General features: G+C 47.1%; 1 protein-coding gene and 1 long non-coding RNA gene across 3 annotated transcripts; both read right to left on the bottom strand.

The window, feature by feature from the left end:
- Positions 1 to 18,209: 18,209 nt before the first annotated feature.
- On the bottom strand, positions 18,210 to 42,052 carry LOC120913881. The gene is made up of 10 exons (XR_005743584.1): positions 40,930 to 42,052; positions 38,471 to 38,535; positions 35,958 to 36,022; positions 33,463 to 33,527; positions 30,990 to 31,054; positions 28,417 to 28,481; positions 25,994 to 26,058; positions 23,718 to 23,782; positions 21,259 to 21,323; positions 18,210 to 18,867 (listed from the first exon to the last, which is right to left on the bottom strand). It is a non-coding gene; the product is annotated as an uncharacterized LOC120913881 (long non-coding RNA).
- A 59,195-nt stretch (positions 42,053 to 101,247) lies between these two features.
- On the bottom strand, positions 101,248 to 142,649 carry LOC120913876 (beta-1,4-galactosyltransferase galt-1-like). Of its 2 annotated transcripts, none has more exons than XM_040324188.1 (2): positions 142,519 to 142,649; positions 101,248 to 102,924 (listed from the first exon to the last, which is right to left on the bottom strand). In XM_040324188.1, exons 1-2 carry the CDS (start codon positions 142,543 to 142,545, stop codon positions 101,500 to 101,502), a joined length of 1,452 nt encoding a protein of 483 aa, XP_040180122.1. In that variant the 5' UTR covers positions 142,546 to 142,649; the 3' UTR covers positions 101,248 to 101,499. The 2 variants fall into 2 exon arrangements, 1 of the variants encoding a protein (XP_040180122.1); XR_005743583.1 differs by lacking the exon at positions 101,248 to 102,924 and adding an exon at positions 111,133 to 111,262.
- Positions 142,650 to 144,179: the final 1,530 nt, after the last annotated feature.

Raw genomic sequence — 144,179 nt, 5'->3', positions numbered from 1 at the left:
GGCAAGTTGACACATGTCCCGTGCATGGCACATGTGATGAATCTGATTGTACAACGCTTTGTGCATAAGTACCCAGACTTAAAGGACGTCCTCAAGCAGGCCAGGAAGGTGTGTGGCCATTTCAGGCGTTCCTACACGGCCATGGCGCACTTTTCAGATATCCAGCGGCGAAACAACATGCCAGTGAGGCGCTTGATTTGCGACAGCCCGACACGTTGGAATTCAACACTCCTAATGTTCGACCGCCTGCTCCAACAAGAAAAAGCCGTCAACGAGTATTTGTATGACCGGGGTGCTAGGACAGCCTCTGCGCAGCTGGGATTTTTTTTGCCACGTTACAGGACGCTCATGCGCAATGCCTGTAGGCTCATGCGTCCTTTTGAGGAGGTGACAAACCTAGTCAGTCGCACTGAAGGCAGCATCAGCGACATCATCCCATTTGTTTTCTTCCTGGAACGTGCCCTGCGAAGAGTGCTGGATGAGGCCGTAGATGAGCGTGAAGAGGAAGAGTTGTGGTCACCATCACCACCAGAAACAGCCTTATCAGCATCACTTGCTGGACCTGCAGAAACGCTGGAAGAGTGTGAGGAAGAGGAGTCATGTGGCTTTGAGGAGGAGGAAGACCAACCACAGCAGGCATCCCATGGTGCTCGTTGTCACCTATCTGGTACCCGTGGTATTGTACGTGGCTGGGGGGAAGAACAGATCTTCAGTGAGATCAGTGAGGATGAGGAATGGGACATGAGTAGCTCGGCATCCAACCTTGTGCAAATGGGGTCTTTCATGCTGTCGTGCCTGTTGAGGGACCCTCGTATAAAAAAGGCTGAAGGAGAACGACCTGTACTGGGTGGCCACGCTACTAGACCCCCAGTATAAGCAGAAAGTGCCTGAAATGCTACCAAATTACCGGAAGTCGGAAAGGATGCAGCAGTTCCAAAATAAATTGAAAAGTATGCTTTACACAGCATACAAAAGGTTATGTCAGCGCACAACGGGAATCTAACAGTGGAAGAGGTGAAAGTAATCCTCCTCCTACCATGACCACGCCGGCAAGGACAAGACGCTTTATAGACGTGTTGTTGATGGAGGACATGCGGAGCTTTTTCAGTCCTACGCATCGCCACAGCCCTTCGGGGTCCACCCTCAGAGAACGACTCGACCAACAGGTAGCAGACTATCTCGCCTTAACTGCAGATATAGACACTCTGAGGAGCGATGAACCCCTTGACTACTGGGTGTGCAGGCTTGATCTGTGGCCTGAGCTATCCCAATTTGCGATAGAACTTCTGGCCTGCCCCGCTTCAAGTGTCCTTTCAGAAAGGACCTTCAGTGCAGCAGGAGGTATTGTCACTGAGAAGAGAAGTCGCCTAGGTCAAAAAAGTCTAGATTGCCTCACCTTTATTAAGATGAATGAGGCATGGATCCCAAAGGGACTGACAGGGCGATAAATTTGACTAAAGGCCTGAGGAGATGAGCTTCCTTGGGCTACAAATGGTCCACACGCTGCTGTATTTTATCTCTGCATGCCGGATGACTTGCGTGACTTATCCGCCACCAAATAGGGTTCAAGCCGCAATGTTTTAGTGCACTTTCTGCCTGGAAAACATCAATTTTTCTGGCCGCTGCTACAGCAGCAGCTGCAACAATACCTACTTTTTCAGGCATGTGTACATGCCTAATTTTTCTGGCCACTGGTGCTGCACTGTGGCTGCAAAAACAAAAAGGCACATACATGTGTCAATTCCGCTTTGTGATTGTTACCTTGTTGTGGTGAAGGGGCTTGCGTATCACCTCTATGAGTGTGTTGGCAATGTTGGCACACCCCAGATGATAAGGTCGTTGCTTCATTGTGAACAGACCAAAAGCGATCGGCTGGATAATTTTGCATAGAAAAACATTAATTTTCTTTGTGATCATTAAAGCCTACTAGGCCAACAATGGGCCCACACTGCAGAATCATTGTTTTCTGGGTCACTTAACTGTCACTGAACTACCTCAGCTAGACCATAGGCTTTGAAAAACACCCATCGCCTGCAATCTCCAAAACGTTCATTGACGTCAGTGAGGACAAGGAACGGGACATGGCTAGCTTGGTATCCAACCTTGTGTAAATGGGGAGTTTGCGGTTGTGCAAATTAACTGTTTGCAGGTGTTTGCAGTGCGTTAAACGGGAAGTTTGGTCTGTCACTGTGAACCCTATTACAGACAGGGTTAGGGTTACAGATAGGGTTAGGGTTACAGACAGGGTTAGGGTTACAGACTGTAACCCTAACCCTGTCTGTAACCCTAGCACTACCTGATCGATACAACATCATACCTGATGTTTTAAGCACGTTATTCCAAACAATTTATGAATGTTAGGTGATTTATGCCCTTGGATTAAAAACACACTCTGCGACAACTACGTAATTTTCCATGGGAGTTTTGCAATGGATCCCCCTCCGGCATTCCACAGTCCAGGTGTTAGCCCCCTTGAAACAACTTTTCCATCACTATTGTGGCCAGAAAGAGTCCCTGTGGATTTTTGAAATTCGCCTGCCCATTGAAGTCTATGGCGGTTAGCCCGTTCGCGAACATTTGCGGAAGTTCGCATACCGAAAATTTTAGGTTCGCGACATCACTAATCTCTATATCACTAGTTAAGTGTGCCAAGAAAATATAGTATAAAATGAGTGTAAGTATGTGAGTTTGAGAAATTATTTCAGAATTGTTTAAAACCTGAGAAAGGGATCTTAGGGGTTCCAATAGCTGGCACCTTTAACAATTTAAGTTAACCAGTGTACCACTTAAACTATAGCGTTGATCGATGGCTAATGTAGAACAAGACTTCGTTTTTAAAAACAGCAGACATTTCCAGAAATATAAAAAAAATTCTAACAAAAAATGCAGAATTGTCAAAATACGGGGGAGAATGGCGGAGACAGAGACCAGAATATCTGCTACCGAAGATCTTACAGCCACCCATGCCTCCTCCATTGCCGAGCTGCAGCGCACCGTGCAGTCCCTCGTTGCAAAATCCGATGATGCTGAGAACCGACTCAGGCGCAACAATGTTAGAGTCCTGGGGTTGCCTGAGAGGGAGGAGGGGGAGCACCCAGCTGAATTTGCGGAGGAATTCTTCAAAAATCTCCTAGACCTCACGGATGTCCCTCCTACATACGTGGTTGAGAGGGCTCATCGGGTGCCCACCGGCCGCGCCATCCCGGGGAATCCCCCTAGGCCCTTCCTAGTCCGCTTCCTAAATTATCGGGACAGGGACAAGATTCTCTCCGAAGCCCGCAAACATCCCACTCTTAATTACGGCAACGCCTCCATTCATCTCTTTCCTGATTTCTCGGCCGATTTGCAGTGGAGGAGGAAGACCTTCAATGATGTTCGCAGACGACTCAGGGACAAGAACATAAAATATAGCATGCTGTACCCCAGCCGCCTGAGAGTCCAACACAATGGAGCGGTTCGATCCTTCGACAACCCAGCGGCTGCTGATGATTGGCTGACCACCTTGCGTTGAGGACCCATCCCTATGCCTCATCGGATGCATGAACTTCCTACATCCTTGCCTGTTGTATCCTGTTGACGCTTCCTGTAAGTACCGGAGCACCCTCACCTTGACCGATACGTCGTTAAGAGACTAGCGTTGAACCCCCCACAGTTTAGTTGGTTTGCATGCTGCGGGAGGCCTGGTGTTTCTACGTATCTTGCAGACTGCACACCAGACCCCGCGCGCCGAGAGGGGTATCACACCCGCTACCGTGACTACGGTCTTCGACCACCTGAGCTGTGAGCCGCTCCGGGATACTTGGTGCAGCACGACGAATCGTCACCGGCTTGCACCAGCCTACCCCCCAGGAGAACTCCCACTATCTCTCACGAGACTCCCATACCAGTTCGAAGATACCCTCTCGTGAGCTGAACCTGTTGATTGGTTTAGAACTGCTGAAGTCTGTATTGTGGCCTAATTTTCAGGGTTAGCTGCACAGGCTCTGTGTTTTTTTTTTTTTTTTTTTGGGGTAAAGACCGCTTCCTGACCTCCATGATGTTCGGGGGGGTAGGGGGGATTGGTAGGATAAGCACCTGGTGCTTGGGAAGTTATGGTTTTGTTACTTTGACAGTTTATATGTGTGTTTTGTGTTGCACGTACAATGGCTCAAGCTCCACTGCTGCTCACCGGGTGTCACCTGCTCAGCGACTACTATTCTCCTCTAATTATTTTGACCGAAGCCCTTATGGCATCACGTGATCAGGATTCCTTTTCCGTGGTCTCCTGGAATGTGCGTGGCCTCAACTCTAAGTTTAAGAGGGCGCTCCTTTTTCAATATGTCAAACAATACAATCCAGCTATCCTGGTCCTGCAGGAAACACACCTGGTGGGCAGTAAGCTCATGGCTCTAAAAAGACCCTGGGTACAGAAGGCCTTTCATGCCTCCTACTCCACATATGCGAGGGGAGTTTCCATCTTGATAAACAAGTCTCTCCCATGTGTCGTTGAGGCGGTCCACACGGACCCGCAGGGTAAGTTCGTAATTTTGGTGCTCACGCTCTGGCAGCAGAGGTATGTTCTTGCGGGTATATATGTGCCACCACCCTTTAAGCCTGAGGTTCTGTATACTATACTGGAGAGGATCACCCCATACTGTCCTGCAAAACTTTTACTACTGGGTGACTTTAATGCCATCCTGTCCCCTGATTTGGATAGACCCGCGCCACCTAAATCCTTCACCGGGGAGTTGTCTAACTGGGCACTATCTGCGGGTGTGACGGAGGTCTGGAGGTGGAAATTCCCTTCCACTAAATCCTTTTCATGTTTTTCTACCTCCTACAAAACCGCCTCCAGAATCGATTATGCTTTTGCTAACCCCTCCCTGCTGTCGGACGTTTTAGACGCCTCTTATCTGTCCAGCGGCCTCTCTGACCACAGCCCCCTGCGGATTACCCTGCGTACCACCTCATCCCGTAGTAGCTCTATGTGGCGGCTTGGTGCACAACCACAACCTGATATAGCGGAACAGGCCCCTTCGGCCCTACGTGCTTACTGGGACTCTAATGCAGGGTCATCCTCTCCTGAGATAGTCTGGGATGCCTTCAAGGCATTTACTAGGGGCCATTACATCTCGGCCATCAAGGCGGTGAGGGTGCAGCAGGCTGCTGCCGTGGTGGCTTTGGAGGATGGGGTGGAGTTGGCTTCCGCCCGCTTTGGATCGGATCCCTCCGCCTCAAACTTCGACGCGCTGCAGGCGTCTAAGCGTAGCCTTCACCTTCAGGTAACAGAGACTACTAGACTGGAATTGTTTCGTACGAAGCAAACTTTTTTTGAACAGGGGGACAGGAATGGCAGACTGTTGGCGATGATGTCCCATCATGACACCCCGAGTACAGTGATTCCTGAGCTCACCTCTCCCACGGGTGAGGCCATCTCTTCTCCTGAGGCCATTCTGGGGGCGTTCCGTGATTTTTACCAATCCTTATACAGCACCACTTTGCCCTCCGGTTTAGACCAAGAGGGGATGAAGCTCCTCCTAGATCCAATAGCCCTCGGTTGGCTCTCCGACTCGGAGAGATCACATCTAGTTGCCCCAATAACTGCTGAGGAGGTTCTTGCTGTGATTAATTCCCTGTCCACTGGCAAGGCTCCTGGTCCTGATGGTCTTCCGGTTGATTTTTATATAGCACATGCAGGCATGTTGGCCCCCCGACTGGCCGCCTTGTTCTCTCACTGCCTGGAGCAGGGTTCTCTCCCACCCTCCATGGCGCACGCGCATGTTATTCTCATTCCCAAGTCGGGTAAAGATCCGAAGTTGTGTGCCTCCTATAGACCCATAGCGCTTCTTAATAACGACCTTAAAGATTCTAACTAAGCTCCTCACTGCTAGACTCAGCACTTTACTTCCCTCCCTCATAGACTCGGATCAGACCGGTTTCATGGCCCACAAATCCACTGATATCAACTTGCGTAGACTGTTCACTAATCTTCATGCACAGCATGACAACCAGGGTACCAGAGTAGTTGCCTCTCTCGATATTGAGAAGGCATTCGACTCCATAGAGTGGCCTTTCCTGTGGGAGACTCTAAGGCGGATGGGTTTCCCCCTGGTGTTTATAGGATGGTTGCAGACTATTTATCGTTCGCCGACAGCTGCCATTCGTTTAGGGGGTCGGCTATCGCCTGTGTTTACGCTTGCTAGGGGTACTCGGCAGGGCTGTCCTCTCTCTCCGGCCCTTTTTGCCATTGCCATGGAGCCAGTGGCTGAGGCACTGCGTGTTTCGCCACACATTAAGGGGCTTCGTCTGGCCTGGCTGGAGGAGAGGGTGGCCCTGTACGCAGATGACCTCCTCCTGTTTCTAAATGATGCCGGCCCTTCTCTACAAGGGGCATTGCAGGTCCTGGAACGCTTTTCAGAGGTGACAGGACTTAGAGTTAATTGGTCGAAGTCACAATTGCTGGCTGTTGATGAAAACGCTAGGGGGGGGGCTTCGGCTTCTCTTCAGCTACAGTGGGTGGACGAATTTACATATCTAGGAGTACGGGTCTCGAGGAATGTGGCTGATTTTCTTCCGCTGAACTTGACCCCCGTAGTCGACTCAGTCCGGACCAAGCTGAAAGCATGGGAGAACCTTCCTCTATCCCTGTTGGGGCGTATCAATTTGATAAAAATGAAAATCCTTCCCAAATTTACGTATCTGTTCCGTAACTCCCCTCAATGGATCCCCAAGTCGTTTTTTTCCCACCTAAATCAACTTTTCTCCTCTTTTTTATGGGGCCCACGCCCTCCCCGCTTCAAGTTAACCACTCTCATGCGACCTTGTTCGCAGGGGGGATTAGCATTCCCGGACTGCCACAAATATTTTCTTGCGGCTCAGTTGGTCACTGCATTCTGGTGGCTTGTCCCAGACAAGTCCAACCCGGCCTGGGCCACTGAGGCAGCGGTGGTGGGGTCTGCGGAGGCTTTATCTAACCTCCTATTGCGGGGTCCGAGGGCTCCGTACAACCTGACCCCCTCTATGTGCACCACCCTTAGAGCCTGGAGGGAGGGCCTAGCCTGCGAAGCTTATCCCGCGACGGCAGTATCCCCGAACGCCCCACTCTGGAACAACCCCACCTTGAATCATCCCAGACCCGGTGGTGTGGAACAAGTATCATATTAAAATTCTCTCAGATATCACCTCTGACCTCTCGATTTTCTCCTTTGATCATTTAATGGCTAAAAACAATGCTCCGCCCTCACATGGATTCAGATATCTTCAGTTGTCCCATGCTTTCAAGGCCCAGTTTCCACCAGGCGGGAAGCAGTTGGTGCAGTCTGACTTGGAGCGGATTTTACGCTTCGACTGTACTAACAAACCCGCCTCTGTGTTGTATGCTCATCTCCTACGGGTCTCTTCCCCTGAGTTGTCCAAGCTCCGTCAGCAGTGGGGCCGGGATGTCCCGGAGTTAGACTCTGAGGACTGGGTGGATATATGGGACTTCCCGTTTAAAATACTGGTCTCCCTGAGAGATCGCCTCATTCAATACAAGATCGTCCACAGAGCATACCTCACTCCCGCCCGGGTGCACCGGATGAGGTCTTCCCTCTCCCCGGAGTGCTGGCGGTGTGACCATGCTCAAGGGGACTACATTCATATTTTCTGGTCCTGCCCGGTCATAACAGTCTTTTGGTCACAAATCATTCTGGAGGTGAATGAATTGTTAGGCATCTCTATTGATTCATCCCCGAGAATATGCCTGCTGGGGCTTTTTGGAGGACCTGGTTCCCAGGGTGGCTGAGAGAACCCTGTTGGGTCTCTTGCTGTTCTATGCCAGGAAGTCCATCGTCCTGTGCTGGAAGCGTAGGGCCCCTCCCTCATTGGGCCTATGGAAAACACTGGTTAATGATGTGATTCCTTTATACAGGGATACTTATACACACAGAGGCTGTCCGAAAAAATACGACAGAGTCTGGTCTAAATGGTTGGCCGAGCCCTCCACTGCGGCAGCAGATTAGGTGGCTCCTCTGATTTCTGGTGGCGATGCCTGAGGCCTTGCTGAGCCGTCCCCTGTTGGCATAACGACTTATGTGGACCTGTCCACTATCATTCTGCCCCTGGAGCATGAGCTGGCCTGCCTTATTGATGATTGTTTATTTATTTTTTATTTTTTTGTAGTCGCTAATTCGCTGACATTTCTTGGTTCTGTACTGCTACCTTTTGACCCCTGCGCGGGTCCCTGCTGGGATTTATGCCAGATGTTGGCTGTGCTATTGTACGTTTGGTATGTCTATGTGTTGTTGCAAATAAAATAAAAAAAGATTTTCAAAAAAAAAATAAAAATGCAGAATTGTCCCTTAAAGCCACATTTTTCAATATTAATTGCATATAAATAGCAGTGAGATGCATTTGCCATAGCTGTGCACACTAGGGATTTAATCAGCAGTTAAATATCGATTAGCGCTACCCCCGCAGGAGCCGCTGATTTGTTGTTGGGATCGGCATATTAAGTTACCTTGATGTGGCCCAGGGGTGCAATTGTAGAGACAAAGTAGTAAGCGAAGGTCCAGACCGTGAATAAAGGTTTTCCAATGCTTTATTTCCAGGCCAACATCAACATCAATTAGGAAAGGAAAGGTTGATGAAGAGAGAAAGTAACCTTGCGGTATCAGGCCTGGATATGAACAGAGCAGCCCTGCTCTGTGTAGTACCAATTTGCGATTCGTCGCCACTCTAGGTGGAGTGTGTGAAATGTCACTTTGGATTTCTGCATAGGTCACCAGATGACAGCAAAGCGTACCTGTCAGCGTTCCGGTCACCAGATCCCCGATTGGTTCGTTCAAGCCCTGTTGGACAACCTGCCTCCGGGTTCTCCTCAAGCCGATACCCCCAATCGAACGGCATCCAGCCTGGGATCTTCTCAATAGGATCGGGAATCCAGTAAGTCACTGGAGTCCCCTTTCACCTCCGGATGAGGTTCTGTGTAGCCTGCAATTTTGGCCAGGTGGGCCGCGCCGGCGGGGTCCATGGATGCGCGCACCCTGAAGGTGGATGCCGCACCTGGAATCGGGACCAAAGACTTTTTAGCCCATGACACCTGTCACAGATATACCCCTCCCCAGCATGCCCCGCGAGGGGAAACTCCTCTAATTGAGTGCTGAGGAATGTTGCTCTGCCAGAACCCCTCTGGTGCCAACTGCTGGCCAGGGATGGTATCACATCCCTGGAGTACAGACTGACCCAGTGGACATTTCTGGAATGACAGAAGTCCCAATTTAAATAAATTGTGAATAGGAGCAAAGTAACTATCCCATTTCCCATTAACTTTAGCGTAGTGCCCATACTGAAAGTAAGGGGCCGCTACAATAGCAGTTTCCTAGTATGAGACAAAGAAAAGGTGACACTGGCAAACAACCACTAGAGCTTTTCATCTGGGCTTTGCTGGGTGTCACAGTGCTGAGCAAGCAATATAGACTCAATAAGGATCTTACCCTGCAGCAGAAATATCATAGAAACAGTAGCCCGCGCCTAATTGCGCCCCTAAACACGCCCTTTGTAGATTACCTCATGGAATGACACTGTTAAATGTTTTATGCAGAATAAAGTTACACAATTAAATATTACCAACAACAACTTTAACAAAATGGGACAGGGCACTGGGGGCAGACCAGAGGGACAGGGTACTGGGGACAGACCAGAGGGACAGGGCACTGGGGTCAGACCAGAGGGACAGGGCACTAGAACCGGGTCTCTTCCCCATTCTCTTGCTGTCTCCTCTGCAACTCCCATCCATCCTCTCTCATCTCATCATCAGGATCCTGTGTCTGCAGCTCCATGCTTGCATGTCCCCACTTCCCCCTTTTATTCAGGCTGGCAGTGAGGAGATGAGCTGCAGCACAGCGGAAGGGAGTACAATCCAGCGCTGAGCTCCACACAACTGCACAGCCATTGACACCATAGCACAGCACACATTGAGACCAGTCTGCTTCGCAGTGCTCAGGCTGAACTGCTGGACATTTACATAGAGCACAAAGAGAAGAAAACTGGACAAACTTGAAGGCTGCCGCTCTCATGTCAGGGCAACTTTCAGTGAGCGCTGCACTGCCTACCTGGGACACCCGGAGTGGTAATTTTCGCAATCCTCCACCTCACTCATTACTTCCTGCTCCATTGGTCGGGGGGGAGGGGGGCAGGCTCAGAGAGGTCATATTGTTAGGTGTATGGCTTAATGAGAATTGTAAGGAGAGCACCTGTGTACTGCTCTGCCTGTGCGCGGCTCACCAGACTACTTTTCCCGAGCATGCACCTTTCCTCTTCAGCCGACAATCTCATCGGGACTCTAAGTGTAGGCACAGATTGGAGGGAGATTGGTAATGCAGCCCTGTCATCACTCGCCCCCAGCTTAAATCCACTCGCCAAATGCTAGCAGGCGAGTGGAAATTTTGAGGGCTGTGTGTATATATATATATATATATATATATATATATATATACACACACATACATATATATCATACAATCATTCCAAAAACACCTACCACATACACTGCATATATAATTTGAGGAAAATATGCTAATATAATAGTTTACCTTTTTCAATAAAAAAAAAAATATGTCCCCGGATTTCATTTTAAAAATCTGGTCACCTTATCCTAATGCCTCCTGAAGTCAGTCTGAATGGAAGCCCTGTGAACTCATCCATAGTTACTGTCTGAATTGATATGTTTTTATGTTTTATATGTTTATATAAATGTAATAGGCAATGCTGTACTTACCTCCTGTTACCTGCAAAGGGAATTGAACTCCTAGTTATTTCCCAACAGGAGACATCACTAGAATGCAATCACTGGAAAGCCCCTGGTGTAAACATTGTCACCATGACTTCTTGGAACAAAATGGTGGAAACATCCTCTGCAAGCTTAGCTAAAAATGTATCTACAATAGAAATGCAATTAAATGCATACAAAGTGAAATTTCACAAATCTTATTGAAACATGTGGAGTTAGCTCTTTGGGAATGCATCAGGGCAGAAGTGCTGTGGACAAAAGTGCATCGTTTGAACAGCAGTAGCTGGATAGGTATGTTTAAAATATTTCTTCTTAACTTGTTTATGTAGCAAGGTCCTGGGTCTCCAGAGGCCTAATAGTGACCTCAAAGGTTAGGGAAAGCTGACACCCTTCCTTGTAGAGTGGGTTACCAGGCATGGTGGGTGTGATGCAAGAAGAAATGATGGGCGCCAGTCACGTTTGGATGCAAACAAGAGATTTATTGTCTCTTAACAGAAAGGTGGGAGAGCGGGTTAGGGCAAGGCAGGGTTGCTAGTAAATTTACCTGACAGGTATAGTTGCCTTGGTCAATTAATAGGGGATCAATTGATTCCACCCTAATTCTGGAATTGCTGCACTTCTCTCTTCTGTCACTAGATGGCTGGGTATCTGGTGGCATTAGATAAGACAAAGGGCATTGCAAGGACAGATTATGAATAGATGGGGTATCTCAGCCAATGGGCAGGGATCTTGTTGGGTCCCTTGGCCTGCTGGGAGAGCCTATTTATTTGGGTGAGGTCAGGTGATCAGGGTTCTGTGCCACCTGGAAGTCTGTCTGGGTGGACGTGTGTCATGCTACCCTGGGATGCTAAGCCAGAGCCTGAGGCCTATCCTGGGGACATCTGGCTGCTAGGCTGTCTTAGGGCCTATCCAGAAGCAAGAGAGCAGCATAGGGTTGGGACTGCGGTTTGCAGTCACCACTAAGGGACCATCCACCTTGTTAGCAGGGACCAGTGTGAGTAGCTGAAGCAAGTACCAGAGCAGTAATCTTACCATTTGGGGACAGTAAAGAATTGGGAAGCTTCAGCAGGTGTCAAGCCAGGGACCTAGTCAGTGGACGTGACGGTTGCAGAGCAGTCTTGTGTGTCAAGCTAGGGACCAAGCAGGCCAGTGGGGTGACGCTTGATTAGGGACCCAGCAGGGAAGCGGGGGGTGATGCTTGAGGAAGATACTGAGCGAGAAGTTTGGAAGAGCTCAGGGGATCCAGTGGCAGTGGATCAGAAAGTCTAATAGGAGATTGTAGAGGAAGTGAAAGAGTTCATTGTAACCTTTGTTAGGAACTGTTCAAGATTGTTGCCATAGGAGACAGCGTGTCTACACATGCAGATGTGGTGTCTGGCTGGGTGCCTTTCCCTGCATGGCTGTCTACCTATAGAATTCTCTGAGTCTGCCAATTAACATTGCAACTACTAAAGGGTGTCCTGGCCCTAAACCCTCTCTCCCACAGTTCTGTTTAAGAGACAATAAATCTCTTTGCATTCAAGAAGTGTCTGACGCCCATGAATCTATCTTGCATCACACCCACCATGCCTCGTAACCCACTCTACATAGGATATCAGCTATCCCTAACTCTTGAGGTTCTTAGTAGAGCAAAGGGGGCCCAGGACTTGGCTATAATTGTAAAAGGTGTTTCTTTAGGAAATCATATGGAAGTGTCAAAGGTAGTTAGGTGTTTACCTAATGCTACTGTCAGGAGAGATAAAAGGCACATTTTAATTATTCTCAAGAAAGCTAGTCAAGAGTGCAATGTCGATGTTTCTGTGCACATTGGCACCAATGGTTTGTCCCATAATGTTGTATACTCAGAAGACAGAACATGGAACATAGGGGGCTTCTGCCTGATGGTCTGCCTTTGTATGGATGAGATTATAGGGCTTTAATTGGTAGAAAATGCTAGAACTGACACTAGAGCAGCTCTTCCAAGCATAGAAGCAACTCTGGCTATAGAAAAGAAACAGGGCCACATGCCCTCAACATGGGGGGTGCTCTGCTCCCCCACCCCTAAGCACTTTGTTTCCACGTTGATAGGGACAAGGGCCTCTTCCCCACAACCCTGGACTGTGGTTGTGGGGGTCTATGTGCAGGGGGCTTATTGGAATCTGGAAGCCCCCTTCAAAAAGAACTAAAAACACACAATACGTTTTTGTCAATTCGTTTATTAAAAACAAAAAAACAATGTCCCTCGATGTAGATCCATTGTCAATCCCGACACTGCCGCCATTGCCAGACCCGAAATAGGAAAAACAAAACGCTCCCCCACAACGAAGTCTAACCGCCATCTGCCTGCTCCATCATCTGGCAGTTCTTAAATAGGCAAGGGGCAGAGCCACCTGGAAATATCACCTGGTGGCACCGCACCATGTAACATCACAGATCGGTGCATGCAGGTGATATTGCAGGTGGCCCCGCCCCTTACCTATTTAAGAACTGTCGGAGGCCAAAAAACTGTATGTGTGTTCCTATTTGACACCCTTTTGGTGAATGAATAGGGGTTATGTGTACCCCATAGTCATTTACATGGGAGGGCGGGATCTCTTTGACAGGTCTCTTCCATGCCGGCCGGACAAACCCGCCCCCCCCAGCCAGCCAACCCTGATGGCCACCCAAGCCCCTCCCTTTCACTAGCCATTATCTGTTCTACTTTATTAGAGTAGAACTGCTGGTACTGGCACTCTTATAGGCAGTACCAGTGGGGAAGCTAGACATTATTTCACCCGGGGCAAAGAATCAGTTTGGTGCCTCCCCCGTAATGGGACAAGATTAGGCAGAAGTGAGAAAATTCCCAGGCCATAGCCGTTGAGTCAGCTGTCTGTCCCCTCCCCCGTGCTCGTTCTGGTCCCCCCATCCTCCTCTGTTCCCCCTGCTTCTCTGGTCCCCCCCGTGCTCCTCTGTTCCCCCACATGCTTCTGCATTCCTCTCCTGCTCCTCCCCATGATCATTTGGTCCCCCCTGCTCATCTGTACCCTCGTGCTTCTCTAGTCCCCCCATGCAGCTCTGGTAACCCAATGCTTTCCTGGTCCCCCTGTGCTCCTCTATTCCCCCCCCTTGCTTCTCTGGTCCCACATGCTCCTCTATTTTCCCTCCATGTTCCTCTGATCCCCCGTGCTGCTCAGGTCCCCCATGCTCCTCTATCCCCCCATGCTGCTCTGGTCCCCCATGCTCCTCTATTCCCTCCCCATGCTACTCTATCCCCCCCCCCCCATGCTGCTCTGGTCCCCCATGCTCCTCTATTCCCCCATGCTGTTCTGGTCCCCCGCAGTGCTCACCTCCTCTCTCTGCCTAGTTATGCAGTGCGACTGAATACAGACATGATCCTCAGGAGTGGGCACTAAGAAGCTCATCATTAGAGATCTGGAAATAGGGCGGCCACACACAGCTGTGACATAAGCTTCCTCTGCACTCGTTCTTTTGTATCCAAATCTCTGAATGAAAAAGTAACAAATAGTAATGCCCCGTACACACGATTGGAAATTTCCGACAGCAAAAGTCCGATGCAAGCTTTTGAATAGAAATTCCGACCGTATTTATGCTCCATCGGACATTTGCTGTCGGAATTTCAGCCAACAAAAGATTGAGAGCTGGTTCTCAAATTTTCAGACGGAAAACATTCCTACCGTAAAATCCGGTCGTCTGTAGCAATTCCGACGCGCAAAATTCCGACACATGCTCGGAAACAATTCAAAGCATGCTCGGATGCATTGAACTTCTTTTTCTCGGCTCTTTGTAATGTTGTACTTCACCGCGTTCGTGATTGACAAAAGTTCAGAGAACTTTTGTGTGACCGTGTGTATGCAAGCCAAGCTTGAGCGGAATTCCGTCGGAACAACCATCCAAGCTTTTTCCGACGGAAAATCCGATCGTGTGTACACAGCATTACAAATTTTGTTGAAATTCATTAAAATTTATTTTGTTTATTTGTTTTTTAACGAATTTCATATTTTCTAAATAATTAGAGTTTGGATCTGTCAAAAACTGATCGACCGATTCAAATTCTGTGTGAAGAATAGCTGGTTGTTAGAAACCGGTAACCTGCAAGGGTAGCGCAAAATGTGGATTAAAGAGGCCAACTGAGTCTGTAGTAGCAGTGTTGCAGTACCCTGCCCTGCTCCAACAAAGCTCAACCCACAACCTAGGAGCAAATTTCTACCCAGGGACGTCCAACAGAAATCTAAGGGTTATGATAGTTATGATTAAAAGCTCATAACTCTGGTGAAACCTAGCAAACCAAGCTGGACTATCATCCTAGATTTATTTGTGGCAGTGTGTGGCCAAGCCAAGAGTTAGAATTAAAGCTCATAACTCTGGTGAAACCTAGCAAGTCAAGCTAGACCATCATCCTAATGCGTTTTCTTGGTACCCACCATCCACTAATGCTGCAGGCAAAAGAATGGATTCCATCATGCTTGGAGTGTCCAGCATTCAACTTGCTTGAAGTGGTCAAGGCTTCCAATAATGGAAAATATAACATTTTCAATGTCTACAAGAGATAACATTTGAGGTAGAGATTAAAAATACAAAGTTTAAACATGTCATAAAAAAGGCTCACTGCCGACCCAAAATTATTGAAACCTGCCATTATGCTCAACACCTGGCTTCATGTGTTCCAGATCAAGAAAGTCTAGATGTCTTTCTGCATACTTGTCCTGGTTAAGAGTATAGGTATGACAGCCAAGTAACTGAAACTTCCAGGAGAAACCCATAATAGAAGCCTCTATGGCAGGGATATGCACATAGTGGACAGCCATGTGTTGCAGAACTACAAGTCCCATGAGGCATAGCAAGACTCACAGCCACAAGCATGACACCCAGAGGAAAAGGCATGATGGGACTTGTACTTTTGCAACAGCTGGAGTTCTGCTAATTGCATATCCCTGCACTATGGTTTCCTATGCCTAATATAAAATAAAAACCACCCTAGATAATGCCATACTGGGAGTATATTGATCTTTTTTGCTTCACTTCAACTTTGCAATGGCATACTGAACAGTAAAGAAACTAATGGACTACAAAATGAGTCAGAAAACAAGCATTGAGTGTCTGACCTGAGAAATATAAAATTCAAACAAAGTGTTGAGGCCAAAGCACCAGATAGCCAGAACAAACCTTCTCAAAATCAGGCTTCAGCAATGGCGGCCTCTGTACTTTCCTCATGTTTAAGGGCTCGACAAACCCCAGGCGTCAGGTCGCCAAGGCCAACAAAACACACTCCCACACACTGCTTGAGCTGCCACCAAATGCTTCACACCCCGTACACCTACCCCAAGTATCCCGGGCTCGGCTTGCTGATCTGCAGGCTTGAGACTGGCATAGGTGCACATCTGCTCTCCCCCTCCTCCCTGCTGCTGACCCAGAAATGACATGAGACATCACTTCCGGGCCCTTGTTGACAGTTCACCATTTTCCAAATGTGGCATGTCAAAGGGCTCACGGTCACTTAAAGCAGAAGTTCCATTTTTGGGTGGACCTTCGCTTAAAAGCTTGATACACAGAAAAGTTTCACTTAAAATGTCCCACAGATTACAGCATTTATAGGCTGAATTTGATACATACCTGTCCGTTTACTCTCAAAACTGCACAGTGTTGCCATATTTCAGCCTTGATGGTCATCTCGCCAGCTACAATATAAAGATAAGCTTTGGGATCACATAAACACATAAGCGGCAAAACTGAGGAATTTGGCATTTTCGTAACAAACAGATATTGACAAGTGAAACCGTGTGAAGTTAGCCAATGCGTTGAAGTACTGCCATTTTGTGGGATCGGCAAGTATCAAGACCCTTTTCCCCCTAAGAAGAGAAGGATTCTGACCCAATACCTAAAGTCTGACCCAAGAATAGAGAGTATTGATTTTGGCCTGGCCAAAGAGTTTGTTGACTGTAATATGGTGCCCTCATACGCCAACCAAGAACAACTAAAGACCATTCCAAAAGCAAGTCTGTATTCCCAGGAAGAAAGAATGAACAGTTAAAAGAAAATCTACCATTCCCACTGTAAGCCATAATTAAGCTTCTAGACCAACTGCCAGGAAGAACCGGAGCAGTGAGCAAGGAGACTGAATCAGATCTAACCCCGGCCTTTTCGGAGGAGTGGGCACTTCTCCCCCAGTCCAGCAAGGACTGAGATTGACCCAGTCTCTAAACCCACTACTACAGAACAGCCTAGCAACCAGTCCAGATGCCCAACTACAGCTCACAATAGAAATTTTAGACAGTCTTGCAACAGCCGACCCTTTACTTCCAGAGAGCGAGAGCATTGCCCAAGCTCTCCGTAGACTTCCCCAAGAGGGATCAAAGAGTGAAATCCACAGCCCTGCCTGCATCTCTTCACAGAGAAAGAGCTCCTAGAAACCGGTAACCTTCAAGGTAAGCTGAAGACTGATGTGAATGAAGGAGCCAACCACGTTTTCCAGCATGACAGGGCAGGGCAAGCAACACTGTCGACACTAAATTACATGGAAGGCTCGCCCACCCCACTCACACCCCCAGGGGCTCAATCCATGCTAGACACTTCCAACCGAACCATAACATCTCACTCCTAGACCCCAGAACTTGGTCACCACCAAACCTGGTGGTTAAACCCAAGCCCATAAGTCATGATAAAAGCTCAAAACTCTGGTGAAACCTATCATCTTAAAATAAATTGTGGGTCCACACAATGTGTGGCCAACCCAAGCCAAGAGTTAGAATGAAAGTTCATAACTCTGGTGAAACCTATCCACCCAAGCTGGACTATCATCTTAAATAAATTTGTGGGTCTCGCAGACCAGCGTGCACTCGCAGACCAGCAGACCAGCGTGCACTCGCAGGCCAACAGACCAGCGTGCACTCGCAGGCCAACAGACCAGCGTGCACTCGCAGGCCAACAGACCAGCGTGCACTCGCAGGCCCACAGACCAGCGTGCACTCGCAGGCCCACAGACCAGCGTGCACTCGCAGGCCCACAGACCAGCGTGCACTCGCAGGCCCACAGACCAGCGTGCACTCGCAGACCCACAGACCAGCGTGCACTCGCAGACCCACAGACCAGCGTGCACTCGCAGACCCACAGACCAGCGTGCACTCGCAGACCCACAGACCAGCGTGCACTCGCAGACCCACAGACCAGCGTGCACTCGCAGACCAGCGTGCACTCGCAGACCAGCGTGCACTCGCAGACCAGCGTGCACTCACAGACCAGCGTGCACTCGCAGACCCCAGACCAGCGTGCACTCGCAGACCCACAGACCAGCGTGCACTCGCAGACCCACAGACCAGCGTGCACTCGCAGACCCACAGACCAGCGTGCACTCGCAGACCCACAGACCAGCGTGCACTCGCAGACCCACAGACCAGCGTGCACTCGCAGACCCACAGACCAGCGTGCACTCGCAGACCCACAGACCAGCGTGCACTCGCAGACCCACAGACCAGCGTGCACTGGCAGTAAAGAAACTAATGGACTTGTTGCCTGGAGAATTTGGCTTTAAAAAATGAGTCTGAAAACAAGCATTCTGTGATTGAGTGTCTGACCTGAGAAATATAAAATTCAAACAAAGTGTTGAGGCCAAAGCACCAGATAGCCAGAACAAACCTTCTCAAAATCAGGCTTCAGCAATGGCGGCCTCTGTACTTTCCTCATGTTTAAGGGCTCGACAAACCCCAGGCGTCAGGTCGCCAAGGCCAACAAAACACACTCCCACACACTGCTTGAGCTGCCACCAAATGCTTCACACCCCGTACACCTACCCCAAGTATCCCGGGCTCGGCTTGCTGATCTGCAGGCTTGAGACTGGCATAGGTGCACATCTGCTCTCCCCCTCCTCCCTGCTGCTGACCCAGAAATGACATGAGACATCACTTCCGGGCCCTTGTTGACAGTTCACCATTTTCCAAATGTGGCATGTCAAAGGGCTCACGGTCACTTAAAGCAGAAGTTCCATTTTTGGGTGGACCTCCGCTTAAAAGCTTGATACACAGAAAAGTTTCACTTAAAATGTCCCACAGATTACAGCATTTATAGGCTGAATTTGATACATACCTGTCCGTTTACTCTCAAAACTGCACAGTGTTGCCATATTTCAGCCTTGATGGTCATCTCGCCAGCTACAATATAAAGATAAGCTTTGGGATCACATAAACACATAAGCGGCAAAACTGAGGAATTTGGCATTTTCGTAACAAACAGATATTGACAAGTGAAACCGTGTGAAGTTAGCCAATGCTTTGAAGTACTGCCATTTTGTGGGATCGGCAAGTATCAAGACCCTTTTCCCCCTAAGAAGAGAAGGATTCTGACCCAATACCTAAAGTCTGACCCAAGAATAGAGAGTATTGATTTTGGCCTGGCCAAAGAGTTTGTTGACTGTAATATGGTGCCCTCATACGCCAACCAAGAACAACTAAAGACCATTCCAAAAGCAAGTCTGTATTCCCAGGAAGAAAGAATGAACAGTTATAAGAAAATCTACCATTCCCACTGTAAGCCATAATTAAGCTTCTAGACCAACTGCCAGCAAGAACCGGAGCAGTGAGCAAGGAGACTGAATCAGATCTAACCCCGGCCTTTTCGGAGGAGTGGGCACTTCTCCCCCAGTCCAGCAAGGACTGAGATTGACCCAGTCTCTAAACCCACTACTACAGAACAGCCTAGCAACCAGTCCAGATGCCCAACTACAGCTCACAATAGAAATTTTAGACAGTCTTGCAACAGCCGACCCTTTACTTCCAGAGAGCGAGAGCATTGCCCAAGCTCTCCGTAGACTTCCCCAAGAGGGATCAAAGAGTGAAATCCACAGCCCTGCCTGCATCTCTTCACAGAGAAAGAGCTCCTAGAAACCGGTAACCTTCAAGGTAAGCTGAAGACTGATGTGAATGAAGGAGCCAACCACGTTTTCCAGCATGACAGGGCAGGGCAAGCAACACTGTCGACACTAAATTACATGGAAGGCTCGCCCACCCCACTCACACCCCCAGGGGCTCAATCCATGCTAGACACTTCCAACCGAACCATAACATCTCACTCCTAGACCCCAGAACTTGGTCACCACCAAACCTGGTGGTTAAACCCAAGCCCATAAGTCATGATAAAAGCTCAAAACTCTGGTGAAACCTATCATCTTAAAATAAATTGTGGGTCCACACAATGTGTGGCCAACCCAAGCCAAGAGTTAGAATGAAAGTTCATAACTCTGGTGAAACCTATCCACCCAAGCTGGACTATCATCTTAAATAAATTTGTGGGTCTCGCAGACCAGCGTGCACTCGCAGACCCACAGACCAGCGTGCACTCGCAGGCCAACAGAGCAGCGTGCACTCGCAGGCCAACAGACCAGCGTGCACTCGCAGCCAACAGACCAGCGTGCACTCGCAGGCCAACAGACCAGCGTGCACTCGCAGGCCAACAGACCAGCGTGCACTCGCAGACCCACAGACCAGCGTGCACTCGCAGACCCACAGACCAGCGTGCACTCGCAGACCCACAGACCAGCGTGCACTCGCAGACCCACAGACCAGCGTGCACTCGCAGACCCACAGACCAGCGTGCACTCGCAGACCCACAGACCAGCGTGCACTCGCAGACCCACAGACCAGCGTGCACTCGCAGACCCACAGACCAGCGTGCACTCGCAGACCCACAGACCAGCGTGCACTCGCAGACCCACAGACCAGCGTGCACTCGCAGACCAGCGTGCACTCACAGACCAGCGTGCACTCGCAGACCCGCAGACCAGCGTGCACTCGCAGACCCACAGACCAGCGTGCACTCGCAGACCCACAGACCAGCGTGCACTCGCAGACCCACAGACCAGCGTGCACTCGCAGACCCACAGACCAGCGTGCACTCGCAGACCCACAGACCAGCGTGCACTCGCAGACCCACAGACCAGCGTGCACTGGCAGTAAAGAAACTAATGGACTTGTTGCCTGGAGAATTTGGCTTTAAAAAATTAGTCTGAAAACAAGCATTCTGTGATTGAGTGTCTGACCTGAGAAATATAAAATTCAAACAAAGTGTTGAGGCCAAAGCACCAGATAGCCAGAACAAACCTTCTCAAAATCAGGCTTCAGCAATGGCGGCCTCTGTACTTTCCTCATGTTTAAGGGCTCGACAAACCCCAGGCGTCAGGTCGCCAAGGCCAACAAAACACACTCCCACACACTGCTTGAGCTGCCACCAAATGCTTCACACCCCGTACACCTACCCCAAGTATCCCGGGCTCGGCTTGCTGATCTGCAGGCTTGAGACTGGCATAGGTGCACATCTGCTCTCCCCCTCCTCCCTGCTGCTGACCCAGAAATGACATGAGACATCACTTCCGGGCCCTTGTTGACAGTTCACCATTTTCCAAATGTGGCATGTCAAAGGGCTCACGGTCACTTAAAGCAGAAGTTCCATTTTTGGGTGGACCTCCGCTTAAAAGCTTGATACACAGAAAAGTTTCACTTAAAATGTCCCACAGATTACAGCATTTATAGGCTGAATTTGATACATACCTGTCCGTTTACTCTCAAAACTGCACAGTGTTGCCATATTTCAGCCTTGATGGTCATCTCGCCAGCTACAATATAAAGATAAGCTTTGGGATCACATAAACACATAAGCGGCAAAACTGAGGAATTTGGCATTTTCGTAACAAACAGATATTGACAAGTGAAACCGTGTGAAGTTAGCTAATGCTTTGAAGTACTGCCATTTTGTGGGATCGGCAAGTATCAAGACCCTTTTCCCCCTAAGAAGAGAAGGATTCTGACCCAATACCTAAAGTCTGACCCAAGAATAGAGAGTATTGATTTTGGCCTGGCCAAAGAGTTTGTTGACTGTAATATGGTGCCCTCATACGCCAACCAAGAACAACTAAAGACCATTCCAAAAGCAAGTCTGTATTCCCAGGAAGAAAGAATGAACAGTTATAAGAAAATCTACCATTCCCACTGTAAGCCATAATTAAGCTTCTAGACCAACTGCCAGGAAGAACCGGAGCAGTGAGCAAGGAGACTGAATCAGATCTAACCCCGGCCTTTTCGGAGGAGTGGGCACTTCTCCCCCAGTCCAGCAAGGACTGAGATTGACCCAGTCTCTAAACCCACTACTACAGAACAGCCTAGCAACCAGTCCAGATGCCCAACTACAGCTCACAATAGAAATTTTAGACAGTCTTGCAACAGCCGACCCTTTACTTCCAGAGAGCGAGAGCATTGCCCAAGCTCTCCGTAGACTTCCCCAAGAGGGATCAAAGAGTGAAATCCACAGCCCTGCCTGCATCTCTTCACAGAGAAAGAGCTCCTAGAAACCGGTAACCTTCAAGGTAAGCTGAAGACTGATGTGAATGAAGGAGCCAACCACGTTTTCCAGCATGACAGGGCAGGGCAAGCAACACTGTCGACACTAAATTACATGGAAGGCTCGCCCACCCCACTCACACCCCCAGGGGCTCAATCCATGCTAGACACTTCCAACCGAACCATAACATCTCACTCCTAGACCCCAGAACTTGGTCACCACCAAACCTGGTGGTTAAACCCAAGCCCATAAGTCATGATAAAAGCTCAAAACTCTGGTGAAACCTATCATCTTAAAATAAATTGTGGGTCCACACAATGTGTGGCCAACCCAAGCCAAGAGTTAGAATGAAAGTTCATAACTCTGGTGAAACCTATCCACCCAAGCTGGACTATCATCTTAAATAAATTTGTGGGTCTCGCAGACCAGCGTGCACTCGCAGACCCGCAGACCAGCGTGCACTCGCAGGCCAACAGACCAGCGTGCACTCGCAGGCCAACAGACCAGCGTGCACTCGCAGGCCAACAGACCAGCGTGCACTCGCAGGCCAACAGACCAGCGTGCACTCGCAGACCCACAGACCAGCGTGCACTCGCAGACCCACAGACCAGCGTGCACTCGCAGACCCACAGACCAGCGTGCACTCGCAGACCCACAGACCAGCGTGCACTCGCAGACCCACAGACCAGCGTGCACTCGCAGACCCACAGACCAGCGTGCACTCGCAGACCCACAGACCAGCGTGCACTCGCAGACCCACAGACCAGCGTGCACTCGCAGACCCACAGACCAGCGTGCACTCGCAGACCAGCGTGCACTCACAGACCAGCGTGCACTCGCAGACCCACAGACCAGCGTGCACTCGCAGACCCACAGACCAGCGTGCACTCGCAGACCCACAGACCAGCGTGCACTCGCAGACCCACAGACCAGCGTGCACTCACAGACCAGCGTGCACTCGCAGACCAGCGTGCACTCGCAGACCAGCGTGCACTCGCAGACCCACAGACCAGCGTGCACTCGCAGGCCCACAGACCAGCGTGCACTCGCAGACCCACAGACCAGCGTGCACTGGCAGTAAAGAAACTAATGGACTTGTTGCCTGGAGAATTTGGCTTTAAAAAATTAGTCTGAAAACAAGCATTCTGTGATTGAGTGTCTGACCTGAGAAATATAAAATTCAAACAAAGTGTTGAGGCCAAAGCACCAGATAGCCAGAACAAACCTTCTCAAAATCAGGCTTCAGCAATGGCGGCCTCTGTACTTTCCTCATGTTTAAGGGCTCGACAAACCCCAGGCGTCAGGTCGCCAAGGCCAACAAAACACACTCCCACACACTGCTTGAGCTGCCACCAAATGCTTCACACCCCGTACACCTACCCCAAGTATCCCGGGCTCGGCTTGCTGATCTGCAGGCTTGAGACTGGCATAGGTGCACATCTGCTCTCCCCCTCCTCCCTGCTGCTGACCCAGAAATGACATGAGACATCACTTCCGGGCCCTTGTTGACAGTTCACCATTTTCCAAATGTGGCATGTCAAAGGGCTCACGGTCACTTAAAGCAGAAGTTCCATTTTTGGGTGGACCTCCGCTTAAAAGCTTGATACACAGAAAAGTTTCACTTAAAATGTCCCACAGATTACAGCATTTATAGGCTGAATTTGATACATACCTGTCCGTTTACTCTCAAAACTGCACAGTGTTGCCATATTTCAGCCTTGATGGTCATCTCGCCAGCTACAATATAAAGATAAGCTTTGGGATCACATAAACACATAAGCGGCAAAACTGAGGAATTTGGCATTTTCGTAACAAACAGATATTGACAAGTGAAACCGTGTGAAGTTAGCTAATGCTTTGAAGTACTGCCATTTTGTGGGATCGGCAAGTATCAAGACCCTTTTCCCCCTAAGAAGAGAAGGATTCTGACCCAATACCTAAAGTCTGACCCAAGAATAGAGAGTATTGATTTTGGCCTGGCCAAAGAGTTTGTTGACTGTAATATGGTGCCCTCATACGCCAACCAAGAACAACTAAAGACCATTCCAAAAGCAAGTCTGTATTCCCAGGAAGAAAGAATGAACAGTTATAAGAAAATCTACCATTCCCACTGTAAGCCATAATTAAGCTTCTAGACCAACTGCCAGGAAGAACCGGAGCAGTGAGCAAGGAGACTGAATCAGATCTAACCCCGGCCTTTTCGGAGGAGTGGGCACTTCTCCCCCAGTCCAGCAAGGACTGAGATTGACCCAGTCTCTAAACCCACTACTACAGAACAGCCTAGCAACCAGTCCAGATGCCCAACTACAGCTCACAATAGAAATTTTAGACAGTCTTGCAACAGCCGACCCTTTACTTCCAGAGAGCGAGAGCATTGCCCAAGCTCTCCGTAGACTTCCCCAAGAGGGATCAAAGAGTGAAATCCACAGCCCTGCCTGCATCTCTTCACAGAGAAAGAGCTCCTAGAAACCGGTAACCTTCAAGGTAAGCTGAAGACTGATGTGAATGAAGGAGCCAACCACGTTTTCCAGCATGACAGGGCAGGGCAAGCAACACTGTCGACACTAAATTACATGGAAGGCTCGCCCACCCCACTCACACCCCCAGGGGCTCAATCCATGCTAGACACTTCCAACCGAACCATAACATCTCACTCCTAGACCCCAGAACTTGGTCACCACCAAACCTGGTGGTTAAACCCAAGCCCATAAGTCATGATAAAAGCTCAAAACTCTGGTGAAACCTATCATCTTAAAATAAATTGTGGGTCCACACAATGTGTGGCCAACCCAAGCCAAGAGTTAGAATGAAAGTTCATAACTCTGGTGAAACCTATCCACCCAAGCTGGACTATCATCTTAAATAAATTTGTGGGTCTCGCAGACCAGCGTGCACTCGCAGACCCGCAGACCAGCTTGCACTCGCAGGCCAACAGACCAGCGTGCACTCGCAGGCCAACAGACCAGCGTGCACTCGCAGGCCAACAGACCAGCGTGCACTCGCAGGCCAACAGACCAGCGTGCACTCGCAGGCCCAACAGACCAGCGTGCACTCGCAGACCCACAGACCAGCGTGCACTCGCAGACCCACAGACCAGCGTGCACTCGCAGACCCACAGACCAGCGTGCACTCGCAGACCCACAGACCAGCGTGCACTCGCAGACCAACAGACCAGCGTGCACTCGCAGACCCACAGACCAGCGTGCACTCGCAGACCCACAGACCAGCGTGCACTCGCAGACCAGCGTGCACTCACAGACCAGCGTGCACTCGCAGACCCACAGACCAGCGTGCACTCGCAGACCCACAGACCAGCGTGCACTCGCAGACCCACAGACCAGCGTGCACTGGCAGTAAAGAAACTAATGGACTTGTTGCCTGGAGAATTTGGCTTTAAAAAATTAGTCTGAAAACAAGCATTCTGTGATTGAGTGTCTGACCTGAGAAATATAAAATTCAAACAAAGTGTTGAGGCCAAAGCACCAGATAGCCAGAACAAACCTTCTTAAAATCAGGCTTCAGCAATGGCGGCCTCTGTACTTTCCTCATGTTTAAGGGCTCGACAAACCCCAGGCGTCAGGTCGCCAAGGCCAACAAAACACACTCCCACACACTGCTTGAGCTGCCACCAAATGCTTCACACCCCGTACACCTACCCCAAGTATCCCGGGCTCGGCTTGCTGATCTGCAGGCTTGAGACTGGCATAGGTGCACATCTGCTCTCCCCCTCCTCCCTGCTGCTGACCCAGAAATGACATGAGACATCACTTCCGGGCCCTTGTTGACAGTTCACCATTTTCCAAATGTGGCATGTCAAAGGGCTCACGGTCACTTAAAGCAGAAGTTCCATTTTTGGGTGGACCTCCGCTTAAAAGCTTGATACACAGAAAAGTTTCACTTAAAATGTCCCACAGATTACAGCATTTATAGGCTGAATTTGATACATACCTGTCCGTTTACTCTCAAAACTGCACAGTGTTGCCATATTTCAGCCTTGATGGTCATCTCGCCAGCTACAATATAAAGATAAGCTTTGGGATCACATAAACACATAAGCGGCAAAACTGAGGAATTTGGCATTTTCGTAACAAACAGATATTGACAAGTGAAACCGTGTGAAGTTAGCTAATGCTTTGAAGTACTGCCATTTTGTGGGATCGGCAAGTATCAAGACCCTTTTCCCCCTAAGAAGAGAAGGATTCTGACCCAATACCTAAAGTCTGACCCAAGAATAGAGCGTATTGATTTTGGCCTGGCCAAAGAGTTTGTTGACTGTAATATGGTGCCCTCATACGCCAACCAAGAACAACTAAAGACCATTCCAAAAGCAAGTCTGTATTCCCAGGAAGAAAGAATGAACAGTTATAAGAAAATCTACCATTCCCACTGTAAGCCATAATTAAGCTTCTAGACCAACTGCCAGGAAGAACCGGAGCAGTGAGCAAGGAGACTGAATCAGATCTAACCCCGGCCTTTTCGGAGGAGTGGGCACTTCTCCCCCAGTCCAGCAAGGACTGAGATTGACCCAGTCTCTAAACCCACTACTACAGAACAGCCTAGCAACCAGTCCAGATGCCCAACTACAGCTCACAATAGAAATTTTAGACAGTCTTGCAACAGCCGACCCTTTACTTCCAGAGAGCGAGAGCATTGCCCAAGCTCTCCGTAGACTTCCCCAAGAGGGATCAAAGAGTGAAATCCACAGCCCTGCCTGCATCTCTTCACAGAGAAAGAGCTCCTAGAAACCGGTAACCTTCAAGGTAAGCTGAAGACTGATGTGAATGAAGGAGCCAACCACGTTTTCCAGCATGACAGGGCAGGGCAAGCAACACTGTCGACACTAAATTACATGGAAGGCTCGCCCACCCCACTCACACCCCCAGGGGCTCAATCCATGCTAGACACTTCCAACCGAACCATAACATCTCACTCCTAGACCCCAGAACTTGGTCACCACCAAACCTGGTGGTTAAACCCAAGCCCATAAGTCATGATAAAAGCTCAAAACTCTGGTGAAACCTATCATCTTAAAATAAATTGTGGGTCCACACAATGTGTGGCCAACCCAAGCCAAGAGTTAGAATGAAAGTTCATAACTCTGGTGAAACCTATCCACCCAAGCTGGACTATCATCTTAAATAAATTTGTGGGTCTCGCAGACCAGCGTGCACTCGCAGACCCGCAGACCAGCTTGCACTCGCAGGCCAACAGACCAGCGTGCACTCGCAGGCCAACAGACCAGCGTGCACTCGCAGGCCAACAGACCAGCGTGCACTCGCAGGCCAACAGACCAGCGTGCACTCGCAGGCCAACAGACCAGCGTGCACTCGCAGGCCCACAGACCAGCGTGCACTCGCAGACCCACAGACCAGCGTGCACTCGCAGACCCACAGACCAGCGTGCACTCGCAGACCCACAGACCAGCGTGCACTCGCAGACCCACAGACCAGCGTGCACTCGCAGACCCACAGACCAGCGTGCACTCGCAGACCCACAGACCAGCGTGCACTCGCAGACCAACAGACCAGCGTGCACTCGCAGACCAGCGTGCACTCGCAGACCCACAGACCAGCGTGCACTCGCAGACCCACAGACCAGCGTGCACTCGCAGACCCACAGACCAGCGTGCACTCGCAGACCCACAGACCAGCGTGCACTCGCAGACCAGCGTGCACTCGCAGACCAGCGTGCACTCGCAGACCCACAGACCAGCGTGCACTCGCAGACCCACAGACCAGCGTGCACTCGCAGACCCACAGACCAGCGTGCACTGGCAGTAAAGAAACTAATGGACTTGTTGCCTGGAGAATTTGGCTTTAAAAAATTAGTCTGAAAACAAGCATTCTGTGATTGAGTGTCTGACCTGAGAAATATAAAATTCAAACAAAGTGTTGAGGCCAAAGCACCAGATAGCCAGAACAAACCTTCTCAAAATCAGGCTTCAGCAATGGCGGCCTCTGTACTTTCCTCATGTTTAAGGGCTCGACAAACCCCAGGCGTCAGGTCGCCAAGGCCAACAAAACACACTCCCACACACTGCTTGAGCTGCCACCAAATGCTTCACACCCCGTACACCTACCCCAAGTATCCCGGGCTCGGCTTGCTGATCTGCAGGCTTGAGACTGGCATAGGTGCACATCTGCTCTCCCCCTCCTCCCTGCTGCTGACCCAGAAATGACATGAGACATCACTTCCGGGCCCTTGTTGACAGTTCACCATTTTCCAAATGTGGCATGTCAAAGGGCTCACGGTCACTTAAAGCAGAAGTTCCATTTTTGGGTGGACCTCCGCTTAAAAGCTTGATACACAGAAAAGTTTCACTTAAAATGTCCCACAGATTACAGCATTTATAGGCTGAATTTGATACATACCTGTCCGTTTACTCTCAAAACTGCACAGTGTTGCCATATTTCAGCCTTGATGGTCATCTCGCCAGCTACAATATAAAGATAAGCTTTGGGATCACATAAACACATAAGCGGCAAAACTGAGGAATTTGGCATTTTCGTAACAAACAGATATTGACAAGTGAAACCGTGTGAAGTTAGCCAATGCGTTGAAGTACTGCCATTTTGTGGGATCGGCAAGTATCAAGACCCTTTTCCCCCTAAGAAGAGAAGGATTCTGACCCAATACCTAAAGTCTGACCCAAGAATAGAGAGTATTGATTTTGGCCTGGCCAAAGAGTTTGTTGACTGTAATATGGTGCCCTCATACGCCAACCAAGAACAACTAAAGACCATTCCAAAAGCAAGTCTGTATTCCCAGGAAGAAAGAATGAACAGTTATAAGAAAATCTACCATTCCCACTGTAAGCCATAATTAAGCTTCTAGACCAACTGCCAGGAAGAACCGGAGCAGTGAGCAAGGAGACTGAATCAGATCTAACCCCGGCCTTTTCGGAGGAGTGGGCACTTCTCCCCCAGTCCAGCAAGGACTGAGATTGACCCAGTCTCTAAACCCACTACTACAGAACAGCCTAGCAACCAGTCCAGATGCCCAACTACAGTTCACAATAGAAATTTTAGACAGTCTTGCAACAGCCGACCCTTTACTTCCAGAGAGCGAGAGCATTGCCCAAGCTCTCCGTAGACTTCCCCAAGAGGGATCAAAGAGTGAAATCCACAGCCCTGCCTGCATCTCTTCACAGAGAAAGAGCTCCTAGAAACCGGTAACCTTCAAGGTAAGCTGAAGACTGATGTGAATGAAGGAGCCAACCACGTTTTCCAGCATGACAGGGCAGGGCAAGCAACACTGTCGACACTAAATTACATGGAAGGCTCGCCCACCCCACTCACACCCCCAGGGGCTCAATCCATGCTAGACACTTCCAACCGAACCATAACATCTCACTCCTAGACCCCAGAACTTGGTCACCACCAAACCTGGTGGTTAAACCCAAGCCCATAAGTCATGATAAAAGCTCAAAACTCTGGTGAAACCTATCATCTTAAAATAAATTGTGGGTCCACACAATGTGTGGCCAACCCAAGCCAAGAGTTAGAATGAAAGTTCATAACTCTGGTGAAACCTATCCACCCAAGCTGGACTATCATCTTAAATAAATTTGTGGGTCTCGCAGACCAGCGTGCACTCGCAGACCCGCAGACCAGCTTGCACTCGCAGGCCAACAGACCAGCGTGCACTCGCAGGCCAACAGACCAGCGTGCACTCGCAGGCCAACAGACCAGCGTGCACTCGCAGGCCAACAGACCAGCGTGCACTCGCAGACCCACAGACCAGCGTGCACTCGCAGACCCACAGACCAGCGTGCACTCGCAGACCCACAGACCAGCGTGCACTCGCAGACCCACAGACCAGCGTGCACTTGCAGACCCACAGACCAGCGTGCACTCGCAGACCCACAGACCAGCGTGCACTCGCAGACCCACAGACCAGCGTGCACTCGCAGACCAGCGTGCACTCGCAGACCAGCGTGCACTCGCAGACCCACAGACCAGCGTGCACTCGCAGACCCACAGACCAGCGTGCACTCGCAGACCCACAGACCAGCGTGCACTCGCAGACCCACAGACCAGCGTGCACTCGCAGACCCACAGACCAGCGTGCACCCACAGACCAGCGTGCACTCGCAGACCAGCGTGCACTCACAGACCAGCGTGCACTCACAGACCAGCGTGCACTCACAGACCAGCGTGCACTCGCAGACCCACAGACCAGCGTGCACTCGCAGACCCACAGACCAGCGTGCACTCGCAGACCCACAGACCAGCGTGCACTCGCAGACCCACAGACCAGCGTGCACTCGCAGACCCACAGACCAGCGTGCACTCGCAGACCCACAGACCAGCGTGCACTCGCAGACCCACAGACCAGCGTGCACTGGCAGTAAAGAAACTAATGGACTTGTTGCCTGGAGAATTTGGCTTTAAAAAATTAGTCTGAAAACAAGCATTCTGTGATTGAGTGTCTGACCTGAGAAATATAAAATTCAAACAAAGTGTTGAGGCCAAAGCACCAGATAGCCAGAACAAACCTTCTTAAAATCAGGCTTCAGCAATGGCGGCCTCTGTACTTTCCTCATGTTTAAGGGCTCGACAAACCCCAGGCGTCAGGTCGCCAAGGCCAACAAAACACACTCCCACACACTGCTTGAGCTGCCACCAAATGCTTCACACCCCGTACACCTACCCCAAGTATCCCGGGCTCGGCTTGCTGATCTGCAGGCTTGAGACTGGCATAGGTGCACATCTGCTCTCCCCCTCCTCCCTGCTGCTGACCCAGAAATGACATGAGACATCACTTCCGGGCCCTTGTTGACAGTTCACCATTTTCCAAATGTGGCATGTCAAAGGGCTCACGGTCACTTAAAGCAGAAGTTCCATTTTTGGGTGGACCTCCGCTTAAAAGCTTGATACACAGAAAAGTTTCACTTAAAATGTCCCACAGATTACAGCATTTATAGGCTGAATTTGATACATACCTGTCCGTTTACTCTCAAAACTGCACAGTGTTGCCATATTTCAGCCTTGATGGTCATCTCGCCAGCTACAATATAAAGATAAGCTTTGGGATCACATAAACACATAAGCGGCAAAACTGAGGAATTTGGCATTTTCGTAACAAACAGATATTGACAAGTGAAACCGTGTGAAGTTAGCTAATGCTTTGAAGTACTGCCATTTTGTGGGATCGGCAAGTATCAAGACCCTTTTCCCCCTAAGAAGAGAAGGATTCTGACCCAATACCTAAAGTCTGACCCAAGAATAGAGCGTATTGATTTTGGCCTGGCCAAAGAGTTTGTTGACTGTAATATGGTGCCCTCATACGCCAACCAAGAACAACTAAAGACCATTCCAAAAGCAAGTCTGTATTCCCAGGAAGAAAGAATGAACAGTTATAAGAAAATCTACCATTCCCACTGTAAGCCATAATTAAGCTTCTAGACCAACTGCCAGGAAGAACCGGAGCAGTGAGCAAGGAGACTGAATCAGATCTAACCCCGGCCTTTTCGGAGGAGTGGGCACTTCTCCCCCAGTCCAGCAAGGACTGAGATTGACCCAGTCTCTAAACCCACTACTACAGAACAGCCTAGCAACCAGTCCAGATGCCCAACTACAGCTCACAATAGAAATTTTAGACAGTCTTGCAACAGCCGACCCTTTACTTCCAGAGAGCGAGAGCATTGCCCAAGCTCTCCGTAGACTTCCCCAAGAGGGATCAAAGAGTGAAATCCACAGCCCTGCCTGCATCTCTTCACAGAGAAAGAGCTCCTAGAAACCGGTAACCTTCAAGGTAAGCTGAAGACTGATGTGAATGAAGGAGCCAACCACGTTTTCCAGCATGACAGGGCAGGGCAAGCAACACTGTCGACACTAAATTACATGGAAGGCTCGCCCACCCCACTCACACCCCCAGGGGCTCAATCCATGCTAGACACTTCCAACCGAACCATAACATCTCACTCCTAGACCCCAGAACTTGGTCACCACCAAACCTGGTGGTTAAACCCAAGCCCATAAGTCATGATAAAAGCTCAAAACTCTGGTGAAACCTATCATCTTAAAATGTGTGGCCAACCCAAGCCAAGAGTTAGAATGAAAGTTCATAACTCTGGTGAAACCTATCCACCCAAGCTGGACTATCATCTTAAATAAATTTGTGGGTCTCGCAGACCAGCGTGCACTCGCAGACCCGCAGACCAGCTTGCACTCGCAGGCCAACAGACCAGCGTGCACTCGCAGGCCAACAGACCAGCGTGCACTCGCAGGCCAACAGACCAGCGTGCACTCGCAGGCCAACAGACCAGCGTGCACTCGCAGTCCAACAGACCAGCGTGCACTCGCAGGCCAACAGACCAGCGTGCACTCGCAGGCCAACAGACCAGCGTGCACTCGCAGGCCAACAGACCAGCGTGCACTCGCAGGCCAACAGACCAGCGTGCACTCGCAGACCCACAGACCAGCGTGCACTCGCAGACCCACAGACCAGCGTGCACTCGCAGACCCACAGACCAGCGTGCACTCGCAGACCCACAGACCAGCGTGCACTCGCAGACCCACAGACCAGCGTGCACTCGCAGACCAGCGTGCACTCACAGACCAGCGTGCACTCGCAGACCCACAGACCAGCGTGCACTCGCAGACCCACAGACCAGCGTGCACTCGCAGACCCACAGACCAGCGTGCACTCGCAGACCCACAGACCAGCGTGCACTCGCAGACCCACAGACCAGCGTGCACTCGCAGACCAGCGTGCACTCGCAGACCAGCGTGCACTCGCAGACCCACAGACCAGCGTGCACTCGCAGACCCACAGACCAGCGTGCACTCGCAGACCCACAGACCAGCGTGCACTGGCAGTAAAGAAACTAATGGACTTGTTGCCTGGAGAATTTGGCTTTAAAAAATTAGTCTGAAAACAAGCATTCTGTGATTGAGTGTCTGACCTGAGAAATATAAAATTCAAACAAAGTGTTGAGGCCAAAGCACCAGATAGCCAGAACAAACCTTCTCAAAATCAGGCTTCAGCAATGGCGGCCTCTGTACTTTCCTCATGTTTAAGGGCTCGACAAACCCCAGGCGTCAGGTCGCCAAGGCCAACAAAACACACTCCCACACACTGCTTGAGCTGCCACCAAATGCTTCACACCCCGTACACCTACCCCAAGTATCCCGGGCTCGGCTTGCTGATCTGCAGGCTTGAGACTGGCATAGGTGCACATCTGCTCTCCCCCTCCTCCCTGCTGCTGACCCAGAAATGACATGAGACATCACTTCCGGGCCCTTGTTGACAGTTCACCATTTTCCAAATGTGGCATGTCAAAGGGCTCACGGTCACTTAAAGCAGAAGTTCCATTTTTGGGTGGACCTCCGCTTAAAAGCTTGATACACAGAAAAGTTTCACTTAAAATGTCCCACAGATTACAGCATTTATAGGCTGAATTTGATACATACCTGTCCGTTTACTCTCAAAACTGCACAGTGTTGCCATATTTCAGCCTTGATGGTCATCTCGCCAGCTACAATATAAAGATAAGCTTTGGGATCACATAAACACATAAGCGGCAAAACTGAGGAATTTGGCATTTTCGTAACAAACAGATATTGACAAGTGAAACCGTGTGAAGTTAGCTAATGCTTTGAAGTACTGCCATTTTGTGGGATCGGCAAGTATCAAGACCCTTTTCCCCCTAAGAAGAGAAGGATTCTGACCCAATACCTAAAGTCTGACCCAAGAATAGAGCGTATTGATTTTGGCCTGGCCAAAGAGTTTGTTGACTGTAATATGGTGCCCTCATACGCCAACCAAGAACAACTAAAGACCATTCCAAAAGCAAGTCTGTATTCCCAGGAAGAAAGAATGAACAGTTATAAGAAAATCTACCATTCCCACTGTAAGCCATAATTAAGCTTCTAGACCAACTGCCAGGAAGAACCGGAGCAGTGAGCAAGGAGACTGAATCAGATCTAACCCCGGCCTTTTCGGAGGAGTGGGCACTTCTCCCCCAGTCCAGCAAGGACTGAGATTGACCCAGTCTCTAAACCCACTACTACAGAACAGCCTAGCAACCAGTCCAGATGCCCAACTACAGCTCACAATAGAAATTTTAGACAGTCTTGCAACAGCCGACCCTTTACTTCCAGAGAGCGAGAGCATTGCCCAAGCTCTCCGTAGACTTCCCCAAGAGGGATCAAAGAGTGAAATCCACAGCCCTGCCTGCATCTCTTCACAGAGAAAGAGCTCCTAGAAACCGGTAACCTTCAAGGTAAGCTGAAGACTGATGTGAATGAAGGAGCCAACCACGTTTTCCAGCATGACAGGGCAGGGCAAGCAACACTGTCGACACTAAATTACATGGAAGGCTCGCCCACCCCACTCACACCCCCAGGGGCTCAATCCATGCTAGACACTTCCAACCGAACCATAACATCTCACTCCTAGACCCCAGAACTTGGTCACCACCAAACCTGGTGGTTAAACCCAAGCCCATAAGTCATGATAAAAGCTCAAAACTCTGGTGAAACCTATCATCTTAAATAATTTTTTTTGGGTCCACACAATGTGTGGCCAACCCAAGCCAAGAGTTAGAATGAAAGTTCATAACTCTGGTGAAACCTATCCACCCAAGCTGGACTATCATCTTAAATAAATTTGTGGGTCTCGCAGACCAGCGTGCACTCGCAGACCCGCAGACCAGCGTGCACTCGCAGGCCAACAGACCAGCGTGCACTCGCAGGCCAACAGACCAGCGTGCACTCGCAGGCCCACAGACCAGCGTGCACTCGCAGGCCAACAGACCAGCGTGCACTCGCAGGCCAACAGACCAGCGTGCACTCGCAGGCCAACAGACCAGCGTGCACTCGCAGGCCAACAGACCAGCGTGCACTCGCAGGCCAACAGACCAGCGTGCACTCGCAGGCCAACAGACCAGCGTGCACTCGCAGACCCACAGACCAGCGTGCACTCGCAGACCCACAGACCAGCGTGCACTCGCAGACCCACAGACCAGCGTGCACTCGCAGACCCACAGACCAGCGTGCACTCGCAGACCCACAGACCAGCGTGCACTCGCAGACCAGCGTGCACTCACAGACCAGCGTGCACTCGCAGACCCACAGACCAGCGTGCACTCGCAGACCCACAGACCAGCGTGCACTCGCAGACCCACAGACCAGCGTGCACTCGCAGACCCACAGACCAGCGTGCACTCGCAGACCCACAGACCAGCGTGCACTCGCAGACCAGCGTGCACTCGCAGACCAGCGTGCACTCGCAGACCCACAGACCAGCGTGCACTCGCAGACCCACAGACCAGCGTGCACTCGCAGACCCACAGACCAGCGTGCACTGGCAGTAAAGAAACTAATGGACTTGTTGCCTGGAGAATTTGGCTTTAAAAAATTAGTCTGAAAACAAGCATTCTGTGATTGAGTGTCTGACCTGAGAAATATAAAATTCAAACAAAGTGTTGAGGCCAAAGCACCAGATAGCCAGAACAAACCTTCTCAAAATCAGGCTTCAGCAATGGCGGCCTCTGTACTTTCCTCATGTTTAAGGGCTCGACAAACCCCAGGCGTCAGGTCGCCAAGGCCAACAAAACACACTCCCACACACTGCTTGAGCTGCCACCAAATGCTTCACACCCCGTACACCTACCCCAAGTATCCCGGGCTCGGCTTGCTGATCTGCAGGCTTGAGACTGGCATAGGTGCACATCTGCTCTCCCCCTCCTCCCTGCTGCTGACCCAGAAATGACATGAGACATCACTTCCGGGCCCTTGTTGACAGTTCACCATTTTCCAAATGTGGCATGTCAAAGGGCTCACGGTCACTTAAAGCAGAAGTTCCATTTTTGGGTGGACCTCCGCTTAAAAGCTTGATACACAGAAAAGTTTCACTTAAAATGTCCCACAGATTACAGCATTTATAGGCTGAATTTGATACATACCTGTCCGTTTACTCTCAAAACTGCACAGTGTTGCCATATTTCAGCCTTGATGGTCATCTCGCCAGCTACAATATAAAGATAAGCTTTGGGATCACATAAACACATAAGCGGCAAAACTGAGGAATTTGGCATTTTCGTAACAAACAGATATTGACAAGTGAAACCGTGTGAAGTTAGCCAATGCGTTGAAGTACTGCCATTTTGTGGGATCGGCAAGTATCAAGACCCTTTTCCCCCTAAGAAGAGAAGGATTCTGACCCAATACCTAAAGTCTGACCCAAGAATAGAGAGTATTGATTTTGGCCTGGCCAAAGAGTTTGTTGACTGTAATATGGTGCCCTCATACGCCAACCAAGAACAACTAAAGACCATTCCAAAAGCAAGTCTGTATTCCCAGGAAGAAAGAATGAACAGTTATAAGAAAATCTACCATTCCCACTGTAAGCCATAATTAAGCTTCTAGACCAACTGCCAGGAAGAACCGGAGCAGTGAGCAAGGAGACTGAATCAGATCTAACCCCGGCCTTTTCGGAGGAGTGGGCACTTCTCCCCCAGTCCAGCAAGGACTGAGATTGACCCAGTCTCTAAACCCACTACTACAGAACAGCCTAGCAACCAGTCCAGATGCCCAACTACAGTTCACAATAGAAATTTTAGACAGTCTTGCAACAGCCGACCCTTTACTTCCAGAGAGCGAGAGCATTGCCCAAGCTCTCCGTAGACTTCCCCAAGAGGGATCAAAGAGTGAAATCCACAGCCCTGCCTGCATCTCTTCACAGAGAAAGAGCTCCTAGAAACCGGTAACCTTCAAGGTAAGCTGAAGACTGATGTGAATGAAGGAGCCAACCACGTTTTCCAGCATGACAGGGCAGGGCAAGCAACACTGTCGACACTAAATTACATGGAAGGCTCGCCCACCCCACTCACACCCCCAGGGGCTCAATCCATGCTAGACACTTCCAACCGAACCATAACATCTCACTCCTAGACCCCAGAACTTGGTCACCACCAAACCTGGTGGTTAAACCCAAGCCCATAAGTCATGATAAAAGCTCAAAACTCTGGTGAAACCTATCATCTTAAAATAAATTGTGGGTCCACACAATGTGTGGCCAACCCAAGCCAAGAGTTAGAATGAAAGTTCATAACTCTGGTGAAACCTATCCACCCAAGCTGGACTATCATCTTAAATAAATTTGTGGGTCTCGCAGACCAGCGTGCACTCGCAGACCCGCAGACCAGCTTGCACTCGCAGGCCAACAGACCAGCGTGCACTCGCAGGCCAACAGACCAGCGTGCACTCGCAGGCCAACAGACCAGCGTGCACTCGCAGACCCACAGACCAGCGTGCACTCGCAGACCCACAGACCAGCGTGCACTCGCAGACCCACAGACCAGCGTGCACTCGCAGACCCACAGACCAGCGTGCACTCGCAGACCCACAGACCAGCGTGCACTCGCAGACCCACAGACCAGCGTGCACTCGCAGACCCACAGACCAGCATGCACTCGCAGACCAGCGTGCACTCACAGACCAGCGTGCACTCGCAGACCCACAGACCAGCGTGCACTCGCAGACCCACAGACCAGCGTGCACTCGCAGACCCACAGACCAGCGTGCACTCGCAGACCCACAGACCAGCGTGCACCCACAGACCAGCGTGCACTCGCAGACCAGCGTGCACTCGCAGACCAGCGTGCACTCACAGACCAGCGTGCACTCACAGACCAGCGTGCACTCACAGACCAGCGTGCACTCGCAGACCCACAGACCAGCGTGCACTCGCAGACCCACAGACCAGCGTGCACTCGCAGACCCACAGACCAGCGTGCACTCGCAGACCCACAGACCAGCGTGCACTCGCAGACCCACAGACCAGCGTGCACTCGCAGACCCACAGACCAGCGTGCACTGGCAGTAAAGAAACTAATGGACTTGTTGCCTGGAGAATTTGGCTTTAAAAAATTAGTCTGAAAACAAGCATTCTGTGATTGAGTGTCTGACCTGAGAAATATAAAATTCAAACAAAGTGTTGAGGCCAAAGCACCAGATAGCCAGAACAAACCTTCTCAAAATCAGGCTTCAGCAATGGCGGCCTCTGTACTTTCCTCATGTTTAAGGGCTCGACAAACCCCAGGCGTCAGGTCGCCAAGGCCAACAAAACACACTCCCACACACTGCTTGAGCTGCCACCAAATGCTTCACACCCCGTACACCTACCCCAAGTATCCCGGGCTCGGCTTGCTGATCTGCAGGCTTGAGACTGGCATAGGTGCACATCTGCTCTCCCCCTCCTCCCTGCTGCTGACCCAGAAATGACATGAGACATCACTTCCGGGCCCTTGTTGACAGTTCACCATTTTCCAAATGTGGCATGTCAAAGGGCTCACGGTCACTTAAAGCAGAAGTTCCATTTTTGGGTGGACCTCCGCTTAAAAGCTTGATACACAGAAAAGTTTCACTTAAAATGTCCCACAGATTACAGCATTTATAGGCTGAATTTGATACATACCTGTCCGTTTACTCTCAAAACTGCACAGTGTTGCCATATTTCAGCCTTGATGGTCATCTCGCCAGCTACAATATAAAGATAAGCTTTGGGATCACATAAACACATAAGCGGCAAAACTGAGGAATTTGGCATTTTCGTAACAAACAGATATTGACAAGTGAAACCGTGTGAAGTTAGCCAATGCGTTGAAGTACTGCCATTTTGTGGGATCGGCAAGTATCAAGACCCTTTTCCCCCTAAGAAGAGAAGGATTCTGACCCAATACCTAAAGTCTGACCCAAGAATAGAGAGTATTGATTTTGGCCTGGCCAAAGAGTTTGTTGACTGTAATATGGTGCCCTCATACGCCAACCAAGAACAACTAAAGACCATTCCAAAAGCAAGTCTGTATTCCCAGGAAGAAAGAATGAACAGTTATAAGAAAATCTACCATTCCCACTGTAAGCCATAATTAAGCTTCTAGACCAACTGCCAGGAAGAACCGGAGCAGTGAGCAAGGAGACTGAATCAGATCTAACCCCGGCCTTTTCGGAGGAGTGGGCACTTCTCCCCCAGTCCAGCAAGGACTGAGATTGACCCAGTCTCTAAACCCACTACTACAGAACAGCCTAGCAACCAGTCCAGATGCCCAACTACAGTTCACAATAGAAATTTTAGACAGTCTTGCAACAGCCGACCCTTTACTTCCAGAGAGCGAGAGCATTGCCCAAGCTCTCCGTAGACTTCCCCAAGAGGGATCAAAGAGTGAAATCCACAGCCCTGCCTGCATCTCTTCACAGAGAAAGAGCTCCTAGAAACCGGTAACCTTCAAGGTAAGCTGAAGACTGATGTGAATGAAGGAGCCAACCACGTTTTCCAGCATGACAGGGCAGGGCAAGCAACACTGTCGACACTAAATTACATGGAAGGCTCGCCCACCCCACTCACACCCCCAGGGGCTCAATCCATGCTAGACACTTCCAACCGAACCATAACATCTCACTCCTAGACCCCAGAACTTGGTCACCACCAAACCTGGTGGTTAAACCCAAGCCCATAAGTCATGATAAAAGCTCAAAACTCTGGTGAAACCTATCATCTTAAAATAAATTGTGGGTCCACACAATGTGTGGCCAACCCAAGCCAAGAGTTAGAATGAAAGTTCATAACTCTGGTGAAACCTATCCACCCAAGCTGGACTATCATCTTAAATAAATTTGTGGGTCTCGCAGACCAGCGTGCACTCGCAGACCCGCAGACCAGCTTGCACTCGCAGGCCAACAGACCAGCGTGCACTCGCAGGCCAACAGACCAGCGTGCACTCGCAGACCCACAGACCAGCGTGCACTCGCAGACCCACAGACCAGCGTGCACTCGCAGACCCACAGACCAGCGTGCACTCGCAGACCCACAGACCAGCGTGCACTCGCAGACCCACAGACCAGCGTGCACTCGCAGACCCACAGACCAGCGTGCACTCGCAGACCCACAGACCAGCGTGCACTCGCAGACCCACAGACCAGCGTGCACTCGCAGACCAGCGTGCACTCACAGACGAGCGTGCACTCGCAGACCCACAGACCAGCGTGCACTCGCAGACCCACAGACCAGCGTGCACTCGCAGACCCACAGACCAGCGTGCACTCGCAGACCCACAGACCAGCGTGCACTCACAGACCAGCGTGCACTCGCAGACCAGCGTGCACTCACAGACCAGCGTGCACTCGCAGACCCACAGACCAGCGTGCACTCGCAGACCCACAGACCAGCGTGCACTCGCAGACCCACAGACCAGCGTGCACTCGCAGACCCACAGACCAGCGTGCACTCGCAGACCCACAGACCAGCGTGCACTCGCAGACCCACAGACCAGCGTGCACTGGCAGTAAAGAAACTAATGGACTTGTTGCCTGGAGAATTTGGCTTTAAAAAATTAGTCTGAAAACAAGCATTCTGTGATTGAGTGTCTGACCTGAGAAATATAAAATTCAAACAAAGTGTTGAGGCCAAAGCACCAGATAGCCAGAACAAACCTTCTTAAAATCAGGCTTCAGCAATGGCGGCCTCTGTACTTTCCTCATGTTTAAGGGCTCGACAAACCCCAGGCGTCAGGTCGCCAAGGCCAACAAAACACACTCCCACACACTGCTTGAGCTGCCACCAAATGCTTCACACCCCGTACACCTACCCCAAGTATCCCGGGCTCGGCTTGCTGATCTGCAGGCTTGAGACTGGCATAGGTGCACATCTGCTCTCCCCCTCCTCCCTGCTGCTGACCCAGAAATGACATGAGACATCACTTCCGGGCCCTTGTTGACAGTTCACCATTTTCCAAATGTGGCATGTCAAAGGGCTCACGGTCACTTAAAGCAGAAGTTCCATTTTTGGGTGGACCTCCGCTTAAAAGCTTGATACACAGAAAAGTTTCACTTAAAATGTCCCACAGATTACAGCATTTATAGGCTGAATTTGATACATACCTGTCCGTTTACTCTCAAAACTGCACAGTGTTGCCATATTTCAGCCTTGATGGTCATCTCGCCAGCTACAATATAAAGATAAGCTTTGGGATCACATAAACACATAAGCGGCAAAACTGAGGAATTTGGCATTTTCGTAACAAACAGATATTGACAAGTGAAACCGTGTGAAGTTAGCTAATGCTTTGAAGTACTGCCATTTTGTGGGATCGGCAAGTATCAAGACCCTTTTCCCCCTAAGAAGAGAAGGATTCTGACCCAATACCTAAAGTCTGACCCAAGAATAGAGCGTATTGATTTTGGCCTGGCCAAAGAGTTTGTTGACTGTAATATGGTGCCCTCATACGCCAACCAAGAACAACTAAAGACCATTCCAAAAGCAAGTCTGTATTCCCAGGAAGAAAGAATGAACAGTTATAAGAAAATCTACCATTCCCACTGTAAGCCATAATTAAGCTTCTAGACCAACTGCCAGGAAGAACCGGAGCAGTGAGCAAGGAGACTGAATCAGATCTAACCCCGGCCTTTTCGGAGGAGTGGGCACTTCTCCCCCAGTCCAGCAAGGACTGAGATTGACCCAGTCTCTAAACCCACTACTACAGAACAGCCTAGCAACCAGTCCAGATGCCCAACTACAGCTCACAATAGAAATTTTAGACAGTCTTGCAACAGCCGACCCTTTACTTCCAGAGAGCGAGAGCATTGCCCAAGCTCTCCGTAGACTTCCCCAAGAGGGATCAAAGAGTGAAATCCACAGCCCTGCCTGCATCTCTTCACAGAGAAAGAGCTCCTAGAAACCGGTAACCTTCAAGGTAAGCTGAAGACTGATGTGAATGAAGGAGCCAACCACGTTTTCCAGCATGACAGGGCAGGGCAAGCAACACTGTCGACACTAAATTACATGGAAGGCTCGCCCACCCCACTCACACCCCCAGGGGCTCAATCCATGCTAGACACTTCCAACCGAACCATAACATCTCACTCCTAGACCCCAGAACTTGGTCACCACCAAACCTGGTGGTTAAACCCAAGCCCATAAGTCATGATAAAAGCTCAAAACTCTGGTGAAACCTATCATCTTAAATTAATTTGTGGGTCCACACAATGTGTGGCCAACCCAAGCCAAGAGTTAGAATGAAAGCTCATAACTCTGGTGAAACCTATCCACCCAAGCTGGACTATCATCTTAAATTAATTTGTGGGTCCACACAATGAGTGGCTAACCCAAGCCAAGAGTTAGAATGAAAGCTCATAACCCTGGTGAAACCTATCATCTTAAAATAATTTGTGGGTCCACACAATGTGTGGCTAACCCAAGCCAAGAGTTAGAATAAAAGCTCAAAACTCTGGTGAAACGTAGCAAACCAAACTGGACTATCATCCTAATATGTTTTCTTGGTACCCACCATCCACTAATGCTGCCGGACAAGAGAAGGGATTCCATCATGCTTGAAATGTTCTGCCTTCAACTTGCTTGAAGTGGTCAAGGCTTCCATTAATGGAAAAGATAACATTTTCAATTGCAACTTGTCTACAAGAGATAAAATTTGAGGTGGAGGTTAACAATACAAAGTTTAAACATATCATGAAAAAGACTCACTGCCGAACCAAAATGATTGACCTGCTGTTATGCTCAACACCTGGCTTCATGTGTTCCAGATCAAGAAAGTCTAGAAGTCTTTCTGCATACTTGTCCTGGTTAAGAGTATCGGTGTGACAGCCAAGTAACTGAAACTTCCAGGAGAAACCCATAAGAGAAGCCTCTATGGCAGGGATATGCAATTAGTGGACCGCCAACTGTTGCAGAACTACAAGTCCCATGAGGCATAGCAAGACTCACAGCCACAAGCATGACACCCAGAGGCAGAGGCAGGATGGGACTTGTAGTTTTGCAACAGCTGGAGGACCGCTTATTGCATATCCCTGCTCCATGGTTTCCAATGCTTAAAAAAATAAAATAGAAACCACCCTAGATAATTCCATACTGGGAGCAAATTGAAGAAGTTTTTTGCTTCATTTCCACTTTGCAATGGCATATTGAACAGTAAAGGAACTAATGGACTTGTTGCTTGGCTAATTTGGCTTTAAAAAGTTAATCTGAAAACAAGCATTCTGTGATTGTTGGAATTCTATATTTCTCAGGACACTCAATGTGTTGAGGCAAAAAGCACCAGATGGCCAGAACAAACCTTCTCAAAAACAGACTTCAGCAATGGCGGCCTCTGTACTTTCCTCATGTTTAAGGGCTGGACAAACCCCAGGCATCAGGACGCCAAGGCCAACAAAACACACCCCCCACACAATGCTTGAGCTGCCACAAAATGCCCCACACCCCACGCACCTACCCCAAGTAACCCAGGCTCCGCTTGCTGATCTGCAGGCCTGAGACTGGCATAGGTGCACTTCCCCCTCCTTGCTGATGACCCAAAAATTACATGCGACATCACTTCCGGGCCAGTTTTGACAGTTTCCCCAGTTTTTTAAATGTGGCATGTCAAGGGGGTCACGTTCACTTAAAGCAGAAGTTCCATTTTTGGGTGGAACTCCGCTTAAAAGCTTGATACCCAAAAAAGTTTCACTTAAATATGCCACAGGATACAGCATTTATAGACTGAATTTGATACATACCTCTCAGTTTACTCTCAAACAGCACAGTGTTTCCATACTTCAGCCTCGATGGTCATCTCACCAGCTACAATATAATGAAATGGAGGTAACATTGAAAACACAAAAAGGATAAAGGCCTTTGAAACAAGTTATAACATCAAGTCCACTGTAAGGCCCAGTTCACATGGATGTGACAGACATGGTAAAACCATGAAATGCTTTCCTGGCTGAGAATGCATAAATAAAAATCCCTGCTCAATGGTTTAACTGAGTTAAAACAAATGCTGCGCCATTAGGACCAAAGCCTGCAAGCAGAAAATAATTTGCATTCTTCACTGCACCTGGGTGGCCATAAAATGACCAGTGAAGGGGAATAACTGGCATCGTATAGAAACGCCACTAGAATAGGCTTCATGGATCTTCAAGGAAATACTCTACTTGGGGCTAAAGTGCCACGAGAACAAAATAATGTGCAATCTGTTAAACTGCCTTAGTGGAGCTTAACAGGAAAACCAACCATTTAAACCTATTGGTGTTAAATGGGAATGGCACATGTTAGACCTTTTCCCCTAAGGGCATAAGTATTCTAACACAATACCAAAAAGTCTGACCCAAGAATAGGAGTATTGATGATGGCCTGGTCCAAAGAATTTGTTGACTCTAGTATGGTGCCCTTATACTCTAACCAAGAAACACCAAGGAGCATTCCAAATCAACACTCTGTATCCCCAGGAAGAAAGGATGTGCAGTCAAAGATAATCCTCCAATTCCCATCATGAGCCATGATTGAGCCCCTAGTCCAACTTCAAAGCCGCACTGTAGCAGAGGGCAAAAAGACTGAAACCACCCTAGTCCCGACCTTCCTGAAGGACTGGGCACTCGCCCCCCAATCCAGCAAGGACTGAGACTGACCCAATCTCCAAGTCCTCCGCTACAATGAAGCCCATCAACCAGCCCAGTTTCCCAATCACAGCTCATAATAGGAAAGGCAAGACCGTCTCAGAACAGCAGACCCTTTACTTGCAGAGAGCGGGGGCTCTCTGTAGACTTTCCCAACAGGTTTCAGAATAAAATAAATGCTCTGCCACCCATCCCTGTACATGGCAGAAAAAAGCTCCTAGAAACCGGTAACCGGCAAGGGTAGTGCAAAATGTGGATTAAAGAGGCCAACTGAGTCTGTAGTAGCAGTGTTGCAGTGCCCTGCCCTGCTCCAACAAAGCTCAACCCACAACCTAGGAGCAAATTTCTACCCAGGGACTTCCAACAGAACAGGAACTTTGCTCTTAGACCCCAAAATCTAAGGGTTATGATAGAGTTATGATTAAAAGCTCATAACTCTGGTGAAACCTAGCAAACCAAGCTGCACTATCATCCTAGATTTATTTGTGGGTCCACACAGTGTGTGGCTTACCCAAGCCAAGAGTTAGAATAAAAGCTCATAACTCTGGTGAAACAGTCTCAGAACAGCAGACCCTTTACTTGTAGAGAACGGGGGTTCTCTGTAGACTTTCCCAACAGGTTTCAGAGTAAAATAAATGCTCTGCCACCCATCCCTGTACATGGCAGAATAAAGCTCCTAGAAACCGGCAACCTGCAAGGGAAGCGCAAAATGTGGATTAAAGAGGCCAACTGAGTCTGTAATAGCAGTGTTGCAGTGCCCTGCCCTGCTCCAACAAAGCTCAACCCACAACCTAGGAGCATATTTCTACCCAGGGACTTCCGACAGAACAAGAACCCCAAAATCTAAGGGTTATGATAGAGTTATGATTAAAAGCTCATAACTCTGGTGAAACCTAGCAAACCAAGCTGGACTATCATCCTAAATTCATTTGTGGGTCCACACAGTGTGTGGTCAAGCCAAGAGTTAGAATTAAAGCTTATAACTCTGGCGAAACTGTCTCAGAACAGCAGACCCTTTACTTGTAGAAAATGGGGGTTCTCTGTAGATTTTCCCAAGAGGTTTCAGAGTAAAATGAATTGCTCTGCCACCCATCCCTGTACATGGTAGAATACCTAGCAAACCAAGCTGGACTATCATCCTAATATGTTTTCTTGGTACCCACCATCCACTAATGCTGCCGAACAAGAGAAGGGATTCCATCATGCTTGGAGTGTTCTGCCTTCAACTTGCTTGAAGTGGTCAAGGCTTCTAATAATGGAAAAGATAACATTTTCAATTGCAACTTGTCTACAAGAGATAAAATTTGAGGTGGAGGTTAAAAATGCAAAGTTTAAGCATATCATGAAAAAGACTCACTGCTGACCCAAAATGATTGACCTGCTGTTATGCTCAACACCTGGCTTCATGTGTTCCAGATCAAGAAAGTCTAGAAGTCTTTCTGCATACTTGTCCTGGTTAAGAGTATTGGTATGACAGCCAAGTAACTGAAACTTCCAGGAGAAACCCATAATAGAAGCCTCTATGGCGGGGATATGCAATTAGTGGACCGCCAACTGTTGCAGAACTACAAGTCCCATGAGGCATAGCAAGACTCGCAGCCACAAGCATGACACCCAGAGGCAGAGGCATGATGGGACTTGTAGTTTTGCAACAGCTGGAGGTCAGCTAATTGCATATCCCTGCTCCATGGTTTCCAATGCTTAAAAAAATAAAATAAAAACCATCCTAGATAATTCCATACTGGGAACATATTGAAGATGTTTTTTGCTTCACTTCCACTTTGCAATTGCATATTGAACAGTACAGGAACTAATGGACTTGTTGCCTGGCTAATCAGTCTGAAAACAAGCATTCTGTGATTGAGTGTCTGACCTGAGAAATATAAAATTCCAACAAAGGTCGCCAAGGCCAAAAAGACCCCCCCCCCCCCCCCCAACCCACACACACACTGCTTGAGATGCCACAAAATGCTCCACACCCCACACACCTACCCCAAGTATCCTAAGCTCCGCTTGCTGATCTGCAGGCCTCAGACTGGCATGGGTGCACATCTGCTCTCCCCCTCCTCCTTGCTGCTGACCCAGAAAGACGTGCAACATCACTTCTGGGCCTCTGTTGACAGTTTCAGTGCGATGTGCATTACTTTACATTCAGTAGAGCACAGGGGAGACATGCAGGGTCTTTCAGACCCTGGGTGCCTCATTAAAGAGTACCTGTCACAATTATTTTTTTCTTAAATTAGGTAACTTATTGCACGTTTCCCCCTAAAACTAACTTCTGTGTTTTTTTTTTTTTAAACTGAAATTGTATTTCATAGTCCCCTGCAGAAATATCGTGTGACAAATTGGAACTACCACAATTGTTTTTCGCTAGGGTGTCTGCTTTCAGAAAATCTTATGTTTGGCTGGGTTTATGTAATATTCAGGCCTTAAAAAAAACATTTTAAACCTGTGAAAAAACAGAAACTGCTTTGGCTGTGAAAGGGTTAAAACAGGGGTCTCAAACTCAAATTACCTGAGGGCCACAAGACAAGTTTTCATATGCCATGGGGGGCCGCATGCAAACTATCAAACTTCAAAAACAACAGTACTGGTGTCAGCGAGCGCATTATTAACCCCCCAGCACTGGTGTAAGTCAGGGTTTGACAAATTTGCTTGGAATCTAGGAGCCAGCTAAAAAAGTTAGGAGCCAGAAAACGCACCCCGTCCCGACGAGCTTGCGCGCAGAAGCGAACACATACGTGAGCAGCGCCCGCATATGTAAACGGTGTTCAAACCACACATGTGAGGTATCGCCGCGATTGGTAGAGTGAGAGCAATAATTCTAGCTCCTCTGTAACTTAAAACATGCAACATGTAGATTTTTTTAAACGTCGCCTATGAAGATTTTAAAGGGTAAAAAAGTTTGTCGGCATTCCACAAGCGGACACAATTTTGAAGCGTGACATGTTGGGTATGAATTTACTCGGCGTAACATTATCTTTCATAATATTAAAAAAAATGGGGATAACTTTACTGTTGTCTTATTTTTTAATTAAAAAAAGTGTAATTTTGTCCCAAAAAAGTGCGCTTGTAAGACCGCTGCGCAAATACGGCGTAACAGAAAGTATTGCAATGATCGCTATTTTATTCTCTAGGGTGTTAGGATAAAAAATATATATAATGTTTGGGGGTTCTAATTAAAGGGAAGAATATGGCAGTGAAAATAGTGTAAAATGACATTAGAATTGCTGTTTAACTTGTAATGCTTAACTTGTAATACCAACGGCCACCACCAGATGGCGCCAGCTCACATCTGGTGGTAATAACTTGTAATACCAACGGCTCACCACCAGATGGCACCAGCTCAAAAAAAAAAAATAAAAAAAAAATTTATTTTTTTATTTTTTTATTTTTGCTCCCCTCACTTCCACCCTGCCTGAGGGCCATTTATAACTGGTCCGCGGGCCGCAAATGGCCCGCGGGCCGGTACTTTGAGACCACTGGGTTAAAAGGATAAACTCACCTTCAAGAACGCATTATATGTTCCACCCATAAGCTTTGCAAGTTTAAAAAACTGGCACCCAATTTTATCTGGCATTATTATCCAACATTACTGCACACAGGGAGCGTGGTGTAAACGAGCCGTACTAAAACCAAAAAATATATATTACAGCTTGCCAATTTTTAGAGGTGGCTGCATTTGTTTTCTGAGCCGGTTCACACAGGGGCATCCTGTGAGGTTGCCCCAAGTCGTGTGGTTGAGAAAATCAATGGAAGTGAATAGAGCCGTCTTAAAGCGGATGTGCCATGGGAAAAAAATATTAAAAGCCAGCAGCTACAAATACTGCAGCTGCTGACATTTAATATTAGGACACTTACCTGTCCTGGAGTCCAGCGACGATCGCAGCAGAGGACGAGCGATTGCTCGTCTCTCTGCTGCTCCCCCCGCCATCCACGCTGAGGGAACCAGGAAGTGAAGCGCTGCGGCTTTACTGCCCGGTTCCCTACGGCGCATGCGCGAGTCGCGCCGCACCCGCCGATTGGCTCCCGCTGTGTGCTGGGAGCCGAGTGTTCCCAGCACACAACGGGGGGGGGGGGGGGGGAGACGGGATGTGACGGAATGCCCGTGAATGCCGGGCCGGAAGTGGGTGCAAATACCTGTCTTTAGACAGGTATCTGCACCCCCCTCACCCTGAAAGGTGTCAAATGTGACACCGGAGGGGGGGGGGGGTTCCGATCAGCGGGACTCCACTTTAGGGTGGAGAACCGCTTTAATACACACTACTGAAGTCGCTCAGACTTCAGAAAAGGTTCCTGTACTACTTCAATCCGACTTGTAGGCAACTTGTACCCATTGACTTCAATGGAAGTCGCCTCAGAAGTCTGATCACTGTCTTTACTGAAGCAAAACTACAGGAAGATAACATACATTTCTCAGGCAAACCCCTCCCTCCCACAGAGGTGATTGTTGTTTGATTGGCCACTGGAAAGCCTCCTGTCCCAGAGGCGACTTGAAGTTACCTGATACTCAAGTCGCGTCCAAGTTTCCTCCCAAAGTCGCGCTGGAAGTCGTGTTGCCCCTGTGTGAAGCGGCTCTATTCCTATACAGATTAGTTTTACCAAGACGTCATAGCTGACCATTGTAGCGATATATGTTAATGCATATTAATTAGTGTGGTGTTTTACAGTGCCAGCAATTAGAAAAATTGCAGCAACTTTTCATAACCAAGCAATAGAAGCTCTACTGCATGGGTCCCCAAACTTTCTAAAAGGTCAATTTACTGTCTGAGAATGTAGGGGGCAGGAATGTGCCCACCTGAGTGTAAGTGGAAGGAGTACTGCCTTGTTTGTCAGTGGCAAGAATTATACCTCAAAGCCGAGATAAGGCAAGCAAAGGCTCAAATCGGGCCCAGGCCGCAGTGAGACCACTGGTCTATTGTAACCCAACTAGTTTGAGGAACCGCTTTCAGGATAGACTTTCTAGTAGTGTTAATCATGAGAAGAGGGGAAGAGAAAAGAACACCAGGTGGTACCTAAAATCAGTTTAAAAAATATATTTTTTTCAATGACATTCAAACTACTTGCCAAGCATGTGGCAGGCAGCCATGATTTTTTCATCTGAACAGCAAAGGGGAGACATGTGCTCAGGTGAGGGGCTTTATGGGAAAACCTAAAGGTCAGCCGACCTGTACAGCCACCTCCTTAACTTTAACCCCTTATTTCCCAGTTTGTGTTTTTTTGCATTACACTAATGCAGTGTTTCTCAATTCCAGTCCTCAGGCCCCCCAAACAGGTCAGGTTTTCAGGATGCAATGTCTGTGCGATTTGTGGCAACATATGGCTCAAATCGCATCCGCACCAAAAAGTTGCAGGACTCGTTTGTTTTCTGAATCGCATTGCATAGGTGTTCACATGCACCCATGCAATTATGGGAATCGCACTACGTTTTGCAATCTGTTTCAGGTGTTAATCCAACATTGACACCCACAGCAGATTGCATGGACACCGTGCAATTGCTATGCAGTGCGATGTGATGCTGAAAGAAGCAGCACATCTTGTACATTTCCTGCATCACATCAGTGTGCACCGGAGCTCATGGTTTACAGAAAAGAGCTCGATTCACACCTATGCATGTTGCTTTTCAGCGTTTTTGCAGTGCTTTTTGCGGTGCTTGCTGCATTTTTTTAAGTGCGTTTTTACTGCGATTTGCATTTTTTAGCCATCAATTTAAAAAATTTTACATTTTCTTTAACCAGCTAGAAACAGGTTAAAAAATGCAAATCGCGGCAAAAACACGGTACTTGCATTTTGGATGCGGGTCCATTGAATTCTACTACATGCAAAGCGCTGCTTTTTGCAGGAAAAAAAGTCCCCGACCCTTTCCAAAAACGCAGAGGCACAAAAAAGCATTGATGTGAACATGTTCCATAGGAACCCATGTTAAAAAATGTCCCTGCTTTTCTGCAAAATGCACCAAAAAAACGCATTAGTGTGAAGGGAGCCTAAGGGTTTGTCACAGGTAAATTAGTGCCGGTTAACATTAGTGCACTCTGCAAGATTGCATGCGATTTGCACTGCAAATAAAATGTGATGTCTGTGATGCGATTTCAGCCATACTGATAGTATGGCTCAAAGTCACATTGCATTCAGACCAAAGTCACACAGAACCCTTTTTTGATAAGCAACAGAATTGGATCCACCCATGCTATACAATTCATGTTCACCAATTCACAATAGGGGGAGGGTGAAAGCATGCTCCCACCAATTCACAATATTGGGGGGGGGGGGGGTGAAAGCATGCTCCCACCAATTCACAATATTGGGGGGGGGGGGTGAAAGCATGCTCCCACCAATTCACAATAGAGGGGGGGTGGTGAAAGCATGCTCCCACCAATTTACAATATTGGGGGGGTGGTGAAAGCATGCTCCCACCAATTCATAATGGGGGGGGGGGGGAGTGAAAGCATGCATCCTACAAACTCACAATGCTTCCTGCCAATCTCCTTGAGATAAAAGGCAGATAAAGGAAGATCTATGCAGTGCATTGGCTTGCCCAATGAATACTGACATTCATTCAGAAAGGCCACACTAACAGTAGATCAAAAAAAAAACTTATATGATAAGATTGTAACATAAATTTGCCACATTTAAAGAAAGTGGAGAGAAACCCAAACTTTAGACTGCGGCTTTAATGAACTTTGCAACCAAAATGACAAACTACTTGCCAGGCAGCCATTTTTTTTTATCTGAAGTTCAAAGGGAGACATGTGCTTGCATGTGCCAGGGAGCCATTTTTTTATCTGAAGTTCAAAGGGAGACATGTGCTTGCATGTGGCAGTGCAGCCATTTTTTTATCTGAAGTTCAAAGGGAGACATGTGCTTGCATGTGTCAGGCAGCCATTTTTTCCCCCCAACTCCAACCCTCAAGGTGCCCCAACAGGTCATGTTATCAGGCTTATCAGTGGATTTGATCAGTTTAACTGCCTTAGTAATTACCACAAGCATTTCATCTTAGGGAAATCCTGAAAACATGACCTGTTGGGGCACTTTAAATACTGGAGTTGAGAAACACTGCCCTAATGAAACAGGTCTAAGTTTTTCTCCAAGCCTGGGTTCACACTGGTGCATGCTAAACACTGCATGTGAGTCTCACAGCATGCCTGTGCAATTGCAGTGAGATTTGCACCAATGTAAAAGGCAGATAAAGGGTTATCTATGCAGAGCAATGACTTGCTAGTTTGAATACAAACACTTAGGTGGCCACAATATAACAAAAGCAATTCTATAGTAAGATTGTAACATTTATTTGTCTTGTATAAAGAAAATGGACAGAAAACACAAGTTTAGACTGCAGCTTTAATGAAAATTGCCCCATAATGGCATTCAGTCTTCTTACCAAGCATGTGCCAGGCAGCTCTGCTTTTTTCATCTGAGGATCAAAGGGAGACATGGGCTCAGGTGAGGTAATTTATAGGCAGATCTAAAGGTCAGCTGACATAGCCACACCCCCTTACCTCCCAGTTTGTGTTTTTACATTACATAATGCAGTGTTATACAACTCCAGTCTTCAAGGCGCCCCAACAGGACTTGTTTTCAGGCTTTCCATTATTTTACACAGTTGATTTGATCAGTTTCACTGTCTTAGTAATTACCACAACCGTTTCATCCTAGAGAAATCCTGAAAACATGACCTGTTGGGGCACCTTGAGGACTGGAGTTGAGAAACACTGCCCTAATGAAACAGGTCTAAATGTTTTAATTCAAGCCTGGGTTCACACTGGTGCATGCTAAACACTGCATGTGATTCGCACAGCATTCCTATGCACATCACATGCGATGTCTGTGCGGTGCGATTTGAGGCAACGTATGGCTCAAATCGCATCCGCACCAAAATGTTGCAGGAAACCTTTTGTTTTCTGAATCGCATTGCATAGGTGTTCACACGCACCCATGCAATTATGGGAATCGCACTACATTTTGCAATCTGTTTCAGGTGTTAATCCAACATTGACACCCACAGCAGATTGCATGGACACCGTGCAATTGCTATGCAGTGCGTTGTGATGCTGGAAAACGCAGCACATCTTGTGCATTTCCTGCATCACATTGGTGTGCACCGGAGCTCATGGTTTACAGAATAAGGGTTTGTCACAGGTACAGTTAGTGCCGGTTAACATTAGTGCACTCTGCAAGATCGCATGTGATTTGCACTGCAAATCAAATGTGGTGTCTGTGCGATGCGATTTCAGCCATACTGATAGTATGGCTCAAAGTCACATTGCATTCAGACCAAAGTCACGCAGGACCCTTTTTGGTACGCAACAGAATTGGATCGCATGGGTGGTAAGTGCAGGGTGCTGTGTAATGTAAAGGGGTCCAGAGGTGCAGGGTTCTGTAGTATGTCTGCGGTCTCCGAGCTTCTCCTGTATCATGTCTGCAGTCTCCGAGCCTCTCCTGTATCATGTCAGCAGTCTCCGAGCCTCTCCTGTATCATGTCTGCAGTCTCCGATCCTCTCCGGTAGCATGTCTGCAGTCTTCGAGCCTCTCCTGTATCATGTCAGCAGTCTCCGAGCTTCTCCTGTATCATGTCAGCAGTCTCTGAGCCTCTCCTGTATCATGTCTGCAGTCTCCGAGCCTCTCCTGTATCATGTCTGCAGTCTCCGAGCTTCTCCTGTAGTATTTCTGCAGTCTCCGAGCCTCTCCTGTAGCATGCCTGCAGTCTCCGAGCCTCTCCTGTATCATGTCAGCAGTCTCCGAACCTCTCCTGTATCATGTCAGCAGTCTCCGAGCCTCTCCTGTATCATGTCAGCAGTCTCCGAGCCTCTCCTGTATCATGTCTGCAGTCTCCAAGCTTTTCCTGTAGTATGTCTGCAGTCTCCGAGCCTCTCCTGTATCATGTCAGCAGTCTCCGAGCCTCTCCTGTAGTATGTCTGCAGTCTCCGATCTTCTCCTGTATCATGTCTGCAGTCTCCGATCCTCTCCTGTATCATGTCTGCAGTCTCCGAGCCTCTCCTGTATCATGTCTGCAGCCTCCGATTCTCCGACGACCCCCCCCGCCCGCGACGATTTTTTTTATTGTCCCGCGATCGGCGCACCCCTCTCCCACTTCTCCTTTTTTTTGGTCACGCCCTGCGATCGGCGGCAACCCCCCCAGCTTCTCACATTTGTTTGTCATGACCCACGATTGGCGGCAACCACCCATACCCCTACCCCCCCAGCTTGTCAGATTTTTTTTATTGTCCCGCGATCGGCGCACCCCTCTCCCGCTTCTCCTTTTTTTTGGTCACGCCCTGCGATCGGCGGCAACCCCCCCAGCTTCTCACATTTGTTTGTCATGACCCACGATTGGCGGCAACCACCCATACCCCCCCCCCCCCGCTTCTCAGAATCTTTTTTAATGTCCCACGAGCGGCATTCCCCCTCGCCCCCTGCTTCTCAGTAAATTTTACTGTCCGCCCCCCGCTGTCCTGTAATCGATTGCAACCCCCCCCCCCCCCACGCTTCTTAGAATTTTTGTACATGTCCCGCGATCGGCGGCACACGCCACCCCCCCGACATTTACTTTCCAGCGATCAGCGGCACCCCCCCCCCCCTTTTCAGTATATTTTATATGTCCGGGGGGGTTTGGCGATCAGCAGCAGCACCCTTCACCCCCCGCTTCACAGTATTTTTTATTCTTCTATGATGGGCGATCAGCAGCACCCCCCCTTCTCAGTGTCTTCTATGATGGGCGATTGGCGGCAAACACCCCCCCTTCTCAGTGTCTTCTATGTTGGCTGATCGGCAGCACACCCCCCCGCTTCTCAGTGTCTTCTATTCTTCTATGATGGCTGATTGGCGGCACCCCCCAATTCCCCCCCGCTTCTCAGTGTCTTCTATTCCTCTATGATGGGCGATCGGCAGCACCCCCCCTTCTTAGTGTCTTCTATGATGGGCGATCGGTGGCAAACACCCCCCTCCCCCCTTCTCAGTGTCTTCTATGATGGCCGATTGGCAGCAACCCCCCGCTTCTCAGTGTCCTCTGTTCTTCTATGATGGCTGATCGGCAGCACCCCCCAATTCCCCCCCCCCCCCCCCCCCCGCTTCGCAGTATTTTTTTTAAATGTCCGGCGATCGGCGGAGCACCCCCCTCCCCCGCTTCTCCACATTTTTTTATGTGAAGCGATCTGCGGCGGTCGCCTGCCCCTCTCCTCATTCTTCTATGATGGCCGATCGGCAGAACCCCCCACTTCTTAGTGTCTTCTATGATGGGTGATCAGCAGCACCCCCCCTTCTGAATGTCTTCTATGATCGGCGATCACCAGATCGCCAGCACCCCCCCCCCCCACACTTTTCAGTGTCTTCTATGAAGGCCAATCGGCAGCACCCCCCCCCCCCCCCGCTTCTCAGTGTCTTCTATTCTTCTATGATGGCTGATCAGCGGCACCCCCCAATCCCTCCCCCCGCTTCTCAGTGTCTTCTATTCCTCTATGATGGGCGATCGGCAGCACCCCCCCTTCTCAGTGTCTTCTATGATGGGCGATCGTCAGCAAACACCCCCTCCCCCATCTCAGTGTCTTCTATGATGGCCAATCGACAGAACTCCCCCGCTTCCCAGTGTTTATGTCCGATGGCAGTGTATGTTGGGCAATCGGCGGCACCCATCATGTCTATTGTCTTTTATGTTGGGCGATCGCCGCCCCCCCCCCCCTGCTTCTCAAGTTATAGTGTGCGATGGCAGTGTATGTTGGCCAATCGGCGGCACCCCCCTGCCTCTCCTTGTATTTTATATTGGGCGATCGGCCAACTTATATTGTTCGATGTCAGTGTCTTTTCGGCGATCGGCGGCGCCCCCCGCTTATCTACTTTTAATGAGCGCTGTCATATTGATTGATTTACTTTCTATTTCTATTGATTTTCATTTACTTTCAGCGATCAGCGGCACCCACCCCCCCTTTAGCAACTTTTAATGTGCGATGTCAGTGTCATTTATATTCGGTGATCGGCGGCATGCCCGCTCCCCCTTATCGCCTTTGACCGGGCAATGTCATTGAATGTAATTTACTTTCAGCGATCGGCGGCATGAAGTTTTATAAGTTGTCATTGCGATGTCATTGTCATATATATGCGATCAACGGCACCCCCCCCCCTGCTTGTGAACCTTTTAATGGGCAATGGGCGATGTCATTGATTGTTATTTACTTTCAGCGATCGGCGGCAGAACCACCCCGCTTTTTAACTTTTAATGTGCGATGTCAGTGTCATTTATATTCAGCGATCGGCGGTTGATTGTCATTTCTCTCCATTTACTTTCAGCGTTCGGCAACCCCTCCCTCTGGGTTATCAACTTCATCGATCGGCAATCCCCCCCCCCCCAATGCCTGCTTATTAACTTTTAGTGGGCGATGTCATTGTTTTTTATTATCAACTGTTAATGTAATTTACTTTCAGCGATCGGCAATCCCTTGCCCCCCCGCATATCAACTTTTAATTGGTTATTTCAGAAGAGGTTTGCATAAAGGGCGGTAACTTCGTCTGACACTGCCCTGGCTGTGGAAACCTATTACAATGCTTGTGCAGCGCTGACCATGTGCGAGATCTGCAAAGCTGAAATCCAGGAAGTAATACGGTCTGGCTTCAGCGAGGTGGGGTTCACCACTCTAGGGAAATCCCAAGTGCAATTGTGGATAAGTCCAGGTGGATGTGGGTGCTGGCAATGCACTAGGCAATGGAAAGTAGCAAAGGACGGATGGACGGCCGCACACCAAAGAACTCTTGAGTTGTTTTTATTGAAGGAACATGAGCAAACACCGCAAATACACAGCAGAAATCAAAAACAGCTGACGCGTTTCACACTTAGTTAGTGCTTATTCATGGCCGGTCTGGCTGAATTCATATGCCCACACTTAAGATGGCCACGGTCTAATGCTAGTTTATAAACTTTCAAAATGCTGTAATAACCTAACAAAACCGTCCTTAGTTTACAGACTAACTTTACTAGAATACATTAAAGAGGATGTCCGCTGAAAAAAAAAATATTAAAAGCCAGCAGCTACAAATACTGCAGCTGCTGACTTTTAATATTAGGACACTTACCTGTCCTGGAGTCCAGCGACGTCCGCAGCAGAGGACAAGCGATCGCTCGTCACTCTGCTGCCCCCACCGCCATCCTCGGTGACATTTAAAAAAATACTGCGAAGCGGGGGGAATTGGGGGGTGCCGCCGATCAGCCATGATAGAGGAATTGAAGACACTGAGAAGCGGGGGGGAATTGGGGGGTGCCGCCAATCAGCCATCATAGAAGAATAGAAGACACTGAGAAGTGGGGGGGTGTGCTGCCGATCAGCCATCATAGAAGACACTGAATGGGGGGGGTGCTGGCGATCGTGCTGGCGATCGGCCATCATAGAAGACACTGAGAAGGGGGGGTTGTTTGCCGCCGATCGCCCATCATAGAAGACACTGAGAAGGGGGGGTGCTGCTGATCGCCCATCATAGTAGAATAGAAGACACTGATAAGGGTGCTGCTGCTGATCGCCAACCCCCCGGACATAAAAAATACTGAGAAGCGGGGGTGGGGGGGCTCTGCCGCCGATCACAGGAAAAAAAATACTGAAAAGGGGGGCCTCTGCCGCCGATCGCTAGACATAAAATATACTGTGAAGTGGGGGGGTGGGTGCCGCCGCCGATCGCAGGACATAAAAAAAAATGAGAAGCAGGGGGTGGCGCGTGCCACCGATCGCCGGAGAGTAAAAGATACTGAGAGGGGGGGTGGGATTGCCGCCAATCGCGGGACATGTACAAAAATTCTGAGAAGCGGGGGGGGTGGCAATCGATCGCAGGACAGCGGGGGCGGACAGTAAAATTTACTGAGAAGCAGGGGGCGAGGGGGAATGCCGCTCGTGGGACAATAAAAAAAAATCTGACAAGCGGGGGGGGGGGGGGGGGCTGGGGGGGAGGGAGATGGGTAGTTGCCGCCGATCGTGGGTCATGACAAAAAATTGGGAGAAGCAGGGTGTGATTAAAAAAAAGAGAAGCGGGAGGGGGGTGCGCCGATCGCGGGACAATAAAAAAATCTGAGAAAAGCGCGGGGGAGGGTTTTGCCGCCGAACAATAAAATTTATTCTGAGAAGTGGGGGTGGGGGGGGGTCGTCGGAGAATCGGAGACTGCAGACATGATACAGCAGAGGCTCAGAGACTGCAGACATGATACAGGAGAGGATCGGAGACTGCAGACATGATACAGGAGAAGATCGGAGACTGCAGACATACTACAGGAGAGGCTCAGAGACTGCTGACATGATACAGGAGAGAGGCGCGGAGACTGCAGACATGCTACAGGAGAGGATAGGAGACTGCTGACATACTACAGGAGAGGCTCAGAGACTGCTGACATAATACAGGAGAGAGGCGCGGAGACTGCAGACATGCTACAGGAGAGGCTTGGAGACTACTGACATGATACAGGAGAGGCTCGGAGACTGCAGACATGCTACAGGAGAGGCTAGGAGACTGCTGACATGATACAGGAGAGGCTCGGAGACTGCAGACATGATACAGGAGAGGCTCGGAGACTGCTGACATGATACAAGAGAGGCTCGGAGACTGCAGACATGCTACAGGAGAGGCTCGGAGACTGCAGAAATACTACAGGAGAAGCTCGGAGACTGCAGACATGATACAGGAGAGGCTCGGAGACTGCTGACATGATACAGGAGAGGCTCAGAGACTGCAGACATGATACAGGAGAGGCTCGGAGACTGCTGACATGATACAGGAGAGGCTCGGAGACTGCAGACATACTACAGGAGAAGCTCGGAGACCGCAGACATACTACAGAACCCTGCATCTCTGGACCCCTTTACATTACACAGCACCCTGCATGCTGTGCGAATCACATGCAGTGTTTAGCAAGCACCAATGGGAACCCAAGCTTGGATTAAAACTTTTAGACCTGTTTCATTAGGGTAATCCAATTCTGTTGCTTATCAAAAAAGGGTGGGGGGTGCGCCGATCGCGGGACAATAAAAAAATCTGAGAAAAGCGCGGGGGAGGGTTTTGCCGCCGAACAATAAAATTTATTCTGAGAAGTGGGGGTGGGGGGGGTCGTCGGAGAATCGGAGACTGCAGACATGATACAGCAGAGGCTCAGAGACTGCAGACATGATACAGGAGAGGATCGGAGACTGCAGACATGATACAGGAGAAGATCGGAGACTGCAGACATACTACAGGAGAGGCTCAGAGACTGCTGACATGATACAGGAGAGAGGCGCGGAGACTGCAGACATGCTACAGGAGAGGATAGGAGACTGCTGACATACTACAGGAGAGGCTCAGAGACTGCTGACATAATACAGGAGAGAGGCGCGGAGACTGCAGACATGCTACAGGAGAGGCTTGGAGACTACTGACATGATACAGGAGAGGCTCGGAGACTGCAGACATGCTACAGGAGAGGCTAGGAGACTGCTGACATGATACAGGAGAGGCTCGGAGACTGCAGACATGATACAAGAGAGGCTCGGAGACTGCTGACATGATACAGGAGAGGCTCGGAGACTGCTGACGTGATACAGGAGAGGCTCGGAGACTGCAGACATGCTACAGGAGAGGCTCGGAGACTGCAGACATGATACAGGAGAGGCTCGGAGACTGCAGACATGATACAGGAGAGGCTCGGAGACTGCAGACATACTACAGGAGAAGCTCGGAGACTGCAGACATGATACAAGAGAGGCTCGGAGACTGCTGACATGCTACAGGAGAGGCTCGGAGACTGCAGACATGCTACAGGAGAGGCTCGGAGACTGCAGACATGCTACAGGAGAGGCTCGGAGACTGCAGACATGATACAGGAGAGGCTCGGAGACTGCTGACATGATACAAGAGAGGCTCGGAGACTGCAGACATGCTACAGGAGAGGCTCGGAGACTGCAGAAATACTACAGGAGAGGCTCGGAGACTGCAGACATGATACAGGAGAGGCTCGGAGACTGCTGACATGATACAGGAGAGGCTCAGAGACTGCAGACATGATACAGGAGAGGCTCGGAGACTGCTGACATGATACAGGAGAGGCTCGGAGACTGCAGACATACTACAGGAGAAGCTCGGAGACCGCAGACATACTACAGAACCCTGCATCTCTGGACCCCTTTACATTACACAGCACCCTGCATGCTGTGCGAATCACATGCAGTGTTTAGCAAGCACCAATGGGAACCCAAGCTTGGATTAAAACTTTTAGACCTGTTTCATTAGGGTAATCCAATTCTGTTGCTTATCAAAAAAGGGTCCTGTGTAACTTCCCCCCTCCTATTGTGAATTGGTGAACATGAATTATATCGCATGGGTGTTACCACCCATGCGATCCAATTCTGTTGCGTACCAAAAAGGGTCCTGTGTGACTTTGGTCTGAATGCAATGTGACTTAGAGCCATACTATCAGTATGGCTGAAATCGCATCTCACAGACATCACATTTAATTTGCAGTGCAAATCGCATGCAATCTTGCAGAGTGCACTAATGTTAACCGGCACTAACTGTACCTGTGACAAACCCTTATTCTGTAAACCATGAGCTCCGGTGCACACCAATGTGATGCAGGAAATGCACAAGATGTGCTGCGTTTTCCAGCATCACATCACACTGCATAGCAATTGCACGGTGTCCATGCAATCTGCTGTGGGTGTCAATGTTGGATTAACACCTGAAACAGATTGCAAAATGTAGTGCGATTCCCATAATTGCATGGGTGCGTGTGAACACCTATGCAATGCGACTCAGAAAACAAAAGGTTTCCTGGAACATTTTGGTGCGGATGCGATTTGAGCCATACGTTGCCTCAAATCGCACCGCACAGACATCGCATGTGATGTGCATAGGAATGCTGTGCGAATCACATGCAGTGTTTAGCATGCACCAATGTGAACCCAGGCTTGAATTAAAACATTTAGACCTGTTTCATTAGGGAAGTGTTTCTCAACTCCAGTCCTCAAGGTGCCCCAACAGGTCATGTTTTCAGGATTTCTCTAGGATGAAATGCTTGTGGTAATTACTAAGGCAGTGAAACTGATCAAATCCACTGATAAGCCTGATAACATGACCTGTTGGGGCATCTTGAGGATTGGAGTTGGGAAAAAAATGGCTGCCTGCCACATGCAAGCACATGTCTTCCTTTGAACTTCAGATTAAAAATGGCTGCCTGGCAAGTAGTTTGTCATTTTGGTTGCAAAGTTCATTAAAGCTGCAGTCTAAAGTTTGGGTTTCTCTCCACTTTCTTTAAATGTGGCAAATTTATGTTACAGTCTTATTATAATATTGCTTTTTTGTTTTTAATCTACTGTTAGTGTGGCCTACTTGAATGAATGTTTGTATTCATTGGGAAAGCCATTGCACTGCATAGATCTTCCTTTATCTGCCTTTAATCTCAAGGAGATTGGAAGGAAGCATTGAGTTTGTAGGATGCATGCTTCCCCCCCCCCCCCCCCATTGTGAATTGGTGGAAAGCATGGTTCCCCCCTCTATTGTGAACATGAATTGTATTGCATGGGTGGATCCAATTCTGTTTATCAAAAAAGGGTTCTGTGTGACTTTGGTCTGAATGCAATGTTACTTTAAGCCATACTATCAGTAAGGCTGAAATCGCATCACACAGACATCACATTTGATTTGCAGTGCGGTGCGCATCACATGCGATCTCGCAGAGTGTACTAATGTTAACCGGCACTAACTGTACCTTAGTTTCACACTGGAGCGATTTGTCATGCGATTTGAGCGATCAAATCGCATGACAAGTCGCAGCCTATTGGCGGCAATGGCACTGTTCCGCGATTTCTATAGACATCTGTGTATGAAGCCACACAAATGTCTATCAAGTAGCACCCGAAATCGCGCTGACCTTGCTACTTTGAAATCGCGCTACTTCAAGTAAAGTAGCACGATTTCAAAGTAGCATCAATGTGAACCAGGGCTCATTCTGTAAACCATGAGCTCCGGTGCACACTGTGATTCAGAAAATGCACAAGATGTGCTGCTTCTTTCAGCATCACATCGCACTGCATAGCAATTGTACGGTGTCCATGCAATCTGCTGTGGGTGTCAATGTTAGATTAACACCTGAAACAGTTTGCAAAACGTAGTGTGATTCCCATAATTGCATGGGTGCATGTGAACACCTATGCAATGCGATTCAGAAACAAACGGGTCCTGCAACATTTTGGTGCGGATGCGATTTGAGACATATGTTGCCTCAAATCGCACAGACATTGCATGTGATGTGCATAGGAATACTGTGCGAATCACCTGCAGTGTTTAGCATGCACCAGTGTGAACCCAGGTTTGAATTAAAACTTTGAGACCTGTTTCATTAGGGCAGTGTTTCTCAATTCCAGTCCTCAGGCCCCCCCAACAGGTCAGGTTTTCAGGATTTCCCTCAGATGAAAAGGCTGTGGTGATTACTAAGGCAGTGAAACTGATCAAATCACCTGTGCAAAATAATGGAAATCCTGAAAACCTGACCTGTTGGGGGGGCCTGAGGACTGGAATTGAGAAACACTGCATTAGGGTAATGCAAAAAAAACACAAACTGGGAAATAAGGGGTTAAAGTTAAGGAGGTGGCTGTACAGGTGAGCTGACCTTTAGGTTTTCCCATAAAGCCCCTCACCTGAGCACATTTCTCCCCTTTGCTGTTCAGATAAACAAATCATGGCTGCCTGCCACATGCTTGGCAAGTAGTTTGAATGTCATATAAAAAAATGATTTTTTAAACAGATTTTAGGCACCACCTGGTGTTCTTTTCCCCTTTATGTTTTCCCCTCTTCTCATGATTAACACTACTAGAAAGTCTATCCTGAAAGCGGTTCCTCAAACTAGTTGGGTTACAATAGACCAGTGGTCTCACTGCGGCCTGGGCCCGATTTGAGCCTTTGCTTGCCTTATCTCGGCCTTGAGGTATAATTCTTGCCACTGACAAACAAGGCAGTACTCCTTCCACTTACACTCAGGTGGGCACATTCCTGCCCCCTACATTCTCAGACAGTAAATTTACCTTTTAGAAAGTTTGGAGACCCCTGCAGTAGAGCTTCTATTGCTTGGTTAGGAAAAGTTGCTGCAATTTTTCTAATTGCTGGCACTGTGAAACACCACACTAATTAATATGCATTAACATATATCGCTACAATGGTCAGCTATGACGTCTTGGTAAAACTAATCTGTATAGGAATAGAGCCGCTTCACACAGGGGCAACATGACTTCCAGCGCGCCTTTGTGAGGAAACTTGGACGCGACTTGAGTATCAGGTAACTTCAAGTCGCCTCTGGGACAGGAGGCTTTCCAGTGGCCAATCAAACAACAATCACCTCTGTGCGAGGGAGGGGTTTGCCTGAGAAATGTATGTTATCTTCCTGTATTTTTGCTTCAGTAAAGACCGTGATCAGACTTCTGAGGCGACTTCCATTGAAGTCAATGGGTACAAGTTGCCTACAAGTCGGATTGAAGTAGTACAGGAACCTTTTCTGAAGTCGGAGCGACTTCAGTAGTGTGTATTAAGACGGCTCCATTCACTTCCATTGATTTTCTCAACCACACGACTTGGGGCAACTTCACAGGATGCCCCTGTGTGAACCGGCTCAGAAAACAAATGCAGCCACCTCTAAAAATTGGCAAGCTGTAATATATATTTTTTGGTTTTAGTACGGCTCGTTTACACCACGCTCCCTGTGTGCAGTAATGTTGGATAATAATGCCAGATAAAATTGGGTGCCAGTTTTTTAAACTTGCAAAGCTTATGGGTGGAACATATAATGCGTTCTTAAAAGTGAGCTTATCCTTCTTTTAACCCTTTCATAGCCAAAGCAGTTTCTGTTACTTTTTTCACAGGGTAAAATTATTTTTTTACGGCCTGAATAATACATAACCCCAGCCAAACATTAGATTTTCTGAAAGAAGACACCCTAGCGAAAAACAATTCCAATTTGTCACACGATATTTCCGCAGGGGACTATGAAATACAATTTCAGTTTAAAAATAAAAAAAACACAGAAGTTAGTTTTAGGGGGAAACGCGCAATAAGTTACCTAATTTTTGTATTTAGGGACACAAATAAAAAAAAAATATTGCGACAGGTACTCTTTATTGAGGCACCCAGGGTCTGAAAGACCCTGCATGTCTCCCCTGTGCTCCACTGAAACTGTCAACAGAGGCCCAGAAGTGATGTTGCACGTCCTTTCTGGGTCAGCAGCAAGGAGGAGGGGGAGAGCAGATGTGCACCCATGCCCGGCTGAGGCCTGCAGATCAGCAAGCGGAGCTTAGGATACTTGGGGTAGGTGCAGGGCCGGACTTACCATTGGGCTTGACTGGGCTCAAGCCCATGGGCCCCACCCAATAGGGGGCCCCACCCAATAGGGGGCCCCCTTTAAAAAAAAAAAAAAAATGTTTTTTTTTTTTTTAGGGGTCCGGAGGTCCCCAGGGGCCCGGATTCCCCCAAGGCCCCGGACAACAACCCCCCCCTTTTTTTTATTTATTTTTTATAAAAAAAAAGTTTTTTTATATATATATTTTTTTTTATATATATATATTATTATTATTATTATTATTATTATTATTATTATTAAAGGGCCCAGGGGTCTCCAGGGCCCTGGCAACTAGGGCTGCAACTAACGATTATTTTCATAATCGATTAGTTGGCCGATTATTGTTTCGATGAATCGAATAATAGCCTTAAAAAAAAAATTGCATTTTTACATTTTTTTGGGCCAATTTGTTGTTGGGCAGATTACAACACACCAATTGCCGCAAAAACACATTACATGCTTTTCTGCAGCTTCTCCATTGAAGTATATTGAACAAAACAAAAAAAAATAGCACCGTTTTGCATTAAAAAGTCCTCGCCCCCTTTCCAAATACGCAGCAGCTGAAAAATCATGGATGTGAACGTGTCCAATAGGAAAACATGTAACTGAACTGTAGTGTGTTTCTGCAAAAAGCACCAAAAAACAGAGGTGTGAACCCAGGCCTGAGATGTTTAGTAACATAATGGGGGTTAAAAAAACAAAAATAAGTACAAAAAGAGCAAATAATTGCTACTGTAAGGGGTTCATTTTTTTACTGTGGGACAGTGAAAGTAATATTTAGGCTCCATTCACACCTTGGCGACAAAAGGCCCGACGCCGGACGCTCGTGCCGCTGGAGGGGAGAATTCCCATTGCTGTCTATGAGATGGTTCACATCTCATAGACGCCGTACGCCTGCCGCCTGAAAACAAGTCCCGGACCCTTTTTTTCAGGCAGCATTGGCGTTCGGCCATAGAAAGCAATGGGAAAGATTTGTTAAAAAAAAAAAAAAGTTACACGAATCGCGGCAAAATACGCCGCGTACGCGGCGTTACTTGTCGCGGAGGTGTGAATGCAGCCTTACAGTAGCGATTTGCTCTTTTTGTACTATAAAGGGCTAATTTAATTTTTTTAACCCCATTATGTTACTGGCCGATTAATCGATTATGAAAATTGTAATCAATTAATTTCATAATCGATTAGTTGTCGATTAATCGATTAGTTGTTTCGGCCCTACTGGCAACCCACGTTTTTTTTATTTATTTTTTATAAAAAAATTTACATTTTTTTTTATATATTTTTTTTTTATTAAAGGGCTCAGAGGTCCCCAGGGCCCCATGTGGCAACCCCCCCTTTTTTAATTTTTTTATAAATGTTTATTTTTTTATTTTTGTTTATATTTTTTTATTTTTTATTAAAAGGCCCAGAAGTCCCCAGGGGCCCAGAGGTCCCCAGGGCCCCGGATGGCAACCTCCCTTTTTTTATGTATTTTTTATAAATGTTTATTTTTTTATTAAAGGGCCCAGAGGTTTATTTTTTATTTTTATTAAAGGGCCCAGAGGTCCCCAGGGCCCCGGGTGGCTACCCCCTTATATATATATATATATATATATATATGTGTGTGTGTATATATATATATATATTTTTATATATATATATATATATATATATATATAATTTTTTTTTCTTTATTTCTTCTTTTTTTTAATTTGCGGCAGCCCCCCCGCTTCTCAATTTCAGGTGGCAGCACCCCCCCCCTTTAGGTTCTCTGCTCCTGGGGGCCCATGCCTTGAGCTGTGTAAGGGGCCCCATATTTCCTAATGGCGGCCCTGTGCATACCTCCCAACACGCACGGATTCTGCGGGACTTTCCTGCACAGACAGCTTCTTCCCGCAGTCCCGCAAAAGGGTTAATTTTCCTGCACTACAAGAGGAGGCAGCACGGAAGCAGGAGGAACCGGAGCGGTGTGTGGAGGACTGTGGCTGCTGAAGGGAAGAAAGCCGACAGCCGGGCTAATGACAGACTGTGGCCCCGGCTGTTGGCACAGGTGAGAGGCGCCCCCCAGCTCAACAACTTCAATTCCCCCCCCCCCCCCCGCTCAACAACTTCGATCCCCCCCAATTCTCGACTCCAGGGGGCCCCTTCAACACTCAAGCCCAGGGGCCCCCACCACCCTGAGTCCTGCCCTGGGTAGGTGTGTGGGGTGTGGAGCATTTTGTGGCAGCTCAAGCAGTATGGCCTCTGGCCTTGGCGACCTTTGTTGGAATTTTATATTTCTCAGGTCAGACACTCAATCACAGAATGCTTGTTTTCAGACTAATTTTTTAAAGCCAAATTAGCCAGGCAACAAGTCCATTAGTTACTTTACTGTTCAGTATGCCATTGCAATGTGAAAGTGAAGCAAAAAAACATCTACAATATGTTCCCAGTATGGAATTTATCTAGGATGGTTTTTATTTTATTTATGGGTATCAAGCTTTTAAGCGGAGTTCCACCCAAAAATGGAACTTCTGCTTTAAGTGACCCCTTGACATGCCACATTTGGAAAACGGGAAACTGTCAACAGGGGCCCGGAAGTGATGTCTCATGTGATTTCTGGGTCAGCAGCAGAGAGGAGGGGGAAGTGCACCTATGCCAGTCTCAAACCTGCAGATCAGCAAGCTGAGCCCGGGATACTTGGGGTAGGTGTACGGTGGTGTGGAGCATTTTGTGGCAGCTCAAGCAGTGTGTGGGGGTGTGTTTTGTTGGCTTTGGCGACCTGACGCCTGGGGTTTGTCGAGCCGTTAAACATGAGGAAAGTACAGAGGCCGCCATTGCTGAAGCCTGATTTTGAGAAGGTTTGTTCTGGCTATCTGGTGCTTTGGCCTCAACACTTTGAGTGTCCTGAGAAATATAAAATTCCAACAATCATAGAATGCTTGTTTTCAGATTAACTTTTTAAAGCCAAATTAGCCAGGCAACAAGTCCATTAGTTCCTTTACTGTTCAATATGCCATTGCAAAGTGGAAATGAAGCAAAAAACATCTACAATTTGCTCCCAGTATGGAATTGTCTAGGGTGGTTTTTATTTTATTTTTTTAAGCATTGGAAACCATGGAGCAGGGAAATGCAATTAGCTGACCTCCAGCTGTTGCAAAACTACAAGTCCCATCATGCCTCTGCCTCTGGGTGTCATTCTTGTGGCTGTGAGTCTTGCTATGCCTCATGTGACTTGTAGTTCTGCAACAGTTGGCGGTCCACTAATTGCATATCCCTGCCATAGAGGCTTCTATTATGGGTTTCTCCTGGAAGTTTCAGTTGCTAGGCTGTCATACCAATACTCTTAACCAGGACAAGTATGCAGAAAGACTTCTAGACTTTCATGATCTGCACACTTATGGGTGACCTGGAACACATGAAGTCAGTTGTTGAGCATAACAGCAGGTCAATAATTTTGGGTCGGCAGTGAGCCTTTTTTATGACATGTTTAAAGCGGGGGTTCACCCGTACATAAAACTTTTTCCCCCTAGATCAGGGGTATTGAATTAAAATTCATGGAGGTCCGATAAGTAAAATTTTCTTCCAGCCGAGGTCCGCATCGCAGTTTCGTGCAATTACCCCAATTCTTTACATTGCAGCCCAAGGGTGCAGGCACGACACACCATTCGTTTGAATGGGCTGCTGCGCCTGTGTTTCTGCTGGGAAAAGGTCCTGGCATCTTTTTAAAAAGGCAGCCACAAGGAAACTGCATGATGCGTTTGTACCATGCAATTTTCATGTGCAGAAAATTGCACTTTGCATTTTAGTGCATTTAGGAGTCAATGGTACCCCTTTACGTTTTCTGTGCAGCACCTCATTTTGTGCGCAGCTGGTTGTCCGCTTCACATCTTCCCCACCACAGCCCTGTCCCCCTTCACATATCCCCCCACACAGTATTACCCCCTTTACATATCACCCCACACAGTATTACCCCCCTTCACATATCCCCCCACACAGTATTGCCCCATCACATATCCCCCCACACAGTATATTACCCCATCACATATCCCCCACACAGTATTGCCCCATTACATATCACCCCACACAGTATTACCCCATCACATATCTCCCAACACAGTATTGCCCCATCACATATCCCCCACACAGTATTGCTCCATTACATATCCCCCCACACAGTTTTGCCCCCTTTACATGACCCCATCACATATCCCCCACACAGTATTACCACATTACACATCCCCCCACACAGTATTACCACATTACATATCCCCCCACACAGTTTTGCCCCCTTTACATGACCCCCATCACATATCCCCCACACATTATTGCCCCATAACATATCCCCCACACATTATTGCCCCCTTTACATGACCCCATCACAGATCCCCCCACACAGTATTGCCCCATCTAATATCCCCAAACACAGTATTGCCCCATCACATATCCCCCCACACAGTATTGCCCCATCACAGATCCACCCACACAGTATTGCCCCATTACATATCCCCACACAGTATTGCCCCATCACATATCCCCCCACACAGTATTGCCCCATCACAGATCCCCCCACACAGTATTGCCCCATCACAGATCCCCCCACACAGTATTGCCCCATTACATATCCCCCCACACAGTATTGCCCCATTACATATCCCCCACACAGTATTGCCCCATCACATATCCCCCCACACAGTATTGCCCCATTACATATCCCCCCACACAGTATTGCCCCATTACATATCCCCCACACAGTATTGCCCCCTTTACATGACCTCATCACATATCCCACCACACAGTATTGCCCCATCACATATCCCCCACACAGTATTGCCCCCTTTACATGACCCCATCACATATCTCACCACACAGTATTGCCCCATCACATATCCCCCCCCACAGTATTTCCCCTTTACATGACCCCCATCACAGATCCCCCCCCATACAGTATTGCCCCTTTACATGACCCCCATCACAGATCCCCCCCCATACAGTATTGCCCCATCACATATTCCCCCCCTCCACACACAATATTGCCCCATCACATAATTCCCCCCACACAGTACTGCCCCCTTTACATGATGCCCCCTTTACATGACCCCCCCTTCACACACACAGCACTGCCCCCGCTCCCCATCCTTATCATTTTCATACATTTTCCTCCCTTCCTCCCTTCCCTCTCCACTCCTACCTTTCACAGAGCGCGGGGCGGGAGGCGGGACAGTCGTGGACTGAAGGCGCGGGAGCTGTCGGGTTGACTTTTCGGCGAACTGGTGATTGGCTGCTAGGACCGCCTCCTAGCAGCCAATCACCTCCCATCTAACACGACAGGCAGCTACCTCTCTGGTCCCGCCTCCCGCTGTTCGCTCCTCTGCTAATAATAGCGGAGGAGGCTGGGGACCAAAGCGGCGACTAAATGGCGCGATCGCCGCGGTCCGGAAAGAGCAGCAGCTCGGGCCGGACGCGGACCGCGGGCCGCCATTTAGTGATGCCTGCCCTAGATGGATGCTCGTTTTGTCTAGGGGAATCGGCTAGTTGTTTTAAAATATGATCCGTACTTAGCGTTTACGAGATGCATCTTCTCCGCCGCTTCCGGGTATGGGCTGCGGGACTGGGCGTTCCTATTTTGATTGAGAGGCTTCCGACGGTCGCATCCATCGCGTCACGATTTTCCGAAAGAAGCCGAACGTCGGTGCGCAGGCGCAGTATAGAGCCGCACCGATGTTCGGCTTTTTTTCGGCTACTAGGGACGCGATGGATGCGACCGTCGGAAGCCTCTCGGAAGACTGTCAATCAAGAAGGAACGCCCGCTCCCGAAGACCCATACCCGGAAGCGACGGAGAAGATGCATCTCGAAAACGGGTAAGTACAGCTCATATTTTAAAACAACTAGCCGATTCCCCTAGACCAGGGGTCTCCAAACTTTTTACTTCGAGGGCCACATTGTATATTTTACAGATATTCGCGGGCCGAAAAAAAAAAAGCTATTTAAAAATGACTCCTCAGCTATGGAATAGAGTAGAATTAAAAAAAGGATCCCCCTGACACTTGTGTCCCTCATCAGAACCCCCTCCACACTTGTGTCCCTCATCAGAACCCCCTCCACACTTGTGTCCCTCATCAGAACCCCCTCACACTTGTGTCCCTCATCAGAACCCCCTCCACACTTGTGTCCCTCATCAGAACCCCCTCCACACTTGTGTCCCTCATCAGAACCCCCTCCACACTTGTGTCCCTCATCAGAACCCCCTCCACACTTGTGTCCCTCATCAGAACCCCCTCCACACTTGTGTCCCTCATCAGAACCCCCTCCACACTTGTGTCCCTCATCAGAACCCCTCACACTTGTGTCCCCCATCAGAGACCCCTCCACACGTGTGTCCCTCATCAGAACCCCCTCCACACTTGTGTCCCTCATCAGAACCCCCTCCACACTTGTGTCCCTCATCAGAACCCCCTCCACACTTGTGTCCCCCATCAGAGACCCCTCCACACTTGTGTCCCTCATCAGAACCCCCTCCACACTTGTGTCCCTCATTAGAACCCCCTCCACACTTGTGTCCCTCATCAGAACCCCCTCCACACTTGTGTCCCTCATCAGAACCCCCTCCACACTTGTGTCCCTCATCAGAACCCCCTCCACACTTGTGTCCCTCATCAGAACCCCTCACACATGTGTCCCTCATCAGAACCCCCTCCACACTTGTGTCCCTCATCAGAACCCCCTCCACACTTGTGTCCCTCATCAGAACCCCCTCCACACTTGTGTCCCTCATCAGAACCCCCTCCACACTTGTGTCCCTCATCAGAACCCCTCACACATGTGTCCCTCATCAGAACCCCCTCCACACTTGTGTCCCTCATCAGAACCCCCTCCACACTTGTGTCCCTCATCAGAACCCCTCACACATGTGTCCCTCATCAGAACCCCCTCACACTTGTGTCCCCATCAGAGACCCCTCCACACTTGTGTCCCTCATCAGAACCCCCTCCACACTTGTGTCCCTCATCAGAACCCCCTCCACACTTGTGTCCCTCATCAGAACCCCCTCCACACTTGTGTCCCTCATCAGAATCCCTCACACATGTGTCCCTCATCAGAACCCCCTCACACTTGTGTCCCCATCAGAGACCCCTCCACACTTGTGTCCCTCATCAGAACCCCCTCCACACTTGTGTCCCTCATCAGAACCCCCTCCACACTTGTGTCCCTCATCAGAACCCCCTCCACACTTGTGTCCCTCATCAGAACCCCTCACACTTGTGTCCCTCATCAGAACCCCCTCCACACTTGTGTCCCTCATCAGAACCCCCTCACACTTGTGTCCCCATCAGAGACCCCTCCACACTTGTGTCCCCATCAGAGACCCCTCCACACTTGTGTCCCTCATCAGAACCCCTCACACATGTGTCCCTCATCAGAACCCCTCACACATGTGTCCCTCATCAGAACCCCCTCCACACTTGTGTCCCCCATCAGAACCCCCTCACACTTGTGTCCCTCATCAGAACCCCCTCCACACTTGTGTCCCTCATCAGAACCCCCTCCACACTTGTGTCCCTCATCAGAACCCCCTCCACACTTGTGTCCCTCATCAGAACCCCCTCCACACTTGTGTCCCTCATCAGAACCCCTCACACATGTGTCCCTCATCAGAACCCCCTCCACACTTGTGTCCCTCATCAGAACCCCCTCCACACTTGTGTCCCTCATCAGAACCCCCTCCACACTTGTGTCCCTCATCAGAGCCCCCTCCACACTTGTGTCCCTCATCAGAGCCCCCTCACACTTGTGTCCCTCATCAGAACCACCTCCACACTTGTGTCCCTCATCAGAACCCCCTCCACACTTGTGTCTTATCAGAACCCCCTCCACACTTGTGTCCCTCATCAGAACCCCCTCCACACTTGTGTCCCTCATCAGAACCCCCTCCACACTTGTGTCCCTCATCAGAGCCCCCTCACACATGTGTCCCTCATCAGAACCCCCTCCACACTTGTGTCCCTCATCAGAACCCCCTCACACGTGTGTCCCTCATCAGAACCCCTCACACATGTGTCCCTCATCAGAACCCCCTCCACACTTGTGTCCCTCATCAGAACCCCCTCCACACTTGTGTCCCTCATCAGAACCCCCTCACACTTGTGTCCCTCATCAGAACCCCCTCACACATGTGTCCCGCATCAGAGCCCCTCACACTTGTGTCCCTCATCAGAGCCCCCTCCACACTTGTGTCCCTCATCAGAACCCCCTCCAAACTTGTGACCCTCATTAGAGGCCCTCACACTTGTGTCCCTCATCAGAACCCCCTCCACACTTGTGACCCTCATCAGAACCCCCTCCACACTTGTGTCCCTCATCAGAACCCCTCACACATGTGTCCCGCATCAGAGCCCCTCACACATGTGTCCCTCATCAGAGCCCCCTCCACACTTGTGTCCCTCATCAGAACCCCCTCCAAACTTGTGACCCTCATTAGAGGCCCTCACACTTGTGTCCCTCATCAGAACCCCCTCCACACTTGTGACCCTCATCAGAACCCCCTCCACACTTGTGTCCCTCATCAGAGCCCCCTCCACACTTGTGTCCCTCATCAGAGCCCCCTCACACTTGTGTCCCTCATCAGAACCACCTCCACACTTGTGTCCCTCATCAGAACCCCCTCCACACTTGTGTCTTATCAGAACCCCCTCCACACTTGTGTCCCTCATCAGAACCCCCTCCACACTTGTGTCCCTCATCAGAACCCCCTCCACACTTGTGTCCCTCATCAGAGCCCCCTCACACATGTGTCCCTCATCAGAACCCCCTCCACACTTGTGTCCCTCATCAGAACCCCCTCCACACTTGTGTCCCTCATCAGAACCCCCTCACACGTGTGTCCCTCATCAGAACCCCTCACACATGTGTCCCTCATCAGAACCCCCTCCACACTTGTGTCCCTCATCAGAACCCCCTCCACACTTGTGTCCCTCATCAGAACCCCCTCACACTTGTGTCCCTCATCAGAACCCCCTCACACATGTGTCCCGCATCAGAGCCCCTCACACTTGTGTCCCTCATCAGAGCCCCCTCCACACTTGTGTCCCTCATCAGAACCCCCTCCAAACTTGTGACCCTCATTAGAGGCCCTCACACTTGTGTCCCTCATCAGAACCCCCTCCACACTTGTGACCCTCATCAGAACCCCCTCCACACTTGCGTCCCTCATCAGAGTCCCCTCCACACTTGCGTCCCTCATCAGAGTCCCCTCCACACTTGCGTCCCTCATCAGAGTCCCCTCCACACTTGCGTCCCTCATCAGAACCCCCTCCACCCTTTTTGGGACGGCTCGATGAGGACGTGACGTGCGTGAGGGTGGGAGGTGCCGGAGCGCTCCATGGCGCGAGGCAGCGAGTGGCGGAGATCCGACGGAGCCAGCACCGGTCCGGTGGAAGTCAGCGTGGGAGGCTGACACCTCGGAGACCGGAGTCGGAGACCTGCTCAGCCCCGCTCGGCGGGATCTAAACTCTCCGACGGGACCCGGGACTCAATAGACATCCGTCAGTGAAAAGGTGGAGCAGCGGCTGCGAAAGGTCCATAGGTTGGGTGAGACGCTCATCTGAGCCGAGCGGGACAGGACGCTGTCCCGGCCCCCCCCTCCCCCCCGGAATCCCCCCCCCCCTGAAGGTTCTATGATCTCAAAGGAGAAGAGAGGGAAAGAAAAAGGAAAGGAAGGAAAGATTTTTTTTTTTTTTGGTGTTCCCTTTTATAAAAAAAATATACATATTACCTGCTGTGATTTAGGGAAAACTGATGAGTAAGTCTGGGTTGTGACACTACTTGCCTTGATTATGGGAACATTGATGGACTGTGATTAATATAATACTTATCTTGATTGTGGGATCACTGATAAAAGTAAGCTGGACGTTGATATAAGGCAATAGGTGCATCCTGTCAGTACTGATGAAAAAATAGGGGCTGTGATATATGTAATAATTGCCTAGAAATTGGGAGCTCTGATAAATAAGCCTGAAAAGCATGCTGAAGAAATTATATGTGTGACCTATTGATATGCGTTAAGTCGACAAGTCTACCTAAAGATATGGGACTTAAGTTACAACGACTCCAGGGTAGAGACTTGTGCCAGAAATCTTATATGTAGTGGAGCGGGCTGGAACCCCCCTTTTTTTTTTTTTTTTCTTTGCCTATCTCACCAGAAATGTGGGTATATTTAAATTACCTGTGACCTGGGTAACTCCTTGCCGCAAGGTGACCGCATAAATTATAAACACACAGAATTATGCGCAGTGCACAACCCAGTGAAGACAAGTTTCAATAGTTTAAAGAGTTGCTTCAACTCAAAGCACAGACACACATACAAGACCTCACTAGACGCTTGGGAGGTCCAACCCTGAGAAAGGCTACCCTGGGTAGGGAGGATACACCAGAGAAAACACCGCAGCTTAAGCTCTAGAAATACACGGTGGACAGCCCTCATGTAGAAAGATGGAGCTACAGCTGGCCGGACCACGGTGGTAATAGAGCTGGGTACCCCCACTTCGGGTTATTTTGTCTGTCTTCTCCACTCTGTGTTTCCTTCAGGGGACCCCTCTACTGTATTCCTTCCCCTTTTGGGTGCTCCCGGCTGTCCCCTCCGTCGGTCTTATCTCCTTTTTCCCCGTTGCGCCCTGTCTCCCCCCTTGAAGGGAGTGGAGAGAATAGCGAGAGGGGAATAGATATTCCCACACAGAGGAGCTCAGCGAAGGCTAAGTAAAAATACATCGTAGACCGTAAAAAGTCTTTATTCAAACTGGGGAAGAGAATTAGACCCTCCAACAAAATGAATAGATCGACGAGAGGGGTCACCCTAAAACCCACTAAGAACAACTCGGGGAATAGCTCCATACAGCAATATATGACACAAGAGGGGAGCCTTAAAAGCCCGGGTCTTGCAAAAAAGACTGAAAAGAAGAAGAATGAATTAAAAAAGGGAGCAAGTAGTGCGGAGAGCTCTAAAAGTGAAATTACAATAGAAAGCGAGCAAGATCATAATAACACGGAAGTGTTGGCCTCGGACTTACAGGACACACAGCCCCCCACAAAGGCAGAAATGAACGCCATGCTATTAAGGATGGAAAATGTCATAAAGACAGAGATCAATAAGGTGAGAGTGGACCTTGGAGGACTCAGAGAAAGAGTAGTAGAGACAGAAAGGAGATTAGAGGAACAGGATCAAGAAATAAACACCCTGAAAGGGCAGGTTAGGGCCCTGACCGAGAGCCAGAGAATGGCGGCCTATAGGATAGAGGACCAGGAGAATCGCAACAGGCGGCAGAATCTTAGAGTCAGAGCGATAGTAGAGGAAAAGGAGGAAGACCTCATGGAGATCATGAACACAATTTTTTGTCCTTTACTTGAGAGACCAGCAGAAACGAAGCCCCTCAAAATTGAAAGAGTGCATCGAGTGGGGATTCCCCAGATGAAAGATAGATACGGGCCAAGAGATGTTGTTGTCAGGTTCAAGAATTATGTTGATAAAGCAGAAATCTGGAGAAGACTTAGGGGGAAACCCCCCCTGAGATACAGAGAGACTGACTTACAAATATTCTCTGACCTATCTAAGGAAACGCTGGCAAGGAGAAGACAATTGAAACCACTCTTAGAGCTGATGCGGGCACAACATATAAAGTACCAATGGGGCTTCCCGGCATGCCTAATAGGCATTAAGGGAGGTAAATCGGCTCGACTAAGATTTCCAGAAGAACTGAATGATTTCTGCTCTAAAATGCAGCTAGAACCCCCCGACTTGTCGACTTGGGTGGATTAGTGGGGTTCTGAATTGTCTGGATCTCCGGGATCGTGGACCAGGGGGGGGGAGGGGGAGGGGGGGAGCCAAGGGAGTGCCCGAGCACCACCACAATTAGAGGAGTTGAGGGTGAAGGCGAGGAATTGCCCTTCCAAGGCTCATAGGCCAAGAATAGGCCAGGGGGGAGGAGGGAGGGGGGATGGGATGGGGAGGGAGGGGGGAGGGGGGAGAGAGGGGAGATGGGAAGGAGGAGGGAGGGGGAGGGAATGGGAAGAGTGGGGGGGAGGGGGGAGGCAGGGAGACCATCTGACCGACTTCACAAGAAAATATTCCAAACACTTAAAAAAAAAAAAAAAAAAAGATATATGACAGATGTCAAGTTTCTCTCATATAATGTAAAGGGACTAAATTCCCATATTAAAAGACACAAAATTCTCTGTGAATTAACACAGTATAAAACAGATATTGCCTATCTTCAAGAGACCCATATTACCTTGGAATCCAATATAAAGCTCTACTCAACAGAATACCCGATATGGTATTATGGGGATACAATCTCATCGCGATCCCGGGGGGTTGCTATTGGATTCGCTCGTAGAATCCGATTCACATTGGTGGATAGACAAACAGACCCGGAGGGGAGATTTCTGTTCCTGAAAATAAAACTGGGAGGAGAGATCTATACCCTAGCTAATGTATACGCCCCCAATGTAAACTCGGTTAAATATATTAGTAAAATCATGAGAAAACTAAAAGAATTTGAAGAGGGCCATGTAGTCTTGATGGGAGATTTCAATTTCTGTATGAGTCCAAGCCTCGATAGTACGTCCTGTGCACAGGGGACAAATCGTGAGCAACTAAAAATACTGATAAAACAAATGACACAAAATCAAATGGTGGATGTATGGCGGATCCTCAATCCGAGGGCCCGCGACTACACGTTTTTCTCACCTGTGCATGGGACGTACTCGAGGATCGACTATGCCCTCGTCGACCACAGACTTCTGGAGAGTGTGATAGAAGCAAGGTGTGAGATCATGACGTTATCAGACCACGCCCCTATAACCTTAAAAATAAAAACTTCTATACAAAAAGACACACCACCAGAATGGAGATTGGATGAGAGTCTGTTGGGGGACGAGGAGGTAGTGGAGAGGATACAGAAAGAGTTGGAATGTTATTTTCAGGAGAACGACAAGGAGGGTATCTCAAGAGCATCCCTTTGGGAGGCCCATAAAGCGTATATAAGGGGAATCTTTATTGTAGAAGGGGCAAGGAAAAACAAAATAAGAACGAGTAAATTAAAAACACTAAGGGAGGAGATATATCGGCTAGAACAGGAACATAAGTCGCAGGGGCAAAAGAGGGAAATATTTCATAAGTTGAGTATAAGAAGGGATGAATATAGAGCTCTGGCGGAACAAGAAACTAAGAAACATATAGACCGGACAGAGAGAGAAAGATACGTCTGGGGAAACAAACCTAGTAAAAATTTGGCCAGAATGGTAAGAAAAAAAAAAACTAGGAATTTTATAGAAAAAATCAGAGACAGGAATGGTGACTTAGTATATGCGACAAATAAAATAGCAGAAGTATTCCGGAGCTACTATGAAGAACTTTACGATATCCAACAAAACATCAGGTGCCCACGTGAAAAAATGGACAAGGGTAGGGAAATACTACAGTTAGCCAATCTCCCAAAATTAGAAGAAGAGGAGGTGGAAGAGATGGAAGGTTTAATAACGGAACAGGAAATAAGGGAGGCCTTAAAAAACACTCCTAAGGGGAAAAGTCCCGGGCCAGATGGCTTTACATCTGCCTACCTACAAAAGTTCAGTACCATCTTAATCCCCAGACTCTGCCAATACTTTAATGGCCTTGGAACTGACTATGAAATGAGTAGAGAGGCTTTAACAGCAACGATTACAGTGATCAAAAAAGAGGGAAAGGATAATACGACTTGTTCGGGTTATCGACCGATCTCACTCCTAAACGCAGATACGAAACTGTATGCAAAAATTTTAGCGGAAAGAATGAAGGGGGCGATGACAGCCATCATCCACCCAGACCAGGTAGGTTTTATACCTGGGAGGGAGGGAAAGGATAATGGTGTGAGGGCGCTCCTTCTCTTGGAGCAGATCAAAGAAAGTGGGACCCCCGGTCTATTCCTGTCGGTTGATGCTGAGAAAGCTTTCGACAGGGTAGACTGGGGATTCCTGATACAAACCCTAGAATTCATAGGAATAGGTCCAGGGATGATAAGGAGAATAAAAACCCTATATTTCCACCCGTGTGCAAGGATCAAAATTAACGGATCCTTATCCGCCCCTTTTGAGATGAAAAATGGGACTAGGCAAGGATGTCCCCTATCCCCCCTCCTCTTTGTCCTAGCATTGGAACCCCTCCTGGCAATGGTCCGACAAAACCCAGAAATCTATGGGGTAGAAGTAGGCGAAGATGAGCATAAACTGTCAGCCTTTGCTGATGATTTATTATTCTACATAAGCAGCCCAAGAGTCACCCTCCCGAAGTTAATAGATATCTTAAAACAATATGGCGAGGTCTCAAACTTTAAAATGAATACAACAAAAACGGAGATTTTGAATATTAATATTCACAAAGATGAAGAATTATATTTGCGGAAGAAATTTAATTTCTCCTGGCAAAGTGAGATAAAGTATTTGGGTATAAAAATGGCAAATACTTTGAAAAAAATATATAGAATAAACTTTATCCCCCTTCTCGACGAAATTAAAAGAGAAATTAAAACTATATACAATAGACCAATATCGTGGTTTGGGAGGATAAATGTGGTAAAAATGGTACTTATCCCCAAAATTTTGTATAAATTCCAAATGGTCCCAATCTATTTGCCTCCGTCATATATTAAAATAATTAACTCCCTTCTAATGAAATACATATGGAACAATAAAAAACATAGAGTCTCTGCCCAAATTCTAAAACGAACCAAGAAAAAAGGCGGCCTGGCTGTACCTGACATTAGATTATACTACAACGCTTCGGTCCTCACACGGGTCATAGAATGGGCTAAAGAGTCACAGGATAAAAGATGGAGAAGTATTGAATGCACCTTAGCGAGGGCACAGTTAGGGAGATTAATCTGGAACCCCCCACACTATAGAACCCTACACACGTCAACACACGCAATTACACATAACGCTTTAAGGATATGGGATCGATTACACAAACAATTAAAAACTAAATTTAACTCACCCCTTATAGATTTGAAAGAAAACGAATATTTTGCACCTGGGACTAAAGAGGTAGGTGGTAAGTGGATTAAAAATAGAACACAGTTAAAAGACATAACACTAGAGGGCAAAATTATGACCCTTCACGAAATTAGGATTGAAATGGAGGCACTCAGCGAGTGGAGATATCTTCAGTTGGTGTCATTCGTTAAATGCCTCCCACACCCATTGAGGTCACGAGAGGAGTACACTACATTGGAACAGATGTGTAATACCGAAAGTTCAAAAGGAAATATCTCCAAAGTATATAAATATTTACAGAAAATAGACGAGTCGGATACGCTAAACTACATACAGAAATGGGAGAGAGACCTAGGAGTTCCAAGGGGGAAGACGACCATAGGGAGAATCCTCAATTTGACTCATACTTCGGCGGTTGATGTAAAAACCGCCGAGATGAACTTCAAGTGTCTGACAGGATGGTACATTACCCCAGATAAAATGGCCAAATTCGGAGTAGGGGAGTCAGAGGAATGTTGGAGAGGATGTGAGGCAAGAGGAACGATGGCCCACCTGTGGTGGGACTGTGTAAAAATCAAAACGTTCTGGGGAAAAGTTTTGGCCTTGATAAAAGAGATAACTAAAAAAGAATTGGAAAATAATCCTTGGATAGTCCTCTTTCATGGGGGAGAAACGCCAGTGAACGATTATAGGGGATCACTAATTCCGCATTTGTTGAACTCTGCGAAACGATTGATACCCCTAAAATGGAGAAACCCGGTAAGCCCGCAAATATGGGAGTGGATCGACTCTGTAGAGGGTACTTATAGGAGGGAGAAAGTAAAATACGGTTGCGAAAAGAACAAGGCAGGAAATAAGGATATCTGGGAAACATGGATTGATTTTAAAAAGTCTCGGAAATACGCAGAAAACATGAGAGAGGAATAAGAATGCAGCAATACAGGAAATAAAAATACTAGGTGGAGTCGGGAGATGGTCTGGGAGGGGTGGGAAGGGTAGTGGGGGGGAGGGAGGGGAGGGAAGGGACTGGGATGGGGTGATGTGTCACGTTATCACGTAATGATAGCATGTTGGATCTCGTATATATGAGGAACGCTCTAGCCCGTTTAAATTGTTAAAGGGCTGAAAGAAGATATGCTTATAAAAAAAAAAAAAAAAAAAAAAAAAAAAAAAAAAAAAAATTAAACAATATGCAAATAGCAGAATAACAAATATAGAATCAAGAAAAAAAAAAAAAAAAAAATATATATATAAATAAACTACCACAAATGATGCTATACCTGAAATAGAGACGGAATTATGAATAAAATCATGAGCAGGTCTCTTGCTGTGGTTATGTCTGACGTGGAAAAAAAAATTTAAAAAAAAAAAAAAAAAAAAAGAACCCCCTCCACACTTGTGACCCTCATCAGAACCCCCTCCACACTTGTGACCCTCATCAGAACCCCCTCCACACTTGTGACCCTCATCAGAACCCCCTCCACACTTGTGTCCCTCATCAGAGTCCCCTCCACACTTGCGTCCCTCATCAGAACCCCTCACACATGTGTCCCTCATCAGAACCCCCTCACACTTGTGTCCCCATCAGAGACCCCTCCACACTTGTGTCCCTCATCAGAACCCCCTCACACTTGTGACCCTCATCAGAACCCCCTCCACACTTGTGACCCTCATCAGAGTCCCTGCACACATGTGTCCCCCCCATCAGAGTCCCTGCACACATGTGTCCCCCCCATCAGAGTCCCTGCACACGTGTCCCCCCATCAGAGTTCCTGCACACATGTGTCCCCCATCAGAGTCCCTGCACACATGTGTCCCCCCATCAGAGTCCCTGCACACATGTGTCCCCCCCCATCAGAGTCCCTGCACACATGTGTCCCCCCCATCAGAGTCCCTGCACACATGTGTCCCCCCCATCAGAGTCCCTGCACACATGTGTCCCCCCCATCAGAGTCCCTGCACACGTGTCCCCCCATCAGAGTTCCTGCACACGTGTCCCCCCATCAGAGTTCCTGCACACATGTGTCCCCCCATCAGAGTCCCTGCACACGTGTCCCCCCATCAGAGTTCCTGCACACATGTGTCCCCCCATCAGAGTCCCTGCACACGTGTCTCCCCCATCAGAGTCCCTGCACACATGTGTCTCCCCCCCCCATCAGAGTCCCTGCACACATGTGTCTCCCCCATCAGAGTCCCTGCACACCCCCCTGAACATTTACATCCCCATCAGAGCCCCCCTCTTAACTTGTGTGAAGCCCAGCCTCCCCCAGCACATTTTTCTCCCTATCACCTTCTGCTATTCCCCCGTAAGATCAGTGTGTTCTGTGCTGCTTCTCTGAAGAGCTGGTTTAGAGCAGACACACACTGCACTTGCCGGGTCCCGCCCCTCTTACACGGACAAGCTGTTACAGCAAAGATGAAACTTAATCTAACTCCGGGGGAGGAGCTGGGAGGAGCAGCAGGTCTGCACTGAAACACAGGCTTTGTTGGGACACTCCCTCAATGCCTGTCAGAAGGCAAAGCAAGCCCCGCAATTCGAGCAGACTCCGTTCCTGCAGTGAGTCTGGTGACTGAAGCTGCGGGCCGGACAAAACCTCCGAGCGGGCCGGATGTGGCCCGCGGGCCGTACTTTGGAGACCCCTGCCCTAGACAAAACGAGCATCCATCTAAGGGGATTTTTTGAAAAAATGTTCTTATGGGTGAACTCCCGCTTTAAACTTTTTTATTTTTAATATCTCTTGTAGGCATGTTACCATTGAAAATTTTATATTTTCCATTATTGGAAGCCTTGACCACTTCAAGCAAGATGAAGGCTGAACACTCCAAGCATGATGGAATCCCTTCTCTTGCCCTGCAGCATTAGTGGATGGTGGGTACCAAGAAAACACATTAGGATGATGGTCCAGCTTGACTTGCTAGGTTTCACCAGAGTTATGAGCTTTCATTCTAACTCTTGGCTTGGGATAGCCACATATTGTGTGGACCCACAAATTAATTTAAGATGATAGGTTTCGCCAGAGTTATGAGCTTTTATTCTAACTCTTGGCTTGGGTTAGCCACACATTGTGTGGACCCACACATTAATTTAAGATAGTCCAGCTTGGGTGGATAGGTTTCACCAGAGTTATGAGCTTTCATTCTAACTCTTGGCTTGGGTTTAACTACTTGTTTGGTGGTACTCAGGTTCTGGGGGTCTAAGAGTGAAAAGTCCTAGTTCAGTTTGAAATCTCTAGAGGAAATTGAACTCTTAGGCCCCGTACAAACGACCGGATCTATCCGCTGGGATTGATCCGCGGATCAGTTCCAGCAGACAGATCTGGTCGTGTGTAGGCCCGAGCGGACATTTCCCAGCGGATAAAAATCCAGCCGAAGGATTTCCAGCGGATAAAAATTTCTTAGCATGCTAAAAAATCTATCCGCTGGAATCCAGTCCCTTGGACTTATCCGGTCGTCTGTACAGACTCACCGGATAAGTCCGCCCGATCCCCATCCCTCGCATGCGTCGAAGTGATTCGACGCATGCGTGGAAGTATTTACCTTCCAGGGTCGCGCACGTCGCCGCGTCATCGTCGCGGCACGTCACCGCGTATGTTTTCCGCGGGGATTTTGATCTGATGGTGTGTACAAACCATCAGATCAAAATCCGGAGGAGGAATGTCCGCTGGAAACGGTCCGGCGGACCGTTTCCAGCGGATATCCTCTCGTCTGTACGAGGCCTTAGGCTGGCTGACTGAACCTTCCTCGAAGATCGGTTTAGACAATGTTAAATGCCCTGCCCTGTCAAACCAGGAACCCGGTTGGTCTCTTTCACTCTCCTCTGGGGTCTTTTTGCAAAGGGGATTGACGATTGTGCCTAGGCTTTCAATCTCTGATCCCTCTTGGGGAAGTCTATGGAGAGCTTGGGCAATGCTCTCGCTCTCTGGAAGTAAAGGGTTGGCTGTTGCAAGACTGTCTAAAATTTCTATTGTGAGCTGTAGTTGGGCATCTGGACTGGTTGCTAGGCTGTTCTGTAGTAGTGGGTTTAGAGACTGGGTCAATCTCAGTCCTTGCTGGACTGGGGGAGAAGTGCCCACTCCTCCGAAAAGGCCGGGGCTAGATCTGATTCAGTCTCCTTGCTCACTGCTCCGGTTCTTCCTGGCAGTTGGTCTAGAACAGTGATGGCGAACCTTGGCACCCCAGATGTTTTGGAACTACATTTCCCATGATGCTCATGCATTCTGTGGTGTAGTGGAGCATCATGGGAAATGTAGTTCCAAAACATCTGGGGTGCCAAGGTTCGCCATCACTGGTCTAGAAGCTTAATTATGGCTTACAGTGGTAGATTTTCTTATAACTGTTCATTCTTTCTTCCTGGGAATACAGACTTGCTTTTGGAATGGTCTTTAGTTGTTCTTGGTTGGCGTATGAGGGCACCATATTACAGTCAACAAACTCTTTGGCCAGGCTAAAATCAATACTCTCTATTCTTGGGTCAGACTTTAGGTTTTAGGTCAGAATCCTTCTCTTCTTAGGGGGAAAAGGGTCTTGATACTTGCCGATCCCACAAAATGGCAGTACTTCAACGCATTGGCTAACTTCACACGGTTTTTACTTGTCAATATCTGTTTGTTACGACAACGCCAAATTCCTCAGTTTTTCCGCTTATGTTTTCATGTGATTCCAAAGCTTATCTTTATATTGTAGCTGGCGAGATGACCATCAAGGCTGAATTATGGCAACACTGTGCTGTTTGAGAGTAAACGGAGAGGTATGTATCAAATTCAGTCTATAAAAAAGAAACTTCTGCTTTAAGTGACTGTGAGCCCCTTGACATGCCACATTTGGAAAACGGGAAACTGTCAACAGGGGCTCGGAAGTGATGTCTCATGTAATTTCTGGGTCAGCAGCAGGGAGGAGGGGGAGAGCAGATGTGCACCTATGCCAGTCTTAAACCTGCAGATCAGCAAGCTGAGCCCGGGATACTTGGGGTAGGTGTACGGGGTGTGGAGCATTTCGTGGCAGCTCAAGCATGGTGTGGTGGGTGTGTTTTGTTGGCCTTGGCGACCTGATGCCTGGGGTTTGTCGAGCCCTTAAACATGAGGAAAGTACAGAGGCCGCCATTGCTGAAGCCTGATTTTGAGAAGGTTTGTTCTAGTGCTTTGGCCTCAACACTTTGTTGGAATTTTATATTTCTCAGGCCAGAATGCTTGTTTTCAGACTCATTTTTTAAAGCCAAATTAGCCAGGCAACAAGTCCATTAGTTTCTTTACTGTTCAGTATGCCATTGCAAAGTGGAAGTGAAGCAAAAAAACATCAATATGCTCCCAGTATGGCATTATCATGTTGGCACTTAGCATCTTGTCCACTAGAGGGAGTCATTTGAACAGATATTCTACTAGACACAAAGGGCTCATTTATAAAGACATCAGACTATTAGCTGGATTCAGACATCCTTGCGGCGGCGTAGCGTATCGTATTTACACTACGCCGCCATAAGTTAGCAAGGCAAGTACTGTATTCACAAAGTACTTGCCTGCTAAGTTACGGCGGCGTAGCATAAATGGGGCCGGCGTAAGCGCGCCTAATTCAAATGAGGATGTGGGGGGCTTGTTGTATGTAAATTAACTGTGACCTGACGTGATTGACGTTTTTTACGAACGGCGCATTCGCCGTCCGTGTACATATCCCAGTGTGCATTGCGGCAAAGTAACCCGGCACGGACGTATTGGTTTCGACGTGGACGTAAATTACGTCCAGCCCTATTCATGGACGACTTACGCAAACGACGTAAAATTTTGAAATTTCTACGCGGGAACGACGGCCATACTTAACATTACTAGTCCAGCTATTTGATGGAATAACTACGCCTGAAAATGCCTTACGTAAACGGCGTATCTGTACTGTGTCGGCCGGGCGTACGTTCGTGAATAGGCGTATCTAGTGATTTACATATTCTACGCCGAACGCAATGGAAGCGCCACCTAGCGGCCAGCCTAAAAATTACACTTTAAGATACGACGGTGTAAGACACTTACGCCGCTCGTATCTTAGCCTAATTTAAGCGTATCTGGTTACCAAAATACGCTTAAATTTGCGTCGGCGCAGATTCAGACTTAGGCTGGCGTATCTACTGATACGCCAGCCTAAGTCTTTCTGAATCTGCCTATAAGAGACCATTTAAATGCAATACGCTTCCAGGTACTTCAAATGTGAATGGAGCTGCTTTGAGTTGATCTTGCATTTACAATTACTTTTTAACAATTACTATTGCAAACAAAAGGCCACATGCATAAGAGATAAATTGGCTTGGTAACATTCAGGCTAATTAAAGCAGATCTAAAGTAATTGGAGGTACATGGACAGGTAGAGATGCTGGAGAAAGATTAACCACTTCCATACCGGGCACTTATACACCTTCCCGCCCAGACCAATTTTTAGCTTTCAGCGCTGTTGCACTTTGAATGAATACATGTTTATCATTTTGTACCCACAAATAGAGCTTTCTTTTAGTGTTATTTGATCACCTCTGGGATATTTATTTTCTGCAAATTTTTTTTAAAAATTACCAAAATTTACCAAAATTACCAAAATTCTTGAAAAAAAAATGTTTTTTTTTTGTTTCTGTTCTAAAACATTGAAAACATGTACGTTTTCTCCTTCACTGATGGGCACTGATGGCACTGAAAAGGCGGGACTGATGGGCACCGATGAGGTGGCACTGATGTGGTGGTATAGATGGGCACTGATGGGCGGCACGGATGGGCACTGATAGGCGGCCGGATAGGCGGCATGGATAGGCGGCACGGATAGGTGGCACAGATGAGCACAGATAGGCGGCACAGATGGGCACGGTAAGGCGGCACGGATGGGCACTGATAGGCGGCATGGATGGGCACTGATAGGCGGCTTGGATAGGTGGCACGGATGGGCACGGATAGGTGGCACAGATGGGCACTGATTGGCATCCATTTTTTGTGTCCTTCTCATCCCTGGTGGTCTAGGGTGGCATACCTTTTTTTTTTTGCATCCCTGGTGGTCTAGTGGGCATCCCTGGTGGTCCAGTGGGCATCCCTGGTGGTCCAGTGGGCATCCTCGGGGGGGGGCTGTGCTGATAATCGATCAGCACAAACCCCCCCTGTCACAGGAGCAGCCGATCGGCTCTCCTCTACTCGCGTCTGACAGACGCGAATGAGGAAAAGCCGATTACCGTCTTTTCCTGTTTACATCGTGATCAGCCGTGATTGGACACGGCTGATCACGTAGTAAAGAGTATCCGTGAGAGACTCTTTACCTTGATCGGTGTTGCGGGGTGTCAGACTGACACCCTGCAACAACGATCGCCGCAATGCGTGCCCCCAGGGGCGCGCAGCGCCTCAAAATCCTGAGGACGTCATATGACGTCCAGTCAGGATTCTACAACCTCTTTGCCGACGTCAATATGTCATTGGCGGGCGTCAAGTGGTTAAGCATGCATGCGAGTCCACCACCCCCTCACATCAATGAGCCCTATGCAGCCTGGGTCCTATTTGTACAACTGGGATTGCCTGCAGTGTCAGAAGCTCTTGTGCAAGCATTTTACACCTTATGTTGTTGACAAACATTTTACACCTTTTTCGTGTTTTTCCTTTCTCTTAAAAAGTTCTTACATTTCCCCTTTTTGGATTGCCACTGCATATCACTGCCTTTAAAACACTGACCAGTGTTATATAAAATGTTTACTATTCTATAGATTTCGTGATGTTTGAAAAATACTTTGCTTTTCATAATTATCACTGTCAATCTTTTCAGTAAACCCAAAATATTTTTTTATTATGTATTTAAAGTTACTTTGTGTTCTATAGTTATCGATAACACTTACAAATATTTGTGTTTACACACCAGAAAATGCAATTATGGGTTTATTTTTTTCACATAGTTACATTGGTCCACCTTGGACTATGCCCATACCATACCCGTGGGATCCTTGTGGAAGGTGGAAATCAGTGTAGTAGACATGGTTGCTCCAGTGATTTCTACTAGCTTTCTAGTCCCATGCTGAGTGGTTGCCCTGCTGCATTCTGAACGCAAGAGATCACCCGCTCAGCATAGGCGCCATTCAGAGAATGCTTTGCATTTTTTCAATGAACTCAAAGCGTTCTCTGATTGGAAGAGGTGAAGCGGTAAGGTGGTGATGTCACGCTCTCCTCCTCATCCAATCAGAGATTGTTTTGCATCTACTGAAAAAATGCAAAGCATTCTGTGAATGGCGCTCATATCAAGAGGACAACCTCTTGTGTTTACAATGCACCAGGGCAGCCTACCAGTCCAGTTTCTGATGACTTCTGTCTTTACTCTCAAAGTCACATCCACCACTAGGATCTTCAGTATCCAACTCTACATTTTTAGGTGTGTCGTATGCCTGCATTCCCTGCTGCATGCTATGGTTTGGGCCACTAGACACACTACTGGCGTAGCAGCTGATGTGGGGAACCACAGTGCATAGTAGGGGACACAGGCATCCAACCCACCTGTGAAAGTGTTGGTTGCTGATGTAGCACCCTGTAGTTTGGGCAGGGAGCTCCTCACAAATTTGCTTGCCAGGAGTAGTTATCCTGGTTGATTGATAGAGATCTATTGACTTTTCCCTAAGTTTGGCCTTGTTTCACTTTTCTCTTCTACCACTAGGTGGCCGGGTACTTGGTGGTATTAGGGCAACCCAAGGTCAGGTTATGGGTTTATGGGGTATCTCAGGCAATGGGCAGGGGTTTTCTTGAATCCCTTGGCCTGTTGGTAGCACCTATATATTTGGGTGGAGTCAGGGTATCTGTGTTCTGTGCCACCTGAACGGCTGTCTGGGTGGACGTGTGTCATATGCCCTAGGCTGGAGATTGGGCTTTACAATGTTTACATTCCTTGTAATAGGAATAAAAGTGACCCAAAAAAATAAATAAAATATTTAAAGCGCCCCGTCCCACGAGCTTGTGCACAGAAGCAAATGCTGTAGTCGTGCTTCCATATGAAAACAGTGTTCATATTACATGTGTGGTATCGCCGCGATCGGTAGAGCAAGAGCAATAATTCTAGACCTCCTCTGTAACTGAAAATTGGTAACCTATAGACATTTTTAAACGTCGTATATGGAGATTTTTAAGGGTCAAAGTTTGTCACCATTAACCACTTAAGCCCCGGACCATTATGCAGGTAAAGGACCAGGCCCCTTTTTGCGGCACTGATAGGTGGTCTAGTGGGCTGAATTTCATGCAAAGCTCATCAATGGAGATGCGATTTTGGGTGTCCATTACATGCAGACTACTTTCAGCTGTCTGGTAAGCAGATAAAATTCCCACATGGTGGCAAGTGTTGTCATTTACACACTGAAGCTGGTGACGGGTGTATTCAACTCTCGATCTTTTAGCGCCGCATTTTGGACTTATTTTATGTTTGGTGATCAACAGATTGTGCTGGCTGCTTTTCTTCACTATATCATACAGAGTAGCGGGAATATTGACTTGTGTTTTTATAAGAGAACATTTTAACCACTTCTTGCCCGGCCTACTGTAAAGAGATGGCTGAGTGGGTGCTTTCCAGTTCTGGGAGGATGCCCAGGGACATCCTCCCATTCACACACACAGCACGATCCTGTGACTGCTGTGGCATGTGGAAACAGCAGATCACGGTGATTGGTAGATATCATATGAACGCTGTGACCAATCCAGGGGCGAATACAGGGCGATTGCCACCCCGAGAAATTTGTTGCGGGCCGGGCGGGTGAGAGAGCGGGCGGCCCGGGCTGCGTGGTTTGTGGGCAGGAGGACCAGGCTGCCGGGTGGCTCATTGTGGGGCAGGTGAGAGAAAGAGAGCAGGCTCGGTGTGAGTGGGCAACTGGCCAATCAGCTAGCCAGGGGTGCAGAGAGATGAGATCATCTCTCACCACCCCGCACCCGCCCTGCATCTCTGCAGTAACTTCCGCCCTCGCTGTGCAGGCAGCATGGGTGACGTGGCAAGTGACAATCTGCATCTGGTGGCAGGCTAGTGAGAATCCGCAACGTGTGGCAGGTGACGTGGCAAGTGACAGTTCACGTGTGGCAAGTGACAATCCGCAACATATGGCATATGACGTGACAAGTGACAATCTGCAACGTGTGGCAGGTGACGGTGTCAAGTGACACACTCGGGGCTCCCACTGATTCGGCATTATGGTGAGTTTAACCATTTTATTTTATATTACAATGTAATAATAGAAATAATGCGCTTCAATCATCCTGACACCATAACAACCATGGTGCCAGGATGATTGAAGCGCCAACACCAGCCATTTCCCTGATAAATTGCCTACAAAAAAAAAAAATTCTGGCAGTGCCCCTCCCGAGACAAGACTCTGGATCCGCCCCTGGACCATTTGCAGCAGTCACTTGATAACATATAAACACAACTGTCCCTAATCACTGCCACACCAGTGGCAGTGTCCCTGATCACCGCCATACCAGTCATATTGTCCTTGATAACCACCACACCAGTTGCGGTGTCCCTGATCACCCCCACAGCAGTCATTATGTCACCAAGATTTGTCCACAGGTGTGATACTCTCTGAAGTGCCATTCATGTTCAGATCGCTCTTCAGAAAACATTTGACAAGCGGTGAGGAGGCACTGTATTGCCTCCTTACCACCTACTGAACTCCACAAAAGAAAAAGCATTCTCTTAAATGGGTCACAATCAGTGGGCATACAGGGGGTATAGTTACTGCCACAGCTATGACGCTAAGCATTGCAGCCATGGCAGGTTTTACTATCCCAGTGCAGCCAGTCACAGTTTTATGATCACCACCACACCAGTCACAGTGCCGCTAGACTGTAATGTCTCCAGAATGATCGTCAGCCCCCCAAGTATTCTGTGTTGCTGTATTCCTGGATTCCCCATTGATGACCTGGCTTGCCCTTGGACCTGTCTTGACTTCTCTCCTGGCTCTGACCCCGGTTTGTTTACATGGACTTCGCTCACTGTCTGTTTACTGTGTATGACCCAGTTCTGACCACACTTCTGATACTGTTCCTAACTAACCTACTTTGCATGACCCTGGTTCTGGCTCCTGACGCCGCTTCCTGTTCCACTTGCCTGTCAATATCCGTCTATGCATCTAGAGTGACACTGGTCTTATTGATACCTCTGCATGGTCAAGACTTCACCTGCCGTTCTAGAGTGTCTTCTGCCTTGCCGACACCGCTGTATTGTCAAGTCTCCTTCTGGTGCCTCATCTACTCTGATCCTCGGGCAACTCTGCAGCTGGCAACTCGTACATCTTTGGGTACAGCACTCCCTGTCTCCACCTTCAGGGTTGCTCTCCACTAAGCCACAAGGGGGAAGCCCCCCTCATCATTTTGGCCTCCGACCAGGTATGGTAATTAATTTCCTTAATTTCTTTACTTTCCAAAAATTGTGGAAAAGAGAAAACCCAGAAACAAGCTAAGGGGTGCTACACTGTAGCAGTTACTACAGGAGACATGGAAAAGGGAAGAGAGGACAGTGCTGGGGAAACTAATAGCCCCAGCACCACCAGACAGCTCCACGCTGTACCCGCACCATGAGAGCGAGCAACGCTGTACCTGCACCACCAGAGAGCCACGCTGTACCTGCACCACCAGAGAGCCAGATGTAATCATTGCAGTGCCCCTTTACAGTGTAGTCCCCTTTATATCACAGTGATCCTGCACATTACAATGTGGAGGACCGACACCAGCCACCCCCGCGAATGTCTCCACCCCCCCCCCCCCACTCGGGTCCCTGGAAAAGTTGGCTGCTCAGTCTAAAAGGCCTTTTTTTTGTCCCAAAAGGGATCATTTGGGGGGTATTTGTTCTGCCATTTTAGAGCCTCAAGAAATGAGATGGCAGTCAGTACATCAGAACTGATCAATTTTCAAATATACATACCATAGTTTGTGGACTTTCACACGGACTAAATAATATGCACTGAATTGGGTTATTGTTACCAAAGAAATGTAGCAGAATAAATTGTGGCCTAAATTTATGAAGAAAGATTATTTATTTGCAAAGTTTTATACCAGAAATACAAAAAAAAGAAAAACATGTTTTTTTAACCACTTCCCGACGGCCGTACGACTATTGACAGCCGCAGGGTGGTTCTACTTCTCTGGGGCGCCCCTTTCCGCGTTCCCCGCGCGCGCTCCCGAGCGCGCAGCGGGGAACTTCTGTGCTGGCCGTGTCCCTTGGACACAGCCAATCACAGATCACAGTGAACGGCCAATCGGAGTGGCCGTTTGCTAGGCGATCTGTGCGGCCAATGAGAGATGATCTCATATGTTTACATATGAGATAATTTCTCATTGCCGGCTCTCACAGACAGCGGTGCTGTCAGGGAGAGAGGAGACCGATCTGTGTCTCTTGTACATAGAGACACAGATCGGTCACCCCCCCCTCCCCCCACACAGTTGGAACACTACATAGGACACACATTTAACACCTTCCTCACCCCCTAGTGTTAACCCCTTCCCTGCCAGTCACATTTATACAGTAATTAGTGCATATTTATAGCACTGATTGCAGTATAAATGTGAATGGTGCCAAAAATGTGTCAAAAGTGTCCGATGTGGCGCTATAACTTTTGCGCAAACCAGTCGCTTATTGCGATTTTTTTTTTCAAAATTGTCGCTTTATTTTTGATTATAGCACAAAAAATAAAAACCGCAGAGGTGATCAAATACCACCAAAAGAAAGCTCTATTTGTGGGGAAAAAGGGACGTCAATTTTGTTTGGGAGCCACGTCGCACGACCGCGCAATTGTCAGTTAAAGTGACGCAGTGCCGAATCGCAAAAAGTCCTCTGGGCAGGAAGGGGGTTTAAGTGCCCAGTAAGGAAGTGGTTAAAACATATTTTGTACTTTTATGTTTATATAGCAAAAAAAATTAAAAGCTCAGTGGTGGCTAAATACACCAAAAGCTCCGTCTAAAAAAAAAAGATACAATTTTTATTTGGCTACAGTTTTGCATGACTGTGTAATTGTCATTCAAATTGTGCCATCGCAGAAAACTTAAAAATTACCTGGGCAGAAAGGGGGTGAAAGTGTATTGCGGTGGTTAAATGTGCTTTGGCCTAGGGAAGACGGTGGCGTTTCTGGATTATGTTCAGATATGGCTTCTTGTTTGAATGATAGAGTTTTAGCTTGTTTTTTTGGATGGTACGCCGAACTGTGTTCACAGACAGTACATTTTGAAAGTATTCTTGAGCCCATGCAGTGATGTCCATCACAGAATCATGCCTCTTTTTAAAAAAGAAGTAAACCCTCTTTAAAAAAAAAAAACCTGCAAGAAAAAGGCATAATGAGCTAGTATGCATAGCATACTAGCTCATTTTGTATTACTTACCTGATATCGAAGCCCCTGCAGCGGTCCTCATCTCCCCCTCCGGCTGCCGACATATCATCCCGGAGTTACTTTTGGGTATCGCGGATCTGGCGCTGTGATTGGCCGGAGCCGCAAAGACGTCACTCCCGTGCATGCGCGGGGAGTCGCCAGTAACGGCATGGAGGTGCCATTGCTTCAGTTTGCTCCAATGCGCATGTCCCGAAAAAAAGGGTTTACAACCACTTTAATGCAGTGCCGTCTGATGGCCCATAGGTTATCGGCCTTGTCTCTTGCACACCTACTTCTCCAGATTCTCAGATTTTTTTATTTTGGCACTCCTCTCCTACATGTAAAAATCTTAGGGAACCCTAGGGAAAAAAATACAGTCTTTGCAACTTTTTATATTACATTTTTTTTTAGTATTTGCGAAACGGTTTAAAAAACAACAACTGTTTCATGAATTAAAAAATAACAAAACAGTAAAGTTAGCCCAATTTTTTTGTATAATGTGAAAGATGATGTTACGCAGAGTAAATAGATATCTAACATGTCACGCTTTAAAATTGCGCACAATTGTGGAATGGCGCCAAACTTTGGTACTTAAAAATCTCCATAGGCGAAGCTTACATTTTTTTTTTACAGGTTACCAGTTTAGAGTTAAAGAGGAGGTCTAGTGCTAAAATTCTTGCTCTCGCTCTAACGTGTGCAGCGATACCTCACATGTATGATTTGAACGCCATTTAAAAAAAAATCTTTCTTTCCAGCCGAGTTCTCGGCTTTGTTTACTTTCGCTGGCCGGACGTGATGTCATAACGTAGCATCCAGGCCTCCAAAAGTCAGAGATGACAGGAAATCTCTACGTCCGGCGGCGGATTCTTTCTCGGGTTCGGTGAGCCCGGAGAAGCACCGGAGGGCGGGGGGGGATGTCCCATCCCGCCGCCTGTAAGAACGTTCAAGCAGTGGAACTGCTGCTATGATTGTTATTACGGTGCACAGAATCGCTGGCTGTAAAAGATGATATCTGAATGATGCCCGCCGCTGCAGGCATCATTCAGACATCCCCACTCAAAGTCAATAAAGTCCTGGGGCTGGAAGTGGTTAAACATTTGATATGTGTTCTATTTTCTATTGTGAATAAAATATGGGTTTATGAGATGTGCAAATCATTGCATTCTGTTTTTCAGTAGATTTTACACCGTGTCCCAACTTTTTTGGAATTGTGCAAAAATCACAAGTTTGCACCACTTAAATCCAGAATTCCTCCCTGGGAGTATCCTATATGTATGTATAGCACAGGATAATTACAATGAACCAAACTTATACAAAAATAAGATTACAATCAATTAATGCAAGTTTAAAAACAAATTACTCAATTACAGGTTTTTAAATTATAAAATTTAAATAGTTAGTGCCAGGTGCCCTTGATGTGGTCCGGTCCAATGCCATGTTCTTGACCCTCGACCCGGAGTTGCAGCACTGCTTGTCTTCTATAGTCTGTCTCCAGTCTCCACACCCTGCAATGTCAAGTTTTGACATTTCTGAGATTTCAGCATTGAATGGACAGCAGAATCACAATCTGTTCTCTCTCAGTAGCCATGAGGACTGACACTTTTCTTTAGGAAAAAAACAACCACGATGGGTGTGTTTGTCTTTTGTTTCTCTGGGATTGGAATTGAAGGAAGTATTTTCTTGCAGGGACACAGACAGCAAACATTTAAAAATACACCAATCCAATACACCACCAAAAATGAAAAGAAAGGGTTTGAGCTTTTATATTTTATTTTAAAAAACGGGAACATATCGGCTACCTGCCACACTGATCTACAGGTCTGCCAATTTACTATATAGGACTGGAAATTAATTTAAAAGGGCAATACCTTCAGCAGCCATTTTACTGGTTCCACTAGTAGATAATCATGCTATTGAATAAATGGCTGGGAAAGACATAAAGAGATGACATAAGAGTTCTGTTCAGTACTACTTTTGAATCCAAAATGGCCTTTTATCTGGTTTATGGAAAGATTAAAGCACATGTTTTGTTTAGAGTGCAGTGGAAAAGAATGATATCCTCTGTCAGGTTTTAATTCTGTAGGTCCCCCATATTGGGGCAGAGTTCCCCTCACTTGTTCTCCTGAACACAACGGAGGAAGTTGGGGTGGTGTACCATTAGGTATTCACCAATAAAAAAAGAAACCTTTTCCACTCTGTACAAAGCTAGAAAGCAAATTTGGCTAAAGTGATACAATTGTGATGTCCTCATTTCTCTAATTGTCATGTATATGTGCAAAAATCTCAATTTTGTTCCTTCAAATGATGACTCTAGAGCAGTGGTTCTCAACCTGGGGGTCGAATAAAGATTTGCCAAGGGTCACCATATCCTGGGCTGTTCCTGAAGCCTGCACCGCTCTCCAAGCCTATTTGCGGCCACCCAGCAGGGCTATCCCTGGATCCTGTGGCCACCCAGCTGGGCTGTTCTGGAGCCAGCGGCCGCCCACTCAGCCTCTTCACAGGCGCCCATTCAGTTCATAGCATGGCTGGGGGGCAGAGACTCAGGGCTGGTGCAAGGATTTTTGACACCCTAGGCGAAACCTAATTTTGCCGCCCCCACTTTGGCTCTGCCCCTGACTCCACCCCCTTTGCCCTTGTAACACATGTGACTTGACACATACACTGACCTACCTAAAAAGGGCCAGTGCTAGCCAATTTTGTGCCCTAGGCACGACCAGCTAATTGGGGAGGAGGGGAGAGGGGGGATAAGAGAGAGGGGGACTGAGAGGGCGGCTGTAAGAGAGGGAGGCTTTGAGAGAAGAGGGGTTGAGAGAGTGGGGGCTGAGAGAGGGAGGGCTGGCTAAGAATGAAGGGAAGGCTAAGAGAGGAGGGAGAGCTAAGAGGGGGCTGAGAGAGATGGGGGCATGAGAGAGGTAGGTAGGAGGGAGGGCTGAGAGAGGAGGGAGGGCTGAGAGAGAGAGGTAGGTAGGGGGGAGGTAGGAGGGAGGGCTGAGAGAGAGAGGTAGGAGGGAGGGAGGGCTGAGAGAGAGGTAGGTAGGAGAGAGGGCTGAGAGGTAGGAGGGAGGGCTGAGAGAGAGGTAGGAGGGAGAGGGGGGCTGAGATAGAGGGAGAGGGGAGCTGAGGGAGAGGGGGGCTGAGAGAGAGGAAGAGGGGGGCTGAGAGAGAGGGAGAGGGGGTGTTAGGAGAGTGGGGGCTGAGAGAGGGAGTGCTAAGAATGGAGGGAGGGCTAAGAGAGGGGGGCTGATAGAGATGGGTGGGTTGATAGACAGGTGGGCTAATGGGGGGCTGAGAGAATAGGGAGGGGGCTGAGAGAATAGGGAGGGCTAGGAGAAAAGGGAGAGGCTTAGAGAGAGAGGGGGGTTGAGAAAATAGGGAGGGCTGAGAGAGGGGGATGGCTGAAAGACAGGGGGCTGAGAGAGAAAGGAGGGAGGTTGGCTGAGAGTATAGGGATGGCTGAGGGTATAGGGAGGCTGAGAGTATAGGGATGGCTGAGGGTATAGGGAGGCTGAGAGTATAGGGAGGGCTGAGGGTATAGGGAGGGCTGAGGGTATAGGGAGGGCTGAGGGTATAGGGAGGGCTGAGAGTATAGGGATGGCTGAGGGTATAGGGAGGCTGAGAGTATAGGGATGGCTGAGGGTATAGGGAGGCTGAGAGTATAGGGATGGCTGAGGGTATAGGGAGGGCTGAGAGTATAGGGATGGCTGAGGGTATAGGGATGGCTGAGGGTATAGGGAGGGCTGAGGTTATAGGGATGGCTGAGAGTATAGGGATGGCTGAGGGTATAGGGAGGGCTGAGGGTATAGGGATGGCTGAGGGTATAGGGATGGCTGAGGGTATAGGGAGGGCTGAGGGTATAGGGATGGCTGAGGGTATAGGGATGGCTGAGGGTATAGGGAGGGCTGAGGGTATAGGGATGGCTGAGGGTATAGGGATGGCTGAGGGTATAGGGAGGGCTGAGGGTATAGGGATGGCTGAGGGTATAGGGATGGCTGAGGGTATAGGGATGGCTGAGGGTATAGGGAGGGCTGAGGTTATAGGGATGGCTGAGGGTATAGGGATGGCTGAGGGTATAGGGAGGGCTGAGGGTATAGGGATGGCTGAGGGTATAGGGATGGCTGAGGGTATAGGGAGGGCTGAGGGTATAGGGAGGGCTGAGGGTATAGGGAGGGCTGAGGGTATAGGGAGGGCTGAGGGTATAGGGAGGGCTGAGGGTATAGGGATGGCTGAGGGTATAGGGAGGCTGAGGGTATAGGGATGGCTGAGGGTATAGGGATGGCTGAGGGTATAGGGAGGGCTGAGGTTATAGGGATGGCTGAGAGTATAGGGATGGCTGAGGGTATAGGGAGGGCTGAGGGTATAGGGAGGGCTGAGGGTATAGGGATGGCTGAGGGTATAGGGAGGGCTGAGGGTATAGGGATGGCTGAGGGTATAGGGATGGCTGAGGGTATAGGGAGGGCTGAGGGTATAGGGATGGCTGAGGGTATAGGGAGGGCTGAGGGTATAGGGATGGCTGAGGGTATAGGGATGGCTGAGGGTATAGGGAGGGCTGAGGGTATAGGGAGGGCTGAGGGTATAGGGAGGGCTGAGGGTATAGGGAGGGCTGAGGGTATAGGGATGGCTGAGGGTATAGGGATGGCTGAGGGTATAGGGAGGCTGAGGGTATAGGGAGGGCTGAGGGTATAGGGATGGCTGAGGGTATAGGGATGGCTGAGGGTATAGGGAGGGCTGAGGTTATAGGGATGGCTGAGGGTATAGGGATGGCTGAGGGTATAGGGAGGGCTGAGGGTATAGGGATGGCTGAGGGTATAGGGAGGCTGAGGGTATAGGGATGGCTGAGGGTATAGGGATGGCTGAGAGTATAGGGAGGCTGAGAGTATAGGGAGGGGGCTGATCGAGAGGGGAGGACTGAGAGGGGGGCTTAGAAAGAGGGGAGGGGGCTTGAGACACCTCTGTCCCAGTCTCTGTCTGCAGGTGTGTTTGACGACAGACAGTACCTTCCATGCAATGATGTCAGTCTCCTGCACGATCCGTCCAATTCCAGTGGCTCCAGCAGGCTCAGCAGCCTGAGTCCTGCCCGTCCTCTGTGCCCCCAGTGAGCGGCGAGCCTGTCAGCTCCAGTCCTCACATCAGAGCATGTAGAGGAACTTGGAGCAGTCCATGCTCTGGAAGGCAGCATGGGGTACGCTGTGCCCGCTTGTCTCCTGGGGAGGCGGGGTCAGGGGACGAGGTCAAGGAGGAGGCGATGCCACGGTGGCGCTCTTCTCCCGAATCCCGGGCTTATCTTCTCTCGAGTCGGCTGGCCCCTCGCTGTTCACTGCCATTATAGCGATGGATGCCCAGCCGCCCACGCCTCCCCAAGGGTGCTGCTGATTGCCGCGCAGCCACACACATAGTGCTTGACAGCCGGGTAGAGAATGAGGCACATTGATATGCTCCAGGCAACCTCTCCTCCCAGTAGAGTGTAGTTAAGCCAGCGGCCGTGGCTGCGCTCTAGGCGGCAGTGCGCTCTAGGCGACTGCCTAATCTGCCTAGTGGTAGCGCCGGCCCTGCAGAGACTAAAGGTCAGCTGACTGGTGAGGAATGTGAAGTGGGAGGGGCTGGAGGAGACCCCATCTCCTGATTTCGGCATAGGTGTCACTGCTACGAGACACCACAAAGTCGGAGACACAGTGAGTAACACTACCTGTGATTATAGTTGCCATTAAAAGGACCCTGGGAGCGCTAAATGTCTGCGGGTTAGGGGCGCAAATTACTTGTCTTGCCTTGGGTGCTGACAACCCACGCTACACAAATAATTTTACTGTTGGGGGTCCCCACAACTTGGAAAATGTTATCAAGGGGTCACAGCACTAGAAGGTTGAGAACCACTGCTCTAGAGCCTCGTACACATAGCCGGTTTTCCCGACGGGAAAACTGCGAGGAGAGCTTTTGGCCGGGAATCCCGGCCGTGTGTATGCTCCTCACAGTTTTTCCGACGGAAAATTGCCCAAAAACCGCCGGACAAAAAAAGAGAACCAGCTCTTTTGCCTGGTGGTTTTTGGCAGTTTTCCTATGTTGGAAAAACCGTCCGTGTGTAGGGGGAAAGACTGACCGAGCAGATTCTAGGCTTTCATGTTATTTACGAAAGGCAAATCCACTTTGCATTGCAAGTGCACTTGGAAGTGCAGTCGCTGTAGATCTGAAATGAGGGGAAGCTCTGCTGATTTTATCATCCAATCATGTGCAAGCTAAAATGCGTTTTTTTTCCTTGCATGTCCCCCTCAGATCTACAGCGACTGTACTTTCAAGTGCACTTGTAGTGCAAAGCGGATTTGCCTTTTGTAAATAACCCCCTCTGTCTCTTAAACATCTTAACTGAAATCGCCCATGCAAAAAACTCACATATCTGGCCTGGTTCACACTAGTGTGATTTCAGATGCGACTTCAGAACAGAAATGCAGGACAATGGAAATCACATTATTTTCAACGGTGCCCATTCACATCAATGCAGCGCAGTGAGTCTTTGGAAAAATTGTGCTACTTTGGGGTGGTTGCAGCATGATTTTGGTCCCACATACTTCAATGGAAACCTACCAAAAACAGGTAAATTGTGTGTAAAATCCAGTCTTTTTCTCCTACAAAATCTGCATGAAGCAGGAAAAACGCATCACAAAATGCATCAAAACGCACTAAAAAAAATCACTCTAAAAATTAGATTAAGTCACATCAAGTGTTAACCTTCGCATCCATGTAATGCGGGTATCAAAGTTAAACGTTTTTAGGGTGCTGTTTTCTAGTTAGTCGTGGCATTTTAACAAAGATTTCAAAAGAAACACTTTCCTTTTAACTAGAGTTCCTCTTTAATGACCTAACAAATATGACTAGCCTCTAAGTCTGAGAAACCGCAAACAGCAATAGCTACATGGATTGTGAGAATCTTGCGAGCTACCTAGTGCAAATATAAAATGTTTTAAATTAAATAAAAAATATGATCAACAAACGAAAGTAAAAGTGACAGCTGCTAGCACTAACCATGTCTCATATACCGTGTGAAGCCAATTAAATTAAATTAATGTGCTGCACTATTTCACCCAAAATCTTTCCAAATTAAAATGAATGAAATATATTTTATCTGTAAATTATTCTGTGATATATGTCACACACCGCTGTAAATATATATTAATGTAAATTATTATACTATATAAAAACATGCAAATAAATCAAATATATAAATATAGTGCCACACAGTAGGATATAATAAATAAATAATTCATAAAATTATAGTGCCACAAACGTGAATCTGTAGTGCATAAATAATATAATGGTGATATTCAAATTCATGATGGAAAATGCGTCCAATGTAGTTGATATAAAGTTCTTTTGATATATATGTTTAGCGACTTAAAAAAAAAAGTGACTAACAGCTTGCTGTGGTGTTCACACTCAGGTGCTCCCCACCCTCAGGTAATGGCTGCTCACCTCTGAGCATGTGACCTCACAGCTAAGTTTGGTCAAACATGCTTATGAATTACTTTAGGGATTCTGGGCAGGCCGTCTGTTTCAAAGCTGCTTACTGGTGCTGTCTCCTCACATGGAAAATGGTAAAAAGAAACTCTATGGCATAATATTGTTTAAAACTGTTTTTGTGCAGATAAATAAAACCCCAATGCTGGGTACTCACATGGTTTAGGTGCGGTAAATGCACCGCTCTGTATACTGCCTAAAAACGCTGGGTAATGACTGGGATCGTACGATCGATCCCAGCCATTACCTGAGGGTGGGGGGGGCACCTGAGTGTTAACACCGCAGCAAGCTGTTTGTCCCATTTTTTTGAAGTCACTAAAAATATATGTAGCGCCCCTTTACTTTCAGAAAGGACGCTATGTTAAATTTAGTGGGGAATGAGAGAGTTATGTTGCTCTCATTCTGGAATTTGTCAAATTTGGCTGTAGCCAAATCTGGATTGTTCTGTGGGTCAGTCTGCGTTCCAGGGGTGCAGTTTCATCCCTGGGAGGCAGGTGGCGCCAGAGAGGTCCACGTGGAGTCGCTTCTTCCCAGCAGCCAATTAGAGGAGTTTTCCCTCGCGGGGCATACTGGGGAGGGGTATTTCTGTGGCGGAAGCCGGTGTTCTCGGTTCTTTGTGGGTTCCTGGTTCCAGGTGCGGCACCCACCTTAAGGGTGTGCGCACATGGCGGGCCCCACCACTATGGCCTACCCGGCCTGGGGTCGCGTGCTACAAGGAGTTCCTGACTGTGGGCCCTTCCGGCCTGGAGCAACTGATGTTGCCAAGGGGCCCCAGTGACTTACTGGGTCCCCACTTCTACTGAGAAGATCCCAAACTGTATGCTGTTTGATGGGGGATCGGCTTGAGGAGAACCCAGAGGCAGGTTATCCAAAAGGGCTTAATCGAACCATCAGGGATCTGGTGACCGGACATTGACAGGTACACTTGCACTGTCAACCGGTGACCCTAACGTAATTTACTGGGAGGATTCGCTCTACTGATCAACCTAATCTTGCACTAGGCCTGTGGCAGAGGCCCCAACATTTAATTAGAGCCAAGTCGGTGGCAGAGACTTGTTCCTTCCAGAAGCTTTAAGTGACGCTCTGGCTGTGAGAGAGGTCTGTCCAGGGGCACTTCACCCACTCCGGCGGGAGTGGCGAGGTACTGATACAACTACCAGAAGGCAGGACTGCTTTCTTCATCCAAAGCCTGATACTGCAAAGTTATTCTAATTTCATCAACCTATCCTGTCTACCTCAAGTTGATGTGTTGGTCGTGTTGGACCAAGAAAATAAAGCATTCAGAAAACTTCATCTACAGATTGGACATTTGTTTACTGCTCTACTCACTACCTTCACCCCTAGACACTACATAGAGGTAACTTAATACGCCGATCCCAAATCAATCAGCGGCTCCTGAGGGGGTAGCGCTACATATATATCAAAAGAACTATATAAACTACATTGGACGGATTTTCCATCTTGAATTAGAATATCACTGTTTTATGCATTACAGCACTTTATGATTAACGCTTGTGGCACTATAATTTTATGAATTATCAATTTATTATATCCTACTGTGTGGCACTATATTTCTATATTTGATTTATTTTCATGTTTTTATATAGTATAATAATATACAGCGGTGTGTGACATATATCACAGAAATATTTACAGATAAAATATATTTCATTCATTTTATTTGGGAAGATTTTGGGTGAGATAGCGCAGCACATTAATATAATTAGCAATATCTACCTCCTAGTTTTTTTTCCAAAAGACTTAAAAGCCCATTACTGGCAATAAAAATATTGACTTTGAATTTAGAGGCACTTAGCAAATGCATATTTCCTCTCGGGAGGCGATGAACACAATCAATACACATCTATAGCTGCAGTTTTTGTGCTCTTCAGACCGGATTTATGAATAACTCATTTTATAGTGCAGAGAGGCAAAAGTGACTACTGGTCCTTGGCTGTTCTTTTTTTCATCAATCTAAGCTTGCTTAATAACCGGTTAACCCTCTGTACCAAAACTGTTTCGTATTTTGACATGATTGTGTCCTTGATGAGATTATCCTTTACCAGATCTTTTTGTTTTGGCTCTCGATAATGGCAGAGCTTAGCAATATCACCAGAGACCTCGTACTGTTCTCCTACAAATTCTAGAGGAACATGGACAGAGGTCTGTACAACATTCCTGGGATTCAGTATCATCTTTGTTGGGTTGATTTCGCTGGGTCTGTTGGGCTCTCGATAAACGTGCTGGAGAATGTTTAGTCCCGGAATGGAGGCCCATTCAGGTGGTGTTAAAGAATTAGTCTTGTCTTGTAAGGTAGTAGGAAAGACATGATTTTCAAAGATAAAGACACTTGTGGCTGAATCAATCCTCAAAAGAGAGTCAATCATTTCCGGCCAATCTTTGTGCATGATGGGTAAAATTAGCTCATCTATGTCAGTCAGTGCAATATATTTGGTTCTGTACCTGTTTCGATAAATACAGTCATTCAAAGCTGCTGTTTGACCATAATAATGGAGATCTCCTGGATGCTCAGGGTAATGCCAACCAGTAGAAACATTTAAAAAAGAGGTGATTGGCCATGGAACAAGTTCTACTAATTTTAATTTCTTGTAGTAGGACAAAACTTTCTTCATTAGTAGGCTGGAATCTGTGTGATAAATAACCACCTTCTTGGCCCCCAATATTTGGTACATTTCCATGGACTGGATAAACTGCAAAATGTTGTTGTATGAGCCAAACATGGTGGAAACACATACAAGAAAATCATACCGAAATGTAATGGGTATCCCATGGTCATGTTTTTTAGTGTTCTGGATTTTTAGATACGTTTGTGAAGGCTCGTCCATTTGGTAGATTGAAATATAGTCTGGAATCCTCTCATCAGGTAGCTTGCAGAGAAGGTCTGTGGTCCCATAGGGAAAATCAAAATGGTCAGCATGGATCTGAAACTCCACAAAAGTTGTATTATTAGTTCCTGACAAACAGAAGTCACAAAGCAACACATCCTGTTCATAGCGGTTGGTGATTCCTAAGATGCGGATAGTTCTGCCACTTTGTAAGTCCAAGTAGGCTGCGATCAGGTATGTCCTGCTGTTCTTGACCTTGATGATAGTGTCCCGAGTCACATTGTGTTTACATACTGGCTCTTCCGATTCTGTCCACCTCAGAAGTGGGAAGGTAGACGTGCTACTGGGCAAGGCAATTTTCATCAACACCACAATGTAGATTAAATACAATACAGTGAAGGTTGAGAAAAGGAGAGAGAAAACTTTGCAAAGTTTTTTGATGGAGGTACATGGCTTCATTCCTGGCTGGAGGATGAGATAAGACACATTACCTTCTCTATGCCATTTAACACGCACGGTCTAAAGGAAGGATAAAAAAGTAGAATAAGTTAGTCATTACATTCCTAGACTTCAAAGATTCTGTTCTACTAGCACTGTCTCCCATTATACACGACATGACTGCTTTGCTCTAAAAGTCGAGACTGTGTGTGGTCACTGACAAATGCTTGGGCTATGTGCTGCCCAGTCCCCTCCTGTAGTGCCTGATATATCAGACCTTTAACCCAAAATCAGATAAGTGGGGATTAAAGAAACGTCAATCATTCAGAGGAACCACATTTTCTGAGCTGGCATTTTTTTTCTTCAGGTGTCATAACCCTACTTCCAGAAACATTTCTGGTGTATGTGCTGCATTAACCTTTTCTTGCTCAGATAGTAACCTTAAGGCTGCATTCACACCTAGGCGTAGGCAATAGCGGCGTTTTCCAGTGGTTTTTTTCGGCGCTTTTTTCGCGCGTATTCATGCTAATATGCGCGTTTGCATACAGCGTTGTCCGACATTTTTGTACTTAGACGTTTTTTTTTTTAGCCAATAGGAAAAACTATCATCTTTTCATCACTTGTTGCTATGTTGGTAGATTTTTTTAATCTTCTGCATGGACGACAAGTTCTATTGACGAAACGCCTGTAGCAAACGCTTGTTGTCGCGCAATACGCGCGTATCTGGCGTTTTACATTGATTTCAATGGAAAACCAAAAACGCTCAAATACGCGCATATCGCGCGTATTGCGCGACAAAAAAGGGTCCGGAACTTCTTTTGACTACAGGCGATGCGCGTCAGGCGCATCAGCGTGCAGATGTGAACCATCCCCATTGACTTTCATTGCTTTTCGTCCCTCTGGCGTTTGTTCGCGTCGCGCTACATGCGACAAAACGCGAAGGTGTGAATGGGGTCGAGCCCATACACCTAGGCGTTTTGTCGCCTGTAGCGCGACGCTCACAAACGCCAGAGGGACCAAAATACATGAAAGTCTATGGGGATGGTTCACATCTGAACGCTAATGCGCCTGACGCCCATCGCCTGTAGCCAAAAAAAGTTCGCGTATCGGGCGGTTTGGGCGTATTTGAGCGTTTCCATTTCCCATATAAAGTAATGGAAACGCTCGATTCAAGCGACTTGCGCGACAACGGGCGTTTGCTACGGGCGTTTCGTCGCTTTAATCAATAGAACTTGTCACCCATGCAGAAGATTAAAAAAATCTACCAACATAGCAACAAGTGATGAAAAGATGATAATTTTTCCTATTTGCTAAAATAAAAAACGACCAAGTACAAAAACGTCGGACGACGCTGTATGCAAACGCGCAAATAAGCATGAATACGCGCGACAAAACGCCGGAAAAAAACGCCAAAAAAAACGCCGAACGACCGACGCTCAGGTGTGAATGCAGCCTAAGAGGTAACCTTACCCATGTGCCATACTGCACCCTCATGTGCAGAAGCAATTAATACTTCCTCCTCTTTCCCCATTCCCCTCCCTTATGCCTTACACTATCAGAATTTTCAACGAAAAAAGTCAGACGGATTTTTTTCCATCAGAAATTCTGACCGTGTGTGGGCCCCATTGGACTTTTTTCCGTCAGAGTTTAGAAATAGAACATATTTTATTCTTTTCCCATGGAAATTCCGATTGTCTGTGTGGAACTCCGACGGAGAAAAAAACACGCATTCTCAGAATCAAGTTGACGCATGCTTGGAAGCATTGAACTTAATTTTTCACGGCTCGTCGTAGTGTTTTACGTCACTGCGTTTTGGACGGTCGGAATTTGGTCTGACAGTGTGTATGCAAGACAGCTTGAACGGAATTCCGATGGAAAATTCCATTGGATTTTATCCCATCAGAAATTCCAATCGTGTGTACAGGGCATAAGTCCCTACTATTGCTCCTTTTTTCATCTTTCTTCTACCTGCAGTCACTAAATGTTCCATCTCTGTTCCCCAGTGCAGCAAAAAGTGGAATCTGCATAGCATGATCAGGTAAATCTGTGATTTGGTCCTTTTTGATATTGCTCAAGGAATATTCTGTCCTTTTTTTTTAATTTCTGCCTGTGTTACTGTTGTAGGTAATCCTTAGCTTCCTGTTTGGTGAAACTCTTGTCATTGGAACAAAAAGAGAGGGAGCCCTGGACAGCATTAAAAACCTAACAGGGGTTCTAATCCTTCCCCGCTGGACATATTCTTTGACCAACAATTGTTCTCAAAAGTTCAAAAGAAGGAGGGCTCTGGCCATCGGGGAAAATATGTTTCCATGTGACAGCAAAGAGTAACGGATCCTGAGAGTGCAAAAGCTTTTGGTAAGCCTTTAAGTCAAACGCTACATATGGTACTCCTTTACAAGCTGTTATTATAAGCTGGAGAGCCTCAGTCCCTGGATTTCAGCCTTGGCTATGTTACTTGGAATGCCAAAGTTTCCAATTCTTATGGAAATAAAAGAAATTAAAAAAACAAGAACACTTGAAGACACTGTAATTATTTTAGTGACTCTATAGATGAAATTCAAAAATAAAAAACATATCTATCTAGCTGTCCACCTATCATCTATGAACTAAATTCTGATCCGAACATTTATTCCTTTTTAACTAGCTTGTAATACATACAGCAGCATTAACCCAAACAGATGCATTTAACCACTTCAATACCGTGCTTTAAAACCCACCTCCATACCGGGCCTATTCTGACACTTCTCTCCTACATGTACAAATCATCATTCTTTTGCTAGAAATCTACTCAGAACCCCCAAACATTATATATGTTTTTTTAGCAGACACCCTAGGGAATAAAATGGCGGTCATTGCAACTTTTTATCTTGCACGGTATTTGCGCAAGAAAAATGAAAATAAGTCAGTTTTAAGCCTTCCCAGCCAGCAGAACACAATGGTGGCTATAGCCACCAGCAGTAATCACATGTAAAAAATCTGACAGGCTGGATGTATCCAAGTCGATCGATGGATCGACTTGGGTACAATCAACCTGGTCATAGATGAATCGAATCTCATTCCATCTATGGCTGGTTTAAGAACCATAACAATCAGCACAAGGGACATGACTTACAGTTAGTATAATGTGTCCTTTGTGCTGATCCTTATTTTAGAAGAAATCTTCCTCCATCGTACTCCCCACCACCCCAGCCACCATAATCTTCCTGTCAGGGGTTAATACAGGTTAAGGGCTGTCAGGAGCTTTTATCAAGAGAGCATGACTATACTCGCCCTTTCCTGCTAGATCTGCCATTTATAGAAACCTTTTATGAATGACACAGGATCTATGAAAGGGGGATGGGTGGAATATTGATAACTCCATTCACAGATCCTGTATAATTCATAGAGGCTATAGAGTGAAGCTTATGTGGATTTCTGATCTGGCAGGAAAGGGTGGGCTTAGTCAAGCTCCCTTGGCGAGAGCTCCTGACAGCTCTGTATTAACCCCTGCCACAACAGAAGATTATGGTGGTTGGGTGAAGAGGAAGAATTGAATGGAGGAAGATTTCTCCTAAAAGAAGAAGAATCAGCACAAGGTACACGTCATACTAACTGCAAGTTATGTCCCCTGTGCTTAATTTTTGATTTTAGATAAACTTAGACTTTAAAGCGGATCTCCGCTGAAAAAAAAAAATATTAAAAGCCAGCAGCTACAAATGCTGCAGCTGCTGACTTTTAATATTAGGACACTTACCGATCGCTCGTCACTCTGCTGCCCCCACCGCCATCCTCGGTAAGGGAACCAGGAAGTGAAGCATTGCGGCTTCAATGCCCGGTTCCCTATGGCGCATGCACGGGTCGTGTGCACCGTGCTCACTGGTCCCGCTGTGTTATGGAAGCTGTGTGTTTTCCAGGACAAAACAGGGGGGATGGGATCTGACGTCCTACCCGCAGACTGTGTGGCCGGAAGTGGGCGCAAATACCTGTCTTTAGACAGGTATCTGCACCCCCTGAAAGGTGTCAAATGTGACATCGAAGGGGGGGGGTTTCGATGAGCAGAAGTTCCACATTATGGTGGAGCTCGGCTTTAAGATGTCTTTGCTACCTGTGTGAATATAAATGCTGGGGTATCTTTCTGACACTAACTGGAACTGAAGAGGGGGCTTGAAGAAGCTTTAAATCATTTTCAACCAGGGGAGGGCTGGCAGCCTTAGGCCTAAGGGGCAAGTCCAGTCAAGTGGCCCATAGAGCGTGGAAAAGTGATGGATCGAGGAAAACAGTCTAAGATTTTCATGATCACAAGAGTCCACGCAGAGGTCCCCCTTACATCAGAGTCCTCACAGACTTACATCAGAGTCCGCACAAAGGCCCCCTTTACATCAAAGTCCACACAGACCCCATATACAGTACATCAGATCTGATATAAGGGGTGTTCTGGAAAAATTGATTTAAGGGTGCACAGAGCACCCCTTTTTATACACTGGGAGGCAGGAGAGACTAGAGAGGGTGAGCTTACCAGGATGGAGGCTGTGGCACAGGCATGCTGTCTGATGCTTTTTTGGGTTCAAACTTCCTGTCCAGTGCCCACACATGCCCGGGGAGTGTGGGTGGGGCAGACTCAGAAGGAGAAGGAGCAGATGAGCTCTATCTCTCCTCGTGTCTGCAGAGAGAGAAGGGGATGTCAGCGCTGGTGTGTGCTGAGGCTGAGCTATGTGTGAGACGAGACATAGCTCAGCTCTGCAGCCATCTACCTCGGAGCTGACAACAGGCACAGCTGCACAGTGGGAGGTGAGCAGCGGCCGTGACCTGTATTAACAGAGCTCCAGCAGGCAAATTCCTACTCTGCAAATACAGCATTTGGTAGTGGCGGCCAGTGGCTGTGCATAGTGTCACCAGTCCGGGGGGAGATTTCCACCCTTCCCCCCCTGCCAGCCCTCCCCTGTTTTCAACATTACAGAACGAGTCAATTTTAAATAAAACTACTACTGGTTATACTATGATCTGGATAAATGAGAGCCTTGACAGACAATAAACTCTAATATACCCCAAAATAATATTTCTTTCCGTTTTAAAGAAAAACCTTGCGGCAAAAAAAAAAAAAAAAAGTTTACCATTAAGGGAACAAAGGCTAAAAGTGACTGCTGACTTCAAATTAAAACAAAATAAATAAATGAAATTAACTTAGTGTAATCTCTCGTGCAGTTTGTCAGCTTTCCAAAACTGGCAATCACATGTGATGCCAGCACTGGATCCCTGGACTGGTAAGTGTGCATTTATTTGAAATCAGCAGCTACAGTATTTGCTGCTGATTTTAAATTTTGGTACAAATGACCAGAGCCCCTCTTTAAAGACCATGCAATCCATTGTGGTTTTGAAAAAATTCTCCTAGGGAAATCTGCAGATAAATTCCCCAGAATCTTGAATTTTGACCCACAAGATTTACCTCTAAAGCCGCGTACACACGATTAGTCCATCCGATGAGAACGGTCTAAAGGACCGTTGTCATCGGTTAACCGATGAAGCTGACTTATGGTCCGTCGCGCCTACACACCATCGGTTAAATAACCAATCGTATCAGAACGCGACACGTAAACCACGTACGCCGGCACTATAAAGGGGAAGGCCAAAGCCTTTGGCGCCACCCTTGGCGCTGCTTTTGCTGATTCAGTGTTACCGCGTGTTAGTGAAAGTTTGATTAGAGCCGATTTGCGCTTTTCAGTCTCCGTGCTTTGCAGAACGTATTCTCGGGTTCAGTTTGTTCTTGTGGGTTCGTATTTGGCGTTCAGTGCTTGCAGTCAGGTCGTTTCTGTTTTGCAGTGCCTTCCTGTCCGCTCGTATCTGTTTTTTTAAGTGCGTACTTTACAGGCCTTGCTGTACTTGGTTGCTTTCTGTTTTAAGTGTTCTGCCATCATACAAGTGATACAGAAGGTCTATATTAAGGTAAGTTGTCTCCTTTCACATCTCAATCTATATATGTCTTTAATGTATGCTAATGTCTTGTATTTCTTGCATCATTCCCTAATTACCATGGGAATGTCCCCTTTGTCCCCATGCATGTTGTAAGGTTTCAATGGTCCTTTTTTGGCCTACATGCATCTTTCCCTTCACTAACCTGTCCAGCATGCTATCCTAGGCCCAAACACACCTAGCCTAGTCTGTTTCCAACCTGATTTTTGTCTGCTCCATTGTAGTTCTGTCGTCCCCCGTCCCCCCTAAAATGTGTTCCAATGTATTTTTTATCATTCTATTTAGGCAGAGTGCTACAGGTTTTTTTTTCTGGGCCTATACTCAGCTAGAACCCCCTCCCCCCCTAAAAAGGTTTAATGGCCCATCAGAGGGTTGAGGAGTCTGATAAGTGGGCCTTTTATTTTTGCAATGAAATACTCACTCCAATAATAAATGTTATACTGATGTTGGTCAAGGATGTCTTTTGTATTGTGATTGCAATGTTTATGTGCCAAAGTACTAATTTTTTTTTTTTGACCCCACAGTCTCCCTCCACGCCACAGGAATGGCAGACTGTGGCTTCCCAATTTGCCTTCCCGAACGGCGGAGGGGCAATAGACGGGAAACACGTCCGCATAGTTTTCATAGTATCGTGTTGATGGCGGTGGTGTCGGCACAGTATGATTTTTTTGTATGTGGACGTGGGGAAGAACGGCCGGCTGTCTGATGGGGGAGTGTTCGCGCGGACAGAGTTGCCAAGCGTCTACAGACTGGTGGTCTTGCACTGCCACGGATGAAGACAATTTGGATGGACTCCCGTTTGTTTTTCTCGCAGATGAAGCTTTCGGGCTTGGACCTCACCTCATGCGGCCGTTTCCCCAGAGAGCCCTAACCCAGGAGAGGAGGGTTTTCAATTTTCGGCTGGCCAGAGACCGGAGGGTAGTCGAGAATGCCTTCGGGAATACTGGCCAGCCGGTTCCGCCTGTTCCAGACAGCCATACACATGGCGGAATATAAACTGAACACTATTGTTTTTGCCTGTTGCGTTTTGCACAATTTTTTACGCAGGCACTCACAGACATACCTAACCAACATTGGGCCTGAGGCAGGACTACCCTCAGGTACCTTTGTTGGCCTGGACACTGGTCGAACTGGCTTGGCCCACCAATCAGCTCGTGAGGCACACGACAAATATGTTGAGTACTTCGTGGGTAGGGGGGCCACTGCTATGCCAGACCATATTTCTTTCTAATTCGGCCCAAAAAAGAAAGAAATAAATAATAAATAATTTGACCATTGGAATTATACAGTTGTTTGTCATTCTTGCTTGGGTTTCTTTTATCTGTCTCCCTGGTTCTCCAACTAGTGCACTTGTAGTGCCAAATGTATTTCTCTGTTTTAGTAAATAACCACAATTGTCACAGTAATCACTCACTTTTTCAAATGTACAAACTGTTATTGAGCATAGAAAGCCACACAAATGTTTTTTTGGTTTGGGGTTTTATTCTGTGCACAACTTGTGCGTTTTTGTAATTTTCAGGTATCCCATATTTAGTTTTTTTTTCTGTGCACAACTTGTGCTATTTTTTTTGTCAGGTAAAAAAAAAAAATTCTTTTGTACGAAAACCAGGCTTTTTTCAGACAAGCAAATACCTACAAACAATGGAACTTACAAAGTTCAACCTTATTAGAAACACGTGATGGGGTGATGTCACCCCGGAACAAGCCAAAATTTGAAGATGCACACATTTTGAGCGGCAAAATGGGGATTTCTATCCTGATCCCATGCCAAATGTCAACATGTGCTATCTGCCATCATGGGTGATCAATGAATGTGTTTTTGGGGTGCAAACCCTTCCTCTATCCTACTTGAGTAGCGAGGAAGGCGTTGCACCCACAAAGCACAAACAATCGATATCCTGTGATGGCAGATAGCACATGTTGGCACACTGTGTGCATCTTCAAATTTTGGCTTGTGGATTATCCAATGCAAATTGGTATGCAAAACATAACATAGAAAACTGTTTGGGGGGGGGGGGGGGGTAATCTACTATACGGCCTATCATGTCAAGGATGTTTTTATATTTTTGCTCAATGACATTCATCCTATTCCTCATAATGTCCATTTCAGAACTACATTCCATTAATTATTGGATCACGATTTGGGCACTAGCTCTGGAGAAAGGTGTCCTAGCAGATGCTGTGATACCACCATGTTCATCCCCTAAAAAAATACAAAAAGGTTTATTAGAAATGTGCAGGCCTACCTACATCTCTTTTTCACTGTGAATCTGGGGTGACAGACACTGACCTGTTGTGCTGATAATCTCCACCTCCCCATCTTCCACACCTCCTTCTTCCACCTCTACTTCTTCCACATCTCTTTCTTCCACACCTCCTTCTTCCACATGCACCTCCTTCACATGCTGAGGTTGGTGGGGTTTTTCCTGTCTGTGCCTCCTTGTCTCCTCCGAATGGTGTCCTCTTCTTTCCCCTAATAAAATGAAACAAAAGGTATATACTCAGCACACAGATATTGGAGGGCAGAAAAAGTAAACATTGCTTGGAAGTGGGGTACAATTGTCTGTTTGGGATCATTCCTAAAAACATCACTTTTGTTTTTCTGAGTTATCCCAAGCTGGAATACTGATGCTTTTTGTCAAAGTGACACACATGGAGGCACCCCAAAAGTATCATTTGTGGGAGACCCTAATAAAAAGGTTAGTTATGGGGGACACACAGGTGCTCATGAGTCCAGATGTGTAAACAGCTGCTTATTATCACTGTGTGAATGAATCCGGTTTGTGTGACACATTCTAGTAAGGTTGAACAAACACATCATCTTGCCAACAATGTTTATAAAGGTTGTTTTACGCCAAATAGGCATGACCATGTGTGGTTTTCCAGGATCTGCGGAAAACATCGGATTTTGGCGGAACGATGATTACTACGAAGGGAAAATACTACACTGTCAACTTATAACCTGAAAGTAGCCATGTTCAAAAGTACAACCAGGCCAAACAAGCACATGGAGAAAAACATGTAAAAAAAAAAAAAAAGATAATTGCAACAAACACATGAAAAATACCTACTGTTGTCAATAATTTTATTGATCTTCCTATATTGCTCTGGCTCCTGCAATTTCAAGTCAGACCAACCTTTTACGGAGCTGCTCCTTGAAACTCCTGACCCCAAAATTCTCAAAGTCTCCTCGCCACTTTGTCCATTATTTGGGCCTTCCTTCAATTAGGGGTGTGGTATGGGCCATGATCGCCATCATAATCTTTCCTCCGCAGTATCTCACCCATCTCTTCAAGTGACATATTTGTCGCTTTGTAGCGTCTGGGCCTGGATCGTGACGTTCCTGCCTCCGGGCTTTCCTTGTTTGGACGGGGGATACCACGCACCTGTGACACCGCTATATTGTCGTTTCACACTGATTAGGGGCGTGGAATAGAGGAAGAGGGCTGCGTTTCATGCATGCGCGGGGTATATAAGGAGAACGATGTGACTACGTTGGTTACGTGGAGTCTGGAAGAGCGGAAGTGACGACTGTCAGAAACCAAGGTACAACTGAAAATGGGGCCAGCAGAGGCCTATATAGACTTGAGTCATGGGATGGGGGGTGTATATATTGATTGGACCCATGAGTAATTTAATCTTGGGGCCCCCCATGCAATTTTGCTCTCCATCTGCTCAGAGACATCTCCAAAATATATATGTGAGACTGCAAAACATCTTTATTTTACTGTGTATCAGATCAGACAATGATTGTGATTGTTGGACAGAGGCAATTAAGCAGTGTATCATCTCATCAATGCTGAGGGACATGATTTCTACACATGAATGGGGCCTTGATGAATGCTCTCATTACTTTTGCATATTTTTATGGCACTTATTTATTTTAAACACAGGGTCTGCAGTTAATTCATCATTACACAATAATGGGGCAGAGCTGGGCAGCATTTTTAGTAGCAACAGGAGACACTGTGTTTTAAAGGTCAAAAGATTGTGCTAAGATTCTGTCAATGTAAAAGCTGAGCCTAGTGTTTATATGTTTTTGGTTTTCTCTTCTAGAAATATATTTAAAAAGATGGATAAATTAAACCTGGCAGACAACTTGATGAGATTCATAGACAAATATAGGGAGCTGGAGTGTCTATGGGACAGCAGAAACCCAAATTATCCCAATAAAAACATCCGAAGGGCAACAATTGCCCAATTCGCCACCTTTTTGCGGACCTGGATACCAGAGGTCACTTCCACCATGATCAGCACCAAAATCAATAACATCAGGAATGCTTACAGGAAGCGTTTGAATAAAATCCGTGATGCTCAGAGGTCAGGAGCAGCAGCAGGTGAAGTACGTGAGCCCAAGCTGTGGTTCTTTAAACACCTCAGTTTTTTGAAGGATCAGGTCGAGGCCCGGGAATCACTATCCAGTCTTCCTTCCACCCTTCCTTCCAGCATTCCCTCCAGTGTTTCTTCCAATGTTCCCCCCACCCCTGCAGAGTGTGCCGAGGAGCTGGCTGAGATTGAGGAGGCCGATCTGCTCATCTTCAGTCAGGTATAGTAGTTTACAACATATTTCTTGGCCGCAAATTCTTGTTGGTTTAACAAGATGATTTTTGAACCAAAATGAAAGCTTGGAAACGCAAACAAAAGTCGTGGGCAGAAATAATTGTGTCAGGGATGCCAACTGCAGGGGCCAGAATGAGAGTCTGTTCAATTTTGCAGAAAAATATAAAAAACAGTCAAGAGCTTGAAAATGTGTGTGAATGATGAAGCCAAAAATAAAACCATGTCCCTTTTTTCTACACAGGAAGAGAACAGCCAGGAGGAGGCTGGGCCGAGTGGCAGTCAGCAGGTGCCCGCAGGCCCAGCGCTGTATCACAGGTGCCTCCAGATGCGCCCCCCCAGAAAAACCAGGCGCATGACCCAGCTGGAGATGGAGTCACTGCAGGTCATTAGGGAGGCAGCTTCCATCATAAGGGCCCCCCTTAAAGCGGGGTTCACCCCAAAAAAAAAATGTAATATTACATCTAGCAGAGCCAGCATAGTAAGGGCATTTACTTTCGGCGTTTTTTTTCCCTTCGTACATACCTTTTATATTCTGTTTTTGTCCAGGGCTTCCGGGTTTCCGATGACTGCGGGACTGGGCGTTCCTATCCTTCCGTTTGATGATTGACGGCTTGTGAAACAGTTGACCTGACGCACAACGCGCGTCACCAGATGTCAGGAAATAGCCGAGCTGCGAGTCGGCACTATACGGCGCCTGCGCAGTCAGCTCTACACGGTGGGCGCAAGGCACTGTATAGTGCCGACTCGCAGCTCGGCTATTTCCGGAAATCTGGTGATGCGCGTTGTGTGACAGGTCACCTGTTTCGCAAGCCGTCAATCATCGAACCGAAGGATAGGAAAGCTCAGTCCCGCAGTCATCGGAACCCTGAGGCAGGGATAGGAACGCCCAGTCCCAGAGTCATCAGAACGCGGAAACCCTGGACCAAATCAGAATATAAAGATAAGTACGGAGAAAAAAAAAACTGCCAAAAGTATATGCCCTTACTATGCTGGCTCTAATGTTAAAAATTTGTTTTTAGGGTGAACCTCCACTTTAACCCTGCTGAGAGCTTTGCCTCATATATATCAAGTGAACTCCAGCAAATGGACCAGCAACAACGGGGCCTGGCCCAGGACATGATTGTTGATGTGATACAGAGGGGAAGAAGAGGCCTGCTGACTGACACCACACCATTCGGTGACCCGGCCCAGTCTCCTCCTCCTGCTTGCACATTTTCCCCACCTGCAAGGGGCCATGGAAGGAATGCTGCAGGGAAGCCTGGAAGGAAGGCTGCAAGGAAGACCAGAAAGTGATTCCCTGGCTTCAAGCTGATTTGGCATAAAACTGAGGTTGTTGTAGTACCACAGCTTGGGGTCATGTATGACATCTGCTGCTGCTTCTGACTTCTGGGATTTGGGGAGCACATTGGGGCCCAAATTAGAGGGACTCCTAATGTTATTGATTTTGGAGTTGATCATGGTGGAATGTGCCTTTTGTGTCCAAAGTCGGCATATATTTGGCTGATTGGGCAATTGTTGCCCTTCATGTTGCTTTTTTTTTTATCATGAATAAATGGTGATTTAATTTAAGTTAAATACTTGTCTATTGTGTTTTTCTGGTGAATAGCCATCAAACATTTTCAAAATACAATGTGTAATTAACAAAGGACACAACCTCCTTCGGGGGGGGGGGACATTGTTGTGATAACTTGAGAAAAGAACAAAAAATGAAAGTTCTCCAAAAAAAAAATATGTGGAGTACAAAAAATTATTTTGGAGATCCGGCTTTCTGAAAAAAAAAAAAAATTGGATTAAAATGAGATAACAAGCAAAAAAGAAAAGAAGTCAGTATGGGAGAACTCTGTCTAAATTGCATCAGCAAAACAACGTGTTTATTCTAGCAATAGAACGAAGAAAAAAATGTGCTGCAATAAACGAGCCACTCATTTTAAAAATGTAGAATGTGCCACCTCCAAAACGAACGTGAGTTTTCCCCTTATTTAGTCTGAGCATGCGCAGGTTTTTAACCAATGGTTTTGCATACTAACGATCGGTTTTGACCTATCGGTTACCAATCCATCGGTTAAATTTTAAAGCAAGTTAGGTTATTTAACCTTCGGTTAAAAAAAACAATGGCGCCCACACACGATAGTTTTGGACAGATGAAAACGGTCCATCAGACCAGTTTTCATCGGTTTAACCTATCGTGTGTACGAGCCTTAACACAGCAGCAAACCCGAACCTCATCCTTAGTCCATCACATAGTTTAATACTTTTTTAATCATAGCCTTCTTGTATAAAGCAAGATCCCATATTTACTTTCCTTACAGATGGCTAAAGTGGGTTGTCAACCAATGTGTTTATGAATAGGTAAAAAGGTACAAGTGAGCAGACTTAGGATAAACAAGAGGGACCCATTTTTTCTTGGGTTAATAATTAAGGAGCAGAAGCTGCTAAAAACACAGCTGTTTCTTTTAAAAAAAATTCTCTCCCTTATGTGTTAAATAAGGATGTGCCTTTTAGCCATGAAGAGTTTATTTCCGCAAGGCCATTCTTTTGGTGTATACAAGACCGTCAGCTGTTTCCTTCAGTTCAGAGTAACTTTTCCTTGGAGAACATATAGGGCCATTTCCTGAACACGAAAAAGACACAAATATTCAGTGCATGAAACAATAAGAGGAATAACCAGGTTGTTACTGATCAGCCAGTCAGATAGATGTTCATATATAGTAAAAGTCAACCAATACTCAAGATGGCCATACATGGAGTGAATTTTGTCCGATTTCTGATGAATAGAGATGAGCAGAACAGCTTTATGTTCAGTTTGGCAGTGGTTCACCAATATTAAACGAAGTTCAGTTTCCCAACCAGAACTAAAATCAATGAGAGTGGAATCTTTCAAGTCAAAAATAACATGTTCTGGGGTAATATATAATAGGGTTTCAACAAAATAACATGGGGGCACTGCCCTGGGAACATGTTCCAATGGGGAAAAAAAGTTTAAAAAGTTCCATGCAGTGGATCCTCGGGTGGCTTGTTATATAAGCATTCACCGGAGCTGATTTTGATGCAATTCAAATTATTATTCAAAATCACATCTACTAAACAAATGATAGGAAGAGCCTGGACTATGCCTTATCTTTGTCTAGTGACTAAGAATAGGACTATACTTCTGTTAAAAAAAAGGATAGCACTACAGGCTATGGTTCACGCCAAGGTTGAAGCTACCCTAAAGGACACTGTACATATAAATAAAAATGTTTGGCAGCCTTGGGTGGACCACTTTCTCCCACTCCTTACTTATCGAACCTTGACCTCCTGAGGCAGTAATTTGAGCGGTTGTGAATGGTGCATTGTGTTTTTTTTTTTTTTTTTTATAATTCAAACCTTTATTATCATATAAAATACAATTGACAATCACCACAAATAGCAGGTATACAGTGCAAAGAACAGATGTCAATGTTTTAATTTGTTTTCTTTTTAAATGTCATTTTTGCTGCAGCACATCCTACAGCAAGAATGAAAATAAATTGCACCCCCCCAAATGCAGACCCCAAATGCAGACCAGACCCTTTGAGTTTGGTCTCAATTTTAAAGGGGTATCTACTTCACGCCAAAAAAATAAAAGATTTGTTAGGTCGCTCAGGAAATCTATACAAAACCCTTCAGGTCTGGTAATGATTTTAAGGGGGGCGAAATGTGCACGGTCCCCCTGAAAATCTGATTACATGAGAGAATCCAAGCAGACTGTCTGCGTCCAGGGCCAATCACTTGCATGTGATTGCTGTATGACACAATATGCTCCATCACACAATTGTTGTCGGAATATCTGATCGTGTGTACGGGGCTTTACATTGACAAAGAAAAAAAACCTGAATATCTTCCCCTAACTCCTTTTAGAAACCAAACACACACAGACACAAGAAATCTTTAGTGTTGTCCTGCTAATCTATGGGTGTTTTATTTCATCAAAGAAGCATGGTATACAGTCAGCATCAAGTAAACTGCCAGCTACCCTCAATACAAATTTGCCAATTAAAAGAACATAGCAATTAAATTACCATTTCCTGTTTTAACCAGTTTTAAAAAATCTGCAACAGCGTGCTTTTGTTTAATTCTTCTTTGTATTGATGACTCTTTACAGCCTCAGCACTTTTCTCCCTCAAAACTTTCTTTCAAGTGGCTTTTTCACATCCCTCCCCCCCATTGATCAACAAAGGCACTGGCCAGTCTGGGAAAGGACATGGTAGAAAATCAGAAGGGGCCATACAAGAGTCCAATAAATCCTGCTATTCAAAAACACTTTAAAGAAGACGCACACTTTGGTGATGAGCATAGGTATGCACAGCCTATTGCATTTGGGTGTGCCCCCTTAAGCTCAAACACATATGCATATATGTGACCCCAGCACATTGATCTCCCTGCCAGTATAGTGAAAGAGAAGAGCATAAACACTTCTCTTATGGCAGAGCTGGTAAGAGGGAGATCTTTCCCATGTTCCTGCTGCTATACAGAGCGATAACACTAATGTGCATGGGTGATTAGGGTGTGCCTGGGCACACCTGGCACACCCTGTGTGCACGCCTATGGTGATGAGGTTGAGCTCTCACCATAATAAGCAAGTTTGCACATCAAATTACGGCACATCTCCTTCCCACTATGCTGACCTCCAGAGATGAAGGGTTGAGGTACCTGCTGTTGCCATCTCCACCACCACTTCTTCCACCACTTCTTCCAGGTTCTGTGGCAATCCTCCTTGGTCCCCGGATGGCACTGAGAATGTATCTCTTGCACAAAATGTATCTCTAGCACATTGTCCCTGGCACCTGACTCTGTTCTCAGCGTGCCAAGAATAGAGACAGGATCCGCGTGCCTTCTAGTGTAGTGAAGAAAACAAATTACCAGGAGCAGGGGAAAATATTTATTGGCAAAGCAGACTTTGCAAGTATCTTCTGCTGGAAAACTCTAAATTCTGGTGATTTTTTGTTGGGAGGACTATTCAGGGTAAGCCCTGTAACAGGAGTCACTTTTGGGCACAGATTGAGCCAGGAAATAAGGGACATATGTTTGATTGTTTTAGCATGGGACAGTGATCCACAATATACTCACGAATGTCTAGAAGAACTAACCCAACAGGTCAATAGCAGAGTGACTCATTCATGTTGGGACACACATACTGTTGAGGTGTTAATTGAGTCTGGCTCCTAAGATATTTCATTGTGCTATGCTAACTAGCCCTGTATTGTGTGAAAGTTCTATTGATGCTAATATGTGTTGTGAGTTAACACCCTCCAAAAGTCCTGATGTCTGCCATGTCAGCTATAGTAATTGACTCCTGTAGATTCGGTGCCAGAAAGTCTGACCTTTCAGGTGTAGTGGATTAGCATGTCAATTATGTTTACTAAAGGAATGTGTTTTGTGTAACAGGTGAGGATAACTTATCGCAGAGCCAGACCGTCTGGGTAATGATTAGTAATTAGCTCATCTGAATGTCATTATCTAACGGAATGTGTATTGAAGCACCCATTGTGTGACGTTGGGGGTGGAGTGTGTCATTGTCCCTTTTCTTACTGCAGCATGCTTTGTAACTGTATATGAGAAAGCTAAGTTTACCATTAAAGTGTCATTCGTTTTGGAACCAGAGACAGAGCTGTGTGTGTCTCGTTTGTCTGGGGAAATCCAATGGGTCCTGTCTGCTGGATTGTCGGAGGGTCGGACAAGCTGTCTTGGGTTGGTGGAATTGAATATCGTAAACGGTGTTAACCCCTGACCGTTACAAGCCCTCCCTTGAATGAGTTTATACACACTTTTCCCATAATCCCCTCCTCTGAAGAAGTGTAAGCTTATTGTAGAATAGTATCATCCCCTCACTCATGTGACAATGTATGGGCCTGGTAATTGGTCATTCAGGTCTGCACACAGTATTTTGTGGTGACTTTCACAGAGTAATGGTGTGACTGGGTTCCAGAAGCTGAGTTTTACTACAGTTGTGACCAGATACTGCATTTGCATTTTTTTCACAATCCAAGGAATGCATGCTCTGCAAAACCAGGATTTTATATAACTCTAGCTCTGGGCATATGCTTGTGAAAAATGTCCCACTCATTTAAAGGATAAGTCCAGCCAAAGCTCGTTTGGCTGGGCTTCTCCTATGGGTCACAGGAGTGCAGAGAAGCCTGCAGAAGCAGAGGATCGGTTAAGCAAATTTGCTTTTCCATATCTGACGAGCAAAACAAGCACTTCTTCAGTCACTTCTTTCCCCTGTGATTAGACTATACATTTTAACTTTGTACTAAAATATAAGGTGAGAGGCTGCAGCGTGGGGTATCTGTCTCAGACATTTGTTAACTGAACTGAGCCAGCATCTAGCAGTCTATCCCCCTCGTTCAGATAATGCCTGAACAAAGATGGTCCCATCCTTCTGGAAAGAAAGCAGAGGAACATATTTTTAGGGGGAGTACCCTGATCTCATGCATGCAGGAATTCTTTGCAATGCATTATATATATATATATATATATATATATATATATATATACACACATACACACACACACATACACACATACACACACACACACACACACACACACACACACACACACACAGTATCTCACAAAAGTGAGTACACCCCTCACATTTTTATAAATATTATATTATATCTTTTTATGTGACAAATTAAACTTTGCTACAATGTAAAGTAGTAAGTGTACAGCTTGTGTAACAGTGTAAATTTGTTGTCCCCTCAAAATAACTCAACACACAGCCATTATTGTCTAAACTGCTGGCAACAAAAGTGAGTACACCCCTAAGTGAAAATGTCCAAATTGGGCCCAAAGTTTACATTTCTGGTGTGGCCACCATTATTTTCCAGCACAGCCTTAACCCTCTTGGGCATGGAGTTCACCAGAGCTTCACAGGTTGCCACTGGAGTCCTCTTCCACTCCTCCATGATGACATCACAGAGCTGGTGGATGTTAAAGACCTTGCACTCCTCCACCTTCCATTTCAGGATGTCCCACAGATGCTCAATAGGGTTTAGGTCTGGAGACATGCTTAGCCAGTCCATCACCTTTACTCTCACCTTCTTTAGCAAGGTAGTGGTCATCTTAGAGGTGTGTCTGGGGTAGTTATCATGTTGGAACACTGCCCTGTGGCCCAGTCTCTGAAGGGAGGGGATCATGCTCTGCTTCAATATGTCACAGTACATGTTGGCATTCATGGTTCTCTCAATGAACTGTAGCTCCCCAGTCCCAAAGGCACTCATGCAGCCCCAGACCATGACACTCCCACCACCGTGCTTGACTGTAGGCAAGACACAATTGTCTTTGTACTCTTCACCTGGTTGCCGCCACACACGCTTGACACCATCTGAACCAAATAAGTATATCTTGGTCTCATCAGACCACAGGACATGGTTCCAGTAATCCATTTCCTTAGTCTGCTTGTTTTCAGAAAACTGTTTGTGGGCTTTCTTGTGCATCATCTTTAGAAGAGGCTTCATTCTGGGACAACAGCCATGCAGACCAATTGGATGCAGTGTGAAGCGTATGGTCTGAGCACTGACAGGCTGACCCCCCACCTCTTCAACCTCTGCAGCAATGCTGGCAGCACTCATATGTCTATTTCCCAAAGACAACCTCTGTATATGACGCTGAGCACATACACTCAACTTCTTTGGTCGACCATGGCTGGTTCTGTTCTGAGTAGGACCTGTCCTGTTAAACCTCTGTATGGTCTTGGCCATCGTGCTGCAGCTCAGTTTCAATGTCTTGGCAATCTTCTTATAGCTTAGGCCATCTTTATGTAGAGCAACAATTCTTTTTTTTTTAGATCCTCAGAGTTCTTTGCCATGAGGTGACATGTTGAACTTCCAGTGACCAGTATGACAGAGCGATAACACCAAATGTAACACACCTGTTCCCCATTCACACCTGAGACCTTGTAACCTGTGTCATATGACACCGGGGAGGGAAAATGGCTAATTGGGCCCAATTTGAAAATTTTCACTTAGGGGTGTACTCACTTTTGTTGCCAGTGGTTTAGACCTGAATGGCTGTGTTGAGTTATTTTGAGGAGACAGCAAATATACACTGTTATACAAGCTGTACACTCACTACTTTACATTGTAGCAAAGTGTAATTTCTTCAGTGTTGTCAAATGAAAAGATATAATAAAATATTTTCAAAAATGTGAGGGGTGTACTCACTTTTGTAAGATACTGTAGGTGGCGGGATGGTAGGGGAATAACTTCTCTCGCCACTTATGTAACAATACCAATCTGGTGCAAGTCTCAAAAGTATACCAGACAGATTTCAACAAATAATAACTATAACAGGTTCTTTGCAGAATATAAAAATATATAAAAAATAAACTTGTTTGGGCTGTGATACATAGCAGTGATAGTTATCTTCTTATATAAGCAAATTAAAAGAGAAATTTGAAAAAAGGCAATAAGTTACTGTATTTATTGGCGTATAACACTCACGTTTTCACCCTACAAATTGGCTACAAATAGTGTGTGTTATACACCGATATTGCAATTTGGGCTGCCACAGAGAGAACGGGGAGAGGTCGAGACGAGCGCCGTCAGATTACGTACAACGAGATTTTCCTGTTTACTCAGCAGCCACTGTAATAGGAAGTCCAGTCTCCTGGGCCGGAATTGGACCAATGTTCTGTCTATCATAGAAACCGGTCCAGGAGACGGGACTTTGAATTAAAGAGGCTGGCGAGTAAACAGGAGATTCTCGCTGTATGTATGACGGCGCTCATCCCGCCCCCTCCCTGAGATGGGCATTGATCAGGCTGCATTCATGGCAATGGGAAGGCTGCAGATGGGCATTAATCAAGCTGTATTGATGGGCAATTGTGAGGCTACAGATTGGCATTGATTAAGCTGCATTGATCGGCAATGCTGAGGCTGCAAATGGGTATTGATCAAGCTGCAATGATGGGCAATTTTGAGGCTACAGATGGGCATTGATCAGACTGCATTGATGGGCACTGACCTTTATTTTGCTTCAAAGTTCTTAATTTAAAATGTAAATTTTTTTCCTGAAACTTCCCTCTTAAAATGAAGGTGCGTGTTATACGCCTGTGCATGTTATATGCCGATAAATTTGGGTATATTTCATAAACCAAAAAAAGAAAAGAAAAAAGGTATACCTGATAAGACACCTGAAAGTCCCAAACAAAATTTGAAAACAAATGAAGTAAATTTAAAAAGAAAAGAGGGGGAAAAAAAGGGGGAGGGGAATATTTTTCCCCTTCCCTTCTTCCTTCTAAGAGAGGACTAACCACTCTTTTTATATAATGGAAGCTCGCCAACTGGTAAGGTGATGCTGGAGAAACCACATGCTCTGTTAGCATACAAACATTCTCTGGGTTCATTCAAAATAAAAGGTGGCTGACAGCTGCTTTATAACTTGAACTTAGCCATTAACTAATCATAACTAGGCACTAAAAGGTACAAGTAACAGCAAGCTACTATAAAACACTTTGAGACAGGTCAGCATACCAGAAATACTCTGACCAAAAAATAGAAAATTGTTATAAATACTCACTGTAATTTTCATTTTCTGGTCTATCCTCACGTTAGCACACTTTGGGTTAACTCCTCCATTTTAACCCTCAGGACCATTTTCTTCTAGCCTAATAAAAGCGAGGCCTCCCCCTCCCCCTTGTTCTATTCTATAGCAGCGACAGGCCACTTAGGAAGGGAAAAAAAATTGTGCTGCTGTGAAGACTGACCAGGAAAGGAAAATTATGGTGAGTGTTGATAACAATTTTGCGTTTTCCTGGTCATCCTCCCAAGAGCACACATTGGGACATATCATAACCAATTTAGAGCGGGATAGAGAAGACAACTTAACCAGATCTATTGCTTCACAAAACTTGAATTAACTTGAAAAAGGAGCTGATACCACTGCCGTTCCAAATATAGAAGAACTACGTCTAATTTATAGTGACGAGCAAAGGTTTTGCAAGAACTCAAGCTAGCAGTTCTGCATACAGTATGTCTTCCACCAGCACATTTGCAATGGATGCTCATGAGGATGCCATCCCTTTATAGAATAAGCTCTTATAGCTAGATTCAGATAGGTTTACGCTGGCGTATCAGTAGATACGCCGTCATAACTCTGAATCTACGCCGTCGTAAATTTAAGCGTATTCTGGAAACCAGATACGCTTAAATTAGGCTAAGATACGAGCGGCGTAAGTCTCCTATGCCGTCGTATCTTAGGGTGCATATTTACGCTGGCCGCTAGATGGCGCTTCCGTTGAGTTCGGCATAAACTATGCAAATGACTAGATACGTCGCAATTAGTTATGCCGTTTACGTTAGAGATACGCCGGCGTAAAGATAAAGCTGCTCCCTAGGTGGCGCAGCCCATGCAAGTTATGCGATACGCTACGCTGCTTCAAAAGTGAGCCGCCTACCTGAATCCAGCTATTACACTCTGCAGAGGAGCAAGGCCCTGTTGATTGTATGCCAAGATGATCACCTTCTAGGTCCAGGTAGCTAAGATCCTTGACGATGCTGCCTCCCCTTTTCTAGGTCTGGATGGAAAGATGAATAGGCTATCGGTCTTATGTATTTGTTGAGACCACTGAAAGTATGTAGACAATAAACTGACCATGTCAAGTAGTTTAACCACTTCCATACCGGGCACTTACGCACCTTCCTGCCCAAGCCAATTTTCAGCTTTCAGCGCTGTTGCACTTTGAATGACAATTGCGCAGTCATGCTACACAGTACCCAAACAATTTTTTTTATAATTTTATTCCCACAAATAGAGCTTTGTTTTGGTGGTAATTGATCACCTCTGCGTTTTTTATTTTTTTGCGCAACAACTAAAAAAAGACTGAAAATTTCAAAAAAAAAATTTTTTTTATTTCTTTATGTTATTTTTTTTGTAAATAAGTACGTTTTCTTCTTCGATTACAGGCACTGATATGGCGGCACTGATGGGCACCGGTGAGGCGGCACTGATGGACACTGATAGGCGGCGCTGGTATGCAGCACTGATGGGCACTAATAGGCAGCACTTATGGGTGGCACAGATGGGCACTGAGGGGTGGCACTGAGGGCATTGCTGGGTATCACTTGTTTATCCCAGTGCCCATGTTGCCAGTCAGTGCCCATTTGTAGGCACTGATTGGCATCTTTCTAATTTTTTTTCACTGCCCCCTTCCCTGGTGGTCCAGTATGGGCTTCCCTGGTGGTCCAGTGTGGGCATCCAAGGGGGGGCTGCGCTGATAAACAATCAGCGCGAACCCCTCCTGTCAGGAGAGCTGCCGATCGGCTCTCCTCTACTCGCGTCTGTCAGACGCGAGTGAGGAAGAGCCATCAACGGCTCTTCCTGTTTACATCGTGATCAGCCGTGATTGGACACGGCTGATCACGTTGTAAAGAGTCTCCGCCGGAGGCTCTTTACTGAGATCAGAGATGCAGGGTGTCAGACTGACACCCCGCATCACCGATCGCCGCGCTGCACACCCCCACAGGCGCGCGCCGCCATGTAATCCTGCTGGACGTCAATAGACTTCCATTTAGGATTTCACAACCACTTCCCGGACGTCAATTGTCTATTGACCGGGCGGGAAGTGGTTAAGATCTAGTTGGTTCATCTGTTCCGGTGGTTGCGTAAAACTGGGTATCACCATCTCCCAGTTTACATGGAATCTGGAAATTACCTTGGAGGCAAAGGCAGATGAGGGTTGCATAATCTGGCGGAATAATGCAAAATGGATCTCTGCAGGATAGAGCTGCCAACTCTGACACCCTTCTTGCTGTTGTGATAGCTGTGAGGAAGACTAATTTTATTATCAAAAAGCACCGTGGACATGATGCAGAGGGCCCAAACAGTTACTGCAAAAGAGCTTTTAGCACCATACCCAAATTACAGGTGGGAAGAGGTTCTTCTTTAGAGGCCCCATGAAGAAATATCAATTCAATGCATTAAGATAAAAAACCTTCTGCCTCTAAAACCACTTTAGAGTTAATTATCTGCCTGTCCGCCCCTGTACAGTGTACAAATTCAGCAATACCAAAGCTGATTGACGTCAACTTGGCCCGACCAATGAAAGTGGTCAACGATCAAGACTCGAAAGCCAGCTGCCCCGAAAAGGTCAGCGGCCAGGGAGCTCCGAGATGGCAAATCGCTGAACTGAAGGTGAGTATAGTTCCGTCTTAAATTAAAAAGGAAAAAACACATATACAAAGAACACTAAAAGAAGGAAACTAAACAACCCTAAATAAAGTCTCAAAATTATAAATAAAGAAAAACAAAAAAAAAAGGAAACGAGAAAGCATATTTCAACTATCCAAAAATTTCCAATGACTATATATACGTATATTGCTACATATGCTACAATAAAATATAGGAAGAACTTGGAAAAGTGAGTGCCTTGGTTACCTATATGTCTGAACCTTCAGCTTATAACCACATACATTGATAGGGATGGTGTGCTGTGGCAGGACCTCATATTTTATATATTTTTTCTTCTTTTTTGAACTTTCCTGGGTTGGTAATAGCTACACATTGAGGTTGATTTACTGAAGGCAAATATAAATAAAAGAAAGGTCTGGTGTCACCAGTGACACACCTCCATCCCTAATAGTACAATAAAAACAAAGATATCGCTCTTCAGGACTTTATATGAGGTGCACAATAGACCGATGAAATTGACAAAAATACATACAATAAAAACTTTTATTGCATAAATAATCACACATAAAAGACACATAATCCGTTCAGGTGTCAACTATAATATAATATGATACAATATTATATCATATTATAATATTGTTGACACCTGAACAGATTTTTTAGGACCTCCAAGGTCACTAATTTCTACCCATGCCATGTCTGCCTTCCCGTTGTTCCTTGGTTACTATTTTTGGCTGGCTCAGCTGGACCCAAGCATATATTGCTGCCATCCTTGGTGAACATAGCTACAGGCACCTAGGCCTTGCCGATTGGTGAGTATGGGGTCTTTTATTTTTCTGTAAGGTCCCTCTTACCGTTTGTCCATAATTTATTCATGTGTTACATTACCTTTTTTTGCCATTCATTTCCAGATATATCTTGCATGCATCCACCCCTAAAGAGTGAGTCACATCTTGTGAAATGCGTCGGGTATTTTTATTGTTATGTATACTCATGTATTTCTAATGCAATGCGATCTTTAACCACTTAAGCCCCGGACCAATATGCAGCCTAAAGACCCAAGGGGTTTTTACAGTTCGGGACTGCGTCGCTTTAACAGACAATTGCGCGGTCGTGCGACGTGGCTCCCAAACAAAATTGGCGTCCTTTTTTCCCCACAAATAGAGCTTTCTTTTGGTGGTATTTGATCACATCTGCGGTTTTTAGTTTTTGCGCTATAAACAAAAATAGAGCGACAATTTTGAAAAAAAAGCAATATTTTTTACTTTTTGCTGTAATAAATATCCCCCAAAAACATATATAAAAACATTTTTTTTCCTCAGTTTAGGCCGATACGTATTCTTCTACCTATTTTTAGTAAAAAAAATCGCAATAAGCGTTTATCGATTGGTTTGCGCAAAATTTATAGTGTTTACAAAATAGGGGATAGTTTTATTGCATTTTTATTTTTTATTTTTTTTTTACTACTAATGGCGGCGATCAGCAATTTTTTTCGTGACTGCGACATTATGGCGGACACTTCGGACAATTTTGACACATTTTTGGGACCATTGTCATTTTCACAGCAAAAAATGCATTTAAATTGCATTCTTTATTGTGAAAATGACAGTTGCAGTTTGGGAGTTAACCACAGGGGGCGCTGTAGGAGTTAGGGTGCACCTAGTATGTGTTTACAACTGTTTGGGGGTGTGGCTGTAGGAATGACGTCATCGATCGTGTCTTCCCTATAAAGGGAATGACGCGATCGATGCGCCGCCATAGTGAAGGACGGGGAAGCCGTGTTTACACACGGCTCTCCTCGTTCTTCAGCTCCGGGGAGCGATCGCGACGGAGCGGCTATAAACAAATAGCCGCGCCGTGGTCCCGGATCGCTCCCCGAGCGGACCCGACCTCCGCATGTAGCGGGGGGGTCCCGATCGGACCCCCCACCCGCTAATAGGCGAGGACGTACCCATACGCCCATGTGCCTGTACGTGCCATATTGTGGACGTATATGTACATGGGCTGGTCCTTAAGTGGTTAACCATGTACTAATTGTATCGGCTTTGCCTTTGTTTATGATACTCTTTTGTGTGTGATTATTTCTGTAATAAATGTATTTATTGTATTTATATTTGTCAATTTCATCAGCCTATTGTGCACACTTCATATAAAGTCATATAAAGTGTTTTTTTATTGTACTGAAAGACACATTTTTGCTTGCACATGATTGGATGAGGGAAGGGAGCAGAGCTTCTGCTTATTTACTAAGCTCTGGAGCAAATGCACTTTGCAAAGTGCACAGTCTATTTGCCTTTAGTATCGACCCCATTGTCTTCCCATTGCTCCTGACAACTGCAACGCAAAAATATTATCAACAGAAACATAATTCAAGCATATTTACCTGGGAGGGATTTGGAAAACTGTCAGACTACTGAAACAGACTCACAGCAAACATCAGTATTTTCTGGAAAGCCTGAAGCTTATACTGAACGGCAAATCCATCTGGAATTGCAAACCAGGGCAGATAATCGGGCACCGACAATAGCAGCATCATGCTTATTTCCTGGCCTCGTTCCCTCAGGGCTTTGTCACTATCCTTTCCTCCATCCAACTACGCTACACCTCCCTGACTGCCCGCTGCTGGCACTGCCACTAAAATGTAAAGCTCAACCCAAGCCCAAAAATGTGTTTACGTTTTTGATAGAGTGAGTAGGAGTTTATGTTGAGTTTTATTGCTGTCTTCACTGGAGAAATGTACCTTCAATTGTTGTCTGCGTAACCAGTGCTGGCACAAGGTATCTTGGCACCCAAGGTGAGGATGCCAAAGTGTGCCCTTCCCCCCACAGAGCTTTTTAATTTGACTCAATGAAAGAAAAGTTAAGGGAAGAGAATGAAGTTAATGAAGTTAAAGTGGTTGTAAACCCACTTTTCAAAAAAAACAAAAACAAAACTGCAAGACAAAGGCTTAATGAGCTAGTATGCATAGAATGCGCGCGGGAGCCATCAGTCACGGCACAACCTCCTTTAGAAACCGCACGATCGCCGTTTCTAAAGTGCGCCGTTGTCTATGGTGCATGCCCCGTAGATATCAGCACCCGTCATTATTGTAAAGATCTCCTAAACCGCGGAGGTTAATGCCGCGTACACACGATCAGGCTTTTGCCCGGCCAAAAGCACATCGGAATTCCGACTGAATTCCATCGGAGTAAAATAGAACATGTTCTATATTTAAACTCTGATGGAATTCATCGGAATTTTCGATGAATACACATACACATGGTCGTAATTTCCGATGGAAAAAGTCTGTCTGACTTTTTCCATCGGAAATTCCGATCGTGTGTACCGGCAGGGCCGGCGCTAGCGCAAGGCAACTTTGGCGCTTGCCTTACGGCGCTAGCGCCAGCCAGGGGTCAGGGCGGAAAATTGGGGCGAACTTGCGGCCGCCCGAACGAGAACTCCACCTCCCCGCCGTTTCCACTATGAGCGCGCCGTGCGGGGTGCAGTTCACCCAGGTGCCATAGAGGTGGCGCTCAAGCGCCAGAGTGCTCCGCTCCCTCCTCCTCTCCTTGCTCTGAGCTCTCCACTGCCGCGAGTTTTGAGTCCTCCTCACGATCATCATGTTCTCCACCCGGGCGGCGTGGCTGCACACTGTCCTCTCCTCTCTTCTCCAGCTGCTGCCTGGGTGGGGCTTGTCCTGGGTGGGGTGTGTGTGTGTGTTGACCGTGTTGTGGTGGCCTCTGTACTAATAGAGGGGGGGTTACTGTACTAATGAAGGGTGTTTTTTTTGGGGGGGGGTCTGTACTAATTGTGGGGGATGGCTTGTGGGGGGGGTTGTACTAATGGGGGGCTGGCATGTGGGGGGGTCTGTACAAATGGAGGGGGTGGTTTGTCCGGGGGGGGGTTCTGTACTAATGGAAGGGGGGTCTCTGCTAATGGGGGGGTGGTTGTCCTGTGGGGTGGTCTGTACTAATGGGGGGGTATGTACTAATGGAGGGGGGGGGTGGTTTGTCCTGGGGGGCCGCAGTGTGTGTGGGCTGCCACTGCGCATTTGAAGGACGAGTCCAGACCACGCCGAGAATACGTGCAGGAACTCTTTCCAAGTTACCCCTTGTCTCCACCCCTTACCCACCTCCTGCACTGTCCCTTGGTTCCACCCCCTACCTACCGCACCATCCCTTGGTTCCACCCCCTACCTACCTTGTGCACAGTTCCATGGTTTCCCCCCTACCCACCTCCTTCACCGTCCCTTGGTTCCACCCCCCTACTGCCCATTTTAGAGAATACAGAGCCAAGTAATAATTGTGGTACTATGTCATTTGTATGGAATTTGTTGATGATAGCAACAATGGACCCCCCACAACAAAACACTCCCTCCCCCAGCAGCAATAAAAAAAAAACAGCAACAATAACAGATCACCCTGCAGCCAGCACCAATAGACTCTTCAGCAGCCAGCAACAATGGATTTCTCGGCAGCCAGCATCATTAGATCCCTCCCGGCAACACAAGACCCACCCTCAGCAACAGTGGATTTCCCACCAGCAACAATAGACCCCCCACAAAAATAGACCCCTTCCAGCAGCTAGCATCAATAGACCCTGAACTCCTTGCCATTACACACACATTCAGTGCTGGAGGTGCCGGAACTGCATTCCCCACTGAAAAAAAGCCCTGGGTGTTAGTAAATAGCAACCATCCACTACATAAATTCCACGCAAAAACAGATAAGAAGGAATTGAAAAATAAGAAAATGTGGACATTCCTGAGTTGTTCTCTCATCATGTCCCTCTACTGGTAAATAATAGCCAGTTTGTCTTATATTCCTCTTCCAGTTTGGTGCACACAACGTGCTTTTTTTTCCTGGCAGGGGAGCCAAAAAAACAAAACTTCAACCAGGCTGTCTCAGCCACAAGCCGGAGGGAAAAAATATCTCAGCAAAGGCAGAATAACTACGTTCAGTCCAGGAACACATCCACTCCCAACTTCACACATACCAGAAAAGGGGGCATTAAAGTAGAACTCCAGACAAAACTTGTTTTTCTTTTGGATGGAGTGGGGAAGGGTTAAGGGCACTGTCGATTTTTTTAATTTCAGATGGAAGTGTCCCTGATGGAAAAAAAGTGCAGAGCTAAATGATGTGCATAATAGTTATAGAACAATAATGAAATGTTTTTGTGAATAGAGTCCATATAGAGACCCCATAAAAAAATATATATATATAAAGTCAATGTGAAGACCCTGAAAAGCAAACAAAATATAAAGTCCGTGTAGGATCCAATATCACACTGAATGTGACACTAGGAATATAAATCACACAATTGCACTTGAAATTCCATGGAGGAAATAAACATGAACGTGACGATTGAATGGATAGTTGTCTGAAGGCATCAACAAGGCATCATATGGAAGAGGTAAGTATAATAGGGTACTCTTACCGGAGGGTGTGGACGCTCCGAATGGTGCAGGTCAAAACAAAACCGTGACAGGTTTTATTGGTATACAAAAAGATAAAATCACGTGAATAGTACAAATAAAAGCAGTATGGGGTGCTATAATGCAAACCCGACGCGTTTCGGCATATGCCCCTGTTGACGGCTCTCTAAGCCGAAACGCATCGGGCAGAACAGGAAAAATCAATAGATCCCCCCCATTCATGCTAAACAGCATAGATGGAGGAATATCTCCAGCCAGCTATTGTATTCTGACAGCTACTACTGTCGTGGCTGTCAGAATACTCAAGAAATGACTGCATCTGATTGGCTGTGTCAGTGTTTGGCTCATTTTCCACCTGGATCCTTCGATTTTCAGAAGTTTTTCAAGCTGGGAGGTGCTGGTAATGCCACTCATGGCTCAAATGTCAGCCAATTCAGCAGGATTCATCTGAAATTCAAACTGTGTATGGCCAGCATTACACTGGGGTAGCCAGTTGATAATGCAGTCCTGCAGCAGAGAGGCTCTAAAGCAAGTTTTCTCAACCATTATTTCTCCAGAGGATTCCTATCAACCACTACTACCACTGAATGATCTTCTTTAGCTATCTGTAAGGGTGGGGTTTTCCCACTGACCACAAAAGTAAGGAGCATTCTTCCCACTGACCACAATAGTAAGGATAATTCTTCCCAATGACCACAATAGTAAGAAGCATTCTTCCCAATGACCACAATAGTAAGAAGCATTCTTCCCACTGATCACAAAAGTAAGGAGCATTCTTCCCACTGACCACAAAAGTAAGGATAATTCTTCCCACTGACCACAATAGTAAGGATAATTCTTCCCAATGACCACAATAGTAAGGAGCATTCTTCCCACTGACCACAATACTAAGGAGCATTCTTCCCACTGACCACAAAAGTAAGGAGCATTCTTCCCACGGACCACAAAAGTAAGGATAATTCTTCCCAATGACCACAAAAGTAAGGAGCATTCTTCCCACTGACCACAATACTAAGGAGCATTCTTCCCACTGACCACAAAAGTAAGGAGCATTCTTCCCACTGACCACAATACTAAGGAGCATTCTTCCCACAGACCACAAAAGTAAGGAGCATTCTTCCCACTGACCACAATAGTAAGGATAATTCTTCCCAATGACCACAAAAGTAAGGAGCATTCTTCCCAATGACCACAATAGTAAGGAGCATTCTTCCCACTGACCACAAAAGTAAGGAGCATTCTTCCCACGGACCACAAAAGTAAGGAGCATTCTTCCCACGGACCACAATAGTAAGGAGCATTCTTCCCACGGACCACGATTGTAAGGAGCATTCTTCCCACGGACCACAAAAGTAAGGAGCATTCTTCCCACTGACCACAAAAGTAAGGAGCATTCTTCCCACTGACCACAAAAGTAAGGCGCATTCTTCCCACTGACCACAAAAGTAAGGATAATTCTTCCCAATTACCACAATAGTAAGGAGCATTCTTCCCACTGACCACAATAGTAAGGATAATTCTTCCCAATGACCACAATAGTAAGGAGCATTCTTCCCATGGACCACGATAGTAAGGAGCATTCTTCCCACTGACCACAAAAGTAAGGAGCATTCTTCCCATTGACCACAATAGTAAGGATAATTCTTCCCAATGACCACAAAAATAAGGAGCATTCTTCCCATTGACCACAATAGTAAGGATAATTCTTCCCATGGACCACAATAGTAAGGATAATTCTTCCCAATGACCACAAAAGTAAGGAGCATTCTTCCCACTGACCACAATACTAAGGAGCATTCTTCCCACTGACCACAAAAGTAAGGAGCATTCTTCCCACTGACCACAATACTAAGGAGCATTCTTCCCACTGACCACAAAAGTAAGGAGCATTCTTCCCACTGACCACAAAAGTAAGGAGCATTCTTCCCAATGACCACAAAAGTAAGGAGCATTCTTCCCAATGACCACAATAGTAAGGAGCATTCTTCCCACTGACCACAAAAGTAAGGAGCATTCTTCCCACGGACCACAAAAGTAAGGAGCATTCTTCCCACGGACCACAATAGTAAGGAGCATTCTTCCCACGGACCACGATTGTAAGGAGCATTCTTCCCACTGACCACAAAAGTAAGGAGCATTCTTCCCACTGACCACAAAAGTAAGGCTCATTCTACCCACTGATCACCATGCTAATGTCCCATGAGCTGTAAATATAGTAATTATTAGCAGGGGTTCCATGAGAACAGAAAGTTATTTCAAGGATTCCTCCATGTTAAAAAGGTTGAGAAAGGCTAAAAAACTGCTACATTTCCTGACACAACTTCTCCCTCTACCAAAACGCACATGACTGTACATCCAACCGCCCCTATACATATACACAGCACTAGGAATAATATCACTCTACGGGGCGTGGCTTGCAGCTGATGGAGTAGGACGCACCGAGCTCTAGCTCCGCCGAAAATCCTGCAACTAATCCTGCTATATTCATCCTACGACCCCGCAAACTTTGCTGCCTTACCCCCGTGGACCCAAGCAGGTCTGATATCCTGTGGAGAACCGGAGACGACACGCAGACATGTCCCGGAGGGGAAAAGATCTCCCGAACACGGCGGACCATGCGGCGCAAGATGGCGCCCGCTCCACGCGCTCGGCTAAGGAGGCGGCTATACGGCTATTCACCAAGCCGGGGAACAAGGATCCCCCTCCTCGGTCGGACCAACTACACGCAGACCGATTGGAGCGCGAGGACATGGAGACCTCTGGGCTGATCTGGTCCGAGGATACCGCGGATGCCGCCGTGTGGGACGCAGTGAGTACACAGGCCCCCCTCCCTACTACCACCGAGGAGCCAGGCTCTTCAGGGCCTACGGCAGAACCCACACTGAGGGATGTATTGTCAGCAGTTACATCCTGCAAAGTGGCCATCACCGCTTTGACCACGGAAATTAAGGGGGTGAAACTGGAAGTTAATCTGCTTAGACATGACATGCAAAAGCTCCGTGACCGCACCGCTGATTTAGAGGGGAGGATGAGCAATGTGGAGGACGATGTGGCGCCATTGCTGAGGGAAATGCACCACTTACAGTCCCAATCTTCTGGTCATGCTGCCCGTTTAGAGGACATGGAAAATAGATTGAGGAGGAACAACATAAGGGCGGTAGGGATCCCAGAAAAAGCAGAAGGCAAAAACCCAGTGGCCTTCATTGAAGGCTGTCTGACCGATACATTTGGAGACCAGACCTTTTCAAAAATGTTTGCTGTGGAAAGGGCTCATAGAGTCCCAGCTAGGCCTCCGAGGCCTGGTGCACCCCCCCGCCCATTTCTCTTTAAACTCCTGAACTTTAAAGATCGAGATGCCATTCTACAGTGCGCTAGAACCAAGGGCGACCTTATGAAAATTGATAATACTAGGATATCCTTTTATCCCGATTTCTCTGCGGAGGTGCAACGTCGGCGGGCCCAGTTCACGGATGTAAAAAGGCGTCTCAGGAAGTATGAAGTGGTATACGCTATGCTCTACCCTGCTAAATTGCGCATTGTTGCCAACAACGAAACCCACTTTTTTGAAAACCCCGCCGCGGCATCTGCTTGGCTAGACAGAATGGAACATTCACTAAGAGGGGCGCCCCCTCCTGTCCGCTGAGCTTCGCCTGCCTCACTATGGTTGTTAAGAGCTTTCCCTGTTAATGGTCAAGATGCAAGAGGGGGTTCACATATATAGCTTGATATGTTTTACAGTTCCTGATCAGGCGGACTGTCGGAACTCTGGAAGAAACTGTTTTGTTGCGTCCTGATGTGAGAGACAAAGATGCGAGTCCCTTCGATCGTTGCTTTGTACCGAGACGTTGGGGCCCCCCCAGTTCCCCACTTGTCCTGCGAGGATCAGTTTGTGCAGCAAAGCTGTGTTTTGTTTTTGCTGCCCCTTTCCCTTGTTTTTCCTATTTTTTACATTTTTTTTCTGTTTTTCCTGTCCCCTTTTGATTTTGTGTTCTTTTCAGCCTGCTGCCAGTACCTACCCGAGGACTCGGGAGAAGGTGTGCCTGTGACATGTCATATTCATGGACTTCTACACACGAGAACTGTGGGTGGTATGTTACTGTTTACCTGTGCTGGGTTGTATATTTACTGCTGGAATAGTGATAGTAAGTCGTGGCACAAAGGGAAGGTACCTTTGAGCCTTGGGCCATATGCTACTCTGTTACACTACATGTTCTTAAAGTGCCTTGTATATTATCTAGATGTTCACCTTAATCATGGCATCTGTGTTGAACTTTGTCTCTTGGAATGTACGGGGGCTGAGTGACGGTGTAAAGAGGGTGGCCATGTTTACAGCTCTGAAGAAACATGCGGCGGCGGTTGTCTGTCTGCAGGAAACTCACCTGCAGCCGGACACTCTAGCTGCACTCAAAAGAGGCTCGTACCATACTCAGTTTCACTCCACCCACTCTACATTTTCCAGAGGGGTTAGCATTCTGATAGCCAATACTACTCCCTTTGAGTTGATACAGTCGGTTATCGACGACCAAGGGCGATATGTGTTTCTGCTGTGTAAAATAATGGGAATTTGCTGTATCATTGCTAATGTTTATATACCCCCCCCATACACTCCTGAGTGCTTGGTTAAGCTTTCCCAGTTTATAGCCCTGCATTCTAATGTTCCTATATGGGTACTGGGGGATTACAACAATGTGCTCGATAGGTGTCTGGATAGATTTTCTCACAGGTCGGTGAGGGGGGCGAGTACGGGGGGTTTGACTCCTTTCGCCAAACTGATCGAAGAGCTGGGCCTACGGGACATTTGGAGGGAGAGGAATCCTGGGGTACTGGTGTATTCATGCTACTCAGCCACCTATCACTGCCTGTCTCGCATTGATCTTTGCTTGGGGAATGCAGGGGCACAAGATAGGACGGTCTCAATTTCGTATGCCCCCAGGAATATATCAGATCATTCCCCCCTGGTATTGGGTGCAAGGTTTGGTCAACAAACACAATCTAGAATGTGGAAGGTGAACCCATTTTGGTATGAATTATTCCCATCTCCTGACCCGATTTCTGGGGAAATCTCTGATTTTCTTTCAGTCAACAACGGCACTGCCAACCCAGCGATAGTGTGGGATGCCCTGAAGGCTCACCTGAGGGGGCTCATCATTAAACAGATCTCCAATATTAAGACTAAAACCAAAGAATGGGAAAATACAGTTATGAATATGGCTGGAGAAGCAGAGACTCAATATATTAGGGATCCCTCAGACATTACGGAAAGGAAATGGTTGGAGGCCCAGACAATGTATCAACAAGTCACATTAAATGCAGCAGAAAACAAACGCTTTTTTATACAACAAACTTATTTTAATGAAGGGGAGAACACAGGGCACTTATTAGCAGTTATAGCAAGAGCACAGCAGGGTAAAACACATGTTGCCGCCATTCAAACGCCGCTTGGAGACACTGTCAGTGATCAGGCCCAGGTTGCCTCTGTATTTACAGACTTTTTCAAGGAGGTATATACGTCCAAGGTGGATCCCACCGAGGAGGCGATATCTAGCTTTTTGGACCGTTGTACCTTACCTAAGGTCACGGCCCAGGAAGTGTTGATGCTGAATGCCCCACTTAAATTGGAGGAACTGTCGCTGGCTGTGTCGCAAATGGCAAATAGTAAAGCACCGGGTGCGGATGGGCTACCCATAGAAACCTACAAAAGGTATAGTGGAACACTTTTACCGGGGTTACTAGAGGTGCTTAGGGAATCTTTTGAGGCAGGTAGATTGCCACCCTCTATGGGTGAGGCTGTGGTGGTGGTACTTCCTAAGCCGGGCAAGGACCCTTTGCAGCCCGACTCGTACAGGCCTATATCATTACTGAATTCTGATGTTAAAATTTTAGCGCGAGCCTTAGCTACAAGGCTGTCCAAGGTGATAGCTAGGCTGGTCCATGTGGACCAGTCTGGATTTATCCCAGCACGCTCCACAGCACTGAATATCAGGAGACTTTTCCTGAATCTCCAGTTGCCGGTGGAGAATTCGGGACATAGGGCGATCCTCTCGCTCGACGCTGCCAAAGCTTTTGACAGCGTCGAGTGGAGATATCTTTGGTCAGTGTTGAATAGAATTGGCTTGGGAGAGAACTTTGTTAAATGGATACAACTTCTATACGCGGCCCCGTCAGCGAGAATTAGGATAAATGATGAGATGTCGGAGGCCTTTCCTTTGTTTCGGGGCACTAGGCAGGGGTGTCCTTTATCACCCCTGCTCTTTGCCCTAGCACTGGAACCGTTGGCTGCTAGAATACGCACTTCCCCTGATATAGTGGGGTTTCGACGCAGGCATGGAGAGACTAGACTGTCCTTGTATGCGGATGATGCACTGCTGTATTTGGGGGATACGGAGGGATCCCTGCTTGCTGCGATGCAACTCATAGAGACTTTCGGGGAGCTCTCTGGATTTGCCATTAACTGGCATAAGTCGGTACTCCTTCCACTCGACAACCCACCATCGGAATTGCCAGGGATAGCATCCAGGATACAAATTGTAGACTCCTTTAAGTACCTAGGAATTGTAGTGACCAGAGACCCAACAGACTATGTGTCCCTAAATCTTAAGCCTCTACTGCACAAATTTAAAACTAAATGCTCGGCCTGGTGTAAGCTGCCTCTAACGGTTACGGGACGGGTAAACCTGATTAAGATGGTTTGGGCCCCTCAGCTGCTGTATATCTTACATAATGCCCCAATGTGGATCCCAAAATGTTGGTTTCAACGAATAGACTCCCAGTTCCGATCACTTATCTGGAACAACAGAGTGGCCAGAATAAAACTCCTCACCCTTCAATACCCTAAAGATCAGGGGGGAATGGCTGTCCCCCATGCACAGACGTACTTTTATGCGGCTCAATTGCAGCACTTTGTAGGGTGGAGCCAGTCAACGGTGACGGATCCCTCTAGAACATTGCTCATTGACCCCACCACTTTGTACTCTGCAATGTCACACATGGAGATGGGCTTCCCTGGGGTCCCGGACGGTGGCCCCACGGTCTGCCTCTTAAAAAAATTATGGAAAGCTGTCAGGAAAAGGATGGGGATCACTGGTTTCCTGCCTAGCACGCCCATTTGGAGGAACAGGTTCTATGCCGAATTAGTCAAGATTCAGGACTGCTCCAGATGGGAGGCTGCGGGTATTCAATACTTACGCCAGATCTTTGATGGAGCGGCCCTGAAGTCTTTTGAAAGGCTGAGGGAGGAATTCCCCTTATTGGAAGGGTCGCACTATCACTATCTCAGGCTAGCTCATGCAATTCGATCTCAGAGCCATTGTTCCACATTGCGACGGGAGGAATCCCGCTTCTTGGAGTCGGTCTTTGACGACGCTGAGAAGAAGGGGTTTATCTCTAGAGCGTACCTGCAACTACTGGCACCCTTACAGGCACCCGATGTTCTTCCTTGTAGAGGGAAATGGGAAAACGACATAGGACCAATAGATGGGGAGCAATGGGAACAGATATTGAGTACAGGGCCTTTGGTTTCGGTCTCAGCTGCCCAAAGACTGTCGCATTTGTTCATTCTCCACAGAGTGTATAGAACTCCAGTACAATTGCACCAATGGGGTAGACGCGATTCACCCATTTGCCCTAAATGTCAGGCACACCCTGGTGACCTCATCCACATGTTGTGGAGGTGCCCCAAACTAGTGAGGTACTGGAATGCTGTGATCAAAATCACTAACTCTACCTATCAGGTCCAGTTGCCGGCAAGCCCACTTGTGTGCTTGCTGGGGGGTATTGACGAGGACCTATACTTGCCTCCTGTGTACACTGCCTTGCTTAGGCTTCTGTACTTAGCACGGAAGCTTGTAGCGAGATACTGGCTGTCTGCCCGGGTTCCATCGAGCCGGCAGTGGATACAGGAGGTCAATAGAATTCTTATCAGAGAAAAGAACACGTACATACATAGGAAGGCACCGCACAAATTTGACACCATATGGCAGGGGTGGCTGAATTCCTCGGAAGTGGCCCCCCCACAACTGGTCCTTGATAGATTACTGATTGGATGAGGTCCTGGAGGATTACCAAAATGGGATGGGTTCATCTCTTTAAAAACTGTGAGTTATGGAGGTAATGAGATGTATGGGGTGACAAACAGGGTACCTTTGGCAGCAGGCTGGGCTGATTCCCCCCCCCCCCCTCCCCTTCTTTTTCTTTTTTTTCTTTTTTTTCTTTTTTTTACCTTTTCTTTGTTTCTTCTTATTTGATTATTGTTTATTTGCCTTGTATTTTTCTCAGGCTTGTATTGCCTACAGAAGGAATGCCAGGTTCATGGAAACACTGTTTTAGCACCGTCATCAGGAATGTGTATCATCCATAGGCTATGGGTTTGATTAGTTATGTACTGTGAAGGTGCTTATCTTCTTTGTGTTGTTTATCCGGGTTGTACATCCCTGGTATTCTGTACTGCTACTGTACCTTTTTTATTTTTTCAAAATAAAAACTTTTCTGATTAAAAAAAAATATCACTCTACGCTTTTCCCTTTTCATTATAGTTGGCACTCCCTCCATGTCTCCTCTATTTAAAAAAAATAAAAATCCCTGGACCACAAACTTTTTCACCCTGGCACCCCCTCCCTCTGTGCTGGCATCTTCCACGCTGCCTGGAGCCAGGGAACATTCTAAACGCTCACTGTTTTCCTTTTTTGCCTGAACTGTTAACTTTTATTTTAGAAGCCTGTGAATTGCTTTTCTATTTGTTTCACTAAATGTAAGGGACGCAGCTTAGTACGTACTATCACCTGCCAGTCCGCCAAATCTTAAAGCTCATCTAAAACCAAAACCAAAAATTTTATAACTTGCAGCTTACCAGTCCTTAGGTATAGCGACTGCTTTAGTTTTCTCTCTTTTACCTTTATTGTCACCTGGTGAACCTGCCAATAACACTTTTAGGGTGACAACACTCCGTCCCCGTACTGTATGAAGGAGCGGCGATGTCACCCTAAGATACTCTCCTCATTTGAACTTTACACCCCCCCCCCCCCTCCTCCAATATCCATTACTTAGAAGGGCATTACTTTGTAGAACCTGAGAAAGCCGATAACATGTGTGAGATCTCAGTTCAATCAACTGAAGTTACAGAGATAATGGATTTATGCTATGGACAACAGGAGAGGGGTGGGGCATTGTAGTCCTTCTTTTGTCTTGAAATAATATTTTTTCATCTTAGGACTGGAAGCATGTTACTGGCAGAATCAGCAGATGAATTATGAATATAAAGGGGAAAAAGAAGCCACCACATCTAATGACTGGTAATCTGCAGTGTATATATAAAAAAATAAAAATTCAGGTTTTTAAACTTAAAAAAGCTTGCTGTGAGCAGGGCCCATTCCTACTCTCTGCTATGGAGAAGACAGAAGGCTACAACCTTCCTTGAGTGTGCAGTATATTCTTCCAGCTGAGTATCATGGCAGATCCTAATAATGGATCGACTTCTTCAAGGATAAACAATTCTAAATAATGTTCTCAGGACAGCTGAAAAACAACACACATGGGGCCAGATTCTCAAAGGAGATACGACGGCGTATCTCCAGATACGCCGTCGTATCTCTGAGTCTGGGCGGTCGTATCTATGCGCCTGATTCTTGGAATCAGTTACGCATAGCTTTCTATTAGATCCGACTGGCGTAAGTCTGTTACGCCGTCGGATCTTAACTGCATATTTACGCTGGCCGCTAGGGGCGTGTACGCTGATTTACGCCTAGAAATATGTAAATCAGCTAGATACGCAAATTCACGAATGTACGCCCGGCCCGACGCAGTACAGTTACGCCGTTTACGTTAGGCTTTTGCCAGGGTAAAGTTACCCCTGCTATATGGTGGCGTACATGCGGCGTACCAATGTTAAGTATGGACGTCCTTCCCACGTCAAATTTTGAATATTTTACATTGTTTACGTAAGTCGTCCGTGAATGGGGCTGGACATCATTTCACGTCGAAACCAATACGTCCTTGCGGCGTACTTTGGAGCAATGCACACTGGGAAATTCCACGGACGGCGCATGCGCCGTTCGTGAAAAAAACGTCAATCACATCGGGTCACAAGTTATTTACATAAAACACGCCCCCCTGTTCCAAATTTGAATTAGGCGGGCTTACGCCGGCCTATTTACGCTATGCCGCCGCAACTTACGGAGCAAGTGCGTAAATCGGATACGTTACGCCCGCGCAAAGATACGCCGAGCTACGAGAATCTGGCCCATGCAAACACCTAGTGCATTACTCCAGATTTATTAAAGGAAATTAAACAGCCAAACGACAGAAGAAATACACATGTCGCTCTCTGATGGTCAATCAACGTGGCAAGGGATGATGGAGCAAATGGTGATGCCGGCAGGCTGGCGCGTTTCAGGGATGCACTCCCTTCCTCATGTTTATCACGCTTACTAAAGGGCAGTATAGATGGAGATATTATGACCCAAAAGTGATATTACTGCCTTTGTGAGGAATGAATTGCTTCCACTGTCAGGGAAAACGTAACCTGAAAGCTTTTGGATGGGGGGATTGTTCTGCTTTCCTCTAGACAAAAACTGCTGGAATTTGTGGGATGGTGGTCCCTCATTTATAAAAAAAACATGACATAGTATTTATTCCAGAGTGACCCAATCCCGAGCAAAGAATGTCTAGTTTATTCCAGAGTGACTCAATCTAGGGGACAATGTATAATTCATTCCAGAGTAACCCCAGCCTATCAGAAATGGTAGAATAAAAGCATAATAACAATACTAATAGCAGTGATAATAATAGTAATAGAGAGGTATGCATTACGAGCAACTCCAGTTTGGATATATTTATTCCAGGGTGACTTTGGTATTAATGCCCGGGACAGAAACCTCAGTATGCCAGTTATTTCAGAGTGACCCCCTCTAAAGAACACAGCACCCCATTTATTTCTGAAGAAAACCAAATTACGGAATTTACAGAATGAATTTATTCCAGAGATCTCTATAGAACCCCTAAAAGTGTTATACCATAGAGAAATCAGTCAATGATTTATTCTACATTAATCCTCAGGCAACAACGGGAAAGGATTACTCTCCGGGATGTATACACAGAGTACACAGAGCATCACACTATGGGGGTTATTTACGAAAAGGCAAATCCACTTTGCACTACAAGTGCACTGGGAAGTGCAGTCGCTGTAGATCTGAGGGGGACATGCAAGGAAAATAAAAAACAGCATTTTAGCTTGTACATGATTGGATGATAAAAAATCAGCAGAGCTTCCCCTCATTTCAGATCTACAGTGACTGCACTTCCAAATGCACTTTCAGTGCAAAGTGAATTTGCGCTTTGTAAATAACCCCCCATATCTATATTATTAGTAACCTCACTGGTGTCAGCCCTGATCCATAGCAGCACCAGACATACAGTAACCCCCCCATCCCATCACTCTGACCGGACAAGATTTACTCCAGAGCCCCGCATGTGTCTGTCCCGGGAAGATGAGCGCTGCTCCCCCAGCAGAATGCTCCTGTGTCTGGGCAGGGGAGCACAAGATTTACTCCAGACTCCTGATCCCCCCACTGAGAACATCCCCCCCCCCACACACACACACAGACACCAACCTCAGCATAAGGAAGACTATAGATCATCCCCGAAATCCAGGAGAGGAGATCCGACCTCTATATGCTCATCACCAGCTGGGATCTCTCCGGTGATCTCCAGTCCGAACATCACTGCCAGACACAGGGAGGACCAGACTCTGCCTGTACTGACTGGGGACCACCACTGGGGGGCAGACCCTGACAACTGACACTGGAAATAGAACTGACACTGACCATGCCAACATAAAAAAAAAAAAAATTAGTGCCATACCAGACCACATGCCCTCAACATGGGTGGGGAGTCAAAAATAAATAAAGACAGGAGGCAGTTTTTGACAATAAGGCTTCTTTCACACTATGGATTGTATGTCCGTTTTATAATATCCGTATTACACCTATTAACGGACGTTTATTAACGGATTTAATAACGGATACATAAGGATAAATATTTTACCATTCTTCCTTTATTGAAAACGGATAATGTTTATCCGTATACATCCGTTATATCATTCCTTTCTAACGTCCGTTAATAAAAACCATTTCACCCTTTCTTGAAGTCCAGCTCCAGAAGTCTTTACTGAGCATGCTCAGTAAAATTAACGTCCGTTAACATAACGGACATTTACGGAGACATTTACTAACGTCCGTGCGCCATAGACTTCAATGTTAAAATATAACGGACGTTAATATATCCGTTACTTGCAACGGACAAAAAATGAACAAAAAATAGTGCAAGACCCGTCACATATTCCGTTATAACTAACGTCCGTACGTTATAACGGACTATTACGGATCTTTACGGAACATAAAAAAATCCCATAGACTTTAATGATATTTTATAAAGGACGTATAACTTCAGTTTTTTAACATTATCTGACGGATTTTAATACGGATTATTAAAACGGATTTATTTTGTAGTGTGAAAAGGGCCTTACTTTATTAACCACTTAAGACCCAGACCATTATGCAGGTAAAGGACCTGGCCAGTTTTTGCGATTCGGCACTGCGTAGCTTTAACTGACAATTGCGTGGACGTGCGATGTGGCTCCCAAACAAAATTGCCATTTACCCCCCCCCCCCACAAATAGAGCTTTCTTTTGGTGGTATTTTATTTTTTGCGCTATAAACAAAAATAGACGACAATTTTGAAAAACATTTTTTACTTTTTGCTATATTAAATATCCCCCAAAAAGTTATAAAACATTTTTTTTTTTCAGTTTAGGCCGATACGTATTATTCTACCTATTTTTGGTAAAAAAAAAATCGCAATAAGCGTTTATCGATTGTTTTGCACAAAATTTATAGAGTTTACAAAATAGGGGATAGTTTTTTTGCATTTTTATTAATATTTTTTTTACTACTAATGGCTGCGATCAGCGATTTTTTTCGTGACTGCGACATTATGGCGAACACTTTGGACAATTTTTACACATTTTTGGGACCATTTTCACAGCAGAAAGTGCTATAAAAATGCACTGGTTACTGTGAAAATGACAATTGCAGTTTAGGAGTTAACCGCTAGGGGGCGCTGTAGGGGTTAAGTGTGACCTCATGTGTGTTTCTAACTGTAGGGGGGCGGGGCTGGACGTGTGACGCCAGTGATCGTCGTTCCCTATATCAGGGAACAGACGATCACTGACATTGCCACAGTGAAGAACGGGGAAGGCGTGTTTACACACACC

This window comes from Rana temporaria, chromosome 9, assembly GCF_905171775.1.
Source record: "Rana temporaria chromosome 9, aRanTem1.1, whole genome shotgun sequence".
Classification (NCBI taxonomy): domain Eukaryota; kingdom Metazoa; phylum Chordata; class Amphibia; order Anura; family Ranidae; genus Rana; species Rana temporaria.
The sequence above is the reverse complement of the archived record's forward strand: the minus strand, read 5'-3'. Positions and strand labels throughout refer to the sequence as shown.

Excerpts from the sequence above, each read along its gene's own strand:
- LOC120913876 (XM_040324188.1), bottom strand. The coding sequence starts at position 142,545 with ATGATCTATAGTCTTCCTTATGCTGAG. Across the intron at positions 102,925-142,518 it reads ATAGTCTTCCTTATGCTGAG|ACCGTGCGTGTTAAATGGCA; the intron begins GTTGGTGTCTGT and ends TCCTTCCTTTAG.